The sequence below is a fragment of the Aquila chrysaetos genome, chromosome Z (assembly GCF_900496995.4).
Source record: "Aquila chrysaetos chrysaetos chromosome Z, bAquChr1.4, whole genome shotgun sequence".
NCBI lineage: Eukaryota > Metazoa > Chordata > Aves > Accipitriformes > Accipitridae > Aquila > Aquila chrysaetos.
Window position 1 is genome coordinate 12,318,131 of NC_044030.1, and position 144,179 is coordinate 12,462,309.

A 144,179-nucleotide genomic window follows, 5' to 3' on the forward strand; every position below is an offset into this window, starting at 1 on the left:
CCATTCACTGTGAACATGACATACCTGCTCATCTGTAGGCAAAGGAGCCTGAACAGACAGCAAGAATTAAGCTAGGTAGATCCCAGATGATATTTCTATGGTGGCCTGGAGTTATTCAAGGTGGAGAGATGACAGTACCAACATGAAGAAAAATCTAGCTATCTTCCCAAAGCTCTGGTGTGCAAGTAGGTTCATTTAGGTAAAGAACAGCATGTCAGCAAGTCTGATGGAAGATTCACACTGGATGCCTCCAACAGGCTCCATCTCCTCTCCTCCACAGCCAGGCTGAGTTGTTTAATAAGCTGAAGTGCATCTCTTCTGGCTAAATAGGTTCCTATAACCAAACATAGAGCTGTCCAGTTATCCCACTTGTTACTGTCACTCTGGTGACTTCCACTGCATAGTGTATGCGTTCCTGGAGAAACACTAAAGAAGTTCGAAGCAACTTCCTGAACCCAAAGTCTCAACTCTCAAGTTTCCACCAGTTTTGGTGGCTAAGTGATACCAGTTTATGATAGGAACGTGGCCTCTCCCAGAGCATGACACTGCTTTCTCCCAATGTGTGGACAATTGAAAAAGACTGCTTTGCCTAAAAGCAAACAAAACACCAAATGAGCTTCCTGTCCAAAACCCTGAGGGTACCTGTTACCATGACTACTGCTGAATTCTGCCAAATAGCTTTGAATTTGCAAGTTTACCCAACTCTTCAAAGCCTCTTCTGCTGAAGGAATACTTGACACGTGGTAGACTCACCAGATTACAGGGTTGTTTTCTAAACAGGGTATTTGGAAAAAGCTAAAGATCAGAATTTGAGGAGGAATATTTTGTGACATCTGTCACAATACTACCATACTACCAAAGGACCTTTCATGTTTAGGAATCATTTCAGGAGAAAACGCTGTCAAATAGTGGCAAACATGGTCACATAATGCCTTGACAAGGTTCCGTGAAATCATATACCATGTATTCTGTGGATTAGACCTTGTAAGGCTTGTTTACAGTTCAAAGTTTATAAAAGTAAAAGATTCAGAACTAGACAATGCTGTAAGTTGATCTCAGGCTTAGTACCCTGAAGTAAAACACAGACATTCCCACCTCGAATATTTTACAAAATTGATCTTCAACAGTGGAAGAAAGTACCTTCTATTTCTCAGAGACGAGCAGCGAAACAACAGCTTTGCAGCAGCATCTTCAGGACCTTTATTTACATAGTTGGAGAAGTATCAACTTGTGGTGGGTTGACCCTGGCTGGGTGCCAGGTGCCCACCAAAGCTGCTCCATCACTCCCCTGCTCAGATGGACAGGGGAGGGAAAATATAACAAAAGGACAGTTTAATAAAGCAAAAGCAAAAGTCATGTGTGCCAAAGTGAAGGGAAGCAAAAGATTTTATTCTCTACTTCCTATCAGCAGGCGATGTCTGGCCACTTCCTGGGAAGCAGGGCTTCAGTACGCAGAGGGCTTGCTCTGGAAGCCAAACATAAATAATGAATGCCCCCACTTCCTCCTGCCTTTACCTAGCTTTTCTTGCTGAGCTGACATCCCATGGTCTGGAATATCCCTTTGGTCAGTTTGGGTCAGCTGTCCCAGCTGTGTCCCCTCCCAAGACCTTGCCCAGCCCCAGCCTGCCGGTGAGGGGCAAGGCAGATGTTGGAGAGACAGCCTTGATGCGGTGGGAGCACTGCTCAGCAGCAGCCAAAACACTCTAGCTACCAGTACAGAGCACAGCACTATGAGGGCTGCTACGGGGAGAATTAACTCCATCTCAGCCAGACCCAATACACAGCTTTTTCCAAGAAAACTGAGTTTGCCTTTAAGTGCCTGGTATGGACCAATTCCTTCATTGTCCTATAGAAATCCTCACCTAGAGCTGCCACTAAGGAAAAATGTCTGTATGGGACAGAGAACAAAGTAAGTTATTTTGATACATCTAAAAATTACTTCAAATTCTATCACGAGGAAGGAAATTTGCTCATCACTTTCTTGCAATTCTTCATTTCTAGGTAATAGCTACAGAATTTTATTGTGAACAGACACCTAAATCAGGGGCTCTCAAAGTCTCTTCAAAGTTTTACCACAACCTGATGAAGTCCTCAAGAAATATACAACACTTCACAGGAGGCAATTCAGTCAACCAAAGAGGAAGTACACTTCTAATTTATTTTATTAGAATTTTATTTTATTAGAAGTTCATTTCTAATTTTTTAGTTTACTTTTACTTTTTCTGCTCTCCATGTTTGCAGAGATTTCAAAACAGCCCACTATCAACTGACAGAACTGCTGAAATTTGGTGTAACAATTTGAAAGCTCCTTTTCAGGCTTCTGCTGCCTTTGCTTTTATTGTTTTCACATCCTTTTTTGCTTTACTTCTGCTTTTCTGGAGAAGCTATCTTAGTAGCGGAAAATTAAATACCCATTTTCCCAGAGAAAACAAGAACAATACAAAGGGCTAAAGAGAGTAGTCTTTGAAACAAGAGAAGTCTTGATGAGCTTCAGACATAACCTGAATTTTCAACAACTTTAACTTTCTGTTTTGATCCAAACTTGACCCTTTTGGGGTTCCCTCCTCTCTTCCCCTAGTTGTTCTGAGGGATGGCCATATAAATTCCTAAGGCATCAGCTTCAGGGTTATGGCAAATATTGTCAAACTATTCAGAATGTGGAAGACCCTGTTTTCAAACAGCAAAGAAACCAGTAGCATCCAGGAATGAGTTCTCACTTGAAACTAAGTTGTTAAACAGCTGTGGATCAGTTTATATAAGTCCTGGATAGGCAACCTAATGGAACTAATTTGAAGATTAATTTTGCCCTTTCTGGTCTTCCCTGAAGTCTGTAAAAACAGATAGCCACCTACGTTCTTGTTCTTAAGCTTTTCCTCTGTTACTTGCACAAATCTATTTGCATGGCTTGGATATATAATGAATGGGTTGGTTAGTAAGGGATCAGAGAGGTGGGATGGGGCACAACACACATCATGTGCTGCTGTTGGGTGTTAGCACAACAAACAGGAATCTAAGGAAGCCTAAACTCACTTTACTAAATATTTTGCCTGTACAAAAAAAGCCCACCACCAATGGGCATCATTTATGGCAAGCATCACAGTTACCTTCAAAATTCAGATTTATAACATATCGGAGTTTGTGGCAATAAAAATGGATACTGCTGCTGTTTGCAATGAATATGCAACACACCACTTCAAGAAAGAAGTAATTCAACCAGAAAGTCTCTGGAGTCACAAATTCTGGGAAAACATGAACTGCTGAACCGGGAAGACAGGCAGCTTGAAGTGAAGGTTACAACTGAACTCTTTTGGATCCATCAGAACAGTGGCAATGTTAATGAAAAACAGAAGAAACATAGTCTGCCACCACATGCTTTTGCTTGTATTTTGTATGATGGCACAAAGCACAGATAGTAGTAGGAAAGAAGTGTTTCACTTTGACCTATCTCCATCTTCCAACTGAACAGGCTGCTACTTAATACCTTTTATTTCAAAAAGTTAATGCCAAACTTTTGAGACAGGTAGACATCAAGAAGCAGTGGACTAGCTTTCAAGGTTATTTCATTTTTTATTAGAAAATAATTGTCTTTTAAAACTGGTGGCAAATAGCCCTGTTGTATCAGCAGCTGGGTGACCTTCAGAAGATTTTATCAGCAGAACATTCAAGTAAACACTTGAAACTAAGAACTTCCTTGCACTCAAAGCAACAGAAATACGTGTGCTCTACTAAGCAAGGGTCCTACTGCATAGACGAGAATAATTTAATAAAAGTTGCTTCAAATTAAAGTTCAGCTCTTATGTTTTTTTAAAGTATGCAGTGTTTATAATCAATACTCTGCCAGCAGTTGTAGCAACTTTCCTTACAGTATTACAGGGTCACTAAAAGTCATGTTGACTTAAACTCACTTATGTATAGGAGTCATATGATATAGTATATAAAATAAGAAATCAGATGTTTTATTAATATTCTGCAGTTACACTTGGTTTTTAGAGTGGCCTTACAAGTATAAAAAAATTAATGTTTTCCTTGTTCCCGTTTATGTCTTAGAGCAGAATGTTGTCAAAACAGAAAATAGAGTAATTACAAGGTAAGACAGTAAGGCATCAGACTTGATAGCATGAAGTTAGACAACGCTTAACCCACTGAAGTCATTCATGTTGCTGTGAAGGTACTTGATAGTTTACATTGCTTCCTCAGTTTTTGTCATAGTTACTGAAAGTGTGGACAGCACGTCAAGCTTTTCAGATTAAAACTGCTCTTTACCCCAACAGCAGACTTCCCACATTATCACAGTGAACCTGTTCCATCTCCTCCCACCAAAAGACCCAATCTCTCCCCCAGCTTTGTTTTAAGCTGCTTGGCCCATATGATGCTAGCACATCTACTTGCCCAAAGCATTAGTCATCACAGCAGTAGTTTTGTAGACTGGTGCCTTTACAGCAAAGTTTAATTAGGAAAATTTTAGTGTAAAAATAGGTGCATTCTTCTTGGTTTTGAGATGCACAAATTGAAATGTTGAAGTCCAAATGCCACTGTATTGGGTCTGGCTGAGATGGAGTTAATTCTCCCCATAGCAGCCCTCATAGTGCTGTGCTCTGTACTGGTAGCTAGAGTGTTTTGGCTGCTGCTGAGCAGTGCTCCCACCGCATCAAGGCTGTCTCTCCAACATCTGCCTTGCCCCTCACCGGCAGGCTGGGGCTGGGCAAGGTCTTGGGAGGGGACACAGCCGGGACAGCTGACCCAAACTGACCAAAGGGATATTCCAGACCATGGGATGTCACTACAAAGGGAAATAGATTTTAAACATCAGTCAGGCCTGCTCAGTAGTACGAGTATCCCAGACCTACTAGTACTTGATGACCCCTGGGTGTTATGCAACAAATATACACCACACACAACCCCAACAGACACCGTCCACTTGAAAAAAATGCACCTTTTTCATTCACACTGGGAAAATGCTCTCTTGCCAAAGGAAGGCTTTTCTAGACACAGGTGGTAAGTTCACCTGTCACAGTTGATTTAACTGCATACATCTTTTGCAGAAGAGGCCACACAAGCCTCAAGCATGTTTCTGCAGTAACAAAGCCCTTCCACAAGGGCCCTAGCTAATGCTTATGTACCTCAATTACAGCTCACCCTCTGTCAGGGTCATGCTCCCAGCTTTTTTTATCTACCACTTAGTCCCACACAGATGTTTACAGACATACCTGGAACTCTAATTATTTAGGTACAAAAAGAACTAGTCCTCCTCCACCATATTGCATGAAGCAGTTTCACATTTTCTTCCTTAGCTTTATCATAAAACTTTAATATAGAAGTACTACCTCTGTATAAATTTGCATCAGGTTCCCTTACTTACAAGCTCTAACTACCCAGAGGTGCTCAGCTATATATAATCAAATTTATATTTTTTTAGCACTGACACCTGATAATTTTTAGTGGTGTTCCTTGAGTGCCTGCTTATCTGCAGCTAAACCTCAAAACATAAGCAGTTTTGATCTTAAGCTGAAGGTAATAACATAAACACATTTGGTCCTCATTTCCATATAACACTGTTCAACCATGTCTAGCTACACCGTACTCAAACTGGTGTCAGTTGAGAACTAAAACTATCCTTCCATGAAAGAGTGCAAGCTGAACACACACGTGTTGCTGCTGGAATATGAACTCCAAATATAGTTCCTCATTTGCTGCCAAGCACTGTGTCTTGAATCCTTTCATTACTCCAGCCACCAAAGAACATAACCACATAGGAAGTCATAAGTACCCACTATTTCTATAAGTAAATATAAAGAGTCAGTTTGTTAACACTGGTTATGACTGAAATCTTGTACTATTATCTACGCGTTGTTCACAGACTTACGATCTCATCATCCAAGCACACTCAACTCCATCACCCTACAGTGATGGGAGATGCTCCACATGCTACAAGGTTTCTAATCAAAAAATCTCACAGTAAGGATGTAAAAGAGAAGGTGAAAGAAAACATTTAAAAATAAAAGCTATAATGCATAATCACTTTTGGAATTGTGTTCTCACTGGTGGAAATTCACTCTCATTCAATTGAGCGAAGCAAATAAATTTAGGAGTATATGTACTTTAAAAGGGCAAGAGACAGTTGACTAATTTTTAAAGCATTTCTTCAAGAGTTGGGAAGGGAAAAGAACAGCAAACTAAGATTAACTGAATGCCCACTCAATTAATGGAGCCCAGAAATTAATGCAGTAATTAAACAGCAAATGGACATTGCAGTAAAGAGTAAATCCTCCCCTCCCCTCTGTATTTACCCTAATGCACTAAGGCATTAACTTAGCTATACTGAATAGCAGTCTGCTAGACAGACAGACAGCAAATTAATTTTTACTGACTGCGTTTAATGACCCTCATTTATTACACCAGCCTGAGTATTGAGTCGTTCATATAAAACCAAAGTGAAAACACTCAAAACTAATTCTAACATAACAGAACCGGTACACAGCTCCACTGTCTTACCTCCTTGTTAGTAGCTAGGATCCTAAGCTAAGTTAAAAGGAGCTCAAGAGCTCTGCAGAAACCTTTCACTCAGACTGCTTACCCATTAAAGCAGAGGACAATATGGTAAAAGAACTGCTCGTGTACTGTTTTCCCTTCAACTTTGTTTATTGATGTACTGAACATGAAAAAGTACAAAGGATCCAAACACAAAAGAAAACATGTACAACCTCTTAAATACTCAACAGAATATATTTTCTATTCCAACAGATGTGAATTAAGTCATACTATACAGCTTCAAATAAATACCAGCCTTATATTTTACTAAGTGCTCTGATAAACACTGTAAAGTGAAGCCCAATTTACATGCCTTCTCATCAATGCCGTTAGTTGCTACAGTAGTATAGGAAAGAAGCATGTAGCTACTGTTTTCCCCACATTGGAAAGTTTGTGACTTCTATAGTATATACAATTTTTAATGCAGAGGATTAGCTTTAACAATCTAAATGCACCTAAGAATGAGGAAGTGCTCAGGAAGCCAATTGATTTTTGAATAGCATTGAGTGGGTCAGCATGAAAACTCGCTTATTCACTTTAGCACGCGCTTCACAGGATATGTACTGTACTATACTGAAAAATTTATAACTACAATTCAAAAGAATAAGAACCAAAAGCAACTGCAAAGATAGTGTACAACTATGTTATGCATAGAACATTGCTTTTTCTAAGGGGAAGCATATGAGCATCTCAGTTTATACAAAAAGCAGGATGTAACTACATAGTTGTCAGTGCATCCTGGTGAAGGCATCAGACCCTCAGCTTTTTTTTAAAAATTTAATTATAAGCTAGATGCTAATCAGAAAATATTCTGTATTTTTTTTCTTAAATTTCTTCAATACATGGTAAAGACTTTTCCTATTTCCCCAAATAGTGATTTAAGCATCATACAAAGTTAAATTTCAATAGCATACAGGTATTTATGGGTTTTGTATGAAAAATGTAAGGAAATTTGTTCAAAACCTATGATTATATTCTTTTTTTACCACAAACATATTTATAAACAAAAATGTAGCATCACCATAAACAGCTGAAGCTAGACTATCTACAGACAAAAATAGCAACAGATCAGATGCACTGTAAATTCAAGTCCTCAGGACAACAAAAATGAATAAGCAGACCTCAAGTAACAATGTTAATGCCATTTACAAAGAAAAAACTCATACAAAAACATTCAAAATTGAACATCACTTGGCATGTGACTTAATAAACTAAAGTCAAAATCGGCTGAAAAGTTCATAACTCGTCTTATTTACATTACACAAAGCTCAGGTGTTAGCCTTAAGCATAACTTTCAAAATACCTCCAAATATACCCAACTCAGGCCTCTTCTGCTGATTTGCTGCTGTGCAAACCATGCTCAATGTCTTTTAAGACAAAACAATTCTTCAAACAATAGCAAGTACATCACTAAACACCATGAGCTCTATCTGAAGGGAATTCTTTAGGAAGAACAGATTTTTTCCCCCATCTCTCAGTATTTTAAGTTTCCTGCTTGCTCTTATATTCTTTTTTTAAAATTTTCATTTGTTTCAAAATCACAAATTACTGTGAGCCACCTATCACTTAATAACCAGGATGATCAAAGACTCCACTGATGATTACAAAAATGAAATCAACAGTGCATCCCATTGACTCTACTTCTTAATACAAAGATCTCAAAAGTATTTCTACATCATAAATCTTTCTAAATTTTCCCCAACAATTGCAAATTTCCTGGTAAGTTTTAAAAGCTCACTAGGTGTCATATGAAGAGATTTCTCAAAGTATTCAAGTCAAAATATTTGTTCCAGGACCAGTAAAAAGTTTCTCCAAATTTTTTTATTTTTTTTTTATAAAAATAGATGCTTTTTTAAACCCACATCAAAGAGGCTCTTATCTCTTTGGCAAGGTACTGCTTTACGAAAAGTTCTCCAGTATTCTTACAATAAGCTTTTAGAATGTGTTCCCATTCCCCAACCCAAATGATAGTTACAAAATAAATACTGCTTATAACTTCATAAATTAAACTTCAAATATTTTTCTTGAACAACAAAACAGCAATGCATTAATACGTAAATTAAACATAAGGCAAATCAAGAAATAACACAAAAAACCAACTTAACACAAAGCCTCAGTATTTACTCATAGGCCAAAGGCAGTCATGTAAAAGGAAAAAACTTCTTCCCTTAGCTGAAACATCTTAAAAGGTCTACCTTCTTCAAAGAAGGCAATAGAATATGCATCGTGACAGGTAAAAACCCTGTACCTCTTGTCAATATTCAAACAAAAGATATTTAAGAAGTTTTAATTCAAATATTAGCAATAAAAAATCTCACATATTCTTAGGATGCTAAGTAGACATTTTATCCCCATTTCCACACTGGCATACAACAAAGGCATTTACTAATGCATAAAGCTTCTTGTAAATTGCCTTTGTTGTATAGATTTCATGTATTAATGCACTGAGAATAACTTGTTAGGCTTTGTGCGTTTTGTTTGTTTTGAAGGAGACCTGCAATACTCTGTCCCCAAGGCGGTATCCATTCAGGCTGGCTATTGCCATAGCTGCCTCATCATAGTTTGTCATAGTCACAAATCCAAAACCTTTGCACTTGTTGGTGTTGAAATCACGGATGACCTTCACATTGGTTACTGCTCCGAAGGGTCCAAACATTTGCCAGAGGATACTCTCATCAGCATCAGGGGCCAAGTTGTAGACAAAAATGCACCATCCAGTTCCTGCATGCCCAGGGATATTGATTCCAGCCAAACTGGTCATTCCATCAATGGTCATTGGAGGAAACCTACTAAAGAATGGGGGAAAACAAAACAGAAACAAAGGAGCTGTTCACAGAAAATCCCAGCAATTTCAGAACAAAAAAAGAAAATGACACAGGGCTTTTCACAGCATGAACATGTTGGCCAGACTAAGAAGGTAACATTGCAAGTATTTCCCACCTCCCCCCCCCCCCCCCCCCCCCCCCCCCCCCCCCAAACTGCATAAATAGTACATACATTACTACACACAAGTAGGGGGAACTGTGCTAGGTCTGCCTGAAGTGAAGTAACATAGAAAAAAAAAAAGAAGAGCATGCTATAAAACCAGTAAGGATTAGTGAGTCACTTGAAACAGGAATCTGATAAAACTGCTACAATCGGTTTGTCTTTCATGCACAGTGCAACAAAATGAACAATCTCAGCTGAAGTCTCATCATGCAAAAATCCAACATAATGTCCATTTAAAAAGTAAGAGTATATAAACCACTTAATTTGGTTGTTATGAACCCAATAGTCCTTTATTACCTCTTTACTCCATAAGCCATGTTGAGCAGATTGTCCAACCTGCAAAATATTTAGCAAAGCATTCAGTCTTCAGGCTTTCCCACCCTTTAATCTTAAGGAAACTTGGTGTATTACACCCACATCCTTATACTGTACAGAGCCTCATGCAAAGTTAAAGCACCATCACCAGAAGAGTGGTGGCACCTTATTACACCTAATACAGTTAGCAAATACAAAATAGTTATTATTGTGTAGCATCCACAACCATAACAGTTTAGAAAATGCACCAGTACAACAAGATTAGCCTAAGTCGGATACTGTTAGCATAAAGTTACAGTCAGTGACCACCTCAGTTAAGTTTTCCAGATCAACTCATTTCAGATGAAAACGTTAATGAGGCTTCTGACAGTATGCTGATGTGAATACCCACACAGATGCAGGGTTTTGGAGCAGTAACGCATGGTAGAACATGAACTGCAAAAAAGATTCTGCAAAAAAAGATTTTTCACTTTCTTACTCTTTTCCAGAATAAGGTGTTTTTAGAATATATATACACACATACATATTAGACCATAAGCTTTCCCCATGTGTTTCTTCCTTCACCTTCCCCCAAGCTGCTAAACTGCAGTATGTCACCACAACTCTAAACCCTTTGGAATTACCTAGCCAATACCCAGAACATGCAGTGCCTACCAATCCTATTAATCTTATTCCTGAAGTCCCTTGAATTGCTTCTCTAAGAATATTTCTACCCTAAAGAAGCTCTGGTTTCTTCCTGGCAAAGCCCAGAGATGTGAAAGGAAAGTCTTGTTAAAGGTTGACTTCAGGACTCCACAAAATATGAGCTTAGGTAAAAAAGGTACACTTGATTTAGTTTTTAGCTTACAGCTACCTTACAGATCTGTACCTTATTGTGATTTCTCTCCCGTAATGAGCTATAGGATTTAAGAACCATTACTGGTATGCAGAATCCAAACTCAAGTGCCACAGTAGTGTAACCACACTTGTGCACAAAAAAACGAAGAAAAAATACTTGGTCTTGTCTGCAGCCAAGTAAAGGTATCAAACTACACAGCATTATGATTCTGCAGTGAGCAGGGTTTGCAGGATGCACTAACAAGAAAGCAAGCCACTGAACCCCTAGAAAAGCAGAAAAGAGGAAATTAAAAAATGCCTGACTACTATCAGTAGACTCAGTGTGGATGACAGAGGCCTACTGTCATTAACATTTGGGGGTGGAGAGGAAGGTGAAGAGTTCCAGAAACACCACTGTTTACAGGTCTTTGCTGTAGAGCAGTTGGCTGAGGACTTCATATGGTAATGGTATCACCGTAACAGTTTTCAGTTACCGGGATGACTTAGAAGTATTGTGGAAAAATTCTCAGGGGCACTCACTGGACAATTTTTAAAGATGCTTTAAGTTACACATCCTACAGAAACTGAGGAACAATTATATATAGTTTCTTTTGAAAGTCCAGGTCAAGATTTTTCTTAACAAGAAAAGCAGCATTGTAGTAGTGATCCTATTGTTCTTTACTACCGAAGTTTACTGTTTTCAGGCCTCTGTCAACCACTAAGACAGGGCAACTGCATCAGGTAATCCTGTCTGAAATGTCAAAAGCAAAGATTTCTTGCATGTAAAAGACAAAAAAGATCTGAAGCATCGGTGCAATCTGAACTATGTAGTCAGCAATAGAGTTGGAATGCTGAGACAATGGCAAAGACCTAAAAAACCAGGAAAGATGATTTTCCTTTACATTTATAAAAATTTAAAATGTGGCAAGGCTGTCTCTTTTAGAGAGGAAACAGAAGCCTGAAGGCCTTCCCCAAAAAATTATAAAAAGAAAAAAATCTGATTTTGTCTGCAACGCCAGTTTACCTTTTGAACAGTCAGTTCGACCTTATTCTTCCTTCCACATCGATAAAAGCAGGAAAGATTTTACTCTCCCTCCTATTCACTACAGACTTGGTACCTACTCAGTGCTTTTTGTTACCATTATACTTTTAAGTGGAGCAAATCACAGTATCTCTTATGGTTGTTTCAGGCACCACTTTACACTTAGTATCTCAGAAAAAAACTTTCCAGTGAAATCTAAATTCGTAAAAATACACTTCCTTTTTAAACAAAAATAAAATCGCAATCAAATAAAATTTTTAAGGTTGAAACCCTAATGTTGCATGACAAGGGTAGTCTATTGAAATTACTTAACTCCAAAGAACTTCTTAGGTCCTACCCAAAGAAAAAAATCCAGAAATCGGAGAATTTTTACAAATCATGATAGATCTACCTGGAGTATCAGTTAAATACAGATGCTATCCTAGCCAGTATCAGAGTAACACTTAACAGAGCCATGTATCTGTGAACAAGTGCACTCAGAAGGACTCAAAGCAGTCAGGAGGCCAGACTTGCCAGAATATGTTGAATGCTCTAACACACAGGCTGTACAACAGCTCCCTCACGACCTTATTTCATATAATGCACTTGGGTCCATCCTGCCAGCGCAACTTCTGCCCCTATGCTCTGCTATGGAACAATGGCAAGCCTACTTTTATTCAATACTCAGCACACCATTTAGATTAATCCTATTCTGTAAGACATGTTAAGAAAATCCACAAAGTAATGAATAAAATTGATTATCCCTTCCCTTAGGGCAGAAAGCCTACTCTAGTGCTGACCTTCACACCTCTCAGACACTTGCAGCACATAAGGCTGAAAAGCTGAAGAAAAGAAGAGTTCAGAAGTTCTGGCAGAATTGCAGTCATTGAACTCTGAATATTCAGCCTAAAAGTAACCTAAGGCAATGCAGAGCTTTTGAAGTTTGGTATACTCTCTTTGAAGCAAACTGCCAGCTGATATTATTTCTTGAAAATAAAATAGAAACTGTTTGCATATATTGCTGTTTAACACGTTCCAGTCACATAGCCCAGGGGCAGAGGGTGGGAAGAAACGATCAAAATCACTGAAAAAAATCCAAGGTACTCATGAATGTAGATAATACAGTATTTGTTTCACTTTGTTCTCACCATCTGTCCTTTTTAATACACTATACATCACAGGAAACTGTATGGCTGTAGTTTCAATATGATGGGAACATACATCCACAAAAAAACACATGCAGAAAGTATTTGAATAACCTTCATTACAAAGGTTTGTAGTAAGGGAAGACAAGGATTTAGACAACTGCCTAGGAAAAAAACTGAAAGCCAGAATGGGGAGGAAAGAGAGGGTGGAAAAGAGGAGGCTGGCTGTGGCATGCCATATGGCCAAGAAGAAAACTGAATTGCCCAGGTCAGTCTTAACTGAATCAACTTGCACATTAACTGAGAATAATCCAGGAAATAAAAAATAGGCTTTAAAAAGGTATTTTTTTAGTGACTGTGTAGAAGAAAAAGATGTCATCTCGGTTTAACCCTAATTAAATAGGTTTATTAGATACTGAAATGCTATCAATAGGATGGAATGCATTTTTGCTTTTAGCTGTTTTGTAGGAACACAGCTGCAGTTCAACACAGAAATCAGACAAGCAGGGAAGGGAAAGAGTGGAGGGAAACAAACAGGCCCATGGGACCATGTGGCTTCCAGCACAGCTGCACACAAGTATGTATTTGACTTACCTGAAACGTTGAGCCTGCTGAGCTAGAGGTGCTGGATATCTTCTGTTTGGAGAATGGTACAGCTGGGAAAGGATGGCCTGATTGTTTTTTTGGCTTGGATTGTTAGCAAACTTTACAGTGATGGGCTCTGTGGCACCTGGAGGTTTCTGGCCATTCAAGCCCTTGATAGCTTCTTCTGCTTCAATTCGCTTGTCAAACCGGATAAACCCCACACCCCTTGATACTCCTGCACAGGGTGAAGGAAGCATATAATAATTAATTCAGAGACTCTGGAATATTAGATGTTAACATTTGATACAGCCAATTGCTATGTTAATGGCCAATTGTTGTGAACACATGATAATTTTGAGCTTATGAGAACTGAGCTTTTGCTCAAAGTAGTAAGACTTGTACTGTAAATTTTTTTTTTTTTTTTTTTTTTAAATTTTAGTTTAACTGACATAAGATACATTGTGTAGAAAGCTTGGAAGGTTGAGGGTAAACACAGTGGAGACAACAAAAGCATAGTGAGCCAAAGGATAATTCTGAAATGAAGGGGGTGGGGGGGTGGTGCACAGGATGGAGGTGAACCCAGAACCAGCTGCACTGTAACCTCTGTTCAGTTCATACTACTCTGCAGTATCTAAATTCACAGAAATTCTGTAAATAGCTTAGTCATCTGCTCACTAGCAGCAAGAAATGGCTTATGCTCTCCTGCACCACACCCTGAAGCTCCCCTTGGAGCAAACATGCTGAGAGGGCAAAGAACAGAGTGCAGGTTCTAGACTGCAGTAACGGGAAGTATGGCCCTGTTTTAACAGTCCATGGTTACCTCTAAGTAAGATTCAGTTTCAGCATACCACCATACTTTTGTAGGTGTTATTTTTGAAGGAAACTTTTCTTGAGACATAGTTTCTTCCTTGGTATAGAAAAGTCAAAGGCAACACGCAAGGGGATCAGCAAGTGTTTATGGAAGATCTTAGGAACACTGCACCTCAAAAATTTATACTGTGGCTTAAATATAAACACACTAAGGTGTCAATACTTGAACCAATTAACATTAACACTACTACAGCCAACAGTAGTTGCAACCTTTGTTCTAATATTCCTAAATCCATTTAGAGGCCCCTTATATTTTGGTTCATGAATAAACAGACATATTAGGTGCTTGTCCTCACTTGTGAAAGACACTAACAAGAAATGTATTCTGTTCATAAACAATGACAATTTAAACCATCAAAGTGACAATGAACAGGCATAAGAAAGCTTTAAAGAGGTAAACGTCACAGCTTCAACCTTATACTTTTCACTTGCTAGTTTGTGTCACAACCTTATTATTCATACCATTTTGAGTCTACCTATTCCAAATTACTAAGAAGGAGGAGGGAAGAAAGCTTAAACCTGCACAACAGCCTATGCCAGAGAACTAATGTGCACATACTAGGATTTATGAGTACTTAGAATTACTGTACACATTTAAAAATTTAATTACATTTACTTATTTGGCTAATTTGTCAAATCCCACCATTTCTATGCATGAAAACACAGGAACATACTGTAAACAGCAATTTATTCCACAAAGACTGGAAAACTGACCTGCAAATCTGCTGCTTCTACAAGTCACTATTTGGCCTTTAGCTTTCCTTTCCCTGCCTCTCTGCACTCTCACCAACTCACACTATTAAAACACTCTAAGTATTATGTGTCAATATTGAGATTTCTGTTAACATAATGGAATTGCAAAGGAGTACATACGAGGTCCTCTACAGGTCAGCCAAGTGTCAAACACTGGCATGCACAATCCTTTCAAAGTAAGACCATTTGAAAATGTTATGACCTCCTACAGCTGAAACCTGTTTGTCACCTACAATGACATGCAACTTTGAAAAGGTACAACTATAAAAAAAATCCAAGCCAGCTTATTATTCAGGGAATGATTATGTGAGTAAATGAATTTTTCCATCCCACACCCCCAGTTTTCTGGGAAGATGAGAATTCGGAGAGCCCTGCTCCTTTGTATTTTGCTTTGCACACTCAGTACTTCTGTCATGTACTTGGCATTTCATTTGGTTGCTTATTTTTGGAACAGGCCTGCTGGAAGCAGGTGAGACAGCAAATTATAAAGCTCCTCAAGATCAGCCATTTGAGCCAACAAAGACACATGCATTACTGTCCAGGTCTGAAGAGTAACCAGAGTGTCACTGACACCCACTCATTGGTTAAGACGCATACTGTAACTGCAACTAACCTGCTCGAGCTTAGTTCTTTAAGGCACTGCTAAGCACAGACCTTATCTGCTCCCAAGGAACTCAAAGTTCACATTCTTCAGTGTGCCCAAAGTTAATGAGGCAACCCTGAAAACAGTCTTAACAGCAATTACCAGTCTGGGTCTTTTGTAATCCTAGCCTCAGAGAACCAGCTGTGCATTTCTGCGTTTAGATTTTATTTTTACAAAAAAAGTGTTTAATAGCATTTCGTAAGGTGCATAGGGACTATTTTCACACAGCAACTTGGAAAGGAAGATTATAGCAGCTGTAAATTTATTACAAGCCATGAAACAGGCTTCAAACCTGCACCTTCAGGGTGGAAATTACTCAAGCTGGCTCAGTACACTCCACAATCTATTTTTGTCCATGCATATTTATGAACAATTCCAGCAGAAAATTGCATTTTCTATCCTATATACACCTTTCATACATTCTAGAAATGAGACTATTGTACAGAAAGCTAAAATATTTCTTAAACTGCCAGTCCAAAAATGAGAGGAGGTGCAAACAGGCTACTCACCAGTGACTTGGTCAACCAGAATACGAGAAGTAATAATGCGTCCATATTGGGAAAAGAGCTGTTCGAGTTCTTTCTGGGTCATTGGTTTTGGAAGTCCACTAACATATAAATTTGCATCTCTGATAGAAGCTGAGCTTGGTCGCGCATAGGAAACCTTAGGAAAAAGAAAGTAAAAAAATTAGAAATCAAACACTTCAAAAACAGTTGAAATAGGACAGTGTCATTTGTTCTGAGACATTGCAATGTTTCTAAGGGCAGCCAGAAAAGTTAACTTGCAAAGCCAGTTAACTGTTTTTTTCAGTGCTGGCTTCTCTGAAAACACTGAAAGAATGTAACACAGACCACACAAGAGCAGCTGACTACGTGAACTCATATATAATTTAAGTAGTACTTTCAAATAAATTCAAATAAAGAAGAAAAGTTAGGTACACACTCCAGCAAGCCTTGGTGGAGAAAAAGCGTTCTCAGTTAACTTACTATAAGATTAAAAAGACAAATTTAAGAAGATGTAAGAATGTTTTCCTTTAATTATCATTAAAAAGTACAAGGAATAAATATTTCAGTTTGATATCTAGGTCAAAAACACAGAAAGACAGTCCCAAAGCACTTGGAGGTTTGCAGATGTTTTTCAAGTAAATGTGGTTTTTTGTACATGCGTTGAGCTTGCTATCAAATGACACACAATCATTCATGAGGTCAAGATAAACTCTGCTACATCACTTTTATAAGCCTAAGAATGAATGGCAGAAGTAGGATCGCATTTCAGCTGTTCAGCAGCTCACCAATTTCTGCAACACAGAGGTCTTACAACAAAATGCCAAGTAACAGTGAGCTTCTCAGGTCCTTCTGCACAGAAGTTTTTACCTGCTGCCTGAAAGAGCCAGTCAAATATTTTATTAAGATTATCAGTTAGATTCTTCAGCCCTTAGACTCATGCTACAAAACCAGCATCTTGAAGAGTTCAGTACCTCCCACTGAAGTCTGTACAAGTGGTTTATCCTTATTACAGGGAAGATTAGAACAGTACATCCATGCTTGTGTTACAGAACACAACAGATTATATTATTTGGGGTTTTCACTGTACAAAATGTAAAGGTAAAAAGAAGCCTCAAGAAGTGGTCAGATTTAGCTCCTTTTCTTCCCTCCCTGCAATGCAAGATCAGCCAGCTCTGGGCAGCTGGAACTTAACTCCGTAAATTTATCTTTTGCCTAATCCTTTGACATTTCTTTTCAAATGCTCCCTGTCTCATTTCCATGCAGTTCAGCTGACTCTTAAGACTCCTGTGGAAGCAAAACCAAAAAGGCAATTGAGATGGAGCACCCTGGAGACTAAGCAAGCAGTACCCTGAACACTGCTGTGATCGTTCCGACTTCCTACTCAGAAGCCTTGTGCAAGGTATCTTCCAAAGGTGGCTGAACAGGGCTGATCTACAAAACTTGTAGCTGTCCAAGATAACACACTATATCCAACACAGAGCCCTGTGAGCCATAGTACCTTGCTCTTGTAATGTGAGCCACAAAAGAGCTAAAGACCTGTGTTCAAAGTGCTTGTCTTCTGATCTTCCACACAGGCAGCTGGGAATACCCTCAGCCTTTTCACCTAATTTACTTTTTTTGTGAAGATGCACAAATCTAATTTTAATAGAAAAGCTGCCAGTGTCCAGTTCTACAGTAGGAATGACAGAATTTCCTGGTTTCCATACAGTTTGTTTCAACTCCTGTAAAGCCACACTGAAGAGCACTATATGGATAAATTAATTATGATGCTGCAAAATGGCCATAATCACTTTTTACTACTACAACCCTGATAAAGAGGATTCCTATGGCAGGTTACAGGAACTTAAGTCCTGAATACTCCTGGTAGACACCAAGCTGATCATGAGCCAGCAGAAAGTACACTTGTGACAAAGATGGCCAACAGCCACCTGGGCTGTGTAAGTAGAAGCATTACCAGCAGGTCAAGGGAGGTGATCTTTCCCCTCTACTCAGCCCTGATGAGACCCTTCTGGGGGGCTGCCTCCAGCTCTACTACCCAATAAAATACAGATATTTACAACTAGAGTCAGTCCAGTTGAGGGCCACAAAAGTGATTAAGGGACTGGAGCATCTCTAATGAAAGGAAAGGCTGAGAGAGCAGGGATTGCTCAGTGTAGAGAAAAGACAGCTCAGGAGGATCTCAGCCATAAAAATCTGATGAAGAGAGTAAAGATGGAGCCAGACTCTTCTCTGTAGTATCAAGTGACAGGACAAGAGGAAATAGGCACAAACTGAAACACAGAAAAGTTCATTTGGAAATTCCATACAGATTTTATGCCATAAAAACACACCTTTTAATGGTAAAGGATGGTCAAACATTGGAAGAAGTTACTCAGATTGTAGAATCTAACCCTGGTGATGTTCAAAACCCAGCTGCACACAGTCCTGAGCAACCTGCTTATGAACCTGGTCTGAGCAGGGCATTGGACTAGAGGCCTCCAGAGGTGCCTCCAACCTCAGCCGTTCTGTGATCATGCAACAAGACATAACAATTCTTAAGGAAATTCTTTGAAATAGACTTCTACTCAAAGTCTGGAAGTAACTTGATTCAAGTGAAGGAACAAAGCCAGGACAGAGGATTCCCACTCAGCTTTTTGTATAAAACCAGTGATACAGTCATTTCCCCTCTATTCCTTCAAAGAGGAATTAAAAATAGCGACACTGTCTTCCAAAGGGGAACTCACACTGCTTAACACATGCTGTCACATATCAAAGATAAAAACTCACTCTGAGCCCCTCAGAAGACAGGAAATCCACAAGAAATGTTTGCTAACTTAACTGCAAGTTTACCTTACACTACAGAACTAGTAGCTGCCAAGATACAAAACATTATCTGAAAACCTCACTTTTCCTCTGTCAAATGAGTATGAATTCTTTCATGGTGACAGGTGATCCAGTGACGTCTATTGCCCATGCCCTAGCTGGTAAATGCTATTTGGAACAGAGTTTGACATAACACTCCAGGCCTATATTGAATGCAATTTAAAGAAAGCAAGTAAATTAAAGCAATAAGCTCTAACGAGTAAATACAACCATTACAAGTTCAGTTTCAGTGTCATTCCCTTTAAATTCTTGAAGTGTGTTTAAAAGGTATTTTTCACATCTAAGAACATACACCAATCACAGATTACCCTGCGTGGAAAGTATCCCAGTGACTGCTCCTGTACCTTAAATGATGTATACTGGAACCTGCGCAGATTAGTCACAGAAATAACATACATCAAACTGAAATCAGTACTTCATTACAAATATCGAAACACTACCCCTAGCCATCTTCTTAAGCACCAGAAGTTCTGGCCAAACAAACAATCTGAAAGAAACACAGAACTTCAGAAACCCAATGTCATTAAGTTTGACTTTCTTTGGCAACACATTTCTAGTGATCTGTGATTACTGCAAGTCAGCATCACTGGAGAAAAACAAGGACACCACAAAATGTTACTGCTAAAAGTAAACCAATTCCCATGCAAAAGAAGCTTGCCTGGAGTATGGGATATACAGTTTCTATTCATTATTGATGTCAAAGTCCAGCTATTTCACTTGTGATAGAGATTTAAAGCAGAGACTCTCCAGATTCATCTCCCTGCCTGTATCCTGTCAAGTTTGCTCACTCAGCAATTACTTGCTGACAGTCTCTTCAAACAATATACATATGCACTGAATTAATAGCTATGTGTCCTGGTTTCAGCTGGGATAGAGTTAATCATCTTCCTAGTAGCTGGTACGGTGCTATGTTTTGAGTTCAGTATGAGAAGAATGTTGATAACACTGATGTTTTCAGTTGTTGCTCAGTAGTGTTTAGTCTAAAGTCAAGGATTTTTCAGCTTCTCAAGCCCAGCCAGCGAGAAAGCTGGAGGGGCACAAGAAGTTGGCACAGGACACAGCCAGGGCAGCTGACCCAAACTGGCCAACAGGGTATTCCATACCATGTGATCTCACATCTAGTATATAAACTGGGGGAGTGGGGGTGGGGGGGATCGCCGCTCAGGGACTAGCTGGGTGTCGATAGGTGGGTGGTGAGCAATTGCACTGTGCATCATTTGTACATTCCAATCCTTTTATTATTACTGTTGTCATTTCATTAGTGTTATCATTATCATTATTAGTTTCTTCTTTTCTGTTCTATTAAACCATTCTTGTCTCAACCCATGAGTTTTACTTCTTTTCCCAATTTTTTCCCCATCCCACTGGGTGTGGGGGAGTGAGTGGCTGCGTGGTGCTTAGTTGCTGGCTGGGGTTAAACCACAACACTATGCTACAATATTACTTCCACAGCTACTTCAACAGGTGAATATTTAATAGATAAACATTAAGGTTATGCAATGTCAAAACCATTGAACACAACACAAGTCAAGAAGCAGCCAGAAAGCCTACAGTTTTAAATATTTTATGATGACACACTGTACAACACTGAACACAGCTACTCTGGAGACACCAATTTAAAAACAGTTTTACTGGAATTTTCCACTGTAGTTAGTAGGAAAGACACTTGTTTCTAGAAATGCAAACACTACACCACCAAAACCAAGTATTTTCACTGCTTTAATATTTTATTTCTTAACATCCAGATGAACTGATTTACAATTTTCAAGTCAAAGCTGTGAAAGTTAACAAGTTAAAGAAGTTGCCAAAAAGAATAAAGCAACCCAATCCCTGCAAATGAATGTTTCAGTTTCTTACTATCTGCTACTACCTTTAGACATCTCAGCACCATACTTCCATCTTTATCTTATAGCTTCTTAGTATACAGGGCAAACACTCTTGTTTGTATTACCTGCAAGAATTTCAGGAAAAAGTGATATTAAATTCTAAACACCTCTACGCAAGGTATTCTTGCAAGTCTTTAGATCTGAAATATTTAAATGTTAAAATCAGGATTTCAATAAATGTTTACATTCAATAACTTCCAGTGTAAACTTTCAGCTTAGAACACTGTTTGCCTTATGGATAGTATCTGGTTCTTTTAAAATTCATGTTTCAGTGGAAAAAAGATCCAACAAAAAAATCCAGATAAATTATCATTCAGTCTGTGCAGATGAAAATGGCTTAAAACTTCCTGCAAACCAGACAGATTTATATTGGGAAGAGGAATACACTAGGAATATATAAGCCCCCTTGGCAAACACAATAAAAACAAGGATACATTTCTTTGGTTTTGTTATAGCAATGTTCTCAGAGACCATTGAGCCAGGCAAGCGTTAACTTGCACTTAAATTAGTATATGAGACACCATGAGTCAAGAACTCAGTTTGATTTCTAGCAACAAGATGCTGCAGCACACAGCAGAGACCAGGTTTCAGCTGTCACTATCCAGTGATAAGTGGTTGTCTGAAACAGGAGAGTACACTGCTGTATATTTATCAAGTTTACTTTCTGTCTCCCCTCAAATGAAAGATAGTTCGTTCCAAACAAAGCTTAAAGGCCACTTTTCCCAGTATACACAAGGCTGCCTTGTTAAACATGTACATGCTGTGCTGAGTTTAAGTTCATGGTGCAAGCTTGCAGCAGCATTTGTTTCTGGGGGCAAAGCAAATTGGAAACACTGTAGGCTTCCCTCTGTAAAGGCAATTTAGACTTAACTCTGTGGAACTACAGAAACATACTACTCAACACAGCTTCAGTTATGTGTGTAGATTAAGCTAATAAATATAACCATATCCCATACAGACTTTGCTTTTACAGCCTGCCCTGCAATAGGTAACACGTTCAAAAACAGACAGAGGTAACAGCCTTTCAGCACTACTGTTAGAAGAGGTTTTGCTATTTTAGTCCACGTCTCATGAAGAGTACAGGCTGTGACAGCTACAACCAGTGACAGTCGCAGGCCTGAGGTCAGCCATGGGATCCATGTCTGTTCTGTGCCCATGCAGCTGAGGGCATGAAGAGACCAACCTGACAGTTTGTTCCTCCACAAAACAGACACACAATTAGAACCCGATCTGGCCATGAAGTAGTAACTGGTGGTTGGACCATCATGAGCTACACTTCAGAGACAAATGACTCATCAATATACTGCCCTGATATCAGAGCTTTCTCTTCAAGGACAGCACAGAACAGGCTATACTTATAAGGGACCTGTACAGACAGTAACTGTCTCAGGATATTGCAGCACAGAGTAATTATGTCAGTTGCTACATGCACTCTTGACAAAGGATCCCCTACAACCCTGGCACACAAAGAGAGCTACACTGACCAGCACAGCCTTCTCCATGTCCAAATCAACAGCCCAGCTAGCACAGTGTTGAAGCTCCAGCTCTTTTCCAAGCTTCTTATACAAGCAGGCCTATAACATGATGTTCGAAGTGATTACTGATGGGCATAGTAGTTCACATGAGCATGACTAGCCAACATAGGAGTGCCTGTATTTTAATTAGCTCTTCCTTTGAACTAGAATAATTTCATCTAGATAATATGAACTTGCCAAACAGCGGTAGCCCAAATACACCACACCACACCTACTAAGACTCACAAATATGAACTCAACACGGTTTTTGAATTGGGGGAAAAAGTAACACAGTGATGTGTTTTTCAAAACTAAGGAATGACTGCTCTGCAGTTAACTTCCACTGAAATAAAGTGAAGTCTCCTTACAGATGTAGTCTCTTGAAGCTTTTGGTAACTGCTTACGGGAAAGTCTTACACCTTTACATATTTATCACCTTCACTCTTGAGCATGCTAGTGCACCGTATGAACACAGGGTATAAAGTCTCCAGCATCTGAAGCTTCCGCCAATTTTCAGATTAGTTACTGGACAGAGAGGAGCATCGCTGATACAATTGAGTACTGGAGCTCAGAAAGATTTTTTTAACGTTCATTCTTCTTTGACCATGTTTCTGTATTTGACTTTTGTCAGTAAGGAAACAACCACCACAGTCACTTGCATTACTTCCCTGCACCACGGCCCACGCTCACTCCGCCTTCCAGCAGGCAGCAGGTCAAAAGTCCTAGCTCCCCAACAAAGCTAGGGAACTGAGCTCAGGTTATTTGGATCAGCATTAAAATTAATGGAAGAAAAAAATCTTCAGACCCACACAGAAAGCCATACACTGCTACTTAAAGGACTTTGCATAGTATGGGGAGGGCAGAGGACAGGAAGATGCATCATTGATCCTAGTAGTAACAAGCTGGTTTTTGTTGGTTTTGTTGGCTTTTTTTCACTTGCTTAGAGCTTGGCTTTTCAGCAATGCTTGCAGTCTTCCTTCAGCTCCATACAGTACTATTGGCCCCTTCTAACATCTCCATTTCTGTGTCAGAAACCCCCCAGGCAGACTCAGAAAGGACCTTACTGCACCACTGAGGTTTTTGGCCACAAACCTGCTCAGCAGCCTTAGGGTGAGCTGCATTGGTCTAAGGATCCTCTGCCCCAGGAAAAGCAGGGACAGACTCCTGGAAGAAACTCTAATCAGCTGCAACACAGCAGTTAGGATCCAAACAGAAAACAAGCTACATAGTTGCTGAGGTGAGAGATTAGCACATTTTGTAGTTCAGTCTGACACCCTGTGTTATTTTCCTCAGAGTGGTTAGGCATTAATGAACAACTGTGTGGCCATAATGTGGTTTACAGGAAGTCACAGCAATATGTATTCAGAAGTGAATCCTCCTCTTAATATTACTCAGCAACATTAAAAACAAGCAGCCAGCTTAAGCTGGTTAAGTAACATGCAAAGTCTGAGGAGATCTGAATTTCAGTGAAGAACAAATTTTACCTGGGGGTGAAAAAACATGTGTGGGGTGGGTAGGGGGTTTAAAATGGAAATGCTGTCAAAGCTTTTAACTGTAACATAGCTAAAAGATTGTATAATTAACATTTATATAACTCCTGCAGAAATTTAGGGGGAAAAAAAAACACCTTTGCCTTTGTTCCAAGACAAATTGTTCTTCTGCTTCAGATCTGCTAGAGCACTTCAATTTTGTCTTGAGAATACAGTCCTGAGGTATTTAATTACCCTGTCAAGACCACTAAATGGTCTGGCACCATGCCCCCTCTCTCAATCTTTGCTGATTGATAGCATCAGTAAAACTCACTAGCTTTAATTAAAATTCCAAATAGGATCCCCTTTTGCTACTCACTAGATCAGTGTAGATCACCTTAGTGCTGGAAGGAAAAAAAAAAAAATCAAGAAGGTAAGGAGGGTTTTTCTCACCTTCACAGCTCACTTGCCTCTCCTATTTTAGTAGACTTTTTACATAACTCATATTTCATTGCTCCCCAGGGACATTAGTTAATGAAAAAAATTACTACAAAAAAGTGACACTACCAAAATTTTCCTCTACAAGTATCAATGGTGAAGACAGGAACACTCTCAATCTTTTACCTGGTGCACCAACTGAGAAATCAAACTAGCATGTGTTTTTCCAGCATTCTGTTATTTTCCATGAAGTGTACACAGCGTTGTCAGGAGTACTATCATAGGTATAAGTTCATAACGGTGGAGATCTTGAGGAGTTAAGTAAGAGGGTAATTCCTTTAAAATGCAACTTATTGTAAATCTAAGTAATGGTTCAAGGCACGAAGCAAAACTGCATTGCATAATGCCAAGTTGTAAGGACACTCTGCATCAGTGGACACTAATGAAGCTGTGGCACATCCCTCACCTCCAAGTCTTCCCTTGCTGTACTGCACTTCTTTGGGCGTTTGTACAACTGACAGTTCAGTATTTACTCTTCTGCTGAAGTCATAACCAGCTCTTCTCATTACACAGCTGTCTACAGTAAGGCAGTTAACTAGGTTATGATGGCAAAGTAGGACATCTGTGCTTGTAGCCAAAGAATTTGTCAAACTTCATTCCAACAGGAAGTTAGCAGAATGTTACATGTTAAGCCCATTTTTTTTTTTAAATATATGCAAAGCTATAAATGAGTGGGAAGAAAACCTACAGATTTAATACTTTAGATAAAATATTTCTTAAATCTCTATTCCCCTGACAGGTCATAATTACCCATGTAAACACCCTAATAGTCCAAAGAATTTAAAAGAGGAAGAAATCTCACTAAATCTGATTTTTAAGAAGCACTAGCTAGGTACAGCTAGATAATCAATACTAGCTTATAAAAAAGGACAACTCCTAAGCCTCTAGCCTGGACAAACTATTTTCTTTTCCCTTTCCAATGCATATTTGTATACATGTCTATACATGTATCACCAGCATTAATAAGTAAGACCACCCTCTGACAGCTCCCGCATGCAGCAGCTCTGCCACTTCAGGCGCTCTCACACTGAAGAGCTGGGGACAGACAGCAGGAAGCCTCTCAGCCCCAGCTCACATGGTGAGGGAGGAATGAGCACTGCCTGACTGCCATGTGCAGTACCCCCCTTGGCAGCTACGATCCACAAAAGACCGCATCTGTCATTCAAGCAGTCTAGTATCCACAAAGAAAAGCCAAAGAGATTTTCCTGTGCCCTCCTGCTATCCCTAATAATATAGGTAAAAAACTGCCTCCTATTCAGTATCTTATGCAGCTGTATGCCAGTTCAAGCATAGGCCATTTGTTTGCTCACTCCTCTTTAGACAGAGAATCTTACTACACTTTCTTTTTAATATAGAAGCCTTTCACACCACACCAAAAGATATTCCTGTTGAGATCACCTCACAATAAATCCACCTGTATCTTTTTTTAAAGGGGTTTTCCCAGGATAAAGAGGGGGGGAAGCCACTGAGGATCTCCCCTCTCCCAAGCAGAAGCCAAGCCAACAAAAACATGCACTGAATTTTCTTACCACTATGCGCAAGTCAGTGACTCTTATATGCTGTTTGCTCCTCTGAGTTTTCCATGTTTGGGAAGAACTGATCTTTCCACGACAACCCAAATGAAAGAAGTCATGCACAAGCAAGTGGGTAAGAAAAAAAAAAAATCACGCCAGGCACAGAAATCCACATTTCTACTGGCTTTTAAGTAGAACAGAGCCAAAGTGCTTCCCAGCAGTACCTTCTTCCAAAAGAGAAGCTACACAAAAATGTTACCTCTTCTAAGATACTTGTTTTCACACTAAAGTTGCATAATTAAATGAAGCCCAAACTTCACCAGCTACCTGCAATACAAATAAGCCTGTTTACATTGCAAATAAAGCATAAATTATGTCACAGAGGGCACCATATAGTATGTGTAGATATACTACCTAGCAGAGTGGGGTTCAGATGTCTAACACATCTAGATATGCCTTCAACATCAATGCATACCCACCCCACAGTTTTAATACTCCGGTCAAATCAAAAGGCAAGGCAACACAACTGGCACCAGGTTAGACAAGACTAAGCCCTCTATGACTTCCTTTGGAGGTACGGATCTGAAATTTGCTTAAGATACTTTGCAAATAGTTCAACAGAAGTATTCCATAAAGCATTCCACAGGATGCTCTTCTTTTTAGAAAGGTATCAGATAATAAGTTTTTTTTTTGTATGGGTAGTGATATTAAAACCTAAGCCATCATTTTGCAAACGCACCTTATTTCAAGGAAACAGTAAGTGGCACCTCCTTCCAGGGATCAGAGAAATATATCCAATGACTAACATGCTAGTACAAAAGCAGTGGATCAGAAGTATCTGTCATGGCCCTAATCTAGAATATCACACATCAGGGTCAGGACAATTCCCTCTGAGTGGGAATGTGTTCAGGTTCAGCCATGTGAGGGACCATCACCTAAACAAGGTTCCTTCCAGTTTTACAGACTAACAGGAAACAAACATTTTCAGTAATCAGTCTAGTGAAGTACTAAACATATTTTTAATTGAAGTATCAACTCTGGACAAATAGGAACACTGTGGTCTACAAACTCTAAGTAGTCTCTGCGAAGGTACCGGCACTGCGATCTTGTAAGTGACTCCCTCCACCCCAGATGTTGCCCCCAGAGGCAGTAAAGGCCTCAGACATCAACTTTACCTCTGCTCAGTATTGCCCCAGTTTGATCTGAGGAATACGTAAACTACCAAGTGCTTCACAGTAGGCTGGGCATTTCTACTCATTCACAGATAAAGGCAAACACTCCTGGCATGCCTCCTTTCAAGTCACTGCCACACAGACATCTTAATTCTTTTAACTGGAGAAGCAACCATCCAATGTACAAACGCCTTAGTCTTAAAACATATTGGGGATCCCCCTAGCCTCTGCACTGTCTACAGTGTGGAAGGAAGTAAAACCAGCCTCTTCAAACAGCATCTTGACAGAATCCAGTCATGAAAACTTGTCTGAAACCAGCTTGTGTCCAAGAAGGAAGAGTACATGAGAAGGAAATAAAGCAGTTTTTCCCCTCAAGTCATGCACACTAACACTGAAAGATGCTGCTGAAGTTAAACAGGGTTAAATGTGGGTAGCTAGAGTCAGAATTTTACCTGTAACATGAACAAGCAACATTTACAGATACTTTTTTCTAACTAAACAGATTTTCTTTATTTTGGTGAAGTGATCATTTCAGCTTGTGACAACTCAAAAGTTTCAGATTTTCTTTAGCTAAGGACATCTAAGGCACAAATTCCTGAAAATTTATACATAGGCTTTAGTCTCACTGCAAGGGTCACTGTCTGGTACTGTTCATAACCTACAATTCTACTTTCATGTCCTGGGAAGGAAGGAAAAGAAAAGCATCAGTGTCATCACCTGTACCTGTCTACTCGATTTTCACTTTTTTCCCCAGACTTTTTTTACAATCAATTTTTAGTTGCAGAAGTGCAGTGACTGTTCACATTAATCACTTAGCAAGGTTAAAGAACATTAAGAATTCATATACTGGCAGCATAAAGCAAGTCACTGGAAACGCCCTTAAGGGATCATTTTGATTTGGGAGACCTGGCTTGAGTCTCTGCAACAACATCCTTTTTTGCCTGGCTATATAGTAACCTGAACTTGCAACTTATCACCCTGGACAGATGCATTTTTTATTTGTTCAAATACATTAAATGTAAAGATACAGTGTACCTGCCATATTACTGGAACACAAACCCATTCCCTTTCTTACCACCACCCAAAAGACAGCTTCAAAAAACCTGGAGCACAAAATGAGTTTCCTCAATTTTCCCCCAAAGCAGAAAATGGGAGAGGCTGGCTGTGGGCAAGAAGTCTGCCAGAAGCACATAGGGAGATTTCTGCAGCAAAGCATCTATGTCTTTCATACATTGCTATTGTGAGCCATGATTCACCTTTAAACAGCAGTATTTCAGTTTCAAATAGTGTAATCCACTTCATTAAATCTTATGAATCCAGAAGAGGTAGGGCATTCTAACCATGATTACTGCCATCTTATTTTTGTCTCGGTCATCTTTAAGTGGCTCTGCATTGCTTTTTAAGTTCAACCCTTTTCAGAGGTGAGCTTCATCTTATGGCTTGAACATGATTCTAGTTAGAGGGCAGTCACTATCAAAGTGACCTGCTAACAAACCCTGCTGTTTAATGAGGAAGAATGGGCTGTTTGGAATATGGATTGCCTTCAGGCACCAACACCTGTGAAACATGTTCAGAAGTCTGCATTCCCTGATAAATTTTATTTCATTTCCTCTCTCTCAAGATTTCAGAGCCCAAGCAATTGCTCAAATGAATATCCTCACTCTTCTGATAATGGATTAAGACAGCAGATGAGAAAATGTAACTCTTAAGATTTCTGCTTCTAGAAATTCAAGAAACTGAATTTAGTAAACGAGAGGTACAGGAGTGTGGTGGGTTGACCCTGGCTGGACACCAGGTGCCTACCAAAGCCGGTCTATCATTCTCCCCCACCACAGCTGGACAGGGGAGAGAAAATATAATGAAGGGCTCATGGGTCAAAATAAGGATAGGAGAGATCACTCAACCAATTACTATCACAGGCAAAACAGACTCAACTTGGGGAAAATTAACCATTGCAGTGTTCAGACTATATGCCAATCAAACCAGAGTAGGATAATGAGAAATAAAACCAAATCTCAAAACACCTTCCCTCCACCCCCTGCTTCTTCCCAGGCACAGCTTCACTCCTGGATTCTCTGCCTACCCCCTGCCAGCAGAGCAGGGGGATGGGAATGGGGGTTGGGGTCAGTTCATCACACATTGTCTCTGCCACTTCATACTCTTCTACAGGAGCAGGACTCACACTCTTCCCCTGCTCCAGCATGGGGTCCCTGCCATGGGAGAGAGTTCTCCATGAACTTCTCCAGCGTGAGTCCTTCCCACAGGCTGCAGTTCTCCACGAACTGCTCTAGTGTGGGTCCCTCCCACAGGCTGCAGTCCTTCAGGAGCACACTGCTCCAGCGTGGGTCCCCCGCAGGGCCATAAGTCTTGCCAGAAAAGCTGCTCCAGCGTGGGCTCCTCTCTCCATGGGGCCACAGGTCCTGCCAGGAGCCTGCTCCAGCGTGGGCTTCCCACGGGGTCACAGCCTCCTTCGGGTACACACCTGCTCCGGCGTGGGGTCCTCCCCGGGCTGCGGGTGGATATCTGCTCCCCCGTGGACCTCCCTGGGCTGCAGGGGGACAGCCTGCCTCACCATGGTCTTCCCCACGGGCTGCAGGGGAATCTCTGCTCCAGTGCCTGGAGCATCTCCTCCCCTCCTTCTTCACTGACCTGGGGGTCTGCAGGGTTGTTTCTCTTTTGTGTTCTCAGTCCTCTCTCCGGCTGCAGTTTCTGTCCTGCAGCAACTTTTTTTCCCTTCTTAAATCTGTTATTCCAGAGGCGCTACTGCTGTTGCTGATGGGCTCAGCCTTAGCCAGCAGCGGGTCCATCTTGGAGCCAGCTGGCATTAGCTCCATCAGGCATGGGGGAAGCTTCTAGGAGCTTCACACAGAATCCACCCCTGTAGCACCCCGGCTACCAAAACCTTGCCACACAAACCCAGCACAAGGAGTTACAAAGCAAACAAAAAGCCAGGAATCCCAAACATTAGAGACCTAGAGACTAGAGCCCTAAGAGTCCAGTAATTCATAGATAACCAAAATAGTTTTCAGCATTTCATTTTAAGGATGTGTAAGAGAAACAAGACAGTAGCAACCTAAAAAAGGGAGTATTAGTAAGTTATACCATCATCTTTGAGACAGTAAGGAGGAAGCATATAGTGCAGTGTTCAGACTATATGCAATATTGTATTTCTGCAACATAGTTTCTCAGTTAAAACAATTCAAGCTCACATCTAAAACATTAGCAAGTGCATAAAAAAATCAAAATTTTCTATACATAATCATAATATAACTCTAAATCTAAACAGACTACAAAGGACTAACCATCTGCTACATGAAGTCCTAGTCTATTCTACCGACATTTGCAGAATGCTTAAGTTACACTTGGAAACGGAAAAATGAATCATGCATCTGATCAACGAGAAGTCAAAACACTTAAATCATTCTTTAAATCATAATTAAACTACATACTTTTATGGTTTTAGTTTGAAGTCTCAATCCATTCAGAGTGTTGATAGCTTTCTCGGCATCCTTCGGTTCAACGTAGTTCACAAAACCATAACCCAAGCTCTGCCCTAATTAAAGAGAGAAAGAGTGATCATGAGTACTGCAGTGCTACACAATGGGTAACTAACAGTGTTTAAAACCAAAAATTCCTTGTATTAAGAACAGTATCTGCCCCAGGTAAAGTTTCAAAGGCTCCCAACACTGAGTTTTGACAGTAAGGTTGGTGTTTTTTTAACTAGCTTCCTCTGTTCCTATGGACTACCCTAAGTTCAACACAGAAACAGCTACAGTTTAATGAAATACTTAAAAATTGCTATGCAAAACAGGTTTCAGGATATAGTTATGATCTGTTAGAGACTAAAAGGAAGTACAGGAGCTTCAAGGTTAAGACAACATCAAAAATCCACTACTCACTTTTGAACTTTTTAATTGAACATAAAAAGTACAGTGGCAAAATTCTGGACCAGTGCTTGAAAATGAATGTGTTTCAAATATACTTCAGTATCAGAATGAGGCAAATTTGAAGCTGAACATTGCTACAGATGTTATTCACACACTAAACAGAGCCTCTCAGCAACAAGGAGTTAGTTTAAAGGCTCATTTTGTTCCTATATTCAAAACAACTGGTACAAGTAACTGGTCATGAGCTAAATATCATCCAAAGATGCAATATTTCATGTTCTTTTAGCACTGGTAATTCAGATGATAGATGGACATAAAACATTTTTAATTAGCTCTTAATCACTGAACCACAGCCCATTTCTAACAGTGTATTCTCTCTAAGCACTTAAACACTTGAGAGTTTAGAAGTAATTATCTCCTGACAACTTCAAAACCTGAAGTATACCATCCTTAACTGGCATACCCCTTTAAAAATATTTTTAGTGTGTAAGAATGCAAATGGGTAGAAAAAATTAACATAGCAAAAGGACAGCACTTAGTAATACTATCCTTCATTAGCACAGACCTTTTCAGAAACACTCTTCCATACTCTTTGACTGTTATTTTTAGAAACTGAAACAATAAGGTCCAAAAACCAGTAAACAAGCCAAAGGGAAACATCCAGTATTATCTAATGCACAAAATGCTCATTTGAAAGATTAGCTTGGAGATACAACAATATAAAAGGATAAGCAGTATTACATAAAGCACAAATGGCAAATTCATTTATTGCCAGCAAAGATATTAAAGAACCTATGCTGTATTAAATTCTTGTATCGTATCTGTACAGCATGTATGAAATAGCACATAAAAAAATTGATGGAAAGTTTGTAATTGATTAAGACAAGAGAGGGTTTAGTAACAAGCTCACCACTGCTGGCATTCATAATTTTGTACAAATTAGTCTACCACAGTACCAAAAGTTAGAGGACACCACCACCCTATACCCCAAAGCTACCCACATTCCTCCAAATCTCCTCCTCAAAACAGCACACACAAGCACGAATAAATTGGCTAGATGAAGCTGTGAACAGGTTAATATATGCCAAGTTATTAACAAAAAACATCCAAAACCCAACTGGACAAAGCCCTGAGCAACCTGCTCTAGAGAACCCTGCTCTGAGCAGGAAATTGGACTACACAATCTCCAGAAGTTGCCTCCAACCTCAGCAATTCTGTGTTTCTGTAACAAACAATACAGAAATATGCAGAAGCATTTCTGTATTCATTTACATCTCTACCTAGATACAGCCAAGTTCCTTATCCTAGAAGTGCCTTTTTCCTTATTAGCTTGATTGCAGTAGAGCATCTTCTATACCTGTCACCTCCATCATTCCCACTATCTGCAGAAACTCCTCCCAGCAGTGTCTCCAAAAAAGAGCAACTTAAAGAAATGTCTCTTTTTGTGCATGGCTTTTATTTTAGTCTTATCTCCTAATACAGAAATGCTGATTTTTGGTGTTACTGATCTCCTAGGAAGGAACCCATTTAAATAAACCACAACCTTAAAAGATGTTAAAAATCTCAAAGAGAAAGCTATTTCATTTAAGATGCTCCCAGTATACTACCCATTAATTCCAGGGTGCACAGAAAAAGATGTGCAGAAATTATTTCTATTACCCCTCTGTTCATGTGGTCTATTTTTCCCATTAAGAACACTCAGACCACTGCAGGCAAAGAGCATACCCAGCTGTTACAAAGGGTATCATTCATGATCAGTTCTTCTGGAGACATTCTATTAGTTAACCTTCATTAATATTAGCAGACTACCCTAGGAAGCTGCACAAACAAAACCCAGTAATTTTGTCAGGATAAGCTTTAACTCATTCCTGCTGGTTTATTCTGCAATTTTGCAATTAAAAAGAGCTTTCACTGTAAGGTTGGTGAAACACTGAAGCAGGGCACCCAGAGGGGTTGTGAAGTCTCCATTCCTTGAGATCCTCAAAGTTTGACTGGACATGGTCCTGCGCAACCTGCTCAGGGAGAACCTGCCTGAGGAAGGGGAGTTGACTAGATCATGTCTAGAATTCCCTTCCTCCCTCAATGACTTTGTGAATGATTTATTTAATTCAGTTTTGTTTAATTTGGGCTATCATCTAAAGTTCAAAAGTGTTCAGATCTGACATTCCAAAGACCTTATGTATTTCAAAAGGTTAACCTAAGGTAAAACTTCTTAAAGAGATTGAAATTTTGCCTGAAGATTAGTGGTTCAATTACACATTATCAATAATTCAGAGTTAAAAAAAAAATCACTTCACAGAAGCACATACAAAAGATGAATCTTGGCTCTCAACAAGCAATACAAATAACTGGAAGTTGAACCTGGTTTCTGGAATCAGATGCTTGATGGACCACTCTTAAGTCTTCCTGCTTGCATTAAAGGAAGATACTTGTTTAAGAGGTTTGTCAGTTCACATACAGATGGCTAAGTTTTAGAAAATCCAGACAAGCAATTCACAAAATGCAGTAGAAGCAGCTATTTCAAACAATGCACCAGATATCCCAATTATTGCAAAACATGGTGGTATTTCTCACTTCGTGGGAAAGTGCCAATTGGGTTATAAGAACTTCAGAAGCTCAGTTCTTCCTGAGTGTTTCACCAAGGTACAGGACATCAGTCCAAACTTGTTGCTTATTCAAGCTTATTCACTGCAGCTGAACAAATGAGAAGTCCCATCTGATTGCGGATTTCAGATTGAGAAAGAGCAGCATACCCACTGCACACAAGTTTTACTCAAAATTAGAGATACCTGGCCAGTATAATTCAAACAAGCTCTCCTGTGTAGCTTTTTCCATCTCCTCAATGTCTAAACTTTTTGTGTTCAAGACAAACCAAGTAGAAGCTAGATGCACTTAAAAAAATCAGCCACCACTTAATGTATCTAAAAAGAACTTCATTAATAATGACTAATTTGTATTGCCTGAAGCCAAGGATGAAATGGAACACTGACAGAACATAGCTCTGGACTCTTCCATCTGTGCCTCTTCTACACCAAACTCCATTCGCCAAGACAGAGATCTCCTGCAGAACACACACTTGTTTCCAAGTCTAGTAACACACTTAAAGTAGATTATGTGTCTGAATCCACAACAGGGTGGAAGAAAGAAGGTGAATCTATAGCTGTCCACAAGTTAAATAATCCTTAGATTTAAATGTATATAATAAATCAGCTTAGTCTCCAACTGTTTTAAGACAGGGTGAGCTCCATCTGGCTTTTGCCTTGCTTTGTTTTTCCAACTTGTGCTCCATGATACTATGGTCTGAAAAACCTCTAACACCAGGTTAACTATCCTGGTGCTCTGTCTACTATTATGTGTTTAGGTATTCTGAATATTCAGTTTAGCCTTTCCTAGATCTTCAAAATTATGGCCTACTTGGCATCAACACAGACAAGATATTATCTGTGCACATCAGCTATTTATTCACTAACTCAGACTTATAAACTGTATTAAATTTAGCTTATCCTAAAGAAAGGAGTGACTGAGTTTCTTATTTTTGTGAGTTATTACTCATGCCAGTAAGTAGAAAACATTCACCACCTTCAAGGTGAATACTCTGCTCATTTGCAGAAGTGAGCAATGCTTCAGAAGTTGAATGCTCAAACTACCAGTTGAGCTTCTCAATAGTTCTTGTAGCCATTTCACAGCACTGTTTAAAGCTGTCTCTGTACACTTTCTATTAGATTTTATACTTGCGACACTACAAATATTAGACAATGTGGTATAGATTAAAACAACAGTTAGCTAAACGATCAGTGGAAGGAGAAATCACCAGAAGTAAGAGAAGGCAAAATGATGAAGTGCTCTGGAAGGAATGAGGAAATGAATACAGAAAAGCAGTTTGACATGAATTCTGCTTCAACAAAATCTGATAAAAAAACAAAACTTGCATAGCAGAAGTGCATCTCACAAGCCTGTAAGACAGCAAAGGACTTAAAACAAAGGTTATATTTGGAAGTTCATATTCATTAATTATACTTTATGTAACTGACACTTGCAACAAAGTCAAATTCAAGCATTAAGTGGCAAAAACATCCTTTCAGGCAGGCACCTCTTTGAACCTAGGCAGGCTACACCCACCACTAAGTGGGTCGCTGACAAATGTTCAACCTCTAAGTATGTGGCCTATGAGAAAACATGAACTGTAAAACACTATGCTACTCACTTTAATAAGGGAAACTGTTCCATTTACGTTTCAAGTTTGAGCTTCATAAATATCATTTGACCACCACATATGATGATGCAAATTAAAGTAATTTACTAGATAATGCCAAGTTACTTTTTGGCATTACAGTCAATATACGGAATGGATTTTGAGAGGAGAGAGGTAAAAAGTGATTAGAATTAAATTGTTTGAAATTAGTCTTTGAAAGGACTGCTCAAGAGACTGAGTGGAGATCCACGTGCACGCTAGAAAAGTGTGGACAAAGTAACTTAACATTAAATAAGAAGTAAAGAACATATTGATTCAGTATTTAGGAAAGAAAAGTAGACAGACTTCACAGGCACCAGTCAGCGAAAGACCAAAAAAGTTAAGTTGCAAGAGGGAAATAAACAAGTAGGAAAGTATAGCCACAGTCACAGTGCTCCTGTATTTACTACTGTGCCTTGAAAAATGTCACTTTTTTTGCTTTAAAAAACACACAGGCTCTTACTCACAATACTTATCAGAGGAGGAATCACAAATAAACTAGATCTATCATGCCCTAGTTATTTCTCAAGTGTTTACTTGTTTACTATAAACAAAGCCTATTTAAATACTGCACACAGCAGTAAGAGTCCAAAGAAAATCCACTGCTATACAACATTCAGAGAAAGTTCCAAATGGATGCTATCCGCAGAGGAAGTGGTCATACAAAGTCATTGTGACACCTGCTGTTCATTCTTAATGTTATGCTTTTAAAAGCAGCAGCAATATTCCTTAAAGCAGAATAGAGCCCTTTTAATAGAATTGATAAAGCAACAGTATTTTCCTCCTTCTGACAACAAAAACATTCAACTTTCTGAATAGGAATAATCTTACTCTAGAACTCTACTTGTGAAAGGTTATTTCCTTGGCTATTTCCAGCACCTGCTTCAACATTTTTAAGTAGACAGATTATAGGAGAGTCTTGTTGCAACAACTGAATTTTAGAAGTAAAAATCATGATGAAGACTTAGGTTGGATTACTGGAGATGTGACACAAGTGAAGAAATGACAAAAAGATCAAGAAACTTAACTGGTTGTTTAGCCAAGTCTAGTTTTTCCTTAAGATAACTCAGAAGGATTGTGGGATAAAAAGATGCATCACTACACTGTACTGTACACTTCCATGAGACACAGCTATTTACACCACCTAAAAGAGGTTACTACTGAGTTACTGAACACTCAAAAGCAATTACAAGCCAGCTTACATCATGTATCACCATTAAGTACTTACACAAAGCTCTCTCCTGAACTTGGGGAAGAATAACCTATCTAGAGACAAGGCAATTTTTCTAATTGCCCCATTACTGACCAAATTATTTGTAAGGGAAGGGAGAGAGAAGCAAGAGAGTTGGTGACATAAAAGAAAGCAGAAAAAATAAGTACTGAAGCTCTCTGAACACAGATGCATCTTTCTACCTAGAAAAGTCCTGTGCTAGAGAAGCATTCATGCATGAAATGCTTGGCTGCATGAAACGGCCTAGGTGTCCTGAGGCATCCCCCAGTTCAGTGTTGGGAGACTAGCTAGTGAGACCTGTCACATAAGACTAGAGATTACTCTAGATAGGACAATTATCAAGTAAGAGTGTGGAGCAATAGGTCACCTATTTTCCTGCTGACTGCTGTGGTCTAAAGGTTTCACTTGAGGTCCACTTCCACAGTAAATACAGCTCATCTCCCCCATTTGAATGGGGAACCTGACCTCACTTGTTTCTTTCAGCATCTGCTGCCATTCTCAGTTGCATACACATCTCTCTACTTTGTTATCAATTTACAGATCATATTCTGATTATGAAGCAAAGTACTTTTTCTAGATTCAAATGAAGTGTTTGCACTCTGAAAGCTGGTGGTGTCTCCTCACTATTGTCTGTCTGCTGACAGACAGTTTTAAGGGCTTGACTGCTAGTGATCACCCATCCAAGGCAGCAATTTATGCCTCAACTGAACTGAGGGCAGCACCTGTAAATAGTAATGAACAGTTAAAGACAAGTGCAGGATAACATAACAAAGGTGTTACTCTCCCTAGATAAGATATACATAATTACCATCTCTTAGTAGTTTGTTCTCAAATAATTTTTACTGTGTCTTCTGAGTTTCCTGTTTCTCTGGGAAATCCAGAGCTTATTTCCAAACAGTACTTCACCTACAGTGGAACATAAGAAAAACTGAAAGGCGTTCCAAACTAAATTATCTACCCCCCACCAATCCCGTTTTCTTCTTTCCAACAAACCTGCATTAAGATTCTACTGTTATGTTAAGGAATTACATAAACAGCTGAACCAGGCCATTTAGCCCAACCACACCAGGCTAGCAATTGAGATGTTTTACAGCCTCTCCTCTCAACCTCCCTGGGAAGTGGCTTGCCTGACAACCCCTCTTGCAAGAAAAAGTACAGTCGCCAACATTTGTCTCCTTCCTTTTTCTCTTTGGAAACAACTACAACAGCCACAGGCAGTGGCTTGTCTTCTAAAGCTTTAATATACGTGCCACATAACAGCTAAATTCCTCCATGCTGCACTTCCAAAAAAAAGGACAGAAGAGACAAGAGCTTCCTTTAAGGCCAAGTTAAAGAGATCCTCTCCCTTTGACTACTATACCCAGAAACCTGGAAAACCAGTGAAAGTAAATAAAAAGTGGGACTACAACAGGTAACGAGAAAACTTCTGTAACTAGACCAATATGCAGTAATGTCTCTGTGCAGCTGCTCCCTCCTGCAGTGGCCAAAGGATGATAGTCTATTTTATAACAGATAGAGTGCAGAATTGCTGTAAAATGCTTCTGTCATGTTTTCAACCTACAAGCTACCACTCAGTTTCAGAAGGAACATTCCCTAAAGCCTGTAGGCACCTCAGAACCAAGAAGAAATATTATTTCAGACACAAGTGCCAAAGGCAGCATCTTCAACAGCTCTTACTCATGCTACTGGGCTGTATGCATAGCAAGAGAGAGTTCAGTCATCTGAACTACGTAGTCCTGTTAACAAGAGTTTGCCTGAAAGTGCTCAAGTGTCATTTACAATCTGCTACACCCCAAAATAAAGGCTTGAAAGGTAGACGAGTATGAGCTTTAACTTAATAGATGTTACCTTTCAAAAGCTACTTCTGAAATACGGTGAGAGCTGTATCACAGAGGAAAAGCTCCTGTGAGGTTACAAACGTACAGTGAACTCGTGCTCCATTTTCAGTAGTCTTGTAACATCTTATCACTCCTGAAGAAGAACACAAATTGTTTTCTGCGTAACATCATGATTGTAGAGAGCAGCTGATTAGTATGATAGTTTTATTTCATGACTGATTAAAGCATCTTGGTAATTTACTAGGTCTTCTCTGAATGTTTTTGGGCAGAAACACCAAGTTTGATGCCAGAAATTTCTGGCCAATAACAAGCCTACTTATCTTCTGCTCTTGAACTCTCCTGCTGTCTAGTTGTCTACTGAATCTGTGTCCTCATGATTCTCCTCTCTAAATAGCTACTGCTGAAGATCATTTTCCTACATACATGATTGTGAGAAGCCTGCCTTCCCAGACAAAATCCAGAGGCAATACTGTAGAACTACCTTTGCTTGAGCACACAGCTGGTTTTTTTTTTTTTTTCAGCACTGCTCCGCTAGTATACAATGGTATTATTACCAGATGACTAGCAGATGCTGAAAAACCAGCAACTTCAGTACTAGAAGGCTTTCTATTGATGCATTTCTTCCCGGGGTCAACTACTTGCATTATTTCAGCATGGTCTCCCTACTTGCATGAACCAGAACACTCGCCTTTTAATAATGCAGCAAGACGCCTTTGAAAGCTTGGCACACCCACCACACGAGGGAGTCCTTGGCTGCTTCTTTCCTGTCAAGAGCACCCAATGCAAGGGCTTGAGCAAGCTACCTTTTGGAAGTCATTGTTGATAAAATCACCACAGTACCCAGCTAATCCTGCACCTTGTCTGGAATTCTCAAAACATTCCTGTAAGGTCTGCAGACCAAACAGAATAGACAAATCAACAGTTTCAGGCAATTGCTTTTTCCACAAAAAAATAATTAGAGCCAAACCAAAAACTACAATCAGTTGAGCTCTCAAAGCCTTTTCAGTATGCGCTCAACATCTTAAAAGGTAAGACTTAATGAGTTATGTGAAACAAATTGGTTCATTTTAAGGAGCAAGCAGAGCTAGGTTTGTAGGTTCTACCTCCTCTCTTCCACTTACTGATCTCCATAACAGGTAAAAGTAATATAAGAAAAGTAGCCCCACTAGTTGAGTGTTATCAATGCTAATTCTTAGAAGAAAAAGAACCCCAAACTATCATTCAATTTCAAATTATCATCCTGATACACATATTACATAAAAAGGAAAAAACCCCAGAACACCACTTAGATTTGGTTAATAATCCACCTGGAAACTAATACACACCACTAAGCTATAAAACTAGTTTCACAGTCTAGTACAAAAATTTACCACAAGCACACACTAATCATACTCTGGAAAATTAAAGATCTGAGGAGCAAATAACACATATTCACACATTTACCTTCCACAGAGGGCAATCAGAAAATTTGAAGATAAGCAAGCATTTAAAAAATTAGGATTTTTCTACAATACAGTCATTTGATTTCAGTATAGTGACATTTCAGACATTTCAGGCTATTTCAACTTCTGTAAAAAAAGATCTTATTGCAAAGTAATGGATTAAAGGAATATAACCAGCAAGAACTATAATATCACACAGAAGAAACACTAAAAAAGCCTATATTCCAGAAAAATTACATGCTATTTGCATCAATATATGACAGTGAAGAACATACTTCTGAGGTAAGTAATAAAGCCTCGGAATTGAAACTCAGTGTCTGCAAGTCTACAGAAAAAAAAAAGCAAGAATCCTAGCAGACTGAGGACCTTAATTTTTTCTAATTTAACTTCAGCTGTGTATGCTGCCTTCAGTGCTTTACTGCTCGAAGACCTGTTGGTCAGTCCTTGATCAGAAGAGAATAGTCCATTTTCTAGTGAATATTAATATATTTCTGCCACCAGCCGCGCAAGTGTTCATTTTACAAACACTATTTTCAATAAACTAAGCAAAACTTTGTTTAAAGACATACATTTCTGTCTCTGTGTATGAAGTTAATTGGTAAAGATCCACTAAAGTACTGTAAGAACAAGTCAAGCTTCATATCTTTGTGAACAGGGCCAAGTCAAGTTCACAGTTACTTGATGTTAGGCTTTATTCTGCCTTTAATCACTCCTGAAGTTGCACACACTGGTGGAAGAATGCTGTTAAAAGAAATGTATGTAGGCTTGTAATGTCATGTACAAAGGCTCTTATTTGAATTCACCTCATGGACCTGTGTAATTTTTCACAAGTCTCCTAAAGTTTCAGAGGGGAGGTGTGTTCCCTGACCCACAAAAGCAGACAAAAGCAGAAGTGGCACTGCATAAAAGACACAGCATTAAGATCAACCTAAAAACTGCACATAGCCACAGCCTGTGATGTCCTGAAGGGAAGCCAGTGTGGCCATGGGAAAGATCAACAGCACTTCTGGCCTGTAGTCCCACTTCAGGATCATGAAAAGTTTGATAGTTCCAGATATAAGAGTAAGAAAACCTTACTCAAACCGTTGTTTGTCTGGATTTGCAATTCAAGACATTGGAATGCTCCACAATATGCTGCAGTGATCCTCTTGAGACAGTGCCCGCAGAGCACTGGTGTGCCAACATAGGGGGATCACTCAGCTGGTACCAGCCCTTTTTCAAAAAAGTTAATGCATCTTCCTAAATCACCACTGTCAACTGTGTCTAATTTAGGCCAACAAGATTACCACAGTATTATTTTGACACTGAATAAGGCTAGAAGCACATACCCAGACATGCAGTTCACTTAACTGCAGAATGTACCTAAAACTACCTACATAGCTATGGTCTCTCCAACAAGAAGGGCTAAAGGAATAAAGACAGAATACCATCAGTGTTGCTTTCTTCCAATTTACTTTTAACATAAATTATTGTTAAAGTTTCACACTCTTTTGAAGTTTCTAGTAAGGCTTGAACTGCATTTTAAAAGCAGCTTCAGCAAAATGAGGAAAACTGCATGAGCCACTAAGCAATCCCCAATTAATTGCAGTTTGCTCATAGTTCCAGCAGATGGATTCTATTTACTGAACACTCAACTCACACCACTGAGCTAGCAAGCTAGGCAGCTTGTGAGAAAACACCTGTAAACCATGATGACTACTAGATTTCAATACATGATACTTTCATGCCTCTTTCTGCCAAACCCAGTTTCTCAGTTATTGCTCTGAATCTGGAAAAATGGAAGTTGAAGACTGAATGAAAAGGATCAAACACTGATCAAAGTATTTGACAGTTTATCTTGCCATACAGTTAAGATTATGTCTGTAATTAAACAGCTATTAACAGAGCTGGAAGTTATCCTAAAAATAAGAATTTTTCAGAAAGAGAAACTGAAGTTTCATCTCAGCCAAGTTCAACTGTACCCTTTTACTAACGTAATGCCATCCTCTTGCCTTACATCTTGCATGGTTCTTCTCATGTGAGGAACATCATCTGCTACTTCATCAACACAAACTTGCTGATGTCAAATACAAAAATAAGGGTGCAGCTCTGGTTTTTCCCCCACAGCAGGCAAGAGAAAGTCAAGGGTAGGGAGTATTGTGGATGCTAATGTTTACATGAACCTGATTAAACATGTTCATTAAGTCAGAAGAGACATTAACAGAGGGTTACTAACAGACACACCATGTCCAAACAGGAAATCTCAACCCCCAAAACCACAGCTGGAAGCAGACTGCGTGGGAAGGTGTATGCTTTTGCACAAGCAAAAGTAACAGGACATTTACTTATGGACACTACAGCAGGTTGAACACCAATAGTCTTGACTGTTACGGCTTCTCATGTTCAAACATAACTAGTGAGAACCATGAACCGCTTGAAATAATGACTGACTTAAGGAGCATGCTTTCTTACAAATTAGCTTGTCATATTACAGGTAGAAGCTCCTTACTATGCCAAGGTGAAAGTATACCACAGAATTTGCCAAATCAGTTACTTTTTGAATGTTGGATTTACCCCGTAATTCTTACCACTACTAGTAGTAACATGTTCTATGCAGTTGAGAAGTTTTTTCTTTTGCAGTTGATTGTTCCTTGTCAAGAATACAGCCAGCAGCATTGAATATTCTGCCCTATTGTACCACCTAGTCACCTTAAGTAATAAGCAGGTGGATAAAGCATCCTGTTCTACTGCTGTGGTGTTTAGAAGCATGCAGTAATGTGTGCATCCAAGTAAAAAACTAGCATAACTTGAACATAAATGCTGTTCCCAAACTGTCCATTAACACATACTATTGTTGGAGGGGATTTTTGGGTTTTTTGGACTATCTGCTACTTAATCTCAGAGTTTTGAAAGACATCCTGAAATGTGCTGTGATCAAAAGTTTGAAAACTATTTTTACCCCTAAGGCACATTTTGCCAAAATTAACTTGCAGTATTGCTTTCAATCACGTGGGGTTTTTTTCTGGTGTTTACTGATGACTGAAAAACAGTTAACAAAGTGATAAATTGTTGTCAAAAGACAAACTCTTTGCCTCGAGTTAAGTGTTAACTGTCAAGTCAAAAATACATCCTTGCAAGCATGTCAAAGGGGAGTATCCTTCTTTTGGTTTTAATAGCTGTGATTAACAAACAAGAACTACTAATCTGCAATACTGAGTAGTAGAAAACAAGCCATTTCTCACTAGTTGGCAAATACACACAAGAAAAGGATATGCTGAGAAAAGCTGCTATTTTCATTACTTGAAACTGAAATATGTCTCCACAAAGTAATTCTTATAGGAACACAACAAAATTTTTCCGGAAGCAAGATTTTTTTTTTTTATTCATAATCAATGCATCTTGCTATAGATGCAAGAGTTCACAACCATTGTGCAGCAACATTAGGCTTCAAATGCCTTTCAAAAAGGGCTGTAGCTTAACCTGCATGAAGCCATAGGTACCAGAAAGACCAGGAGAAAAAAAGCAACTTATCTTCCATAGCTCCAGAAACTCAGAAGACAGAAAAGAATTCAGATTATGAGTCTCCTTCTGGTTTTAGTCAGTTCTACCAAATGTCTTAAATAAGAAAAAGTAAAAAGCAAAGTACCTGAAACAACTGGTCAACAGCGTGGAAAGCTTGAAGATAACATGGCTGTGCCTTTGATAACTCTGGGTGTTGACATATTTACAAGAATTGTTAAAGGAATCATAAAATGAAATGCAGGATCTGAGCTGATTTTTTGTCAGTTATTTTCCCTTTACATATAGATTAAAGTATTAAGTCACTAAAACCAGAGGTTTGCAGATTTTTCTTCTGTTGCCTTCTACAACTTTCTGCCTACTTCTACTCACACTTGGCATACTCCAGGAAGACAAAAACGTCCGTAGAGAATAGTACAATAAATCCTTTTCTGCAGTTATGCACGAAAACCCATGTCAGCCTGGCAAATTTGTATTTTAAGAACTGCCAGTTGAACTGTACCATGACAAAAGAAAAGAAAATGTAGAAATAAATTGCTTTCATATAGCAAGATAAGTATAAATACAGGAAGCTAAAGAAAGTTCCTCACACATATTTAAGGTCTTGCTTCCATAATACAATATACTAGCTGCTTCAATACATAATGGACCAACCATGAACCAGTTAGGACCATGCGCAGCTTGACGTCTTACTACTTACCACTCTGCTTGTGGTGGCTGACAGGAAGCACCCACTTTCTGTGGGGACACCTAGGTCCTTATAATCCACCTGACATCCTTGGAGTGAAAGGATGAAACACTACTACCCAAACTGAGGTAGACCGCAGTGAACCACACCTTGATTATTATAAATACTTTGCACTAATCTCACAGCACAGTCACCCTGAAAGGCAGTGATGCCTATAAAAACTTCAGATTACTCGAGGTCTCGACACACACTAGTTTCCACTAGAATTAACACTTATTCAAACAGCTGGCCTAGAGTCACTAGGACATAACAGCAATATATACCTACAAGCACCTATGAAAGAGTAAGCAGTGATTAAGACATACAAACAGGCAGCCTGGGAACTCCCAAGTGGAAGTGAAGAGCACTACCTCTGCTGAAAGCACACAAGATACCCCACATCACTAGAGGACCAGCACTAATTTGCAAGACCCAATGCTTTCACAGGCATGTTGTAAGTTACTGCAGTCACTGACAACAGTGAATTTTAATTTGTCTGCAGAAAAGCAAAAGAGCAAAGAAGCAAAGAAGAGAATTGCATTAATCCCCATCAAAAAGCACAGTGCTTGCTGAAAAGCAGTGATTTAATGAAGATGATGTTCTGATTCACCACATTCAGAGAGGTCCCTAAGCATATTTAGCCTTATAAAGAGTTCCAGTTTTAAAACATCAAGTCCTTGCTTATGCTGTATATTAAGATCAGCTCCTTAATTCAGGTTTAATATATGGATGAATAAACTGTTCAACCATTTTAAAAATAGCTTGTTTCCACAGTGTCAGAAAGAACTAACTAGACAACCCAACTGAATCCCTGAAACAGACAATGCAGGTTTAGTCAAACAGGTTTTTTCCTATCTTTTTATTTGTAAAAACAAAGCCTATAGACTTCTGAAAGGTCAAAACAGTGTCACACCTGCAAAAGAGTGAAAAGCAAGTGGAAGTGCAAAGACAATCAAGTGCTATCTTGAGTAACATAAGATGAAACAAGTTTCTTCACCTCCACCTGTGTGCATGACTCACTTTCAGGAGACATGCAACATGCAGTAAATTATGCAGTTTACTATGAAAAAGCACAGTAAATGCCACTAAGTCCTTTCCAATAACATTAAATAGCAATATGCAGAATCAGAGAAGAGTAACTACAGGATACAATATTAACAGGCATAAGACAAGTCTCCATCAATAGTGCTCTAGATCCACACATAATAACTCCTTCAGGATTATTCCTGCAGTCCAGACAATAGTACTCCAACCACCAGCTAAGTTGATCAACACTCTGTGCTGCACTTTCTTCCAACAAGCACACAAAGTTCAAAATTACTTTGTTACTTTTGTGCTATTACACACTGAGTCCCTAGGCCATACCAGAGACTCTGTTTTAACAGCTGCAGAGTCCAAAATATGGACTATCTCAAAAATTTAAAAGCTGATGTTAAGAACATCCCTCCTCTTCACACCCACCTCCAGAAAATCTATGCTTCAAGGTCTTAAGCAAGTTGCTCCAGAGATCAGTCACCGTATATAAATATAAATGTGCCTCCAATCCTACTGGGTTTTTGTTCTTGATTTCACCTTTTAGTCAAGTTCTGCACAAGGCATCCTGCTGGCAAGATACAGTTTGCCAGGCAGCACCTTTTGTCCACATCCCTGCCAAAATCAGAAACTGTCAGGCTGCCAACCTCATTCCTATCTCAGCACACCACAAAGCAGCAGCTAGCAAGAACTCCTGCCTCTCACAGACTCAGCATACCACAAAAGAGCAGCCAGCTTCAGCTAGCTACTCCTTTACCTGCCAAACTACTCTACTCTCCCACCCTAAGTGCACTCAAAACCTTGCAGAAACATCTGATGGATTAGAGTGGTATAGGACTGAAAACATCAGGCACATTAGGAGGAAAAACTGAGAAGGAAAAAGACCTGGGGAGTTTCAGAAAAGTAGCAAACCTCTTCTGGAAACTGGCAAAGTTATAGTGGTCTGTTCATTCATGTAGTCCTCCTTCCCTTCCACTCAACGTAAAAAGCATTACTGAAACTGCTAGAACAGCCCTTTAGAAAGAGGGCTTCAGACCGCTCACATGAAATCAGTAAGTGAGCTCCAGGGTGCCTCCCTTCCCTCCAATAGGTTTTCCAGAGGCAGGGAGGCCCTCAAGCTCAACTCATCTCAATCCCAAAGTGTGCAGACAGATTCAAGGAACTGGGGCACTTCTATAATGCAGTCTTAAATGCACTCCAGTGTTGCAGGTGTGACTGCAGACTAAATATTAAATATAGTAGGATGGGAGTCAATTTGCTTCAAAAATCCATAGGATGCTCTGACAAGTATTTGGGTCAAGATGGCAGCAGCCATCCTTGATGCCTCTGAATTTCAACACATGGTATTGGTGATCCAATACATAGCAGGCTTCTTCATGCCTTAGAATTTGCTAGTGGATCACATCAGTGGGGTATGGTCTGGAACTCTGACACTGCCTGCTAATATGGACACATAGGTTAGAATTTCTTGTTTTCTTAGTCAAAAAATATTTCACTGGTGAGAAATGGTTCACCTGCATGTTTCATTTAATTCACCAATTCAGATACTACCAGATTTCTTAGCGTTCCTATACTAGAGCTGTCTCATCTGCTTGGCAAACAGCTCTCAATTCCAGCATGTCATAATTGAGGAAGTTTCACCTCCCTAAGAGGCCAGAGGATGCATCCAATACTGAGATGGACCAATCTGAATTAGGCAGTCAAAGGCAGACCAAAGCTTTGCCCCTTATCAATTCTCATTTGCAGTTTAGCCTGTATGAAAGTGTATTTCAACTTCTACACTCCCCTAAACTTCTCATCAATTAAAGGTATTCACCAAGTATCTAGTACTCATGACATTTCATTTAAGATGAAAAAAAATTACTGTTTTAACACAGGAATTAAAGAAATATAATTCTGAAATTCATGCCAGATGTCTTCCTTCACAGAAACCTGGTAACAATCCCTGTTCTGAACTGTAGAAAGAAAAGGAAAATTTGCTTTTCAAGAACTCTAGAAAACCTGAAAGTGAGCAAGAACAGGACTGGAACTAGAGCATTCTCTCCCCAGCATCCGCAAACACAAGGTAATCTTGCTCCAGGCTACTTAAATCAGAAGTACTGCTCCCAATGCAGTTATAAGGTCAGACACCACATTCTCAATCTCATTTAAACTAAAACCTTTTGGAACAAGACTGATGCAATGTTTTTGCTGGCAGCTGTATGCATGCCTCAAAGCTGAGGAGCTGCTCTCTGATAAAGTAGAAACACCAACTCTATCTCCAATAGTTCCAATCCTGGAGTTCTCACCTAAGAATGTAATTTAAACTCAGGATCCTTCTTAGGCATCGCTTTATGCTAGACAGAAGACATCACACCTTCAAACCAGAGGCTGGCAACTACATCCTGCTCCATTCTATTCCCAGGCAAGGCGTCTTCTGACATGAAGTAGCAGCAATGTAAGCTTCCAGCATATAAAACATCTAAACCAGCATGTAAGGATGTGGGCAATTTGCACATCCATCATTGACCTTGGGGCTCACTTCCCTGTGCCTGCAGCAGCCTCTTAATTGGGAGAAGCATGTAATCCTTAGGCAAATTTAATAAGGAATGCTAAATATGTGAGCTCAGATATCCAAGACAGAGATAAACACTTTGAATAGCCATCCCACTAACTGATCAAGTACCAGTTATATCTTTCCACTCCCACAACAAGGTCAGGAAACAGCTATGTAAAGGAGCTTTTGTTTCAAAGCACAGAAGTCATTACCTATAGAGAAGACAGACTTGTTTTCCACATCAACCAGCCTTCAGCTGAAGACAGCAAGGTGCGGCACCAGCCCAGTCTAGTTTCTTTGGCATCCCCAAGCACATTCAGCATTCTTAAGAGTGAATAGCAGAGATTGCTTTGAGGTTTGGTCAGCTCAGGAGTAAAAGCAGCGGTTTCAGTAGCCAAGGCTACCATGCTGAAGCAGGGTACTGTACAGATTTAACTGTTCAACTACCTAATGTCTTAACAGCAAGCCATCTACTACAGGAAGAAGTTCTGGTCATTCAGATCGAAAGGGGAGGCAAAGCAACCTTCATTCAACAGCACGGAAGTCAGCCAGACAGTATAAGAAGGAAGCCAAAGGATCAGTGTTGGGCTTTAAAGAGCCTCTTAGCTTGACTTATTTTGGGCCACTCAATGGTCCCTACACCTCAGGGAGGGTAAAGTTATCAGCAATTACAAACTCTTTAGTTTCTACTTGTAAGGTACCTGAAGTCAAGCATAAAATTGACAGATGCTGTATAGAGCTGAACTGCAGGAAGTCTAAGCAGGGCTTGAGAATCCACCTTGTGACTAGGCACACAGAAGTGTAGTTTGACAACAAAACTATTGAGTGACCAATGCCAAAAACATCCCTTGATACGTAACAGCTTATTCTCACTTCACGCACAAATAAAAAACTTATCAGATATGGTCACAAATGCTGTCTCCAGCATGCAGAGAATGATGACACAAAAAAGCATCCTCAAAAAAAGATCGTGATTCTTCAGTATCATATCAGTATTTTCACTAATTGTATATTAGCAGAATACAGGTATGAGCACTGGCAACTGAAGTTTTTTGTGTTATTCAAAAAAGGTACAAGGCTCTGGCTAAAGCCAGTCTTACTGCAGCAGACTAGATGATCAAATTCAGGAGTTACTCCACTCACCCTCAGCAGGTACAGATGTAGATGAACCAAACACTTGGAAATATTCCCCTTAGTATCTTTTTGCTGCCAGATTCTTGTTTAACTATCATCCTTGTACTGATGACACAGTAGTGTGCATCAGTGTGGGAAAAGGTGGCATAACTTCTTCATGCCATGCTAGAAGAGCCAATATGTCATCAGGACAAGAGAAGAAAGCATGTGCTGCATGCCAAAGACAAGTCCTGGGCTTGGTGCTGAGCTGCCTGAAGGTTTTTAGACCTTGTCCTCCACTGCTCATGTACACAGGTGGGGAACATATCTCTCCAGCATACCCAAGCCATCAACACAAATGTGTAACAGGGGCTGAAGTCACACACAACCTGCATCAACTAAAGCTTTTACCTTCCCACTGTTGCTCCTCAGGGAACACCAAGTCAGTTTTTTAGTGTGAGAAAAATGTCCATGTTCTGCCACTACCTTTCAGTAATAGGAAAGTATTGGCTTCCAACCCTTAAACCAAAGTATAGGGAACATGCAGCCTCAAAGAGTTGTAGTTTTAAACACACAGAAGCTAACTAGCACATTCAGAAGTTGCAACCAAGAACATAAGTTAAAGATGTGTTCTTGAAAGCCAGACATTTGAGGACTTTGCAAAAAAAGCCATGAAATAAAAGTACCAAAGTCAACATTTCTGAACAAAACTAATGAAATGTTGACATAAGCAGTACATCAATGTTTTTTGAGAGCTTAAAGTTGAAACATGGAGTTGACAAACTGAACCTTGCCAACTATCCTTTCATTCTTGTTTTAAAGTGCAGGCATCCATCTGGTAGTTCTTCCAAAGTTAAACAACTGGTCTACATACATGCAACCTGTGCACCAGCTGTTGCTGAAATAAAGTACTGATAGAATACATCACAGTGCAGTTCATACTTGCACTCTCAGACAGCACATATTCATACAATTGTGCATTCCAAAGAAATTGCTCAAGTGCTGCAATGCAAAAGCAGCTTTACCTACAAAGTAAGGTAGTCTGCCCTTTTCCCAAGGTACAAGTTTAATTACCTGCATTCCTGAAAAAAGAAGTTTTGCATCAGCTAGGGCTAATGAAGTCATGACTCCAATGGAGTTGAATAAGAACTCAAGTAAACCTTGTATAAGTATCTGTTTTTCCACATCTGAATCTTCTTTCAAAAGACTCCAAAGCTCAGAATATTTAAATGCCCTGTTAGGTTTTATAGCACTCATACAAACCTGGATGAAATGCAAATACAAACACTTAGTTTTGGGGTGCAGAATCTATATAACAATGAACTTAAGTTCCTTCTGACTAGCAATATCAGCAATGGTTTCTTCTGCCTTTATTCCATGGTTTAAGAGAATTGCAAAACACCATCTGACAGCTTACTGCTTGGAATATGAAAAGATGCAAAAAATCCCCAAACCAACATACCTGTTATTTTGTCCCTGACAAGCTTGCAGGATTCAATCTCACCAATGCTGCCAAAGAGACTCTTCAGTTCCTCCTGGGTCATGTTCTGTGGAAGGTAGTTGACGATTAAATTGGTCTTGCTGTCTTCTGTGTTCCCAGAATCAACTGGTGATGAGCAATTGTTTATGGTGGTTGAACCATGGGCTGTGTTATTGCAAGGTGGTCCATTAGACAGTTGTGTTTCCATGGCAGCAATTACCTGCTGAAAAACACAGAAAACAAGAACCATCAAAGTTCCTATTTCACCATCTATTAGGAGAGTCCAGACAAGAATCTAAAAGACCTGTCAATATGCAGAAATAGTATTGCCAGGGCCATACACTGCCTCTATATGCAAAAAACCCCCCACCAATACAGAAGGATTTTAACTGTTAGTCAAGGCAATACTTTAAAATACTTATAGGCAAATTAAGTTGTCACTAAAATCTTCTAGGAGCTCTCTCAATGAAGTCAACACTCAAAGCTTAGTTTCCATTCTCCCCAATTCCCTTGATTAAGCCTTTCTAGTATAGATGTTACCAGGCAGAATTGGCCTCTTGCAAGGGCAATCAGTTCTATCAACTTACAACTGATAACTGAAATGATATGAAATGTAGCTTTTAAAGTGATAGTGTGTTATAATTTTCAAAAAGATGTGGGTGTTAACTGTATCCTGAGCCTATTTCTCATAAGCAATAGCAGAAAGCAAGATTAGTGATTTAAGGAGATACTCAGAGATATATGAATGTGCTGGAATGGAAAACAAACTCTTCCTTGATAACCTCTAGGTCAACCTTCTGTCACTCCAGGTTGGAAGTAGGTTTCTAAATACTTTTATTTGATTAAACTGACAATTTCTGTTCTCACTTCTTCCCTCCCCAGCACCCTGAAAACAGTGAAATTTGGTATTTTAATTTAATTTACTCTTAGACATCAAAATAAGGGAGTGATCACCACTCCAGGAACTACTGTTTCACCCCAGAGTAACTGACTGTATGATTAGCAGATACAGCAGCAATCATTAGGAGAAGTGTCAGTACTTGCCCACAAGCTATCACATGTACAAAAGGTTCTCTGCCATCTCAATCAGTCACTGAAATGTAACAGCTGGTAAATACAGCAGATTTTTAATGGCAGACAAATAATATCCAAGACTTGGGCAGCCTACCCTGTTTGAGACCAACTATGTAGGACAACGTCCAACAGAAAATTCTATAAATTAATTCTCCAGTAATAAACATTTCAACTGAGAAGCAATACTCAAGAAGTTTCACTAAAAAAAAATCCAGCAATCACTGAAATCCAACCTCATACTCAAATTTCTAGGAGGAGTTCTCACACAAAAAAGCCTATTGTAAAATCCCAGTGTAATGCCAGGACCTCTGGGGGTTATCTGTTCTGTCCTGTCCTGGTCAAAGCAGCACATGCAATCAATGCATACCCAAACAGCTGATTAGGTCAACTGTACTCAAGGAGTGCAAATTTGAATTTCCTAAAAACACGAGGAGTAAGTTGAGTGTCTTAAACTACAATTCAAATATTCCTGGGAAGACATTTCTATGTTCTGCATACAGAATTATTTTCCAAGAGCTTACTTCAGCACAACACAAAAAAGGGAAGATGCATCTATTAAGAACATTTAATATAAAAATGCAATCTAGTTTTCCTGAGGAGCTACAACTGGAACAACATTTTCTTCCCTTGTGACAAACTCCAAGGGGTAACCTGCTCCTGCCACTGTGATGAAACAAGTCTGCTAAAGAGATGAGAAAGCAGATGATCCCAACTGAGATATACTAGTGTTTTGAGAAGTAGTTTATCTGGCAGACTTAGTAGCCACAAATGCTGTGCTCTGACTGAGGCTCTCTAGGATTGCTTTCTTCCCCCCCCTTTCTTAAATTTAAAGTGCTCATTGATCAAAATTAGCAGGATTTAGCAAGGACAACAAACAATCCTCGCTTAATTGCACATTTATTTTCATGTTCAGGTGGCAATAACGAGATCCTAAGCCAACATTCAAGTGAACAGCTGCAGTAGCCTGTGTGTGCTGAAATTACAGCATTTCTCAGCTATAGAACCATCTGCTCTGAATAAAGTGATACTAATATGTTTTACAAATAATGCATATTCCACTGATAGGTTGAATACAACTGTTCATAAAACACAAAGCAGATCTTCAGCAGTTACTAAATATTTTCCACCCAGAAAAATAGTTGGAGATAAATTTACAGTTTTCAAACAATTTCTTAGAATAAGACTTGTAAATATACTTTTAAAGTAGTAATCAAAAATACACAGTATACAGGTTTTTAAAGTTACTGCAGTTTAGTATTCAGACCATACCAAAACCATTTTAGTACAATACTACTCTTCAATTATCCACCGGGCTTTTTGAATTAGTACTATAATTGACATTAGAAAGGCAAGCCACTGCAGTTAATTTCTACAGGAGATCACCATATTATGGAAAAAGTTGTCATGGTACACCAGTGTGCTTCAGGCTCTCACTGAATAGGGACACAACCTACAGCCTGTAACAAAACGTAGAGGAGAGTTAACATACAGGAGAGTTAAGGTAGAGGAGAGGAGTTAACATTCCAAATGTGAGATTAAAGAGTTTGGTATGGCCTCAGCACTATTAACATGTAAAAAAGTAGCCTACAGAATTTAAGAAAAATCCCACAGACCCCAGTCCAAGGCTCTGCTGCCCACGAACCACTTCTAAGCAGAGAAGCCACATCACACAGTCTGACTGCCATGTTAGTTTGGAGTTGCCGTCTGCAATATGGACACAAAAAGTACCGTACGTTAGATTAGCAAGATAATGCAACAAATCAGTTTGTACAAATTTACAGTAATTGCATTTATATTCCCAGCATGTCCATGCAGTGTGGCTTAACTGGATTTGAGGCAATTCCAATCTAATATTTCCAAATTCCGTCCTAAAGTTTGGGGTTTTTTTTTTACAGGAAATAAGATGCTTATTTTTAAGGAGATTTAAAAGATAATGCAGTCTAGTTCCCCCTGCATCTATGCTGGAAACTACCTCCAGAACCACACCATGACTAAAAGGAACTATACCACAAAACAAATTTTTAAATCTTCAAGACTTAAGTAAAAGGAAAGAAAATGCAGTGAGTTGATTTTCCATTAGCATGTAAGATGACCATGCACCATTGAAAAACAGCTCCCCTTACACGCCTTTCCCAACACACAAAAAATACACAAGACAACAAACTACTTTGCTAGAATCCAGTCTGTTCTTAAAATCCTAGGGTTTAAAAATCAAGTAAATTAAGGTTTTGCACAAGACAGATCAGTAAATTTCCTTGCAATAGCTGTTTAGGAGTACCACTGGACATACAAGTAGCAGCAGACTTAAGGATTTCTCAAGTGGAATAACTGGAGCAAAATATGCAAGAGTTCCTCATAAGGGTATTTTTGTCCCCAAGCACATTGTTGCTTGTTTTTAAATATAACATCATTGCAAACCCAGTTGGATTTGAATTGAGTAGTGCTAGGATACCACAAAAGCTAATGGGCCATTCGTAGATGATTACAAGTGGTCCAGATGTTAAACATAATTGCAATACTGACACAAATAGAAGACTCTTGACTGTTGCCACAGCTTGAGACTGGTATAAATGCAAGAAACCCTTCTTGCCTCTGGTTAGCAGATTAGGCAAGTCTAAACTTGATAAAAAAACCCAAGGACTCAGATTTTGGAAGGCTGCTGCATCCAGGGTTTATGAACATATACTTCAAAACTTTTCCTGTTTTAAAACAGTGTAAGTTAGTCTTCATTTCAATTTGCTACCAAAGTCCATATGGTTAGCTGACTTCATGCCTGGTCTTTATTTCTAACTGAGGTTGATAAACACCTTTAATCACCTCTTTTTATGCACAATACTGAGGCTTCGGCATCAGCTGAAAGCTTGGAAGCCATTCTCTCTGGTCTCCACCCAAACCCAATACTAACAACTGCACTTCTGAAGCTCTCCATTTTATACAGCCAAGTATGTTTGATAAACTGCTTATTACATGAACAAAAGCTTAAAGTCTCAACTGACTTCTTTTAAGTCCAGACAAGCTTTATTAAAGAGACTGCATTAAAGTAGCAGTCTACAAAACTGTCCTACAGAGGCTCTAGTGATGTGAGTAAGACTTGGATCTCTATGGCTCTCAGCAAAGCAGCATGACCAACAACAGATCATTTGCTTCCTGTGAGCCATGGGCTGCATAGGACAGCTTACTTGTGCACACAGGACTTCATTGTACTTGCTACAGAGACATCAACATGCCCTCAAGCATCGCAGCACTTTTCAAAAAAGCAAAGAGCACCTCTCATTTGCAGTGCTTCCAGTTTGCATAACACATCTGTCTTCACTGAAGTGCTCCACAAGGTACTTGCAGCAATGTACAAGTCAGCTCTCTGCCGCAGCATTATGTCTCAAAACCAAAGTTTGCTCTACCAATTCTTTTACCATTTTTATTACTTTCAAAGTTGTACAGAATGCTCTTTCACATCTCATTCAGAGAACTAGAGTTCTTACCCTTTTATTTACACTTCTACCTGACCTGAAAGAAATAAAGGATATAGCTAATTATACCAAAGGAAAAAAAATAGTTTCTTAAAAACCAGTCTCTAGCCTAAACACTGTACTTTAACATTAAACTGGCATATTAATATAGAATTCAAACTGTGAATAGTATCAAAAAAAGTTGTAAAATGCTCAACTACTTAGTAAAATAGTGAACTACTTACTGAAGAATCACTAGTACCATTAAAAAAGCCAATACAGTTTTTGACTATTAGCCTCAGAGACAGTATTAAACTTCAGATTATTAAAATAGCTCAGCAGTTACTGCACTCAAAACCTAAGAAATCCGTAAATTCAGGAAACAGGGCTCTATGCCTATTAAAGAAACGTAAGTTTGTCTTAAAATACATTCAGATTAAGAGAACAATTACGTAACGTTGGAAAAAGAAATCTGCTCTTTCTTTACAGTCCTGAAAGAAAGCAAAACTGAAGACAGTTGTTCAGTTCAGCAAACTGAGTGGTTCCATTTGTTAATATGCAGTACATGGGAGCCATCTACCTTTCAATAAACTTACTTAATTCACCAAGCACAGTAAAGATTTTAAATCCAAACACTCTTAAACACTGTTTGTGGCATTAAGTGAATCCCAGTTTCTAATTAGCAGCACTTCAAGTCATAAGTAAGGTTTGCCTAGCAGAGAAGTAAGTAGGCTTTTCTTTTTTTTAAAGGCCAAATACATCAGAAGTTAAAAAGCCGTATGGTTTATGCGATTAGTTCTGGTTGCCGTAGAACAACTTCCATTACATCAACAGTAGATTTTTATACAAGAGCTTTAAAAAATAAAGCAGAGCTAGAAAGATGAAGACCAGCAAAACAATAGTCACAGTGGTCTACTATTTTCTCTAAAAAACAGGTATTTTTCAACTGCCCATGCTCAGCTAAAAATGGAAGCTGAGGCTGGACCCTGGCAATGTTGAGGCTGAACAAAGGTGAGATGACAAAACAGAAAAGCCTTCAACCACTGTTACTACCTCAGGTGCACATGCTAGGGAGAAACCTTTAGTGCATCACACTTCTGGCCAAAGCCTTTCCTACCACCTGTTTTGATTCATACCTGCGTATCCCTGTCACTGAGGGGAAAAAAACCCCAACTGTTTCACATAGGTTTTATATACAGAATTTACCTCTATTTATAGACACCACACCAAAAATCACTACACAGATGCCTGCCCTGGTTAAGCTATATACTTCTAAATGGTATTATTACATAAAGATGATTACAGAAAAGTCAGCACCCTGAATTTATGTGGCCAGACACCAGATATTAATCACATCTGTCTCCTCTAACAGGTTACCACTGTTCAGAGGCAGCTGAAGCTGCACCATGAGATGCCTCCAGCCTCAAGGGTCACAGATGATACAATGCTCCTGATAAAACCCTAAGAAATGCTAAACATGCTCCTGAAGATCCTCCTGAAGAGTTACACACCAGGAGACTTTCAGAACATGCTTTAGAATTTAGTATTTCCCGTCTTCCCTCTTGGGTAGACAATGTAATGAAAGCACCCAACAATTATGTGGTGCTATTTGGACAAGCAGATGTTACAGATTTCATTTTCATAACACCAGATAGCAGAACAAGCAGAACCCCATGGCTGAGTACAATGTCCTTTATATCTTCCAGATATAAAGGCCTAAACCAGAACTTTAGTCTCAGCTTCTAATAAAGCTATTCTTTTTTTAAATTTTAAATACCCTGTGTGTTTTACAGAGGATTTACACCACTTAGACTCACAACAGTAATGAAGGTTATTTAGCAAGGATAAGCTGTTTGTTGTCTGTGAAGAGTGTTGCTACACACCTTAAAGAAAAAAAAAAATCATTATTTGAGGGCTCAGTAAAAGGCAATAGCCCTGACAACCTAGATGATGAATTTTGGTTTAAAAAAACAGAACTCAGCAAAAAATTTTAATACCTCCAAAATGTATTTACGGGCACAGTTATTTAAATTAGGGTACTACTCCAGGAGAAAACTCACTCAGCCCAAGAGAACCAACCAGTAGATTAACTCTTGATTTATGCAAAGTTATGAGGAAGAACTTTGTGATACAATACACAGACACAAAAAACTCACAGAAAACTTAGAACTATCTTCTGATAATAAGGTGGTCTCAAAACTTCCAAATACCTTACAACATTACTAATGTAAATACAGGCAATGGTAAGACCAGAAAGCAGGAGTCCTATGCAACAATAAAACCCAGCTACACAGCCTAAGGTGGCAGATTAGAAGGGAATTTGTTTCATACTGGTTCTTGTATGAATCCCTAAATAAGTAATATCACTTAACCCTTCCATACCTTGGCCTCAATGGCACAGTGAGAAAGGGAGTGAAGAGATGGAAGATTGATATAAGAGTCACATAGGATGCAAGCAAAAGGACTGTAATTCATCCTTGTGATTGGTGCTGCAAAAGTTAAGTCTGCAGAAGCTTTCAGCAAGGATAAAGAGGCAGCAAGACAGACTTGCCCATTCCAGGTGGGTAATGAGAAGACAAGTGGACAATTGCAGACAGCTGAACAAGAAGCAGCAATCAGTACAGCCATGAATTCTGCTTTCTGGAGGAGCTTGATAGCCCTGGTAACTGCACTAAAAGGACAGAAGGAAGAAAGGGCAAGTTATCTGCTGAATGTAAAAATTTATAGGGAACACTAAGAAAGTATACACAGATTAAAAAGATGTCTCCACACAGTATGCAATGCTTTTGGAAACTCTTAGCATTCCTGCAAAACACCTAAGAACCTATGGGATGCTCTAGACAATGCCATGCTAATGCTGCTAGTGTATGAGGAAAGAAGCCAGCATAAAGATTTGCAAGCAGTTCTGAAAAAATAAACACATGTACAACAAAGTGAGGACATTGCTCGACAATGGAGTAATCCAGAGACCATGCAGGAGTTCTTCTGTCTGACTGCAGTTACTGACTAATCACCTTGTCAGCTGGAGTAAAGAGAGGGAAATGTACAGGGTTATTTAAGTTAGAAACCATACTAGAAATAGCAACTGTAATAGTCTTCTGTAAAGAAAACAAGCACCTGCATTCTGTTAAGTGATCAGTTCAAGTAAGACTCCAATAAAGTAAAACCATTTTTATGTTCCTAATTATTCAGGTCAATTTAGACACATAACCAATTCTCCCTTCACATAACTTACTCCATGAGCAAGACAGTATCAACATGCAGCGTTAATTAGCTTATGCACAGGATGAAATAACACAAAATTATACTCTTCCTCCTTTTCACTGCCCTCTTTCATTTAAAGTTTAAAATCAGCTGAAGGAAAATTATTACTTTTCTTATATTTGAAATCCTAACTAAGTGTCAAGTTGGGCCTGTCTGAACACAGCCAATATTGTTGATGTTCAGCAGGAGTTCCACCAAAACTACCACTGGATCATACAGACAGCTGTTCAGGCCTCAAGTTGTGAACAATTCCAGACTTGATCAATACTTTAAATGAGACCATTGTTTAAAGGCAATTATATGCTCAGAGTTTTCGATATGCTCAGAGTTTTCAACAGCACCCTACCATTCACAAAATCTTGCCAACTAGTTTTTGCTCTTACTCCCTTAAACGCTTGTGCATACTGTGTCCCAGTCTCATGTGCTAGCTCCCAGCCAAGTGCTCTCCAAGGCAATACAATTCTGTCAAAATGCCTGTGTATCCTGCAAGAAGTAACAGTATCTTACTGCAGACTTTTTCCTTCAGCCTTACACATCTGCAGTCCTCTTGAGCCTACCGAGAGTAACAGAAGAAAACAGATTCAATGGGGTGAAAGGGTACAACTTGAGGACTCTTCAAATACAGCATCTTGATAGCTTGAAGCGTTTCAAAGTCAACATCCACTTCTAAACATACAGTGCATGCTCCACTTGAACTGGCTAGGATGCTTACTTCCAATTTTGTAGCATTTATCTCACTATTCCAGTTGGGCTGTGTAAAACTTTTCCCTTTTCACATTGCACTTACATCCTTCTGCCCCACCGGGAATTTCAAAAGCTTAAGTTTTACCAAGCACCATGAAAAGGAAGCAAACCAGGTTAGTCTGACTCTGAAGAGATGCCCAAATTTAAAAACAGAAGTTAGAAAAACAGCTTCTTCCTAATCAAGAAAGCATGTATCAGCTTCAAGGCCACCTACTACTCCCATTTACTCTCCCACTCCTCTACCTGAAGGAGAACATAGCTAAAAGGTTTTGTCACTCATGCATCCAACTTTCCTCAGTGCAATGGAGGGCCCAGCAATGGATGACAGGACTCATCTTCCAGGCTGAAGACAAGGTTAGAGGAACACTTCTGCTCCACTGATCTTTCACAGCAGCACTCCTCTTGCTCACAACTTCCTGGCAAACTGGAGAGATGGTTGGGCCCAAAAGCCAGTAGTATCACAGACACTGCAACAGAGGCATGTGCCAGCAGACCCACTGGGCCATATTTTGAGAACGTGGTATCTCCATCACAGTCCTACCCTTCAAGCCGCAGGATGAATCCTCTCTACCTCCTCCCTTCAGGGGAGGTTTTCGGTCTCTGACAGTAAACTTTGATCTCAAGTGTAGAGTAGGCAAGGAAGAAGTTTCATGACTGAATATCGCTACCCCTTAAACCCTCACATACACAGCTAGTTAGCCAAGCAACCAACATCCTCTACCCCATACAAAGATGGAAAAAAGCAAGCAGCTGAAAGTCAAAAAGCAGCAGCCTCCATGCCTCTCCCCTCCGCCACACCTGTTTTTACAAGTCCTTTCAAAGTGGTGTCAGGCTGGGACAGCAACAGAAAGCCTGCGCACTCATATGCCTCCACTAGCCCAGACCAGTGGCCTAACAGACAGCCATGTCACAAGTTGGAGACAGCATCCTTCTTTTAGCTCTAAAACTGATGACAAGCAAAGCTTACGTGCAACACGAAAAAGTATTCAAACCAAACTAAAGCATGCACCATTACATACACATAGAATCAAGTCATTTTTGCACAGGAAAAATTAATGCTTCCATTAAACCTTCTGGGGAAGAAGGCATCTTCAGTAAGACAAGAGCTCAACTAGCAACACAAGGAAAAAGGCACAGGAGTTTGCCATGAACTCAGCATTACAGCAGATATAATAGCAAACAAACTATCTGAACAGTCCAAGACATGATGTTGTCCAAAATTGCTTCAGTGACCCAGGGTCACATCTTACAGATGCTAAACACTATTGATATACTAAATACCTGCCTTCCCTCACAGCTGAAAGGCTTCAAAGTAGCACGTAAGGCCAAATATACAGATTTCTGGCACCAACTGACTTGACCTGCACAAATTTTTTTTTCCCCGCAGCTGGGCATGAGGGGTCAGAAGAGCAGAAGGAACACTGTTTAAACCAAAACGCTTTCAGTCAGCATTTTCTGCCCTCTTTAGTCAAGAGCAGCTCAGACTTCACTTACAGCCTTATGAGGCTTCCATTACTTCACTTCTTAAAGATTTAAGATCACCCAGAAAGAGTAAAGACATCAACAAGCCATTCTTGTCCAACAATTCATAATGAACTAATATGAAAAAAATATGGCTGAAGAGTTTACTCTGAACACCTATTACAGATAAAGACTAACTATTCAGTCTAAGTACCATTCTTAATGGTCTGAAGTTAATAATCACATGTTTTAGAAAAAATAAGCTTAGACAGCTATGACTCCCCCCCGCCTGCCTCACCAGGAGTAGGAAGTCACTGCAGTTCCATGAATGCAGCACAAAGGCTTCCAGTAGCAGATGAAGAGAACTTCGTTTCTTAATCCTGCTATACCATGAGTAATGAATAATTCAACATAGATACAACATGACAGATCCATATGCTGTACTAAGATGACTTATGTGCAGAAATCTTTATTTCTATAATCCAACTAAAAATGCAGAGAGATGGATACTTAAGAAGTTTTCCTATTTTAAAATAATCTTGCTCTTTCAGTCAGCACAGAAATCTTACCCAAGTCTTAAAGTTTCTAATCTCTGTGGATGGGAATCCCTGCACAAACAAATTCAAAAACAGAGAAACACAGCAGAGAAGATGCCAGAACCCTTTGTTAAATCTAAGAATTGTATACATCATAATTAATACTGATAATCATACTTTCCTATCATTCTGTCCAGAACATATTAAGTCTCTAGGGCCGTTTGGCTTCCATACACTCTAGCTCTTTCCTAACCTTTTGTTCATGGAAAGCTGTATCTAGTTTGTCTTCCACCTCTAGTGTTTTCCAGTACTCCAATTTCCACTAAACTAAATATCCCTAAATTGACTTAAGATACCCTTGTTCCTTACATGGGCTAACCTACACATTTATATTTGGTTCTCATGCTATATTATTTCATGTATTATTCTATGCCAGGTGTTATACCTAAATCTACTAAAACTTCAACCTAATATATTTATGCAGCAGACATTTCTATGTCTAACCCACTAAACATTGTATATACATATTACTGAAATCTAGACCTTTTAACAGCAGGTTCCAGGGTAGGTGATTTTCTTTCAAATTACATTTGAAAAGCTGACTTCACTGTCTTAAGAGATTTATCATTGCATCAAAAAACTGAAGTAATACACCATTTCCGAGTAAAACTAATTATATGCCTAATTCATTAGTGAGAGAAACAGTAGTCACAGAAGTACACCACTGCAACAGAGCTCCCAGATACTCAGAATCATATCTTTCCCAATTATTTTATTCTCCTGTGCACATCTTCAAACTTTAATATCAAAGGAAAATCAAGAGAATTTTTCTACCAAAAAGTTGCTGAGAAGTCTCAAGATAGCATGACAGCAAGAACAAAGCCAGTCCAACAGCACACAGCTCTGAATAAACTTACACTTTCCTGCCCTGTATACCAAGCACTATAAAGTCCACTATGCCCCCAAAACCTCCCTGTAACACACACTATGGGACAAAAAAGAGCCTAGACAGAGAAATCAGACACAGCAGCAACCAGACATGTACTTTGAGAACATCAACAGGTGGAAAATATGATGCTGATGCTATCTCACTTAAGATACTCTTGCTTCCTATATGGACTAACCTGACTACTTTTATTACCATTTCACTACAGCAATGCACCAACTCTGAGGCATGGGAGAAGGGTGCTGCGTGTAAAAGCAGCTACCCAAGTATGAGATCAGGAAGTTAAGACCGTGCTTGTCTCTTAACACCCTTTATAGCAGACCTGTCAAATCACATTATTTGCCATGGCACCCAAAGGCTGACCTCTCAAGTGCTGAAGAATACCTCGAAATAAACCCGATAGTGAACTTCATGCTGTGACATCCCTCTGACATGGAGAGAGGAATCTGTGTTTGGAAGTTTTTGTCTTTGTTTCATAATGAATTACTTCCAAAACAGCAACAAATCCACTTTCACAAGGTGAATGTTATGCTTGGGGAAGGAAGGGGACATCTTGCTAACAAAAGGCATCAGTAAATTAATAAAGGCTGTTGAGAAACAGTATGCATCTTCCCTCCTGGCATTTTTAACTTGCATAAAAGATGACAGTGGTTTGTACTGAACCTCTTAAACTGCAGGGTACTTACACATGCACTTTACCAGCATCAAGTCAAGAATGTGTTTTACTACACCAGAAAAAAAAAAAAAAATCAAAAGTAAGCACTGGAGACATGCTAACAGGTCAAAAGGCTTCAGTGCTATGGAGAAGTCTGAACAAACTGCTGTTGTCAGTATTAAAGACCTTGCTAGTAGCAGATATGGGTTCTCACTGTCCTGTATGATCATAGATTCCCACTAAAAACATACAGGAGTCCCAAACAGTTAAAAAGGCAGACGTTACACTGCTTTAGTAAGTTTTTCTCTGAACTTCCACAGACCCCATTTTCAAAAAAGTGCCATCCAGATTACAATGGAACAGATTCTTCAACAAGTTATAACAGAGGCAGCTCTGAGTTTGAAAAAGGGTTTCATTACATGTCAGCACAGTCTAGCTCTAAAAGAAAGCCTATCAGGAAGAAAAATGTTTACTCCACACTATTCGTTTGGACAGGCTGTTCACTTAAAATGGGGGCAGCAGAGCTTAAGTGTGGGCATTTAAAAGAGCAGCAGGACTAACAACATTAAGACAATCATCCACTTCTGGAAACAAACTCATAGTCAGGATGGCCAAAATTTGAAAGGAGTCGGTTTATACAAGGTACTATATTGTCTCACATCCAGAAGGATTTTTTCCTTCTTCACACTGTAGGTAACCACTGAAAGACATTACATTTTCCTAGTAGTGCCATCATTCCACCTCCTCTCCTGCAACCAAAAAGACAACAAAATACACTGGAACTATCTTCCACCTGTTTCCTAATACACACACCAGCACCTCTAAATCCTGAAGCCCTGGTATCAATGACCCACACATCTCTGCCTGAAAGATCAAAACTGTATTTCACTGTTCCATTATATACGTACAACATTAAAGAACAAGAACATAGGGGTTTTAGGTTATTTTTAAACCACCTCGGATGTCAAAAAGGATGTTCATCTACTTATTTCACTTCTGCAGGCATGTTATACCATTCTACATTAAATGGACCTTTCAGTCAACACTCAACTTTTAACCTTCAGAAGTTTATTCATTGCTTTGTAAAGTTTTTTAGGGAAAGGAGTAGAAAAGTAGGTTCAAGTACACTTCTTAACAACAGCAGTAAGGAAAAAGGAATTTAAACTTTTCTTACTGCAAATCCTGCATGAATACTGTACAAAATGCAAGGTCCCTACAAGTTACCTGCAAGTCAGTTCTGCAAGGCAGTGCCTCAGCTGAAAGATCTGTTAAGTGCTCAGCCTGTGCATAATGGTTAGTGCAAAAGTTTTACTGCTCTTTTACTCAAGGCAGAGAGAACACATCAGGACTAGTTGCCTAAGGCTAGCAGTAGCTTCATGTGCAGTAAACTTGTTAATCTACAGAAAAAAAAAAATCCTTAAAAAGAACATTTGTTTGAGACTCATGACTGCAGAATTTCAGTTAACCATACCAAAGCTCTGGAGCCTGATGTTGCAAAGACTTAAAAAGCCAGTGCATGGTAAGGCTGCAAAAGTTAGTCACAATCCTACAAGTCATTTTAGATGAAGTCCATGCCATCACGAGACACAGGGACAGACAAAAGGAGGGCGAGATCAGGATACCGCAGAAGGAAACATGAAGAGCAGCATCCTGACACTGAGGACCTGCAGTCAAGCATCATTTGACTGATGATGACAAAAGCTTGTAGTACAGTAATTATTTCCAATTTGCAAAAAGTAGACTATTGGTAACTCATCTCCCAAACCTACCACAAACTGCCAGCAGAAAAATACCAGATAGGTTACATATACTAATTATAACCTGTGCCACACAAGTGTATGTAACATTAGATATTGCCTTCTTTACTGCACATCTTGAAAGAACATGAAAGAGCTCTGTAAGGATTATTCTGTTTGTATACAACAGCTTAGTGGAAAATGGACTTAGCATAGGCAAGTATCAAATATTCTCTTACTTCTCTGAGCAGTTTGTGAACTCCTACCAGCAGCAAAATCAACTACTGAAGTAGGGTCTGGCAGGCACATCTCTGAATAACCTCCACTGAAGCTACAAATTCTCAGTAGGTTGCTAGAAGGTTAAACAACTGTAACAGACAGGCTTGAAACAGATACAAGTCAGGTGTTAAGATTAAAATTTGTTCTATTTTTCACTGGTGTAAGATCAAAGTTTTTTACACTTTGTTTTTAACTGAGATCTAAAACAGACCCAGTAGAAAAAAAGATCAAACACAGAATGCTGCCACATCCACCCCTACTAGATTTAGAGAAAATAACTCCCTTTCCTCCTAGATCTGTGGACAATGACAGCAGCTCTCATTCAAAGCCATGACAACTTCATCTAGTTGAAGAAAGAGCTAAAAATGTTTAGGCACAGAAAATGCTTAAACACAGAAAGGTTCTCAAGTAGCTGGGGCTGTCCTCACAATAAAGACATCCCATATGGTAACTATTTTTAGACTGTTAAGTATCAGAGGTTAGAGAAATCACATGGGTGCCTCCAAACTACCAGCTCCTCAACTGATTTTTATCCTCTGCATAAAGAGGCAAGTTGGGATAATTTTTAGAACTAACATAGCTCAAACTCAAAAACTGTGTTCCATAACATTTAAACTTCCATAACTGAACATTCTTTCCAGTAAGTACCTGAAAGGAAAGCAAGCCTGTAACTTTTGACAAAAATACCTAGAGTATTCAGAGCAGATCAGCTGAGTTATATTTAAGCTGGTTCTAATTCACTGCAGCTGCATCTAATGAACCACAAAGAAAAGCTTATTACTACAATAAAAGCAACAGAGCTCAGAGCTCAGTCACTGAACACTCTCCACATTTCCAGCATCCTTCAGTTGGCTGTACTCAGCATCAGCTACTGAATGATCTCTATACCATAGCTAAGCATGTAAAACCAACACAGAAAACAACCCACCCCATTTGTAATCTCTTGGATACATTATCAAGGGCATATCAGACATGGTATGCCATCTGGTATGTTCAGATAGTTGCTGGCAGAAAATGTCTGCATTCCTCAATCCTTGAAGTACTCACCTGTTTTAAACATTGATTTATAGAAGTCCTCCTTGTAAAGATAACTCGTACACAGACTTCAACACAAGAGCTTGTGATCAGCTACACTGAAGTCAGGTGAACAATCCAAGCTGCAGGATTTTCAAGCTCATTTTGCAGCAGGTGACTATGGGTGATCTAAGAATATCAGGTCTTGATGCAACTTGGACAAATTTTGGTTAAGAACAGATCCATGCATTGGTTCAACACCAAAAAAATTTATTTAGGTGTTCCCACACAGAACTATGTAAAACTTTTCATTAAAAAAGCATAAGTGTACAGTACACACTAAGTCTCAGTGACAGGTTACCAAACTCAAGACTTTGGAATACTGTCAGTTCTCTCCACCAAAACAAGGTCCTCTCAAACCTGAGCTTGACAAGTTTATTTGTAACAAGTGGGAGTCATCAACAGGCCTTTGATATACTAGTATGCTTTTATGAAGGTCATTGTTGAAGGTCAAGGTTGCATCAGGAAGTTCACCATACCTCCTCTAAAATTTTACAAGCATTTTTCCAGTCTTACAAAACACTTCTGGTCTTCAGAGTGTCTCCTGACTGAATCATTTAACTCTAAGTTATCCAGTCCCAAACAGAGTATTTTCATAACACATGAAATTCATAATATATCAATCTAAAAACATACTAAGTAATCCAAAGCATTCAAGATTAAGTTAAATGCATTTACTTCATCTTCTGTGTCAGAAAGGGCAAAGGGAAGGGGAGGGATGTGGTGCAGGAGAAGCTTCAGAAGCTACTCAATGTTTTCAGCTTTCATGAAGACTGATCCATACCAGGTGCTTCAAAAAAAACACTGTCTATACAGAAAAAAAATCAGTAAGATTAAAGGTCTCCCATCTCTGGTAACAGGAAAGTGACACTTATGCTGAATACAAAAAACTTCACCAATTTACTCGACAGGTGCACTCCTTGTTTCACAGTAGCATTTAACACATGGAAAGATTCACAAATCCACTGGGGAGACACAGAATGAGGGACGGACAAAAAGCATTTTGTTCCAGCAAGTTTAACAATAAACTACTTTTTGTTTGTGCTACAGAGAGCTTTGAGCTTTCTACCTCATTAGTCAAAGAAAATACACAATAAAGCCAGCATCCTTAAATAAACCCTTCAGAAAGAAGTCAGGTAAACCTCAAGGAAGAGAGGTAGATCAACCACACACCAAGCTGTAGCACACAGCAGCAGTGCCTTTAAACAATTTGCCAGCTGAAAAGACACTAACAGGTATTTCAGAAGTAGGTTAGTATGCTAAGGCACTACAGCCTAAAATTAGGATTGTTTCCGCTAGAAATGCTCTTGTATTTCTCTTCCCTTTAGATTTTTCACACAGTATCAAAAACATTTTATGTCCTATTAATCCAGAATTTCAAAAAATAATCTGTGAGCGCTATCTGTTCAGTGAAACGCTTCTTCATAGCTGACTTACAACACATAGCAAGTATTTCTCCCCCTACCACCCGCCATAGGCTCCCAAAACCAGCAGAAACTGTGTTGCATAGGAAACAGTCTTTGAACAGTAAATCAGAAACTAATATAAAATGGTGGAGAAAAAAACAGAACAAGAACTATCCTTAGTTCCAACATTTTAAAAAACAGTAAGTGGTGCAGTCTCCCAACTGTCACACCAGTCTGTTACATTCTAATTTGCTTATGCAAAGTACAGATTGTTATAGTTCTCTACAGAATCCACTACAGTAAGTGGATTAGCTACACAGACTAACATTATTAGCAAGACTCTTCTCTGAAGCACTAAGAAGAGGTATGACTCCGGGGGTGGATTTTTACATTTATTGAGACAGGTGGCAGAAAAGCAGCAGCAGGAATCTTTCAACAGACCTCAGAAAGGAGTAAGTGGTAGAAGTGATTCAGCTGCCTGAGAGAGCCCACTTGACAAGCAAGTGGAGAAAAGTGGCATCAATTGTTTTGCAAGCCCATCACAATTGGATTACCTGACCCAGAATAAACTGCACCAGTGTAAGCTGTCCTAGCAGATTCTGTTCACCTCAGGGAGCAATCTGCTCCTGGGACTGCTTGTTCCTTCTGGTTTTCAGCAAAGCGTTTGTGATTCAGTGATTCAACACCACCTAATCATGGGATCATGGGAGTCCATTACAGAGGGAAATGTTCTTACTACCACATCCATGAAACAAACTCCTTCACCCCACAAAGCCATGTACCCCCAACAACAGTGCTGCACAAGACTGCAAAACAGGAAAAGAGTATTAGTCAAGTTTTTCTAGCTAAAACAGGTATTCCTGAAAGCTTTTAAAAAAAATGAACTCAGTACCTTAGCATTTTATTATTATTTACAAGAAGTTTCAAGAAGAGAAGGATATCCCAAGTCAAAACTGACATAAAATGTTAAACCCTATCAGTACAAGGTAAGTGATGACAGTGAGAAATGAATAAAATCTTCATCAGGTGAGCTCTAGGATGCTGGGAGCCCTCCATTACACAGTACATTTATTTCCAAGCATTTCATATCTGAATGTTTCGTTTACCCCTTGAAAAAAGCCACCAGTTACCAATCCTTACAGCCTGCTATAGTCAGATGTGTCTCAGCAACTTTTGGGAAACAGCTTTTAGATATACACTAGTCATCTCAAAACTGTTAGTGGTACTGAGTGGTCAATCAAATCACTGCTCCTAGAAAAGAGCATGCCTCCATCCTGTCTGGAAATCCAGATTGTCCACACCATACTTTTTCTCTAGCTAGAGAGCTCTGGGGGGCTTTCTAAGTTTAGCACATCAACTTTGTCTTGTTACTCAGTGAAAAAAGACTAATGTCCTAGTAAGGGACATTAGTGCTTAATCCCAGTGTCTATCAAATGTAGAGCCACCTGCAAAAAGCAGACTTCAACAACAAAAAGACAAACAACTGAATTTGATTAGATAAGATTTCAGAATCTATGCACAGAACAGACAAAACAGACCTGCCCTGGTTTTGGCTGGGATAGAGTTAATCTTCTTTCTAGTGTTATGCTCTGGATTTAGTACGAGAACAGTATTGATAACACACTGATGTTTTAATTGTTGCTTAGTAATTAATGTCCATATGCAGTCAAGGGTTTTTCAGCTTCTCATGCCCAGCCAGAGAGAAAGCTGGAGGGGCACAAGAAGTTGGGAGGGGACACAGCCAGGGCAGCTGACCCAAAGTGGCCAAAGGGGTATTCCATACCATGTGATCTCACGTCTAGTATATAAACTGGGGGGAGTGGGGGTGGGGGGACTGCCGCTCAGGGACTAACTGGGCATCGATTGGCCGGTGGTGAGTAACTGCATTGCGCATCACTTGTTTTGTATATTCCAATTCCTTTATTATTGCCATTTTATTATTTTTATTTTTTATTATTATCATTATTATTTTCTTCCTTCCTGTCCTATTAAACTGTCTTTATCTTGAACGCATGAGTTTTACTTTTTTCTCCAATTCTCTCCCCATCCCACTGGATGGGGGGGGAAGTGAGTGAGCAGCTGTGTGGTGCTTAGTTGCTGGCTAGGGTCCAACCATGACAAGATCTTTTAGCTGCAAGCCTGATTTTACAGACCCTGCCATGTTTCAACTCCCACAGCTGCTCCAGCAGTAACATCCTCTGTTTCCCAAAGTTGAAATTCAGCTCAGTAAAGCACCATATACACCATTCTTAGAATACCTGACCAACTAAATCAGTGTTTGAGGCTGGAAAACAGCAGTCCCCATGATATACTTGCAAAGGGTTTCCTTGAAAGATGGGCAGAATAGAGATACCTAGTTTCAGTTGTTAATGATGCAAACCCTAGATACTATTACCCAGGAGGTTATGTTCAAATTTAGCAAGACATTCATCCAAACTCTTGTTTCTCCCACTTCTGGGATGCTGTGAAAGTACTTCTTTCACTGATGCCACACAAGGGATGCATCCTTACCTAGGGCACTGTGCTAAGACTCAGAGCCTGGCAATGACCCCTTGCATCTTTACAAGCAGTACACATACACAAAAAGATACAAATTGTGAAGACAGAAAAAACACATAACCCTGTGGTTAATTCCCCAGGTACTATCAGGTGAAACACCCAACAACCTTGCAGTTCTCTTTCTGCTTTTTCATACCAATAATCCCTGAAGTTCTGCCAGCAACTCTGAACACACTCGAAAGGCAACCTTCTTTACACCTGAAGTTTCAGAAGTCCAAACTGTATAGTGTTTGCACAAAAATGGGAAATCCCAAATTTGACAGTGATAAGCAGTAGCTATAGATAGGCATCAAAAGTTACTGATTATTACCAGCATCATCAGTTTATCTCTCAAATCTAAGGCAAACCATTTGCTTCCTGGAACTGCTTCAATAAACCTGTGGCACAAGAAATGCTGCAACAGACAAGCTGTTTCTTCAAGCAGGTTTCCTTTCATCTTTAATATACCAGTACCAACAATCTCACCCAATTCTAGCAGATAAATCATCAGGTAAGAGACTTCTGAAAGTTTCCCTTTATATTCTCTGTGGAAAAAAATCTCTTTAAAAACAGTTGCTTTCATCAGAAAACAACTAGAGTTCAAAAATAAGCAAGTCCAGGCCCATCTTTATTCTAGCTTTGAAAATATTTAGGACTACCTGCTTCTCTTCAGAAATTGTGTGCATTCAGTAATACTTACCCAGCATACTGTGCACCATATCACCTGGCATCTGAAGAGATACTTGACCTCAAAAAATAAAAGACACTGTGCCAGGCCAGGCTGTCTCGACATGCTACATCAACTTCACTTTTCCCAAAGTACCACTGTACCCAATCCCATTTATTGGGTAAGTTTAGAGTAATTTTCATGCATCAAGTGTTCCACTACCATGCAAATTTGTTTATATTGAATTTCCTTCAACCCATTAACTTACCGAGTTAAACCCTTACCTTCCTCCTCAGTGCAATGTGTCATACAGGGGTAACACTGCCTCACAACCAGGAAATACCACATAATGAATGACTCAAACTTATTGGACATGTTTATGGGCATGAGGCACAAAATAGTAACTTTTCCTTAGCTCATAACACACTTCATTTTTGTACAGATTGCCAAAGTGCTTTTAATTCCATTTTCTATTCTTTGCACCAGCTCAGCTCAACGGGTACACAGGACACAAAGTTTTGGCACAGAATGAAGTTATTTAAACACTGACAGTTATACACAACCTAAAACAGATGGCCAGTTCTCCTGTGAGTTTAAGACTTAAGAGAAAGAGCCATACAAGCCTGGATGTGCTCACTAGGCCTGTTTTTCTGATAAGCAAAGGAACTTAATGAACCTGTCAACTACAGTTATTGCTCTGAAGCTATAGGTCTAGTAGATTTACTCAGAAAGACTACCCTAAAAATATTCAGCCTGTCTTCTACCTTTTCATCACCATCTTCTACTACATAAATAGATACCAGACATCTGCTGTTTCTTCTACTCAAAATAAGCAATTTGAGTCAAAACCTGGTGAAGCACAAGAGTTCCTATTTGTGCCACAAAAGCTAAGCTGGCCAACATCCATCGAGTCAGCCAACACAAGAGTTTCTCTCCAAAGTACTTCAGTCTTGCTCAAACCATACAAACAGTAGCTCCAGTTCAAACTTTGGTCCACTACAGACAAAGATAATTGAAGGGTTTTTTTAACTCTTGGGATTTTTCCCTCTCACACAAAAATGGACCAGAATCTATGGTATTTTCTACAAAGTCCTCCCAGAGATACAAAGAAATACTTCTAACCATCATGCCTTTGGTATGCTGTAATATTTTCTCTTACAGATCTTGTCAATGGGTAAACTTGTCAAAATAGAACCCTTTTACAGAAATGACATTGAGAAGTACTACAAAACCTTCTTGCTGAGCTCAAAGACTTATGACAGTTTATTTCCAGTTCCATCATTAGTATTTTTGTTCTTTATTTAGAAATCATTCAAATTAAGATGAGGAAATGCTTGAGTTCAAAAATAGAAGAATGGTGCTAGAGAACTGGCTCAGAAAAGCAAGACATTTAGCTATTTCTGTAACAAGAAAATGATTTTTACCTTTATCTGATTTCAGTCACAGAGAGAAAGCCATCATGTAGCACCCTTAATGCTAAACACAATCAAAAAGAAGAGCAAACACTGCAAACAGAAAAGGTAAGTGCCAGCATGCAAATGAACTTTTCAAGAAACATTACAAATGAGGATTTCTTCCATTAGCTCTCAACTAAAACACAAATTTGCCTAAAGAAACAGCCATCTTTCTAAATAAGAAGAGCCTACTATAATTTCAGGTGCCACTAGAATCCAAGTGGTCCTGCATGCAGATTAGAACTCTGAGGATTACTTGTTAGCAGTAAAGCCCAAACACAGAGGAAACAAGAGTTCCTCTAACAAGTCTGTAAAGTACTTCACAGATGAAAGACCTACCCCCAAAACACTTTCAATCAAAGGCTGCAGAAATGATGTAGACAGCAGTGGCAAAGGTCTATCTTGAGATTTAGCAATAGCTTCTACACACTCAAAGACAACAAGCTTAGTACACATTTACTCAGCCATCACTTGTCAATAATGCACTTTACTCCTCTTCTGCAACAGGAGAGGGTTTTTCCCCCCCCCCCCATCTAACAATGTAAACTATTGTTTAGATAGTGTAAGGTTCCTCCCCTAGAGGTTAGGTATGAAAAGCAAACTCTAAACATACTTGATTGTTATTGGCATTCTTACAAGGTTAAAATTACCTTCATCTAGACCTCCTACTGGAGGCATTCTTTTAGGCAAGTCCTCAAAACAAGAACTTATCTGGTATTGCACAAACACAGCTTTCCCAAAAACGAATCTCCAGTAACTACTGTATCCTTCTCATGCAACTCACAACATACAAAGTAGGTTACAAATAAAACAGTAATTTCAAAAAGAACATTCAGTCATTCAGTATATACCACAGCAAGTCTCCAACTATAGCCTAACAGCCTGCAGAGGAAACAAACAAACAAAAGTATACCCATCATGTAACACAGGATACTGAACTACTACCCAAGTTACATCTTTAAACTCAAGGATATTAACTGCTCTTGGGTAAGATGGAAAGCATGGTACCTTTTCACTAAGTCAGAAAAATATAGTTTGCAGATCTTTACTTCATAGCTCTTTTTCTTGATGATGGTAAGAAGTGTAAAAAGCAGAACTAAAAACAGCCAGTGAAAACAAGCTCTTAAAAATCAAGCACTTATACCTTAATATAGGGGGAGGAAAAAGCATTCTGAGTATTTGGGTTTTTTTAAAGCGCTAGCAAGTTGGCTGATTACATGATGTGTACTTCAAAAGTGTGGAAGTTAATTCAACTTAGCAGCATAACCAGAGACTTAGGTCAACTTGAGACAGACACCTGGAAAAAGAAAGGCAGAAGGAAGACCACAGAAAATGTGGGCCTGCTGCAGAATGGGGCAGGGAACCTGGTGACAAAGGACATGGAAGAGGCTGAGATAGTCTATGCCTCCTTCACCTTGATCTTTACTGGTAAGACCAGTAGAAATACCAGATGGAAGGGAGTAAAGAAGACTGAGCCAGACTCTTTTCAGATGTATCCAGCATCAGGACAACATACTATGTTTAAACATTTGAAAACTTATCCCCACAGCAAACATGGACAAGCACTGAATGGCTTGGCCAGAGAGGATCCAGACTCTCTGCATATAAAACCCAAGTCGACATTGTCCTGGGCAGCCTGCTCTAGGCTGACCCTGCTTTAAACTGTGGTATGAACCAGAAAATATCCCAAGGTGTCTGCCAACCTCCAATTCTAAATCATTTCAGTCATTAATATAACTGAAGTACCTTTGATAGTTTTTAAAAGACTAAAAAAGCTAAGTATGCAGTAGAGGGCTGTTTAACCACTAGCACCAGCTCTAGTCATTAGAACAGCATTGAACACAAGCTGAATACATTAAGTTTGTGTCCTGTTTCCCCACAACTGGAAAAAGAGTTACTGAAAAGTTTGTCATCCCTAAGTGGTGGAAACTTACAGATCCATCATGTAGTCATCCTATTATTCTATCTGCCATGGCAAATGGCAGTTCTTCTATACTATATTTCATTAACATTCAAATACACTTGCAGGTACAGGAATACATTATGCTAAATCTACATATCAACTTTACCTTCCACAATTGTCAACAGTAAAAATGCTTGACAGGCAAGATAAGGCAATGAGAAAGAGGGAAGAAAGACAAGGAGTATCTGAGACCTAAATTCCCACCCCTAGGTCATGCTATTAGTAAAGTTTCAAATTAGTACTGTGTTATAATCTACATTAATGTTGGGGAAAAAAATAGGATGGCATATCACCCATATGTCCTGTGGATGGACTGATACCTTTGAGGTGTCCCTTACAGAAATACCAACAGTAAAGCAAAGGATATACTTGTGTTACTCAATTCATCACTATAAATGGAGAAAGAATTCACACACACAAGACTCCAGAAAAATTATGTGCAAAGTAGCATTCAACTTTTAAAATACTAGCTCAACACTGCTTATTTCACCCTCATTAGATTACAATTCTTTACACAGTCCTCCACTTGCCATGCAATTCCATTCTCCAGTTGTCAGAGAATATACACTGTAGAACATGGCCCAGGACAACAGTGTTCTCAAGAGTACATTAAAGCATTCCACCTATGCTCAGGAGAATAGCCCATTTTGTCTAATAAGCACCACTTTTTCACCAAGCTTATATCCCTGCTACTGTTACAAGCATAAATAGGCAAGTAAAAGCAGACCAGTGCCAAGACAGTGTTTCTTTCAGAAGAGTCCTGCCGACACTACCCTTACCTTCTAAGGAAGTCAATGCACTCAATGAATTAACAGACTTAACAAGGAAGATCAAGAAACAAAGCTTTGTGCTTCAAGAGTTTTTTAATAAAGATAAACTACTGATGTATCAAATTGGTATATCTCCCCAATTCTGTTCCGACATTTCTACTGCACAGTCTACCTCCTCAAGGCTGTTTGTGACAGCTTCCTTATCAAGAGGAGACAGACAAGATGTGTCATGCCTTTACAGATGCTTCAGAACTGAATTTTTCAATGTTAAGGAACAGTTGTATGCAAGCTATAAAAAGAAGAGGAAAAAAAACACTTGAGAATGAATTGAAGCAGAAGGAAATTGCCTTGAACAGCAACTACTGCTTGATCTATTGTGCAAGTTCCTCATCACTATTCTGGCTTTCTGGGATTTTTTCCCTCCCCATATCAAATCTTGCCTATGGAATTCTTCACAAGCAGAGTCTCCACTGACATCTCCTGAAAACACAAAGTTTTACAGCTGTATTATACTGAAATAATTCCACCCCCCACCATCTGTTTAATCTTTTCTTGCCTGGAGCACTTGTTATATTGAGTACACCTGTGTTCTTCTGTTATAACCTTTGCAGTGCTGTAGCTACCCAGCACCTCCAACTTTAGTTAACTGTCAACAGTGGTTTTGCTTCCCACCCATCATCCTCCATCCCAATAGATGCCACAATAAGAAATTTCAAGACACTGTTTCAAAATGCTGAAGGACAAAATGACTGAACAACAGTTCAGTGATACCACTCAGGTTAGCAATCTTCTAATTACTTCTGGCTCAAGATCTATGATCAACCTGACTTTCAGCAAATTCCTACCACAAAACACAAGAGTCTGCCTATTTAGCAGAACCATAGCTAGAAACAATTAACTGAAGTTGAACAAAACCACTATTCTTAACTCTCCTGGTTATTCAAATACACTAATTTCTTTTCATGTCGAATAGGGGTTTGAAATGGCATACACATTATGCATAGAGGCACTAACAGCAGAGCAGAAACACCAAACTGATGAACAATCCTGCTGTTGCATAACCAGCGGCCCTGGCTTTTAGTCTTACCAGTGTCTTGGCTCATGCTGAGGGAGAAAACTGCCATCAGAAACAGCACATACCAGAACCAGTCACAGCTATTCACAAGTGACCACTTCTGCTTCCAGAAATTCCACATAGAGCATCAGGCAGGTGAGAACCCCAGCATGACTGCATTAGTTCACTTCTTGACTCTTCTTACATAAATTTAACATAAGACTTACATGAAAAAAGCAGCTACCTTAATATGAACAACAGTAACTTATTGCTATTGGACTGAAAAGTACACAACTGCAGTATTAATTGTTTGCTTATTGGCAGGAGGCCCCACAATGAACATGGCTACCTTAAGACCTCACAGGTTCCACTCACCTTCTCCAAGTCAGACAATATTACATGTCAGGTAGACAACTTCATAGAATATTACACCCTGCTTCTCACAAAAGACAGTGGAAAATACGTAAATCCCAGGTCACTTACAATCCCTATGTTAACACAAGCCTTTCCCTACCCAAATATTTGTGGGGTGGAGGAAGGACAGAAGAAAAGAAGCACAGGTCTGTGTTCTAGTACCATTTCACTGAAATACAGCAGCAGTGCTGCAGGTTTTAAGGGTGGCTACATTTAGCTTGAGAAAGATTAGTTTCAAAATGCAAAAAACGCAGGAAAATGTTGATTAGACAGAAAGAAGCTGTGTGTTCTGGCTACACCCACACAGCGCAGTAAGTCATAAGCACTTCCTTATCAAGGAAGAGCAAAGCAGTTCAAGGAAAATATACTGCAGATAACTGTTGTGAAGAGTGCCTTTAGAGGAAGAGCCACAGCAATTGCCAGGTGCTCACCATTAAGAGTATTCCAAATGCCACTCTCCTTAATAAACTGATAACAACATCCTGGTTCACTCCAGAACCTGACCTTGAAGAGAGGTTATTTTTGTTAGAATTCATTGGGCTGAAAAGATGTATAAAAATTCAGGCAGGCTTCTTTAGAAGAGGGTCATCAAGCACTCTTTTTATACAATTCCTTCTTGACATCACTTGGGAAGGATGAGTCTGAAGGTCTCACCTAGATATTAGAGGGCAGCTATTGTGGTAGCACAACCTATGAATATCTGGACATCCAGTCATAGAACAAGGATTACATAAGGACATCCAAGAGTTTCATCTGACTACTATAGCTCTGGAGGTTTTCTCCCTCCCTACAACATCAGTCTATTTCCAGGCTTTTCAAGTTTCCTTTGCACCTGTTCACATGACTGGATTCAGCAGCTTGCATAGAGCAAGTTTCCCCACATCATCACTCCCACATTTTGGTTGCATGACTGGACCACTGCTTGTCCCACCACAATCTATTCGGTCTACCTCACTCAACTCTGATGCATCAAAGCTATTCTCAGGATTAAATCCTGAGCAATGGGCTTCTCCTAAGAAAAGTGGGAATCAGGAATGCAGACAGAACAAGACTTTATCACTAATTCTATTTTAGTAGATGGAAACATTAACTTCAGTTAGTGTTCTAGTTCTATAAAGTGCAAGACAAAAAGTGCCACATTTCAATACCACAATGGGTAGTTACTAGCAGACCCACATAAGCAGTTTTAGATCCACTTACTCTCCTCCCATTGAAGAGGAAATTTTTTCGTCTTAAGAACCATCTCTGGGGTTTGAAGAGGTATCATGACTGTAGAAGACAGTAGCCATGTTGGTTTTGATCTGCACAGACAATCCCTGCTAATTGGAATGAATAGCCATGAGATGGAATGCACTAGAAGTGCAGTTTAGGATCCTTATTTTTAAGTGCCTTTAGAGGCAACTCACATGAGGTATGCATTGCGCTTGAAGGACTGGAGGCAGTGAAGAACACATCAGTATCAAGGCAAAGATGAAGCACAACTATTAGCTCTTCACTCTAAAATAGTCATGTTATCCAATTTTCTGTAATCCTCCAGGTACTTACCTGGTTTTCATGACCACTACTGCTTGTCCCACAGAAGACACTGGGAAAGGCTTCTTAAACACATGTTCTGTTCCTTCTTACCTCTCAACTCCTAAGAAAATTGTCTACATCATACTGCAAGTTAAATATTTTTTCAGCAAAGTGAAGTGAACACAGAACAAGGACAGCTAGCTATCGTATCTCAGCCAGAGGCAATACCTCAACTACTTACAATCCCTCCCTCCCCTCTCTGCCACCATTGCCTTTCATGCTCAGGAAACTTCTTCATTGTATCTCTGCATCCTAATGCTCCTGAGATCAGCCAGTATCATACAACACAGAAAAATGGGCTGCAAGTAAGGTACTGTTGATATAAACAGGTTGTGACCAGTTGGCCATATACTGTTAATCACGGAAGAAGCATGCCTTTTACACATAACAGGCTCATAACCAGAAGCAGAAGTACATGACAGAAGCATTACTGTCAAAAGTAAGTGGTTATAGACACAAAGCTTTTACATTTCTCGTTTGCTATACAGAATTCCCTATTGCATGAAAGTACAGAAGAGCAGCTAGTCCTTTGCCTTCCCTATTTAAGTTACCATTTAACTATACAACACTACAGTTGGTTCCACAAATCAGGAAGCTGGAAAAGAAGCAAAAGTTACCTCTGGAAGAACAAGGATATCCACGTCTAACACACCATAAAATAAACCAGACTTTCATTATGTTGCTGCATGAACAGGTTTACTCTGATCACTACAGCCGCCTTCAGTCTTCTGACTCATTAGCAACACCTTTCCATTTTTCGTTTCCTCTCAAGCCACATTTCCTCTCTTACTGCACCAAAGACTGTTCTAACAAAGATGGTACTGCCAACACCAAGTTACCCTGATCCATAGGACACTGGATGTCCTGCCTCTGAAAAAGGCTAGACTCGGTCAAAGCTCAGACGTGTTCTCCTAGGAGTGTGCCTAAAACCCCTTTGCCATCGAATCAGCATTCTCAAAAAAAAGCCAAACTCCAACTTAACTGATCTACAAGAAACAACTCTGAAGAGCTTCTACTTGGCACAGACAGATTGGGTCAAGGTTGGCCAACAGCACTCATTATAGCTCACCTCTTATCCAGAGAGACCATCACTGACATCCCCCACTGAACATCCCAGCTGCCAAAGGATCTTCATTTGGCCCAGAACTGCCCCTGGGGATTTCCAGAAAAGTCTTCTGACAGCCACTGCTCTCTTGAGTGGTTCATGCAAAGGTGCATCCTTTCAGCTCCAAGAGGCCTCTGAAGACTACTTAAAATCTAAATATGGAGCCTGTTTGCCTCTAGGCTGATCCTCACCAGGAAAACAAGTTCAGACATATCACTATTTATTCTTTGAATAGGTCAACTTCCATTGAGGAAGAGACAACTAAATTCTTTCCTCTCAAAAGAACAGTACCATAAAGACCCTCAGAATTAGCAAACATCTGGCTCTATTACTATTCATGAAAAACCCTGGGGAAAAACAGTTAACTGATGATACACATTAAGTGTAAAGTAGACTCATAAGGGCAGCTGCCCACACAGTGGGTAACAATACTGGGTGTCTAATTGCTATCCCAAATACCTACAGCCTGAAGGAAAGGACAGGGAGAGAGTGTCAAAGTAGTATTACAACTGTTAAACAGTGCACAAAGGACTGGATTTCACCTTGAAAGGCACTCGTAGGAACAGGCAGTAGTTTCATACTGTGCTGGCATTTCTGGTTATTAAAATATTCCAGCTTGGGTTTGTCAGCTTCTTCTCTACATAATGCTTATATCACATGAAACTGAAAACTACAGCGCATCTTCCAAGCCAGTAACCTCTTAAAGAGCACAGATGACAAAGCAGAATCTGATCTTGACATCTTCTACCTACCACCAGCCTGTCCCTCCAATACAATTCTAGTTTTTCAGGTCAGATACAGCAAGTCAAAGCTACCCCCTAAAAAGATCTTTCAGCCATGCTATAAAAACAAGGTCTTGTTTACCAGAGTTGAATTTGTTTCTTCCTTCTGTAAGACTCAATTGAAAGGAACCTGCCATGCTTCAGTTCTCTGTCCAATAAAGGCATTTCATAGGCAAAAGAGGTAGATAGATCAGAGTCATTCAGGCCAGCAGGAACTTCAGGAGGTCTCCAGTCTGACCCCCCACCCAGAACAGGCTCAGCCATGTGGTCAGACCAGGTTACTCAGGACTTCATCCTGTGTGGGCTGGAAGGCCTCCAAGGAAGGAGACAGCACTCTCTCCCTGGGCCTGAGGCCCACTGCCCAGCTGTTCATGTCAGGGGGGGAAAGCTTTCCCTTATCTCCAGCCCCCCATGCCCTACTCAGCTCACTGCCTGCCAGGGCTCAGGACCTTCTTCCCCTAGTCCTGCTGGCATTGCTGCTAGGTCTCTGCCCACCCAGGACACAGCTGCATATTGCTCCTGTCTGAACCGTACAGGATCCCTGGTAGCCCCTTCCTCTCACTGTTCCTGGTCCCTCTGGACAGCAGTCCTATTCTTGAGAACATCAGCTACAACCCTCAGTTGCTGTCCGCAAACTTGATGAGGGTCAACCTTCTCCCTTTCCCCAGGTCACTTAAGAAAACAGTAAATAAAATAGGTGGCACAGAGTCCCCAAGACCTCCACTTGTTACAAGCCTCCAGGAAGATCATAAAGTTTTAACCACTGAAATTCAAGCTCCAAAATCTTACCAGTTTTACACCTATCTAGTTGCCAACCCACCTAAACCTTCATATCCCAAAGCCATTACAAAGATTCTGTGGGAAACCACATGAAGAGTTATGCTCAACTCCATGTAGATGACATCACTCTTCTCATCCACAGACCTATTAATTTCAAAGATAGTCTCTTCCTCTACAATTTACCCTTGGTAAATCAATGCTAGCTACTTCCAATCACCTTTGTTTAATTTGCACAGAAATGACTTCAAAGACAACTCACACAACAATTTACCCCGGGACTACAGTGAGGCTCCCCATGGAATCCTTAATGTGCTCACTTCTAGTAGCGGCAAAACTTGCTTTTCACCAGTCATCAGGAACTTTCCTGATCTGCCAAAAATATTAGACAGTGGCCTCACCATGAAGGCAGACAATTCTCTCAATACCCTCAGACCCTTGGACCTGAAACAGTTGAGATTTCTCAAGAGATTCCAGACCCAATCCTCTCCTACTCCCAGCAGCTCTTCTCCTCTTTGCACCCTCTTCCTATGTAAAAGGAGCTCAGGAGACCCTGACAGTGAAGACTGAGGCAATAAAAGCACTGGGCACCACACTGCCTTGTCCATCGGCTGTCAGCAAATCATCCATCCCATTCAGCAGCAAGCCCACAATCTCCTTTTTTTATTCTGGTGCTGCTACATTATTGGTACAAACCCATCTTGTTGCCCTCCACATCCTTCACCAACTGCAGCTGAGCTCTAACTTTTCTAACACCATCCCTTTATTCACTGGCAATGCTTCTCCTTTATGTCTTGTCCTCACTTCCATCTCCCATACACCTCTTTTTTGCCCTGGAACTCAGTCATGAGTTCCCTGTGCAACCAAGCCTGATATGACTATTCATCTTCCTAAGTGCTAGAAGAGCTCCACACATCTGAGCTGCTCTTCCAGACAAAGGACAGACTGTTCTTACCTCTCTTACCAAGAAGGCCTGCATACCTCCATCACTGGACAGCAGTCACATGAGCAGTCCCACCACATCTCAGTTCCTCCAGCAGTCCCACAGCTCTGACCTACACAAAGACCTCTACCTCCCACTGCTTGTCACCTGGGCTGCACACACTCAAAGCGGGCTTTCTTTTGGCCTGTTTTATCCTTCCTGAGGGCTCTCTCATTCCTATAACGCTGCCCACAATTAAAGCCCCAACCTCTATTCTCCTCACTTAACTGCAAGCTATTACTATTGCACACACCCACCCACCATACATTTAAAGTCCTTTTCCCAGGTTGGCAAACCCTTTGACAAAGATGCTCTTGCCTTAGCCAGCTGTCCCACATCTCTCTCTCAGTCCTCATTCCTCAAAGAGGGACACACTGTCATAGGAGGCAAAACGCTGTACGCAACTGTCCTGGTTTCAGCTGGGATAGAGTTGATTATCTTCCTAGTAGCTGGTACAGTGCTATGTTTTGAGTTCAGTATGAGAAGAATGTTGGTAACACTGATGTTTTCAGTTGTTGCCAAGTAATGTTTAGTCTCAAGTCAAGGATTTTTCAACTTCTCATGCCCAGCCAGCAAGAAAGCTGGAGGGGCACAAGAAGTTGGCACAGGACACAGCCAGGGCAGCTGACCCAAAGTGGCCAAAGGGGTATTCCATACCATGTGATCTCATGCCCAGTATATAAACTGGGGGGAGTGGGGGGGGGGGGATCACTGCTCGGGGACTAACCAGGCATCGATCAGCAGGTGATGAGCAATTGCATTGTGCATCACTTGTATATTCCAATGCTTTTATTATCACTATTGTCATTTTATTAGTGTTATCATTATCATTATTAGCTGCTTCTTTTCTGTTCTATTAAACCATTCTCATCTCAACCCACGAGTTTTACTCCTTTTTCCGATTTTCTCCCCCATCCCACTGGGAGGCAGGGAGGGGCGTGGGGAGTGAGCAGCTGCATGGTGCTTAGTTGCTGGCTGGGGTTAAACCACAACAGCAACACTAGCCAAAAAGCCATTTAACTGTCAAATAGTGTTTATGTTTACTTCCACCAAAACTCTTATCCTTCAACCGCAGGATTAAGACGACCTCCTCCAGAGCTCCCAAGTCCTTTGCTTCCACTCCTAGAGCTCTGTAGCTCACTTGATTTAGTTCAGTCTTCCCTTGGCTGCCACTGTTGCCCACAGGGATAAGCAGCAAATAGTGGACAACTGTCCGGGGGCTAGAGAAGCCCCACCAAGCCCTCTAGAGCATCCCAAATCACAGACATCTGACAGCGACAACCCTCCCACAACAGCATGCCTGTAAGGCAGATGCCCCTGTGTTTCACTAAAGTCAACCTCTAACCACTACCATGAGCACCTACTTCTATACACTCGTGGTCATTACTGCTTTGCACTGACACTGTAGATTCAGATCATTGTTCATTCATTCACTATCCTGTGTCCTGTTATTCAGTATCCGTAGCAGTGGAGACTGACCATCAGGTTATCACCGGCTAAAAAGCAAAGACAATTGAGTAGGAAAGTTTTAATACCCAGTCACTCGCTAAGGGGGACTGACCCACAAACTGAAGTTGCAATTACTGTGCATCTACATGTACCACCTAATGCCAACATCAATATCTTAACTCTTTCACTGCTCAAAAGAAGGGACAAAGACCTAGCAGAAAGAGGCAATTTAAGGTCTGTCACTGCTGGGGAAGGATGACTGCGTATCTTTAATCATGGCATTGAACACAAGACATTAACAACAGTTGCCTAGACCACAGAGAGGTGGTAGGACCAACTTCAACAGCTGATTTCTTTGTTTAGCAAACAAAGGAACAATGGAGAAAGTCATATGCCAGGGAACTATTCCCTACCTAAAAATTAAGAAAACCTCCAACATCTGACTCTCTCTTGGGAAGGACAGTATCTGTGGCTCTCAGGAACACCTGTTCTGACAGGAATACCTGTTCCACAAACATTTAAAAACTTCATCAAATGCCAGTGTGAATGAAGACAAAAATCTGTTGTCAGGTCAGGTACTCATACAGAAATGCATCTAGCAGCTGTCCTGCCTGGGGACCTACAATACTTACACAGAGCAACCATCTCTTCCGACAAGCACAACTTGGAGTACAGAAGAAAACACAAAGCCTTTCACTAATAATACCCTGGATGAACATTCCTGTGCCACTTTAAAGCCTGCTTATTCCTTGTTAACTAGGTGACAAGAGTTTGGAGAAGCCACATCTCACAGGCACACAGACATTAGAGCAGACATACCTAAATCCAGAAGCCTTTTAAACACACAGCACAGCCATCTTCACCCTTGCGCATCATTCTGTTTAGCCAACTGTCTGGCCACCAGTACGCTGCCTGTTTTTCAGAGATTCATTGCCCTCTGACACAGACTAAGCCACCGACCAGTGACCTGCCTGGTGGGCTTGCCAAACACCCACCCAGCCTCCAGCAGGACAGGGGAAGAAAACAGGATGAGAAAGCTCATGGGTCAATAAAAAAGACAAGGAAATCACTTGCCAATCAGCATCACAGGCAAAATGGACTCGACTTGAAGAAAATTAATTTAGTGTACTGCCAATTAAAATGGATTTAGCTAGTAAGAAAAAAAAAATTTTGAAACACCTTCCCCTCACCTCCACCCCCACCTTCCCTAGCTCAATTTCAATCCTTCATTCCAAACTCCTCTGCCTCCTCCCCACCAACCCCCAGTGGGGCAAGGAAGACAGAGGTTTACGGACACACTTTTCCCCTGCTCCAGCACAGGCCCTCCACAGCCAGCAGCTCCTTCAGGAAACATCCACCTGCTATGGCACGGGGTCCTCCACGGGCTGCCATGCATGTGTCTGCTCCAGCACAGTCCTCTCCATGGGCTGCAGGGAAAGGCCTGCTCCACCATGGTCTCCTCCCCAGGCTGCAGGGCCATGCCTGCCCCAGGCCAGCGGCACCACCTCCTCCTCCCCTCCTGCAGCCTCTGTGCTCGCAGGGCTGCTTCCTCACACTTTCCCCTCATTCTTCTCCAGCTGGCATTACTTTGTCCTTTCTTAAGTAGGTTTTCATGGGGGCAGGCTTGGCTGGGTCCTGCAGAGGTGAGGCTGTTGCAGATCTGGTTGGAACCAGCCGTGTCTGGTAAGGGCAGCCCCGGACCTCCTCCCAGACAGATCGCCCCGCCACAGATCCACACCTTGGACACCCACAGCAGCGAGCTACCGCTTTGCAGAGGGAAAGTCAGGGAGCCATCTCTTGCCCAAGTCCCGACACAGACCAGCATGACCTGACGAGGAAGATCCTAGGTGGAAAAGAGGAGGGAGCCCGCCTCAAAGTCTTACTTCAAGTTCCCATGGTCGCTGCTTTCCTGGTGAAATCCAGTGAGTTCAGGAGAACCGCAGCAATTTATGAAAAGTGCCAAGATGTCAGACAAAGCTCCTATTTCTCCTCCCCTTACTCTTCCCCCACTACAGAGGGAGAGGAGTAAGGGGAGGAAAAAAACTACTTTTAGAAATCCCTGTAGAAGAATAAGCAAGGAAGCAGCCTGCTTCAAACTATCTATGCAGGGAGATTGGCATAGGGGTCCCTCTGCTATGGGAATAGCTCCTCACTATTTAGTCCCACCTAGTTTTGTGCTACTTACAAAGCAACCCTCTTTGAAAAACAGCTAGCAGCAGCAGAAAAGGCTTAGGCTCTCAGCAAAGGTTGCCTGGTACAGAGGAGCCACCTGTGGGAAACTGCTCCTCAGGGAACACTTTTCTTGACCCAGAAGCTAAAAGCCTGGTCTGACACTTTTTTTTTTGTTCAAGAAGGTGTGGAAAATGACTCTTCAAGTTGAGATACAGTGCGTAACTTCCCCAGCCACACTTAAGTTCTACAAAAAAATTACCAACTAGGAGAAAGAAAAAAAAAAAGTCTCCAATGTTTGCCCATCATCTTCAAGCCAAAGCAGGGCAGAGCCTCTGTAATGAGTAGACTGTCAAGTAGCATAAGCCTTCAAGCAAACTTTTTTTAAATGTTTAACATGACAGCATTATGATGCCACCGAAGTTTTGATTTGGAGATAGCCACTGACTTAAGATCGTAGTTCCTTAAGCATGCAAGTAGGCTCATCATCTTCCTCAGGTCAGGAAAGAAAAAACAGAACTGACATGTACCAGAAGGAAGGGCACACCTGGAAGCTAAGGACTCATGAGCTGTACCCACCGCCTGATGAATTTTCAAGAAGCACTACAAGTTACATGGAGTCAGGCATACCTTAACAGATGTCCCAAGAGACTGATCAGCTTTACAAGTTCTCAAATTTGGGTCATAGACACTGCTCAAACTATTAATCTTTCATTCAAATACGAAAGGCATCTTCACCTCTTTGCTATACCCACAGTACTTCAAAATAAAGTTATGTTTCAAGAAATTGATGCTCCTATTCCCATTTAATCCTGTTGTACAACTTCCGTATTTTTCCACCAAGGATCAAATAACCCTTCAGTCCATACACATTACACATGACAAACACCCACCATCCAAATTCAAGTGTTCAAAGCTGCCCAGGTAGTATTAGATGTTGTCTACATCTTGCTGTACCTGAGTGTACCATTTCATATTCATTTATGTAGGTCAATGGAAAGTCCTGCATACATGTACTGCATTTGATGGGAATTTACTCATAGTTACCTTAATTTGCATTAAACATATGATTAAAACCGCATGCCTACAGCTCTTCCTAATAGCCTAACAGTCAGATTTTTCAGATGTATACAGATAAAAGCAGCACAGCCTTCTTAGGTAAGCAAGTCAAGAAAAGATACATAAATCAGTTTTTAAAAGGGCAAGTCAACCCAATTTAACAAACAGGAGGACAGTTACAATTAGATGGTCATTAATCTTCAGTACTAGAATATCTGAGGAAGTACTAGGAACAGCCACTAAAATTAGGTCCCTGATCTTGGGCACTCAGACAGTACATAGCAAGATTATGTAAGATTGATATGCAGAAGTGTAAGTTAAATTAACTGTGCCATATCAGATTTAAGACCAAAAAGGAAACTGTTCCTACAGAAACTATCAACTCATTTTCTGTTCTCATGCATTGCTTCGAACAGGAAACCTGGCACATTTGATTATTCTATGCAATACACACCAAAAGACAGGCAATTTGACTTAGCATTTCTTCAGGAACATTGACGTCCCTTGCTTCAAAACACTTAAACACATTTCAAAACAGGTAATCCTTACTCCACCTGGTTACACACATGCAGTATTTGTAAAGATCAAAAAAGCCCATATCCACAAGAGAAAAACAGGTTGCACTTTGCCACAGAAGTCTGCAGTATCTACTCCTTTTGCAACAGCTACTTCTGAAAGACTAGATTATCAAACCCAAAAATTTATAACAAAATCTACACTTCTCTTAACATTACCTAACTTCCCCAGACGGACCCTTTATCACAGATGCACAGAATGGCTTGGGTTGGAAGCAACCTGTAAGTATCACCTAGTTCCAATGCCCCTATCACCGGCAGGGGCATCATCCACTAGATTAAGTTGCTCAGACCTTTGTATGTGTAGTCTGTGTTATACCACTTGATGTGGAAGCAGTCACCACCTCATACACACCGAGTTATGCAAGAAGCCTTCCACACACAAAAAGTTAACACTACAGCCCAGTTATAATTTCAGCAGTGAAGATCTTCAACCACCAGAGCTATATCCAAAAAAAAGCCTTGGTCTCCATCAGGATGGCTAGTCTTATATACTTCAGCTGCACTGGTTCAGAGGAATTTCACTACAAGAACCACTCTCCTTATAAAAATAGCCTTTATCAAAAGACAAGCATGACTTCATTTAATTTTCTTTCAGTTTGCTCAACTGTTACAGAAAAAAAAACTAGCTACTCGGTTCATTAATGAGGCTGTAATTCTCATCTTGCCTACCAACATCTCAACCATGGATGCAGTCCAAGGCAAGTGTTATTGCTATGCCAAGTTTCACAGTTTAGCTATCTGAATGCAAAAGCAGCTTCTAAAGTCTCCTCACTTTATGCAGTTCACTTTGTCATCAATTTTCCGGTTACCTTCAGAATGGGTGCTCTGGCCAGATTAACAGTAGTAGTTTTAGGTCAGGAACTAAATTTTCAGTTATAGCTCAAGGTGTAAGCACATCAAAGTGAAAAAGTTAAACTCATTAATAAACTGATTTCTTCACCACTGCATGCATGCAGTACATGCATAGTTTGTTACAAGAAGCATATGGTGTTTTAGAGTTATGACTTCAGTTGTCCCTCTTTTGGAAACAAAGCAGTTTCTAATGCATATTTGGGTAGAAAGGAACCACAGCAGGAAGTCTGACAAGATGTCTAAGTATGTTACTAGAGATAAAAATAATATCCTTAATTACAATTATAGCAGGTATTAGGATTTTAGTATTTAAATTTAAAAGATTTAAAAGCCCTTCTTAAATCAACTGTGATATGCGAGCAATAGTGTTCACCCCTTTAACTAGTTACATTTGCTGGTTCAAGACTGGAGATGAACAGTAGATACAGAAAAAGTAAATAAATACCAAGATCTTGCTCTACCTTTAAACTGCTTTGATGCATATGAAATTTAATGCTAATGGATGAATTAAAACAGAAGTCACAGCCTTAGTTTTTTGGCATTTCAAGAGGATGAACAAAATGGACAGCACAAAACAAGTACTCCATTACAAAAATAAAATGGGAACACAGTGAAGGCATGTACACTGCTAGCATTCTTGCAATATATTACCAATTTTGGTGCAATGGCTATGCATGTATATGCTCAAAGCAAATTCAGAAGTCCAAATACGCTCTAACAATCTTTTCCTCTGCCGTTGCAGCCACAGTACCTATTCCCTCCTGAACCCAGCTTCCTCAGCAGAGACACCCTTTACTAGACCAGAGCTCCAAGGGACCTTCTCCTCCTCCCTACCATGCATGCACTTCTCACGGGGTCACCTGGAGCAGTGTTGCAGGAACCTTAACTATTTCTGTAGGGAAACAAGTGCATTTGTGCCCCACTGGCTCCATGAGCTATTGTAAGATTTTGGCCATTCAGCATACTTTTCTCCAAAGGTGCTGCTTAAGTCCAGGTATTGTCATTTTTGCAGCATGTACGGGAGAAGACAGTAACTTCAAGAATGTATTCACAGATACCCTGAAAATAGCAAAGCTAATCACAGATAAGAAGCAGAGGAATGCTCTGGTTTGCTACTTAAGCTAAAAATAACATGCCACAAATATTTTTAAAACATAAAGTGCCAAGCTCACAAGGCCAAGTATACACACTAGGTAGACAAACCCTTGCCCTTTTTCTGGTGTTTAGCTATTTGATTTCTCACTTTCTATATCCATTGCAGCAAGCCTAAAACAGGGAACTCCATTTCTTGAAGGCACTTTATAGTTCTGTTATTAACAACGGATAAAACCATGAAATCCTTAGCTGATTTTATCTACATTAAGGTATATTAACAGTAAGCTTCTCATGTCATTACATAGAAACAGAACCCTGCAGTCCCCTGCACACAAAGGTTGACTGTCCAAATCTCAGTATACAGAGAGACAGAGCTCTAGATTCAAGACTCTGAAAAACACACATTACACTGAAAAGCCACAGGGAAGCTGACTCAAAGTACTCCTTCTGACCATAATTATACTTCTGAAAAAGTATGTAAGAAGGATAGTATTCAAAAATATTATCAGAAGGGTAAGAAGAAGAGACACTACTGCTAGAGAAGTTGAATTTACATTATTTTTCCCTTTCCATAGCTGAATCTCCTTCTCTCAACCCTTATCACTTAAGGTGACTAAGGCATTTATCAACAAATATTTAATTTAATTTCCCAGAATTCCACTCCGTTCATCCATTCTGTAAAACAAATCCTACTAATTTCACTTCTATCATTAAGATTTAAAGTATCGAAGAACATCAGTATTCCAGCAATCATCCAACTGCAGTTTCATTCCACAAAAATACATAAAGTTTATTCAGTTAAATCTGAATAAGTACTTGGTTAAACAAACTCACCCTGAGGAGTCTGAAAGCAAATGCAGCTAGCACAGACCTACAGAAAGGCTGCTCAACACATCACAGGGAATATTCCAGAACACCTTGAACAGCCTCTCCTACCTGCGTGGACTGTTTTACAAAGCATTTGAATGTTTAAGTTCTCCCTACTTCACCAGTATTCAGGTATTAAGTATTCAAAAAACTGCACATACACACTTTACACTACATTCTACCAATTCAGTGACTGTCTCATATATAACGTTTTCTAAATCTACTCCACACTCAGCTGAAGACCAGAGAAAGTGTCTGGAGTCCTTAAGACCATCCTACAGTGTCCTCAGCACTTCAGTATTTTCTAGCTTCCAAGTCATTTGATCAACTGTTCCATGTTTACTGGGATATACCTGTTTTCTTGCTAAACACAGCAAACCAAGATACTCATTCTTGCAACATCTTACAGCCTTGTTTGGTCTAAGCATCTGTTCGCGCAGTTTCTCAGCAGCAGCAGCACCATCTGAGTCACCAGCAATGCCAGGACTTTATGAGGGAATGGAGGATTAGTTATCACAAGTGTTTTATCAAGTGAAGCCTAGGACTGCCTAGAATGATCCTCATTCTGATCCTAAGCTGCTGCACTCACAATAGTGAAGCATTGCTAAAACATTTAAACACCTAACACTTATCCCAACTTTCTATTAGGAAACTAGATCTTCTTCCAAACCCACATTATGTCCAGGCTTACTATGACTACCAGAACAAACGAAAACCCCTGTTGCTTAAGTACTGGAGTACCATGAGGAACAGTGGCTCAAGCAGAATAGAAAACAGCATGACACTAGTTTAAGCTCTATCTGGAAAGCTTCAGCTTGTTCCCAGTTTGCATTTGTGCATGTTCCCAGTTTGCATTTTTCAAATGTATGCAAGTAAGACCTTCCCATTACAATTTCTGTCATATAATTACTGCTCCTAAAACTCCAGGTATTTTGCCAGCAAAGTCAGATTTAGATTATGAGCTATTTCAAAAAGTTGATGTAGGTTGAGAATTTTTAAATAAGTTTGAGAAAGCACGCTTTTTCTAAGATTTCTGCCACAAGATTTTTGTAGCTAGTTCACTTAGTTTTAAAGCTGAAAAACTGCACTCCCTACAAAAACACTGACTACTAAAGCCAAGTGTTTCACTGAGGTCATCTTTCCAAGATGCACTTTCTGCAGAGCTGTATGCCAAAAAGCCTCTGTGAAACAGCAAGCACTTCCACATACAGGGAAGACCAACAATTAGCTGCTCCCTAACCACAGCTTCTAGCAAATTTAGCATGATATTTAGTTGCTCAGTGGCAAAATATTAGGTGCTGGGAGTCCCTGCAAATCAACAGCAATGCCTACTGGGTAAAAGCAGCTTGTTCGATACTGGCAGTTTCTCTGAGCTTCACTGGGAATCAAACAAGGAGCCTGCCTCTCTGGGCTATTTTGCCACCAGAAACTCAGGATAACTTTAAATTTCAACAACAAGGATTAGGCAACAAAACATCTTGATCTGGCCCACCTGTTGTAGTAGCTAAAAGCTATGAATTCTAACTCTCTTGCACCAGCTTCTCCAGAACTAATCCTTCTGGGTAAGTCCAATTAGGTAGATTTACACAGGCAACACATCAAAAAACATGTAGTGCCCTCCTTCAGAACTGGAACTACAGATGTCAAAACCCAAAGCACCATCAGCTACTCCTGCTGGATAGTATTGTGATATTTCAATTGATTTGGGGACTGTCAGGAAAAGAAAGCTCTGTGCACAAAGGCAACATTCTCTCACTTTTAAAGTCTTAGCAACAGCTGGTAACATTCACTGCCCTCTGTAGATACGAGCATCTATTAGAAAAGCATTACAGCAAAAGCAAAGATGGCTTTAAAACAAGATTGAAATGTATATTCATCACAAGTTGAGCTTATCCATTAGCTAACAAACAGTTTTATTGCTTTGATGAGTATCAGTGGCAACAAATATAACCAAAAGCCATTACCTTTTAAGACAGCAAGAGTTTTACCTATAAAAGCAGCATTTCAACATCACTGTTACTAGGAAAGAGCTTGCATTTGCATCCCTGTTCTATTTTTTACCTGCAAAGTCCACCTCTGCAATGGCATCAATTTAAGAAGCACAGGATGTATTCCTTGGGCTTTTAGAAGACTAGATCACAGGTCATCTATTTCCTACTTAGTCCCCAAATAGAGTAAGCTTTGCTTAGCTTTATCCCCTCTGCTTCCCCCCCCCCCCCCCCCCCATTCCCGCCACACCCCACCCCCCGGACAAATCTACATTAGCATTACACGGGCTTTAATAGAATTCAGCCTGGGGCTTCACTGCAGTTTGAACATTGCCATCCAGAAGACTGGGAAATAACCTGAAAGCCTTTGTGTCTTTTTTTTTTAAAGCAAATATTCTAGATTTAGCAGCTGTTTAGAACAATTTCAACTCACCACACCTGGATCACCCAGCTCAGTCTCAAGTGTGGTAGTTCAATTTTTGAAGAGACAATAAATAAATCAGTGACAAGAAAAACCACACTGATAAAAGGATCTTCCCCTCTCACTGAAAAACAATGTTTAAAACGAATCCAGGGAGAAGAATGAAAATTGATGTTCACCTTACTATGGGAAAGTCACAATAAATTTACATGCAGAAATATTACACTAGTATGACTAAGGCAAAAATAGGAAGAGATTTATGCAAATATGAACATATTGAAGAGGTATCCATCGCAAGGACTAAAGCAATTAAAAAATCTCTACTGCATACAGAAAGGATCAACCCCTCCACCAGAATAAAAATGCACTAAATTAAGACAGCTACTGCTGAGCAGAAATATCAGTTCAGGTACAGCCACAAGACATTTGAAAGGGGCATTAAAGATGCACTTTATCAGATTTTTAGTAAGTGTGATAAAATTCCTCACCAGTTTCAAGGTCATTTGTTTGTGTCTATAGTTGCAAATGCTCTCAACATATCACAGCAAAAACTTCAAATACCTACATTTCTAAGTAATATCCCATTTTAAACAGTACGTAGAATTACCAATTCTGTATTTGCAAACAAAGTTATTTACGCATAATAACTATATAACAGATTCAAAGTCCACTCTTAAAACTCACCCCCAATACATTTCTAGAAGGCCAGGGAAAAGAACAGTAAAACTGACTGTAATTTCAGGATTCAGAATCCATGGGATTAAAAGGAAAAACACAAAATTGAAGGTCTAATACCCTACTGTCCATCTCCTCAATGGAACAGGTTCCCACTTATTGGAATAGCTTCTGGACTCCCTCGGGTTAATTTAAAATTGACCATCAAGGCAGAGATAAATAATAAAATCAAACGGCATGGAGTTTTATAGCACAAAAAAACCCAGGAACTTCTTACCCTTTCAAGAAAACGCACACACACGTTGTGAAATACTCATTGCTACTTTATCAAATATCACTTGTAAGAAAACCAGACGCTGAAGTCCTACGTAGCTACTAAACCTCATTACCAAAGTTGTCTTCCAAACACCACAAATATAGCAGCAATACATTTTAGTCTTACAGACTTCAATTAAATCAGCTGCAATAAGCCCACTTTATTTAGTTTTTCTTGGGTATTGTTTTGCAGTGGTGGCTTTTTTTTCTTCTTCTTTTTTAAATAAAGATCAGTTTTACTATTCTAACAAATTACACCTGTATTCAAAGGCACGTATGTAGGGGATTACAGAGGCGAAAGGGATACCGTGCCGTCTCGCTGCTCGGATCTCATCATCAGCACTACGCAGATGAAACAAAGCCGCCTCGCTCGCCACGCACACGACACAAGAACGAGGAGACTTTATTCTTCCAGGGCAGGACGAACTGTAAAGGCGGGCAAGACATATACAGCCTAGGCAAAGCCCCCTGCGAAAAGGTGACGGCGTGACCCCCAGTCTGACCCAGGGCGGCTGCACCAAGTCGGTGTGAGGCCCCGCACCTCAAGCGCGAAGCGACCCCCGAAGGAAAACAAAATAGACGGCATACGAGCCGTACACCTGGCTGACCCCCCCAGCCGCCCCCCACCCCCTCCCCCCCGGAGGCTCCCTTCTCCGGCGCGGCGGGTCCCGGCCCCGGCCGGGCCGCCCCGCACGGCTGGACCCTCCGCAGGCACCTCCTCCCCCGCCCCCGGGACCGGACGGAACCGCCTCTTCGGCCCGGGGCTACCGCGCCTTCCTCCATCGGAAGGAGTGCTGCCACCGGCCACGGAGCCCCCCGTCCCGTCTCAAAGCCCCGCCGGTCGCCGGCCCTACCTGCGGGCTCCGCTCCGCCATCAGGTCCCGCTCAGGCCGTGCGCCTCCGCACCCTCCGCCCACCCGGCGCTCTGCAGCCGCACAGGTGCGCCGGGAGCTGCGGGCAGCCGCAACACCCCTGCGGCTGCAGCACCCCTTTGCAGCCTCTCCGCAGCAAGCGACAGCACCCGCGCGGTTTCACCCGCGCCCAACTGCTGCCCCGGGGCTCCGGCGGCGGCAGCTCCTCCGCCAGACACGAGGGCACGGGCAGTAGACGGCAGATGCACTATTGTGGACATAAGCAATGCGGTTAGAAAAAGGTCAGACGTAAACAAGAGGGAAAAAGAGAGGTGGAACGTGCAAGAAGAATAGGAGCTACGCTCAAGTGGTAGGGCCACGCCAAGGAGAAGGTGGGGGAGAATGTCGTTCAGGGGGACGTTGCAGACAAAACAAAGGGCTTATTGAACAATGTTTTGTCGGGAGAACAGGTGCTAAACTCTCCCAATTAGCACCACATGGGAGGGGGGGAGGAGGGGGGAGACACTCAGAAAATCCTAAAGCGTAAAACAAAAAGCGATGAAGCCTATCTAGCACGAGGAAGGGGGAAGGGGCAGAGAGAAGAGGCGTTCGCAGGAAAAAAAATAAATAAATAAATAAGTCACCGTCAGCCACAAGGAAGCCCCTCTTGATGTAACGCCGCGAATACTTTGGAGTTTGCAACGGGGAGTGCAACAAGCCGATACCGGCAGACAGCCGTCGGTAGCCTACAACAGGGGAGGGTGAAATTCTCCGCACACGCCGGGTTCCCACCCCTTTTCCGTGGGGGCCCTGGTGAGGCACGGGCGGCCCCGGGCGCAGCCTCCCCCCGCCCAGGCCGCCCCTTCTTCCGCCGTACTGCCCGCCCGGGCTGCAACCCCGCTCCCGATCCGCTTCTGCTCCACGCCTGCCCCGCGGGGAGGCCCGGCGTCCCGCCGCCCACTTTGCCGGTACCGCACCGACGGCTCCCCGCAAGCCCCCGCGCCCTTCCCAGCCCCTCGACCCGCCCTCCTTTTAGCAAACCGTGACGGGCACTCTGCCCCTGCCCGCTGCCGCGCTGGAGCGGGAGGGCGCCTGCCGTAGGTCCCGCGGAGCGCGGCTGCAGCCGCCGCCCAGGGAAGGGAGCGGAGGGGTGACTACCGCTGCCCCCTCACCCGCTGCCTCCGATGGTGCCGGTGCCGCCACCCCCCCACTTTGCCGAAGCCGTCCCGCCACGAGGAGGAAGGAGGACGGCGGCGGCGGGCTAATAAAGGCGCTCACCGCCCGCCCCCGCGGCCGCCGGCTGACTGACACCGCCGGCGGCCACTCAAGAAGCCCCGCGCCCGCGGGACCGCGCCCCCAGGCCCAGCCGGCACCCTGCAGCGGCCGCCCCGTTCCCCGCGGCGGCGGTCGGGCCGGTCGGGCACCGCCCCGCGGCCGCCGCCGCCGCCGAGCACCTGCGGGCGACGGGGAGGCGGGCGCGGGGAGAGCGCGGCGGCGGGCTGGGCTGAGCGGAATGGGAGCGGGGGCGGGAGCTTGCCCTTCCCGTTCCCGTCAGCGTCCGGGCGTCGGGTCCCCGGTGGGGTCAGGACCAGGGCTCCCGCAGTGCTTGCTCGTCTCCCCGGCGTTCCCCGGCTTGCCGCCTTTCCCTGCAAAACGCCGAGCCCCGGAGCTCCTGCGCTGCCTCCTCTCCAAAAGCGGCCCGGCGGGGCGGACGAAGCCCGGCGCCGCCCGTCCGATGGGGCGCAGCGAGCGCGATCGCTCCGCGGACCCCTGCGCGCAGCCGTGCTGGCTCGGAGCTCCCCGCGGGGGGCACTGGCCGCTGTGACAGCACCGTCCCGTTTGCCGGCGGCGTCTGACGGCGCGGAGACCCCCTCCGCCCCCCCCCGGGGAGATCGCGGCTGCCGAGCGCCGCGGCAGCCCTCTGAGGCTCCGCTCCTTCGGGCCCGCCGCTGATCGTCCCGCGGGACAGCCCCGGCGAGTGCCCGAGGGGGTGGTCGCTGGGAGAGGGGGGGTCCCGTCCCCGGCGGGACGAGCGGCTTGGTGTGCCCTCCGCCCTCCCAGCGCTGGAACGTGCGAGGACTAGTCAAAATAAACCGTCTCAACGCAGGCATCACCACCGGTCCTTGGAAACGAGTTGACGGAACACGTCCAGCCACCCATTTGCCCCGCTTGTATAGCTCTCGCATTAATTGTTTTCATACGGGAAATAGGTGGGTACGGAGCAACGTGCTGGGCATAAATTAAACAACAATGGCAGTGCTCGGGGCCGGTCCTTGCCGGGAGCACACGCCGCAGCGCCGGCGTCTACCATCGCCGCCGTCCTCCTCCTCTTCCTCCTCCTCCTGCCCGGACCCTCCCACCGCCGCAGGGACGGAGGGCGAGAGGACGGGAGACGGGCCCGAGGACGGACGCCCCGTCCGTCCCTTTGCCCGGAGCCCCGCTCGGATCCCCGCGGCGGCTGCCGGATGCAAACTTCCCACGAGCACGCCGGGGACCGCTCCCCGCCTCCTCCGCCGCCCCGGTAGGACCACGGACAGAGATCGGGGCCGCCGCCGCCGCCGCCGCGCAAACGCGCCGCCCCGCCTACGGGGCCCCTGCGCCGCCGCGCAGCACCGCGCAGCGCCCCGACGCCCCGAACAAAGGGACGCGCCCCCTCCCGCAGCGGGTTAATCACCTCCCCGAAAAGACACGCCGCCTCCCCCCCACCTACTCCCCCCCCGACGGTAACCAACTTCTCCCAGGGAGAGCTCACCGGCTCTCCTCACACCCCGCCGCCCGCTCTCCGCGCCCGCCGACAATACGCGCTGCGCGCTCTGGCTGCGGCCGGCCACGTCTTTGTGCGCCGTGACACGCAGCCGCCTCCCAGCCCCGCAGCGAGCCACGAAATGCCGTGCGGCTAATGCAATTAAAGCGCGGGTGACTCTTATCCCGGCTAATCTGCAAATGCAGGTTTATCTCCTCAAAGCGATACGCCTCCCTTCACCCGCGCGGTGCGGGTCCGTCCCTTCGGATGCTCCCCGCAAGTGGACGTCTCCGGGGCCGGACGGGCGCGGTGGCGTCGGGAACTTTGCAGCCGGGCCAGGACAGGTAGGGATGCGCACGCCTTCCTGCGTGGGCGCGGTGCGGTACCCCAGCCTCAGCGGCTGCCCTCCCCACGCTGCCAACACTTGCCGGCAACTCAGCTCGGCAGGCGCCCTGTGATGCGCACGAACTGCCTCATTCGGCGCCGGCGGCACGAACGGTGTTAATACATAGGTAATCCACGTAATTCTACACGGCATGCACCTCAGGCGTCCGCGTGGACCCTATCACACACGTACAATCACGGAAAGAATCAAGCCACAACTTACCTTCCTCTCCTCGGCTTAAAAAAAAAAGTAACGGTGCAGTTCTCCCAATAAAGAGGAGCAAGAGGCAGATGGACAGTTCTCTCAAGACAACACACGAGAGCTAAATTGGGGACAGTTCTAAAAGGAAGCAAAAAAAAAAAAACCCAAACCTAAAACAAAACAAAAAAATCCTCTTCCCCCCTCCCCCAATAGTCCGACACTGGAGGAAAAAAAAATAAAAAAGAAAAAAGAAAGGAAAACTAGAAAATAAAAAAGGGAGAACTCAGAGAGAGTGACAGGACGACCCTCCTTCCGCAACCCAATCGAACAAAAAGAGGGGAGGGAGGGAGGGAGAAATAACGGAACAAAGAAAAGAGGGATGGAAGGGCGATTTTAAAGACGGTCTCTCTCTCTCTCTCTCTCCCTCTCTCTCTCTCTCCCTCCCTGCCTGCCGGTGCCTTCCTAGCGGCTCGCCGCCGGGGTCGGCTGCTGCATCGCGGGGTGCGCGGGGGACCGCGGGGGGAGGACGCCGTGCGGTGCCGTGCGGTGCCGCGCCGTGCCGTGCCTTGCAGGGAGGCGGACCGCTCCGCAGATTTATAGCAGCCCCGCCGCCCGGCTCCCTGCCTGCCGCCGCGCCGCGCCGCGCCGCGCCGCGCCGGGGTGCGTGCGTCTTGCGTGCCGCGCCCGGCGGCGCGGCCGTGGGGGTGCGCGCGGGGGGCGTGCGTCCGCGGGCGGCTGCGCCCCCCCCACCCCCACCCCCCCGCCCGCCGGCCGCTCCGCGCCTACCCCGCCGCCACGCGCGGCACCGTCCCCGCACCCCGGCGCAACGTAAGCTGCTGGCGGTGCCGCCGAGCGGCTCCATTGGCCCGGCCGCCGCCCGGTCGCCCCGCCCCCGGCGAGGCGACGGCCGCCCATTGGCCGCGCGCGCCGCCACTCTGGCAGGCCCCATGGCGCCTCGTTTCAGGCTGCGTTGCGGCGAGCGGGGCCGCCTCCGCGGGCGCGGGTGGGCCCCGCGGATGTCCCGCGGGCGGGCACGGCCCGCGGGCACGCGTGTCTCCTGGGCACAGCGCGGCGGCACCGCGCATCCCTTCCCGCGCCGCGCCGCCGGGCGGCGGGCGGGGCAGCGCTGCGGCAGCGCGAACAGCTGCGTGGGGAAGCGGCGGCTCGTGTCCTCTCGGGAAGCTGCGTGGGAGCGGGGCGGTGCGTCACGGCACGGGCCCGGGGCGGCCGGCTGTCGGTGGACCATTCCTTCGCATGAAGAGCCGCCAGGAAAGCAGTCCCCTCTTTTTTTTCCCCTCCCCTTCCCCCCCTCCCCACCCCCCACCCCCACCCCGTTCCACGCAGTTCTGGCCGTACGTGTGTCAGCACCGCTCGTGTAAAGTTTGTATCGTTGCCCAGGGACTGCTCTTGGGGTTTGTCCTTCTGAGTGTGGACATACGAATGAGTGGTATTTCTCATAACAAACATTCTGGGTGGAAAGAAGGAAGGGAAAGAGGGGAGGGAGGGATGGAGAAAGAGAAGGAAGGAAGGATGGAAAGAAGGAAGGAAGGAAAAGAAAGAGGAAGGAGGGAAGGGAGGGAGACAGACAGGAAGGAAGGAAAAAAAGAGCTTTTATTCATTACTCAATCGATTCCTATGTCTTGCACAGATCAGGAGTGTTCGCAGAGAAAAAGGTTGTGTTGTATGGAAGAAAAAAATTCTGCATGGTGTTCAGAAACATGCCGTTTATTCCTTATACTGCTTGACCTTCATTGCACTTGATCGTAATTTCTTTCCAGAATCCAAAGTGCTTCCTAGATGTGGCTTTGCTTTTGTGTCTTCTCTGACACAGAACATGCAAGTGTATATGATATATTTCCAATAGCAAAGCACTTACACCCTGCAGAAAGGAAATGCTTATTTAGAATATTCTGGTATTTGCATGTAGCAAGGTGCAAAAATAGAGAGACATGCGATTTCAAATAGAGACATAAAGTAGTGTTTCTTGACAGTGTCCTTGAGTGTTTATAAATTATTAATACAATGAAAGAGAAAACATGCTTGTTTATGTATCATCTGTTTCTTATAATCTCCCTATCCTACTACTGTGACAATAACTTGAGTGTTACACAGGGCCTGGTTTTACATTTTATGTAACTAGTTATATGCCAAATGCATCTGATGTTTTTCTAGAACACACAGTCTTTAGCTGATTATTTACAATCTATCACCGACGTTTTGAATCAGCAGCACTCCAAAAAAGGGAATAACTCCCTGGTGGAACAAGTGCCAAGCTACCGGCTCTAAGGACTGCATAAAGAATGGGGTGGGGGTGGCTCCTCCCTCAAAGCTGGTTATACAGAAGTCCTACATGAAGTGATGTCTATTCACACAGTTTGTAGAATTGCATGTCTAAATCATGCTTTCAGCAGCCTCTGTTCGTGTTCAAGAAGGTCCTCTGAGTTGACACTGTTGTTCAGCTTATGCCTTATGCTCATTCTTGTCTAGTTATGGCAACTTTTACCCTTTGATACCGGAAAACTGCTTTTGAAAGTCTCCTAGTGATACCACAATTAACAACAAACTTGCTTATGTTCTTTGTGCTGTGGGTGCATACATCAACAGTTTTGTATACATCTTTTGGGGAAAAAAGTGATTATTTGTTCTAGGCTGAGTTTTGAAGCATGGGTTAGAGGAGAGACCAAGTAGAAAACATCTGTAAAACCTGTGCACTGTGTTGCCGTCTTTGGAATTACTAGATTTAGTTGCTGATTACTTTTTTGCCTCATCCAGCTTGTGCTGGATGTCTAAGCAAACGACAGTGTTCCTTAGCAGAACTTCAGAAATGTATCAGAAGAGAAGAAAGGAAGAAAATAGATGAGCTCTCTGAAATTCCTAAGCAGTTCAATGTATTGACCCCCCCCCCAAAAAAAAATTAAAAAATCATATGAATACACAGCTGTTCTTAGAACTAAAGAAACTTGTCTTAAAGGGGAAGCCAGAATGTATGATATTAGAAACCAGAAGCATGTCTTTCTGAACTTTCAAGACATTAAAGGACTCTGCTCTCAGCAGTTTCCCTGTCAGGTCTGATACTCAGGATTCCGATTTCATCTCCCTCCCCTGCTCCCCTTGGAAAGGAACAATCCTCTAGCTGTAGTTAGTGACCAGCTTTTAGCGACAAAAGCCAAACTTTATGCATTTTCTTTCGAGGCTTAATATCTCTACCAATAATGCACTCACGTCTGTCACGTTTGCCAATACATGGTGCTAAAGTGAAATTAGGCAGAAAATAGCCGTTTAAGTGAATTGTCTTGTCATCGGCCCTTCTCGTCTCGGGAGTATTTTCAGAGGCCCTCGATGTCGGCAACGGCAGAAGAAGGAAAGCTAAGTTCTCCCCTCTCCCGGGAAAAACACGTTTTTCTCCGAAGTTCCCCTTTGCTTAGGTAATATGTCTGGAAAGAAGCCTTTATGATTAGCGGTAGCTGGCTGTCTGGACATAGCCTTAAGCTAAAACGTGTATGGCTTCTTAAATAGTCGTCGGACATGGGAAAGCTATAGGAGGAGGGAAGGGAACTGCTTGTTTCGGCGTGCTGAACCCTCCGACCGGGACCGGGAGGTCAGGGAACGGCAGTGAAAGCAGCAATCGCAACGCGCGGGCGGAAAGACGTTTAAGAACTAGCATAAAGGGGCGGGGAGGGGGGGGGGGGGGGGCAGAAGAAACCAGGCAACCGGAGCACCGCTTCGCCGCACGCTGCAAGCGGCGGCTCCCCGCCGCGGGGGGGCGGGAGGGGGGGCGGAACGGCGCGGCCTCGGGGAGCCCGCGCCGCCGCCTCAGCACCACGGACAGCGGCGCGCCCCGGCGGGGCGGCCCGGCCCGGCCCGGCCCGGCCCGCGGCTGCCGGCGGCGGCGGGCGCTGCTGCGGAGCCGGGGGCTGGCTCCCCGCGCCGGCGGCTGGCTGGCTGGCCGGCCGGCCGGCTGGCACTGCAGCGACCAAGAGCATGGCGCCAAATGGGAATTTCACGCACCCCACCACCACCCCCGCCCCCCACGCCCCCTCTGCGGGAAAGAAAAAAAACCCCAAACCGGTAAGGTATGTCATGCGGCTGTGGGCTTGGCTCTCTCGAAGGCACTTCAGACAACTGGTTCCTGCCTAGTGGTGTTCGTGTGCGAAACTGTACGCTCACGCCGGTAGGTCTGTCTGTGAGCGTGCGTGTGTTGCTGCACCCCGGGGGACTCCACGGGTCATTTTTACAGTGCGAGCTTATGTTTGTTCCTGTTACTTCGACAAACAAACGGTAATAGGCATGAAGTCTTCAGATCAGGTCTTCAGACAGACACTTGTCTGACTGACACTTGTCACACTGGTACAAAACATAGCTGCGTGGGCTCTGCACTTCAGTATAGGTGCGTGATTGTTTTACCTCTTTCTTCTCTGAGCCTCTCTGCGGTCATAAGATATGGATATTGTATAAAAACTACAATAGTATACACACTGCAACTGAAGCTGCTATATTCTCTATTCTATTATGCAGCGATGTCTCAATAAACACTGTTTTCCAAAAAGAGGTTAGCATCTGGACGGGGAGAGGAAAGGGGGGTGTTCCACTTTTTTCAATTGAGCCTAAAAAGGTATCTTAAAACTCAGTTCCACACAAGGTAACCACAAGTGCTCAGATTTTCTACAGACAACTGTGGAACCTTAATCCAGATAAATATAATACCTGAAGGAAGCTGTCTATTTATTCACATCATTGTATCTTTGCTTGTTTCCTACTGTGACGAGGCAAAAGCAGATTTCTGCTGTGCCACAGCTTAGGTAGCTTCTTTTATTGAGGATTTGTATTTCCAGTGGTGTGTAATGCACATTTAATTATAAAATAATAAGACTGTGTCACCTGCCAGTCAATCGCTGCTGTCAACCTCTTTTGTGCTTGGATCAAACGCTTGCACAACAGAGAAAGTGACAGCATCAGGGCACAGTGACAAAGCTGTAGTTTGCACCGAAAGAAGACCGAGGCCCAGAGGGACACTGCAGCTACAGAAACAGCTGTCTTATCAGCACGTTGCAGAGATGGAGATGGCTCAAGAGGTCCTCAACAGATAATGACTTGAATAGGTTTGCAATGCACCAAACTTCATGCTTGATAAGACCAGCCCAGTGTAGAGAGCAGCAGAGATCCAGCTCTATTCTGTTTTATCTGTGCTGTAAATTAAGAAATTGAAATTCAGGTGGCACAGCCAGCATGTTGCTGATAATCCAGTGAAGTAAACTGTCATTAGGATGTTTTCAGCAAAGAGAAATAGGTTTCTCTTACTTGATGCTGCTTTAATAAAAACACCTTAACATCCCCATCCCAAATTGCTGCCCCAGCAGTACGTGAACTGGGGTGGGGGTTCTTTGTCTGTATCACTGTTGTGACATGTCTTTGAGTCCCAGAACAAACTGTCCATTTGGCTGTCAAGTTCTTTTCAAAGGACAAAACACTTCTACTTTGAAACTGCAGTAGCTTATTTTCAATTCCCCATTTCCTCTGCAGGAGAAGGAACTGCGCTGTGATTTTTAATAAACAACAGTCAAGCTCACATTAAAGCACACAAGCTCAATTCTGTAACAGACAATAGAAGCATGTGCTTGTGAGCACAGATAAACAAAAATTAATTGCCAATGTGAAAAGGATCTGTAATGACCTTTGGAATTATTCACTTGCCAAAACACAAGCCATAATACACACTAAGACAATTTATAGGAGCAGAAAATCCTGTTTCAAACTGTGTTTTTTTAATTGTCTAATGGCATCAGATTAGAATACTGTAGCTCCACCGTTTTCCAGCAGAAATACTTAGTTTAGGCTGCGTTCAGCTTACCCTTGATCTGGGTTTTTTTGAAGAAAGCTTTGTGGAAAATGCAATTAAAAGGAATGTAGATGGAGCATATAACCTGAGGTCACAGAGCATTATTTTGTAAAGAAGGGTTGGCTACATTCACTTAACTCCTTGTGATTGATTCCGGAAGAGCTGGAGTAACTATATGGGCTTGTAAGCCATTATGTTATCTAATTTTGGCCATTAAGGCTAACTTTCCATCTTCTTTGGATAATAATTTAAGACAAGGTTAACTTTATTTCTTAAAAAAAGACAAGTTGCTAGGTACTTAGGCCAAGAGGAACTTGCAACCTGAACAGAAACTTAAAGACTTGCCTCTCAGACTTGTTAAATGGAGGGCAGAAAGGTAAGACTAGTTCTATCCTCCTGATAATCTAACCACATATATTTGGCCTTAGCCTGTCACTTAAACATATCTGACAGTGGGAGCTAGCAAGGAAGAAGAGGAGGAAGAGTAACAAGGACCCAGAAGAGGACTCATTTCTTTCATGTTTTAAGACACTAAGCTCTCTCAGAGTCAAGAGGAAAGGCAGAATCAGGTGGGGTGGGAAGGGAGGCATCTTTGGCACATGTACTTTGTTGGAAACACCTCTTTGTTTGTCCCTGAAATTTGGGGGCCTTTCTAGTGGTGTGGCAGAGAGTAAAACCACAAGGTGCCTGGGAGAAAGCAGAAGGCCGATGTGGGTAAGGTCAAACTTGTTCAGTGACTTAGAGGGACTGTGCGGTTTTAACACATGCAAATGAATGCCAAGTGGCTATTCCAAAAGCAGAAAAACACTTGGTTTTTAAGATGCATTTCAGCAGTTCACAAGTAGGTAGGTAGTTTAATGAAGCTCACAAATCAGAGAACTCAACTGTAACAATTTGCCCTTGCCCCTTCCAATTTGTGGGGAATTTGTAACCAGAGCCTGAAGAGATTGATACCCTTGCCAGTGAAGCACTGTGCAGATATGAGAAGAAATAACCTTGTGTAAAAGAGACAATCAAAAGCAAAAATGCAATCAATATTTTTAATGCTGTTTGTTATCCAAAAATAACAAGTCCTTTTAAGTTCTCCAGTGAATCATCCCAAATACTGCCAATTCAGTTAGATTAGACTTCCACCATAAGAATAAGTTTCTCCAGGAAAGAGATGTATGGTTATAAACTTAATGTAATTAGTATATCTTCTCATGGTATTAAAGCTATAGGAATATTGACTTAAAAGATGGATTTTACTTTTTCAAAAGCCTCTATTTGTTTTCATTTGTTGAGGGAAAAGCACATATTACACAAAGATAGCTTTTTTAGTCTGCCAGCATATTTCCTGCTGACAGCATAGTGGAGTAAAATAGTGGCTGTTGCTACTTTTATTTTATTGAAAAAGTCCTTATAAATTCCAGAGTGTTTGTCTAACACATAATTAGATCTTTTTCAGATAATCAGATCACATGCATAGTAGATGGAGATTTTTCTTGACCTTGTAAAGCAATTCTTTAAATACATTCCACATCATGTTAAGTATCAACTTGAATCTTTTGTTTTATTCAATTAGGATAATATGAATCCAGCTGGCAATTATGATTCAGTAGAGATGCACATGGTCTTCTGCTCTAACGTGTAAGGGCAGGAGTTTAGAAGGTGTTATGAAAGTAGTATATTTTCCTCCTCCTCCAAATAAAGTTCATCTTTTTTAACACACACCTACTATAATTGCTCAGTGGTGGGGAGTGGATGACTATTAATACACTCTTGAGAACGCATATTGAAAATGCTTTTTCTTAGCATTACACTAAAGGCAGTTACGTCCTTTTTCATATGTATCCCTTCATGCTTGTCACATACCTTCACCCCGTTCTTCACACTTTAACTTTTATATGTTACTGTTACATACCTTACAACTCGTTTATAAGGAAGTGGCTCAATATTCAAAAGCAGTAGAATTAGACTTTGCTGATTATTCCTTGCAATTAGTAGCTCTGAAGATCAATTTCACTTCCAAAAAGCACTTATCTTATCTTACTTACACTGATCATCAAGATTTTACTTTGAAGGGTCAGGCTAAAAATTATCTAAATAACTACTTTTACTTTTTAATGTCAAAATTACTCACTTGTGGATGACTTAATGGTCTTTCACTAGTGCTGGCCTAGTTTTCTTGTCTTTAAATGCTGGAGGTTTTGTTTCTTCTGCTTATACAACTCAGTTTTTTTGCACCAGAACTATTATGCACAGCTATGTACTACTTTGATTCTGCTGGAGATGAGTCATCAGCAAAATCCAGACCGTAAATGATCACATAGCTGCAAATATCTAAAAGGTTATTCAAACTAATAGTAACATACTGCACTGTAATATGGTCTAGTGGAATAAAATATGTGATAAAATTACAGCAAATGATTCTGATGATGTCATGGACATTTACTCATTGCTGAAAGTTCTGTATATCTGGTCATTAGGTAATATATATACACATTGCAGAATGAGTTTAAAGGTACTATATTCTTTCCTGTTTTTAAAACTGAGATTCAGGAAAAGGGAGACTACTCAGTCTTATTTCTGCTTCTTTATTCAAAAGAAGCCCCAGAATTACAGAATTACAGAACTAAGAAACATAGATCTGCCAAGAACAAATTGCCAGGCAAATCCTATCTTATTCTACAATCATAGTATGTTGCATAAGGCAGAAAAGTAGCATACATTGATTTTAAAAGTTTGTTGCCAACCTGCACTGCATTCTCAGGGGATAAAAAGGAAGCATAGTGTTAATTAAATTACTGTAAAAAGGGTATACAAAAATATATCTAGAGAATACTTAGTGATAGTTCATTGCCAAATGAATGGCTGTATCAAATAAGCACCTACTGGAGTGTATCTTTCAAGGTCAAGATAGTATCTCTGTCCATGTTTTTGGAAGATGGAGCATAGTGAATGGTTATGAAAACTGGACTGCAGCAAGCAGAATGTTTATAAACACTTGGTGGTGAAGTGCTGAATACAAAATCGTCTTTTCAGAACAGAGAGGCTTACCAGCAAGATAAAGTTCAATAAGGATAAGTGGCAAGTGATTGTGGTTTTTAGAAAAGTAAGATCATAATCAAATGTGTAAATAAAACCCAGAGAAAAATAGCAGTACTGAGTAAGAAGTTGTAGGATACTACTGCATCATACTGAAAGAGTCATGAGAATATGATGTTGCAAGAAAGAGAGATGTCACTCTGAGGTGTATAAACAAGAGAGTGATTTGGAAAGACAAACATGAACACATTTCTTATTTGACATTGATAAGTCAAAACCAGGACACTGTATCCAGTCCTTCCATGTTTTAAGAAAATAAGATAAAGCCCATAAAAGTGTGTTTAAAAGCAAAAGTTTCAGAAAACATGACCTATGAATGTATTTTAAGAGAGAAATTGTTTAGAAACAGGAACAGTAACAAAGGATATATGAAATTGCTTTTAGAAGTAGTCATTATTGGCAGATTATGATCAAATCGTCTTCAAGTGCATTGTAAGTTAAAAAAAAGGAAGAAAATGGCTTAATTCACAACACACAAAATCTAGATTAACAACTGGAAAACATTCTGTAACAGTAGTTAAATACTGGACCACATTACTTAGGCAAGTTGCTGAGGTTCAAAGTTAGACATACACTTTATTTTTCCTCAGAGAATTAGGACAGATTATTTGATCTCTTCGAGATCCTTAGGGATTTACACTTATCATTGATATCATTCCCCACCACCAAAATGACTGAAGTTCTAAATAATGCTTTTCCCTTTTTGTCTTTTATAATCAATTGAATGTCTGAGCTAAAAAAAAACGCAAACAAACCACGAAAAACCAAGAAAAAGGTCTGATAGGCTGAGGAAAAAAGCTGTTAAGTACTAAACAAGTTCTCTACACATTTTTCCTCTTTTTTCAGTAAGCATTGAAACTAAGCAAATGTGAGCCTGATGAACAAAGCTATTTGCATTCTAGCATTTTTTCCAGATGAATTCAAAGACTGATTGTTTTTTTGATCTCCTAGACCTCTATCTTCAAAGTGCCTTTCAGCATTTGGCTGTTGATTTTTAATTTGCCTTTTTTTGGTCCACTTGAGACATGGTAATCCAGAATTAAGCTAGCTGCAGACAATCTGCATTCTGAAAAATCATGCATCCTTTCATAATTCCCATTTGGGCACTTAAAAATGGTGACATAGTAACTTGGTAGTGGAAACTTTGGGCTAAAAACCACTGGTTCAGTAGCATAAATGCACATACCTACCAAATTCCATCTCTATGAGAAGGAAAAAACTACATTTTAGACATCATTATCAGACATGATCAACAATGCTAGGGATTCACCTGCAGTCTGTAGAAAGTGGAACTACAATGAGAGATCTGCTTTTTACTTTCAAATAACAAAATCCTGAACTATATGTGATTAAGGGCCAGGATTCAATTTTCATGGTCTAGAAATAGGTCCTAATGATGGGAACTGTTTTTCCGCATTACTTTCTTGATAGTACTAGATTTTCCTCCCAAATGTTTCCACAATCATACTTATGTTATTTTCTTCATCCTTTACAGTAAATGGAAGATACATTGAGACCTAAAGCTGATTTAAATCATGTGATATTTTACACAAAACAGAAAGTGAAGTCACGTCATGTGTCAAGAAGCTGTAAAATATCTGTCTTGCTACTCAAATTTGTGTTCCAAACCTAAGACCTGCCTTCCTCCCTCAAGTCACCTTTAACTGTATAGAACTTAACTTTTTTTTCTTTTTTCTTTTTTTTTTTTTTTTTTTTAATGTGTTGACAGGATAAAAGGGGAGAGAATTAGCATTACAGGATGACTGGATATTGCCTTTTAGATTCTGAAAACATATTGCTCCTTCCCAAAGACATGAGATCCACATTTCCAAAGTGCATGAAAGAGGATGAAAGCAACAAGAGCAATTAAGCCACAATTACTAAAAACCCTGTAAAAAGGCTTACTTGATCTTTCCATCCACAGTTCTTTTCCTCTTTTTCCCCCGCATGGCAAATCTTGAAATTGACAAGATTTATACCAGATGTATTTATTCTAGCTAGCACTTAATCAGTGCTCCTAGCTGTACAGTAAGACAAAAGGTAAATACCAGGTTACTCTCCAAATAATTATTTAATACTTGTTGGATACAGTACCTTCTTAATCCTTGTAAAACATCCCTATAACTGTCATTGAGCATTCAGAACAAGAGTATAGTAATTGAACTGTGAAAGTTACATCCGTCTTCTCACTTTATACCACTTAGATGTGTGATATCTATTTGCCTTCAAATGGGATCTTATTAGTTCTCCTAGTCTTTCTTTTATGTATTCAGATCCCCCTGTTTCTTTAGCGTGTTCAAACAGGCTAATACTTTCTTGTATTTTTCTATTTTGACTGAGTGGCTCAGGTCTGAAGAGCCTACTATGCAATAACTATGCAAATGAGCATTTTGCGTCACGCAAATACAATGTGTAATGTGATGTTCAGGCAGTCACTTACTCTGTGGCATGTTCTGTTTGGAATAATTGTGTTTTCTGTGGAAGACTAAGACAGAGGGATGAAGTATTTATAGCTTGTACCTGTGTAGAGTCACCATAGTTTTGATACAGTGTACATCTTAAGAGAATCAATATATAAATGCATACTTTGATGAAGATGGTTTATTAACATACTGCCTACTTCCACAACATGGGCTATTAGAGTCACAGGCAAAAGAGTTTCTCTTTACAGCCTGTTATACAGCATTACCACCTCGTCTGCCATAACTTGGTGGCAATGCTGCATCACACAGTGTCTGAAAGGTGTGGGTAGAAAACAAGGACCACCACCAACTGGATGGGCTGTGAGTGTGAGGTCATGCAACGTCTTCTCTACAGGGAGAAAACTGAGGTATTCAAGAACAGGAAAATAAATGAGTGAAGGAAGTGTTTTAGACTGTAGGTATTTGTGTTGGGAGAGACTGCCTTGTTTACACACAAGAGAGAAATCAGCAAGAAACAGAGACTCTGGGTATGTAAGGAGACACATAAAAAATTTTAAAAAAGACAGCTGTTATCCTCGTTAAGCTTGGGGCAGGACAGATTTACACCAGGGAGGTGGAGAAGGGTAGACTTAATTCAGAATAGATCTTTTTCATTCCTCAGAACCTAAATCTTCCCCTGGAACATCATCCTCAAGCTAATAAAAGAGGCAGAGGAGGCTCAGCCTTTCTTGCATCTCCAGAGCACATGAGAATAATTTATCAAGTTCTGCTGTTTGGAGACACCTTCTAACATCTCCCATCAGTCCACAGGGCTATGGCTTTCCTGGTTCTTGACAATATTGAGACAAGGAGAAACGACGTTATTTGAAATAACAAAAGCTGGGGTTAGTCTTTATGTAATTGCTGCTTCTCTGACTTTCCTTCCGATCTATCCCCTCCCCCAACTCTGCATTGTAAAGTGCTGATTCAGCCATACCCAAGTATTGTCTTTTGTAGCCAAAATGTTTTGGACAGAAAGAAGAGATAGCTACAGGATTTTATGCTTTTCTTTTTTTCCTTAAGAACAAAGACAAAAACCCAGAAACTGTTTGCATAGTCCCAATGAGTGGACAGAATGTTTTCTTCCTTGCTTATAAGTTTTGCTGCTGTTGTGGAAAATGACTTTTGTCATTTGTATTTGGGTAAGGCTTAGAAGTGGTGTTGTAGAGCCACAACACTGTAGAAACTGCAGCACATACTTTGCTCTCCTTGTTACGGTAATCTTACTGAGATAAATGGAAATATATATATAGTGTGTGTGAAGTCAAACGTGGAGAACCCCTCTCATCTATTTAAGTGCCAAGAACTTGTATTACACTATATATGTATCATTAACACTATATATGTATCATTTAACACTATATGTATCATGTTACATAAGGTAATTTTTGTACTATATGTAGGAGCTGTTCTCAAATGGAATAGCCATGTACACCAAAAATACCTCCTTCTTTTTGCAGTTTCATGAGAGAAATAAAATATTATTGTTGCTTTAGGAACTGCTTTAGTAATCATAAGTCAAATGTCTTAATGTAAATTGTAATAAAGATGGTTTTGAATTGTTTGAGTAGCGACAGACATTTTAGTTAACTATTATGACATTATGTACTGTGAAACATCTCTTTTTATTCCTACTATGCTTCCCTTAGGTTTCAGATGTAAGAAGAATCCTTTCTACTCTTATGTTGTTTAACTCCTATTATACTGGTAATTTTCAGTTAAGCTTTTTCTTTATTCTTGCCTTAGTTTTATCACCATTATCTAGACTAGATTTTAATTTTCGGTGCTTCTTTTCCTTATTTTTCTTTTTTTTTTTTTACAATTCATAGAACTCTGGAAAAAAGACTTGAGAATAAAGATACCATATTTTTAAAATAAATCCTCCTCAACAACCTATCTAGTCAATTTATATTCATAGCTGTAAGTACTGAAGCACCATCCTCATCAATTTCTTTAAAACATCACAGCTAATTTATTAGTGTTTACTGGTTCTGTAAGAATATTTTCTAATTCTGCAAATTTCAGTTCTAAATTAAATCAGGCAATCACACCAGAAGCAGACAATGTAGGGTTAAGATGAGGCATCTACCATGAATAAAGAAAAACCTGAAAACTAATAAAAAGAAAGCCAAATACAAACTACAGTTGTTTTCCATTTTAATGAGGTACTCCTAACGTGGAAAATTATATTCTGCAATTCATTATGAAATATTCTACTTTTGCACACTTTTCCTCCAAAGCTTATTTTGCATATGTTTTAATACCTTCCATATTAATTTGGCTTAAGATGCTTATTCTGAATGATAATGTAACAAGAAGTAAATATAAGCAAGTAATTACAGAAGCTGCATAAATACTTCTCCAGCTGTAGAATCTAAGAACACTTTGTCACTAAAAGTACGTAGTGTGGCTAGTTTGTAATGAGGACTATGAAGTACCATTTGCTATTGTGAAAATGCACTGTCTACAAAGGGCTTGGTCTGAGAGTGATATGGCAGAATGCACATCGTTATGCTATAAACTCACTAGCGCAGAAACACATTTTGAATAGTTCAGGAAGCAGATATGCAATTAAGCTACCTTAGAAAAGGTAATAAATTTAGAACCTAGATATAGTGGTTCGTTTAATAAACCGTTTATAAAAAGAATTAATACAAAATTATCTTTCTATGGTCTGCTTTCCTAAAGCCACCTCCCGCTCCCTTCCTTAAGTGCATGACATTTTGCAAATACAAATTTGCAATCCCAGCAATGGGAAAACTGAGTCCTAAATACACTTAAGAGTTTGATTTAATATAAATTCATATTAGATGAGAGAGGATGGAAAGCAAAGCAAAGAAATAAAACTTTGAGATAGGATTCACAGCTCAGGATTTCCTGACCCCTGTTGCTCTGGGTTGAGCCCTGATTTTTAGGCAGTAGTGACATGACCAATCATTTCTTGATAGTGAATGAAAAGTAGGTGATAGCTCTGATAAACTCTCACATTAGCTGCTTTTATCATCAGTCACCTATTCTTTACTTGCCTTATGGGTAGGACTGATCTCAGTGTTGCCATTCTTCTTCTGGCAAGCAATTTCATTTTCCTGAGCAGCTGTGCAAGAAAGGATGCTGCTGCAGCCTCTGGAATCCTCCCGCCCCAGTGGGGTGAGGGACGGAGCAAAACGCAGCTCGGCTTGGACAAAAGTGAGGATCTTGTGCCGAAACAAGGGAAACGGAGTAGCATGTAGATGCAGTTATCAGGCCTTTGGAGGAAGTAAATAATGTTTGCACCTGAAAGCAGTTTTCAAAAGGAAATGCACCTCTGCTATCACTCAGCCATACTGCTACAGTAAAATCTAATCTGGCTCTGCATGTGACAGGGGCACAGTGATCTTTCCTCCCAGGGGTAGATCTTGCTGCTGTGGCTCCTGCACTACTGTCCTGGTTTCAGCTGGGATAGAGTTAATTGTTTTCCTAGTAGCTGGTACGGTGCTATGTTTTGAGTTCAGTATGTGAAGAATGTTGGTAACACTGATGTTTTCAGTTGTTGCTAAGTAGTGTTTAGACTAAGTCAGGGATTTTTCAGCTTCTGATGCCCAGCCAGCAAGAAGGCTGGAGGGGCACAAGAAGTTGGGAGGGGACACAGCCAGGGCAGCTGACCCAAAGTGGCCAACGGGGTATTCCATACCATGTGATCTCATGTCTAGTATATAAACTGGGGGGAGTGGGGGTGGGGGGATCACCGCTCGGGGATTAACGGGGTGTCAATCAGCGGGTGGTGAGTAATTTCGCTGTGCATCATTTCTACATTCCAATCCTTTTATTATTACTGTTGTCATTTTATTAGTGTTATCATTATCATTATTAGTTTCTTCTTTTCTGTTCTATTAAACCATTCTTATCTCAACCCACGGGTTTTACTTCTTTTCCCAATTTTCTCCCCATCCCACTGGGGGGGGGGGGAGTGAGTGAGCGGCTGCGTGGTGCTTAGTTCCTGGCTGGGGTTACACCACGACAATTACACAGAAGACTCAACTTGGTACCATGGGCACTCTAGCTGGAGGTGAAACTAACCCAAAACTGTTGGTGGTACTGAGTACAGCTGCTTGGGAATGTTCCTGGCAGCTTGCTACCTGTGCTCTGGGATTTGCACCGTCTGCGTTTTGGACTCAAGGAGGTGTTGTGCACACTGCTGATGCTTACAAGGCCTCATTAGTCCACAAGAGTGAGTGCCTGACTCTTGATGCTGTACCAACAAAACTGCAATCAATGGATGTTTCAGCTCTGTTCTCTCTATTTGAAACAGACTTTTTTTTTCTCCAGTCTGTAGGCTCTGTCATTTTTCTCTCAGCTTGCACTGCTGTAGCCAAAACTCAGTAACATTCTGGAGAAGCTAAAAAGACACAAGTTGATGAAGTTTTGCTTTTATAATTGATGGAAAGGAGTTTCTGATGGTTGGCCAAGTTTAATCTCTGCTCTTATATGGGTATTTAAATATAAGAAATAAAAATCCACATTCATCCCTTTGTGAATTCCTACTTTTTTCCTGGTCATCTCCTTGGCATAAACATGTCATGTGGGAGACTAAAGCTGTGAAAGATTTTTGCTTTCTTTGATGAAAGAACCAGGTTTTCAGACAGCTGCTGCAGTCTGTCTTTGAAGAAGAAACTGTTGATGGTACTCGTTTTTTACAGGTCCCCTTGAGTGGTAAACTGTGATTTATACAAAAACACTGCACTGATTGCCAGCATAAAGAAAGCAGCGGAGGACAAATGGCAACACATATGGTCAGACTTCTTCCTGTAAATTGCAGGAGCCTCACTTTAGAGAACAGGTAGAAAAAAAAAACCCTATTTACATTTGTAAGATAAGGAAGACATTAGAAGATACATGCAGAAATTTGAATGTGTGAGTTTTTTAACCAATTATGTGAACTAAAGAACTGGTTACATATTTCTAGGTCTTGAGAAACCTCTGTGCCTTTTTTATGCCAGTGTTCATGGATTGCCAGATATTGCAGCATCTTGGTGCATTTCACAGGGACCTGTTACTTTCCGACATTGATCTTCACTGCAAAATTTCTCCATCAATGTTCTTAAAATGGAATTAAACTGAAATTTATTACTGAAATAATTCTGGAGAAACCTTCTGGTCTAGCCGAGCTCATTCCAAACATCACTAGGTCTGACAGATACGAAGAGTGAAACTATGATCAAAGCTTGTATTATTTGCCTGTTTATTATCTTCTTTAGTCTCTATGCTTGTGCCTGCTCTAACCTCCTTTCCTCCTCTCTCATGTTTCTGCTTACTCTGAATTCTCATTTCTTGTAGAGAGGTCAGACCAGCAGATGGCTTGCAAAATAGCTGTCAATGTACTTTACGTTTTGTCCTCCAGAAGTGGCCCCAACCACAGTAGAGACCGCAGTATCTTCTGCCATCTCTGCCCTCTAGCATTGTATTTCAAGCTGACATGAAGGATCTGGTCTCCCAGTTGGCAACCCTATTATAGTACTGGCTATGTTTTAGTGTTTGAAAGGAAAAAGCTTCCTCGCTTTAACACCTCCTGTTATCTCAGTAAAGTGATGTTTAAATAACTGAACTGGCTTCAATGAACTGTAGTTGCCATTTTCCTGCTTCTTAGTGAGATAAAATGGAGATAATTATGAAGTGGATGAGCAGGTTTAATGAAAGCCAGTTTCTTTTGGTATATTCCTGAAGCAGCAATCATCATCTGTTTGGCTTTTGAAGAGCAACAATTATAATCACTTAAAATCCCAAGGGGAACAAAAATAGAACTTAGATTAGCATATAAAATATACAGCTGGATTGGGCAAGCCTATAAAAATCTGGGAAAATCATTCTAATTTGAAAGCTATTCAAAATCACAAGCAAAATGAGTTCAAGAGTATTTTACATGTTTCTTCCTTTCTTTTCCTTTTCAAAGTAGTAACATAACAACATTTATGGGATTTTCCTAAAACATGGAAATGAAAGCCCAATGCCAAGAAAAAGACTAAGTAAAAATAGGCTAAAGGTGTATTTTCAAAATAACAGACAAACTTGGGTATTGTAGCACCATCTTTAGCAGGTATTAATCTCCCAAAGCTCTGACATAACTATACTGCAAGGCCATGTGCTATAGTCCAGAGCTGAAAAATAAAAATATTGCTGAGACAGATAGTTACACATTTCAGCTTTACCAGACAACTGAGGAATAAGAGCACCTAAAGGAAACTAACAACAGACAATAAAAAAAGTTGCAAACAATGGCACTAGCTACGTAGCGTAAAAAAATTGAAGCTTTCAGTGATCATTTTAGATGGTCATTTTTATAGTTAACACAAATTCAGCGATGAGTAAAGAAAATTGTTCTCCTTATGCTGCAATGTCCACATTTTGAACTGTTACCTAATAATTTGAGCTTCTGGAAATAAATCTTCATTTCAGTAAACTGTGAATTCAGAGATGGAATTACTTTTTTTAATACTACTGAATATGTAGTACTTTCAGTAATTTTGACTTGAAATACTAGGTCTATTTATTCTCAGTTAAGGTTAAATAAGATGGTATGCAGCTGCAGGAATGAGATTCCAAAAAAAAAAAAAATTTCTTCCAAAAATTTTTTGTGGACAAGAACATGAGAAATTTGGATTGCTTAATATTTATAATACGAAAAAAGTGCAAGCATATATTCCCAGTATATTAAATATCTCCTAAAAAACCACTGTCTTGCAAACTCAAGTTTATACAGTACAGTCTGATTTTCATGCCTAATGTTCTCTAGTATAAAATACATTGTTTGACTTTGGTTAGAAGATACTACATGCTTAGAGCTTTTGATACCAAAACCAAGCAGGAATTGAAGGGACAGCTGTTATTTCCATAAGGAGACCTCTGAAACAATAATTTAAAAAATCAAAACTAAAGATTGCAGGATTTAGCTTCTACTACATCGTACACAAAAATATTTAAAGATGGCCTGTGAAACTCCTGAATAATTTATTCTTCTACATTGCTCAGCCCTGTGATGAGCATCTTCAAGCAAATGTCTGCCCTTCCCCCATCCTCCACTGAAATTTTCCATTTTCTTCCTTTCATTATAAATCTCAATTTCAAATAATTTTTATTGTTCCATTATCCTCAAATAGATACTCGTTTCTGTATGTGTTACTGTGATTGAGTAAGCATTCCTTCAGATGCCTGAACTTCCTGAACGCTGTGTTAAGGCCAAAAATTACAGCACACTTACTCATCCTCTCTCTTGCTTTAAGGTAATACCAGAGAAGGCCCAGCAGGTCTTTTTGACAATCTTCCAAAGCCATCTGTTTCATATTCTGCATGCTTTGAACAACATGGTGTATCATGGGATGTAGAAACCCATCTCAGCACATTCAGTTTAATGTGGAATCCAATGGTCACTCATTTTTAAAGAAATCGTAATTGAAGGTGGGACACTTGTCAGGCAACTAGTTTTGCTCTTGTTTCTCCCTCCTTCCCTGCCAAAAAAAAAAAGGGGGGGCCTTGTAAATTTTTAATTTATTTTTGAATATATTTATTAATATATTAACATATTAATATATATTTTTAAACATTATATTTCAATACTTATATTAAAATATTTTACAGCATCTGGATTTAGTATCTCAGCCTACTTTAATGAACATTTCATAACTAGAGAGAAAATGAACTCAACAGGCATTAAGATCTTCATATAGCTCAGAAGGATAGAAACCTTGACTTACTGGTAAATATTGGCTAAAACTAAGCATCCTGTACTCCCTGGGCCTCAATGCCCACTCCTGCCACTCTGTTTATAAACTATCACTTCTGCAGATTGTCTGAATGGTCAGTAGGTCTACAGGAGCAAGAAAGTGTGAAACCATGCCTAGAGGGAATAACCAGCATTACTTCAGACCATGCTGACCCCAGCAGCTATGACACAATGTGGAAAAAGCAGGCACTGAAGCTGGAAACACTTTATTTATATTAAAATGCACTGTTGGAGGGAAAAAAAAAAAAAAAATTGAAATTGGAATATTTGTAGGTTTGTCCCTATGCTGAGGCTGTATGTGGCCATACCTCTTGACATCGATAATGACATTAAGTATTTAGACCTCATACTTAGAAAACCTAAGAGTTCTCAGAAATGTGCCAATTATGTACTTCAGTGGCCACAGATGACTCTGTAGATTTAACTTCTGGAAGAGAAAGAAGTCTTAACTCCCACACTGAACATAAGCATCAGGTGAACAGGGGAAGGGAGTCTTCTCCTCATAACCCTGACAAAAGCGTAAGAACCAACATCACAACACTACCAAAAGACTGAGCAATACCTTGTGCATTTCACAGAAACAATCTGTCTAGCCATAAAAACTGTTTACTGTCCACTCAGTAGAATAACACCCTGGTCATGTTAACCCTGATTTTTATACCTGTAATTTCTAACAAATACAGGTCTTTTTTTGCTAAGGAAAATGAGCCTGACATTTTTGTCACCATGTCACTAAACAACATCCAGGGCAAGCAACACAACTTGTGAAGCCAACTTTCAAGAAAAACACAGCTTTGATGAATGACACTCTCTGCTGCTTAAATGGTTTGGTTTCAAAACAGATTCTTCTTCACAGACGCTTATGTACATTTTCTTCTAATGCCAGAGGTTTCTGAATGCCTGAAATCTGAAGTACTGATCTTAATATCACCAATACACAAAAAAGCAAAAGTTTGTTTTAAGCATTGAGTTTTTAAAAGACTTAGTGACTTAAAGGATGGTTCCTAAAGTATGTATTTTAATGTGTTGTGCACTTCTATGACGCTTAAAGAAATTTAATACCAAGGACTAGGCAAAATTACAAATGTTTAGTTCTCTGTAATAAATATGAGCCATGTGTATCCATGCAAGTACATCTGCCAATACCCTATTATAAATATGGAATGGAAGCAGATTCGGGACACCTAACAGTATTGTTCGGAGCATCAAAGGTACATGCATTTCTCTAAGAGCATTTCTAAAGTTTTGTTAACTTTACAGGCATGCAGAATTACGTGCAGGATTTGGGTCAACAGCTTTCCCTGCATGAATTACCAAACATTCAAGTTAGGAAAGTTAACTAGCTTTAATAATATTCATCCAAAAAGGCCCAGAGAGCTTCTAAACAAAGCAGTGTGATTTTTTTATTTTTTATTTTTCTGCATGTAAAATCTTAGAAGGCAGAAGGCTTAAGCATGCAATTAACTAAGCTTAAAATTTGTAAGGTGCTGCAGTGACTTCCTGAATTAGGCTGAGATCAATTTTTACACTTTTGACTAATAGACATCCATATTATTTGAAGATGGAAACACTGCAACAACTGCAATCTTATTTTTCCATGACTTCCAATCTGTTCTGTAAAAATGGGCAAAGTAGTCTCATTTAGAACTTTGATTCCCAAAATTTCAAACTCTTCTCTGAGGAGGAGAATCATTACTGAAAATTAGTAGTTGAACAAGTAAGTAGTTTGATATGAAATCATGCTTTGATTATGTATGTCTGCAAAACATAAATTTGATAAGTATCATAAGTCAAGACCTAATAAAGTCATACAAATACTTTGGCAGATAGGAAAACATTTGAACTGTGCTTATTTGATATTAATATCTTTCTGTAGAATCATTCTACAGTAATAACCCTTCAAGGTAAAACAAATGAACAATTATATTAATGTGCTAAAACAAGAGGTGCTTGTTACCTTGTTTTGTGTCTTAAGTATGACACTATTGCTGTAATTAACTTTTTTCTTCTAACAGAATAAATATCCCATGCCTTCTGTGCATTTTTGGCATTTGATATCTAGCAACCAACACGGACTTTCACACCTTTTAGGTGGTTTTATAAGGAAATAATCTCAAAGCATCATTTAGAAATTCATGAGGAAGCAAAGAGGGTGCCCAGGAAGCTCCACACAATCACCTCTACTTTACTTTAAATTTTCAAGAAAGTCTTTCCTATTTGATGCAGTTCTGGTACCTTTGCTGTTGCCCTTCAATTTGAATTCTCATTTTTCACACTGAGGATGGACTTTGAATTAAGAAAGTATGATATTCACATGCATCGGAAGAATTTCAACTAATTTCCTACTTGTCTGCTGTAAGGTGTGTACATGGGTTTCCAACCCCACCCCTTGTAATTTCACACAGAAGTTTCTGTGTGTATTTTGCTCACAGTCACTGCTCTAATTTTCAGTAACACTTCCATCAGAACATCAATGCATATATTCTTCAGGAAGGTTAACATACACAGTGTGTTTGCAAGACCAAGCAGACTTTTTCCCTAAGTATTTCTAATCACAGAGGAACATAAAGCCTTTCCTCTACGATCATCTACCCAGACTATCAAATTTCCTAGCCAGTGTCAAGCAAGATAATTCTGTCAAACCTGGCATCCCCAAATCTTCCGGTTTTCTTGGTTGTCAAAGCCTTTTATTAGCAGTTTGTGTGAAATTTGATCTATTTCATGCTTAGCTTTTTCTTTTTTTTTTTTTTTAATGTCCAGCATCACTAATGTGTAACCTGTCATATCTCCACAACCAGATGCAAGTGAGGATAAATTAAGGTACACCCTGTGCCACCACGCTGCAGCAGAATGGGTCGGCTCTGGGCAGGGAGCACAAAAGGGCTGCGTAATTGGTGGGTGGTTGCTGCCACCAAGACTGAGTACATCTATTTGAGAGGTGATGAGAAAAGAAGACTAATGGACACAGGTAAATCTATCTACTCCCTACCCATGAAGTTACTGGCTTTGTGGAGAATAACTGCAAAAAAAGTGAGTTCCCTTCTAGTTAGGAGAGTTTCCTGACAAATTCAACATCTTTTGCTCTCCATGCTCACCACTTTTCTCCTGCATAGTGCTTAAAATATAATGGAAATAAAAGGTGAGTGAGCCATTAGTGAAAGAGACTTCAAATTATAAATACTTCTAGCACTTACATTCTGTGTGGTTGCTATAAAAAGAAAATACTAATACATGTGGTGGATCCAGTTTCCTTGGAGAAACAGGCTGACAGAAAAAAAAAAAATGGCTACACAAATATGTGTACAATTTACTACCTGCAGTCTATCAGAATGGTTCAGCTAACTGCAGACAGCGCAGGGTCAAACTCTGTGGAAGTTACTGTCCCCAACGAATATTAAACTGAATGTACTCATATACTTATATTTCACAGATTACTGACTTTGTCAGAAGAAGAATGATATATTGGAAAAGAAAAGAAGACGGTCTGAGGTTAGCTAATGCTGGAATACCTACATGTTTATCTAGCTGCATTTGTGAGAAATATTAACCTAAACACTATTGCCTTTGGACAGACAATATTAACAAAAAAAAAAGGGTGCAAAAACTTGTTTATTAAAGATTAAATGACCTTAGGAAGAAAAACCCTGTCTGTAGCTACAGCTAGAAGTCTATAGCTTCTTATTACCCACTGCAGACTACAATCCCCCCCCCCCCCCCCCCCCCCCCCTACACTTTAGACTACATGTAAGTTCTGGTCACTTTCAGTAACAGACAATAGCCTAAAAGTGTTTTCAGAACAGTGACTAGATTTAGCACTGCTGACAATTATCTGTACTGCTTTAAGTAATGGTGAAGTTAAATAACACTGACTTACAGGTACTTTCTATAGAAATGACTCTCATATCCACAGAAAGAAGTCAGTGCAAGTTAATTATTACTGTCTACCATATGACATAAAATCTAAGCTATTGCTAAATGATGCAATGAGGAAAGTTACCTCAGATAATCATGAAGTGAGGAAATTTCCTTATTATTCCTTTAGCTGGCTCAAGCAGCTCTAAGTATCCATTCCTTTAAAAATAAATAAAATAAAATCGATATGACAAATAAAATAAAATAAAGTAAATAAAATAAATCAAACAGCAAATGGCACTGCCCGGCTTGTTTTGTGAACTACTGCTCCTCAGGAGTGAGACGGGGTTCTTTGCTGTACAAATGCACGTTTCAGTGTGCTATTTTTAAACCCACCACCCCCGCAGCTGCCGTCTGTAAAGGACAGACGACCGACGTGAAGGTCCCTTGCAGACGGCATCAGACCCGACCCGCCCTGCAAAACCGCGGGTGGGGCGGTAAGCCGGCAGCGTGGCGGAGCGGGAGGGATCCCCGACGTGCCCACGGGAGGGACGGTGGGATCCCTCCCAGAATTTAAGGGCAGCGACGGGGCGCGGAGCAGGCTTTGACCAGCTGCCACCCGCGCCCGCGGACATCTCCTGCTGCCTCCTCCCCTCCTCCGTACCCCCCATCCCGCCGCCCACGGGGCCGCCCCCGCAGCGTGGGGGCCCGGCCCGCCCCGCAGCTTCCCGCTCCCTCGGCTGCATCAAGGCACGCTCCCCGGCTTGCACCTCGGGTAGACACGAGGTTCACCTTACGTGCGAGGATTTTCTCCTCCACCCGCCCCCACCGACAGTGCTTGCTGCTTTTTTTTTTTTTTTAACCCCGATTCCAGAAGAAATTGCAATAATTAAAAAAAAAAAAATACACTTACCATTCTGACCTCATAGTGCTTTGTCATGGGCTTAGGAAAAAACCACACACACACACGCACGCACGCACACACGAATTTATGCGTTTTCAAAATAGTTGTGCTATGGTCAAAGACGAAAAGGGCGGGGGCCGGGGGGGGGAGGGGGGGGGGGGACGACGGACAGAATTGCCGGCGCTGTAAAGTACTGCTAGAAATCACCGCACAAAAGCAGGGCGAGCTAAGCGGCCCCAACCAAACACTCCTCCCCGCCCCTCCAGACCACGCAGGAAAAGCGAGGGAGGTGGGTGGGGAGGCGTGGGTAGAGGGGAGGGATCCACGCTCCCATCCGAGTGTAGGAAACGCCCACCTTGAAAAAGAAAAAAGAAAAAAAGAAGGGCAAAACCGGCCGGCATGCAGAGTGAGCCGCACCGGCCTGCCGAGGCGGGGGGGGGGGGACGTCGGCGCGGCTGCCGACCCCCGGGGATGCGGCTGGCGGAGCCCGCACCGCCGTCGGGGCGCACCGTCCCCGCCCATGGCCGCCGCCCCCGGCGGCTCAGCCCGCCGCGCCGGCAGGCGGCTGTCTGGGGCTCACCTCGTCCGATCTCAACATCCTCGGTTATTTCAAGCTCCTCTCGAGAAGCCCCCTCCCCCTCCTCATTTTCCCCCATGCAATTAATTTGGTGCAACTGCATCACACCGCTGCCCCTGCGGGACTGGCTTCCCCTAGCCTGGACAGCACGTATTACCCCCCTGGCACCCTCACCTTCGCCTAATGCTGTTCCTCTGCCTCAGCCACTGCAGCTGGAGGTGGGGAGGTGTAACACCATCAGTTCAGTGAATCTTGTCCAAAATGGTCTCCAGGAAGGTATTGCGTGTGCATATTGGGGAAGGAGAGGTTTCATGCTGTCAAATGCCATGTGGAGTGTTGGCGGTCAACATGCACATCTGCACAGAAACTGTCATGTTTGCAAAATACCCTGCTCTGACAGACCCCACCCCACACTGTTTCTCCTTTCCTTCCCAGAGACTGGCATCACCCCTCTGTTACTTCCAGTTAGCCCATACGCCATGGAGCTATGGAACCCATGGCCATAGACACCCCTGGCTGGAAAATACTGGGCTGCCTCCCCATCTGCCTTCCCTGCACACAACAAACTCACACTGCTGCCTCCTTCTCCTTTGCTCAGCAACTTGTCCTCATGCTCCTGGGCTGTCCACTGAAGACTTGAGCTCCTTTCTAATGGTCAATCCCTGTCCTGGCACAAGGGTGTACTTCATTCCTTTGCTTCATGGTGTCAGTTTGGATGAGCCACTTCAGATGAATGAAATCAAAAGGAGCTGGGCATGCAAGGGATAGTGCCTGTGGATGGCTGAACTGTGGGGATCTAAACCCTGTTTTGCTCTGTGGTGGCATGGGGGTTTATTAGGTTCACCTCCTTGTCTTAAGTGGACATGTTCTAGGTGATAGTTTCATTTTCCCAGCTGCCCAAATACTGCCTGAGACCTTCAGCATAAAGCTTCTCAGAATGGAGGTGCCTTGGCTACTGCAGAGGCTCATTTTAATCTGTCCTGGTGCAGAAGGCAGATGGTTCTATAACCCTGCTCCTTGCTTTTATGCAACCTCTTCTTGACCTGATTCTTCACAACAGGCAGCTGTGGTGCTTGTATTAATGCTGCTGATGCTGCCCATCTGATACATGATGCTGTACCAGTCAGAGACCTTGGTTAGGAAGTGGGAGGAATTCGGGAATTCATTTTTCATCTTGGGATGCTCAAAGGCATATCTCCCAACTCCCACCATGGCTAGAAAAATTTCTGAGAGTAGGAACTACCTACCTTTTTGTTGCAGCTGTGCCAGCCTGTTGTAAGGACTTAAAGACTCAGTGGATAAAAAGATGAGAAAGAAGAGAAAGCATAACTATACCTTTGTTAGCACACAAAAGTTATCTCTGGTCTCTAACTTCAGGATTATTCTGGGAAATTTTAAACATAAGATTAAAACTGTTCAGTGTTAAGTTCTGAACTACTCTAGTGAAGCATTTTTCCCTATGTGCTGTTTAGGGACCTTGTATACCCTGGGGTTTGTGCTGCAAAGGCATATGGCTGCAGTGCTGCAAAGGCATATCCTGGAGTATCTAATTATTAAAATTTTTACAGTTCTTGGAAGTCCTTTATTTACTCTAGCTCACCTTCTCTGTGTTGTTTACCCACCTCTGATAAGCACCATGAATATACTGTTATTAACATTGCTGAGATGCTTGTATCTACTGAAGAATATTAAAGGACAGTCTGTTTATATTAACTGCATTTCTCTATGCCTGAGCTGGAGACCAGAATAGACAAAAAAACTCAAATATTTTGTTTCCGAAAACAATATACACAGAAAGCATACTTAAAAAATAGCATTATTCTCATGCATAAAAATATATATAATAGGCTGACTGGATGACAACCATGTCTGAGACCCCTGGTTTTGGACCCCAGTTTTGCCAGAGAAACTGGGAGATGAGAGCCAGTTTGAGAGCCCAGTAAGTCACTACGCTGGCCTCTAAAGGAACCTGTGTGTGTGGACAGAGAGGTGAAGCTTTGTGTTTGGAGAAAGGCTCATTCCACCCATAGCCCACATGGAAATGTCACTCTGCTCCTGCACGGAGGCTCATTTTGAGAGCCAGTGCACAATGACAAGGGATGATAGCTTGTTGTTAAATATTAGGATGAACAAAGCCCTCCACAAAGTCCCTAAGCATTTGGCGGTTACAAAGCTGTTGTGTTGAGTGCTTGTACAGGGATGTGGGAAAGGACGGAATAGTTCATGATGGAAGAAATTATAAAAAAAAAAATGGAGGTTATGTTGAGCACTACTTCCCTTTTTATTTTCTTATTTAGAAAGTATATACTGGATATGTTTGCTCCAAAAGACTGCCTAGGGAAGAGTCCTGTAGTACTTGCAAGGACAACTGATTTTTGGAAGGCATGTCCTTCTCTGCTGATTTCATAATGTCTCTCTTGCCATGGTTTAACCTCAGCCAGCAACTAAGCACCACGCAGCCACTCATTTCCCCCCTACCCAGTGGGATGGGGGAGAGAATGGGGAAAAAAAAGCAAAACACATGGTTCGAGATAAAGACAGTTTAATAGGACAGGACGGAAGAAAATAGTAATGATAATAATAATAAATAAAAATGACAATAATAATAATGAAAGAATTGGAATATACAAAACAAGTGATGCACAACATAATTGCTCACCAGTTGCTGACTGACGCCCAGTCAGTTCCTGAGCAGCAGTCTACCCCCCGCCCCCAACTCCCCCCAGTTCCTATACTAGATGTGACATCCCATGGTATGGAATACCCCGTTGGCCAGCTTGGGTCAGGTGCCCTGGCTGTGTCCCCTCCCAGCTTCTTGTGCCCCTCCAGCTTTCTCGCTGGCTGGGCATGAGGAGCTCAAAAATCCTTGACTTTAGACTAAACATTACTAAGCAACAACTGAAAACATCAGTGAGTTATCTACATTATTCTCATACTATATGCAAAACGTAACACTATACCCACTACTAGAAAGAAAATTAACTCTATCCCAGCCGAAACCAGGACACCTCTTCTGCTTTTACAAGCACTCTGCTTCATTGATGGCATGTTCTGTTAACTGTTGAAGACAAAGGAGAGATTACTATACCCTGCAGTGGGTGTTGAATTGAATTGAATATAACTTCTTTTCTTTAGTCTGCTCTTAGATTCTTCTATGTATTTCTATCCTGCTTTTTATGTTTGCCCAGTTTTAAGTTACTGAAAACATTTGGAAAATTAGTGAATTTCCTCAATATCGTCTGGAATTCATGGAGACCAGGATGATTACATCTTTGAAAAAAGGAGTCCTTTACACTGACTAGGATTCTGTCCCTCCAAAAATGTAATGAATGAGAAAAAAATGTAATTAATGTAAAACATTAGAGTAGATGGTAAAGATTTCCCTTTGGTTAGCCTACAGATGTATTGAGAAATGTGTTTGAGAGTAAGAATTGATCAGATAATATACCACCATGTTGATTACCATGGATCACTTAACTTTCTGACTGAGAGCTTTTTTGTTCTTCTTGCTGGAGGTTGTTCTTGCTTGTCTGCTGTTCTGGTGGATTTTATACCAGACTGCAGGTAGCTGAACCTGAGTGAAATATGGATGTTAAGGTCTCAGCTCTTGTGTCATTACAATGTCTGATAATGAGACATTTCAAAGCCAAAATTCCTCTAATAAAACTACACCTCCTGTTTGGATATTTGTCTTCACTGCTTCAGCAGATTTTATGCTCTCACAGTCTGTGTTTTTAGGTTGATGTTTTTTATGTAACATATGACAAACAAAGAACAATTAGTTTCTCATTAGCTGCTAGGCAAACGTCATGCCCTCGGATTTTAATCAGCCAATGCAAATATCATCAGAATATAATCTATTTACTACATTTTTCTCATTATATCCTCTAGGATAATAGCTAATATTTTTCATTTCAGTTCATGCGTGTGAACTTATTTTTAGATCTAACTTGCTGAGTATCTACTGGTTCTATAAATACTCAAATGTTTTATTTTATTAATAGCATTGTATAAAAATATATATAAGCTGGATTGGTCAGTGCGGGTTTGGGTGAAAACACGTCTTCATTCTGAACTCTGGAAAGTGAATATTAATAAATTATGAATGTTTGGCCTTGACTTTCTGCCAAGATGAGATGGCTTAGGCTTTCTGCTCCATATATCTCTTGGCACCTTGGGTGACTTTGGTCTACCATCCCCAGCATAGCTGAACTGTCTCCTTAAGTTATAGCCACACCTGTGACAGAAAAGAATGGGAGTCTCTTTACTGAAAAGGCAGGAGTTGGCTTGTTTCTTTCTGTCTTTCATTCTGTAAAAGCAGTTTCAAATTTTATCTTCTGCCCTGGGGCCTGGACATATTTAGGTACCATCTGGAAAGCAGGGTCAGAATAAAGTATGCAAATTTTGTCTATTAATAGAGTAATGTCTTCTTATTCTAAACACAGAAGTACTCAACATTTAGCAGTAGGAGATACATGGTGTCATCAAACAGTACTACAGAGAGTCACAAAGCTGTTGCATTGTGGCATCTTTGTGTCAATAGCTAATGATGCATCAGCAATATCAGTCATTGTTGTAATATACTTACTCAGTTTAATGATACAGATGCAACATCACTTAGTTTTCACTCCTTCCACTCCAAGCCCAGTTGCAAAAGGCAGTGACAAATTTACCCCATTTCATGTCCTCATAATGGTTAGAGAGATGCCATCTTTCCTCTCGGTTTTCCCAGGAAAGGTATTTGATTTCTCTCTGTTCTGTGATGTTATGATGGCTACTGTTGTGAATCTCCACTCCTTCAAAGTTAGCTATTTAAGGAAGTCTAAGGGAAAAGATATGCCAGTGACTCTTTTACAGAAGGTTGTACCTATTTTCATTTGGGAGCACCTGGCTAGGAAGTGTATTAACTTTCAATTTGGTCCTTCCAGCTGCTGTTCTGTCTCAGTCCTCCACAGCCATCTCTGCAGGTTTTGCCTTCAGTTAAGAAATAAAAAGAACCCCACTAAATATGAAAACAGAGGAACAAACTTGAAAATGTAGTTTAAAAATCAACAGAGTATAAACTCAAAAAGGAATTTTCACTCAGAAAGGGAAGAGGTAGACTTGAGAGGTGTGATTAGAGATCATCTAGCTGATGGCTGATAAAATGTCTGCACACCCAAATTGTGTACAATTTGAAGGGCTGCATTATTTACGTATTGTAACAATTAACAAGAAGCATGTGAATCACACCACTACATTTGAGAAATAATTTTGCCTTTATTTCTCCCCTCCTTCAACTCACCATCCATTAGAAAAAAGGTCTTATGGGAATGCTTTTCTTCTTAATGAGAAATATCTGTATGTTATTCACTCCTTTTTATCTAGTTGCGTGGCAAAGAGCTTTTTCTCTCTTTCAGGAATTGCTTAAGCCACTCTGGAGGCTGGTCACTGAACAGAAGTGGAAGAAGGCTCATTAGGAGGACTACAGTTAGATATGCGTATTAATGCATGTACAGTCATCACCAGGAGACTGTGGTTGTTGGAGGAAATTTACCGTTTTTCATGCTAGCTTGGTGTAATAAGGGGAACTTGTACTTCCATGGTTTTCTTTTGAACAAGATGATAAACTTACAAACATTTTGATGAAAGATGGATTTTTGGAAGAAAAGTCCTTGCCTTTAGGCAAAGAAGAATTTGAAGACAATTCCTTGCCTTTAGGCAGAGAAGAATTTAAAGACAGATAAGTAGACTGACATATTTGGGTTTTTTTGGTAACACAGTTCAAGTGATTTGTTTCTAATGTAAAACTATTTTTTACTTTCAAAGTGTCTTTCACTCAAACATCTTAGAATGAATTTAATTCAGTGTCTTCTTGGTCTTGTGAGATAAATGCATTTTTATCATACATTTTGTAAATGGGTGAACCGAGTCAAAATCAGTGACAAATTCTATTTCCATCATCACTAGAATTCCTGTAATGAAAATCTGAAAATTTGAAAAAGAGTTTCAGGTTATTTTACTATATACTTGAACAACATGATGCAACAGGTCTTTGCAGCTGTACTTAATTTTAAGCACAAATTCTCTTTTCCCTCCATGCCAGCTCCTGTCGCTAATTCAAATAGGTGTTGGACATACTTAAAGCCTTCAGGAATATGCACAGAAAATAGAGAAATAGAAAGAAACAAAACATATACAAACCCCAGTATGGTACAGTTGTTAATTTAGCTAGTGAATTGTGTGACAGAAGTTCCTACCAAAGGTAAGTACTACGCCATAGGTGCAAAATTGTATGTGTACAAACCTTTCTCTCTCACACGTTTTATTGCTATGTGTAATAGTAATAAACTTCTACTATGTGTAGAAGTCTTTGATGTAACATCACAGAAGATTACCACTAGAATTAAAGGCTCCTAATATGCTTCAGAAAACATAACTTTTCAATTAAATGCATTTAAAATTTCTATGACTTATTAGTTTATTAATTTGGTGATTTGTTCTGACAGAGGGTACTTTGCTGAAGTCACGCTTTTGAACATAACTCTACACTGATTGACCAGGGTTTTGAGGAGGGGGAGACAAAGATGGATTTAAACAGATTGTAGGGGCATATGTATTTAATTTGCTGTGCAGGATGTTTTAATGTTAGAATAGGCATCCAGATAGAGCTGAACAAATGCATGTAATACACTTCTGGTCATATAACACATGAAAATCTGTCTCGATAGCCCTTCAGCTTTAGCTTCACTGTGTCTTAATACAAGATGGTTGGTAGCAGGAAGAGCTCATGTGAACCTGTGGCCTCACAATCTGTTGGCAAAATCCTGGCTGACTGTCAGGAGGCCAAGATTTCCCTTTGCGTTTCAGAACACAATAAACTTAGTTTGTGAGTGCAATTGAATTCCTGCATGAAATGCAGCACACAACAGGTGGTGCTGGGTTTTATGTGAGAGTCTGGCTGCAGTAGGACTTCATAGCCAAACAATAAAGTTGTGAGTAGTCTGGCGAATGGTTACAAAGTGTGAAGGATCAATAACAAGAGCTATTAATTTCCATTCTCACCTCAGACCCCAAGTCTGTGATTATATTTAATTCAAAAATCATATTTACAGGTAAAACAGAAAGGAGGGAAAATCAATTTTTTCTCTCTAGACTACAAGAATCGCTTCCTAAGCCTGAATGCTTAAGAAAACTCAGAAAGCATTCTTCACAGCAGGTTGGAGAAAGTAGCTTAATTTGGAAGACAATGAGCTTGCCATGCATACACAGGAGGTCCCATTCACTAACTTGTTGTGGTTTTGTGTTAACATAACTAAATACAGTACTGTTCCCTCTAGACCAAACTTTTCTTTTCTGTCTCAGATCAATGGCCTAATGACGCTTCAGCACTCCAGCTGCATAGTTTGGAATTCCTAAAATAAGGAACTTTATCCAGAATTCCTTTTTTCCCCTTCTTCTTTCTTATAACTAACAGATTTTTTTTAATAATTAATGGATACTCTGAATGATTGAGGTTGGGGAAGTGTAATGGAACTGGTAACACGCAAATACAAAACACAATTAAATTTCCATTAAAAAACCACAGACCTTTTGTGAAATGTTAGTACGAGCACCTAACTTTGTAATGGCCATTAAAATGTAGTTTTCACTAGCATTCTCCTTGGATTTGGAATAATTTTTTTTCAGCTACTACAGGTTTCTTATAATCACATTCCCCAAGCTGTTCCCATCCTTGTAAGGTCCACAGGTATCTGACTGAGATCAGCATTTACTCAGATGTGGCCAGTGTATCAATGAGTCAGACAGATGCCCAAGAAAATGTAAGAATGCAGAAATAGGGTATGACTTAGTTATATTGTGATCATTGCACCATATATAGATTGTTGCACAGAATTACTACTATCCTGCAAATTTCCCCCTCCCATACACATGTTGGATAGAGAATCCCTCACTATCTTTGTATAAATCTCAGTGAGATTCATGAAAAACAGAACCACGTGGGTGTTACTGTGCAGTAACTTGTGAGGACAGGCACACCACTGCTGCTGTTTGAATTGCTACCAGTTCTAACCACAGCTCCCACTTCAGACATATGAAAGGTCTTAAAAATGAGAGATACACAAAAACGTTAATCAGGGAAAATATTTCTGTGCATGTTTTTTAAGATGTATGGAACAAAAAATGTGTGGAAGTTTCCCTAAACTAAGAAGCAGCTGATATTGTTCCAGGAATAATGAGAAGTAAAAGGAAAGAAGAGGTAAAAAAAATAACTGTCAAACAATAGCTGATTTCAGTGGTGCAAGTCATATAATTTTACAGAATGATACATTCTTGCCTCTTAAAATATGGACATTATTGTATTGGGTTTGTGTGGCAAGATTTTGGTAGTGGGGGTGTTACAGGGGTGGCTTCTGTAAGAAGCTGCTGGAAGCTTCCCCTGTGTCCGACAGAGCCAAGGCCAGCCAGCTCTGAGACGGACCCGTCACCAGCCAAGGCCGAGCCCTTCAGTAATGGTGGTAGCACCTCTTGGAGAACAGATTTAAGAAGGGAAAAAAGTTGTGGCGGGCACAGAAACTGCAACTGAAGAGAGGAGTGAGAATATGTGAGCAAAACAACCCTGCAGACCCCCAGGTCAGTGCAGAAGGAGGGGAGGAGATGCTCCAGGCGCCCGAGCAGAGATTCCCCTGCAGCCTGTGGGGAAGACCATGGTGAGGCCGGCTGTCCCCCTGCAGCCCAGGGAGGTCCACGCTGGAGCAGATATCCACCTGCAGCCCGTGGGAGGGACCCATGCTGGAGCAGTTCGTGAAGAACTGCAGCCCGTGGGAAGGACCCACGCTGGAGCAGTTTGTGGAGAACTGTCTCCTATGGGAGGGACCCCACGCTGGAGCAGGGGACGAGTGAGGAGTCCTGCTCCTAAGGAGGAAGGAGCGGCAGAGACAATGTGTGATTAACTGACCCCAACCCCCGCTCCCCGTCCCCCTGTGCCACTGGGCACTTAAAAAACCTAATGGGCACTTAAAAATAATGTAAAAAAGAAAAAAAAAACCGAAAATCTGTCCTGAAAAAATAGCCTTTATTGCATTTTGAGTCCACAGGGTTTTAACAATTAAGTTCCTGCCTAGAGATTTGTAAACAGTCTCTGTTATATTATCCAGCTCTTGCAAAACACTTGCTTGGAGCAGGTCCTTAAAGAAACAAAGTTTGTAGTCTTGTGTTTTGCACACACATGTTTATAGTCCTTACACACATGGAGGCTCACACCATCACTGCTGGGATCTCAAAACCACCAGCAGCAGCTGCATTTGATTTTAACTGAAGTTAGAAAGTGGAATTTCTTACATTTTCTCAAATGGTCGGGAGCTGCAATGGTAAATTATAAAATAACTTTATCCATCAGAAAGAACAGATATTGCTTCTCTGTACAACTGCCAGAATGTTTGCAAAATTGGAAAATCTTGTATATATCATGTAACATCATTCTTACTGAAAGCCATAAACGTTCATATGTTATGTAAAATTTCTCCAGTGAAGAAACTTATCAAATAAAATTTATTAGGAAGACACAGTTACAAATTGCCGATATAATTCTCGTGGGTTGACCCTGGCTGGATGCCAGGTGCCCACCAAAGCTGTTCTATCATTCCCCTCCTCAGATGGACAGGGGAGAGACAAGATAATGAAAGGGTCGTGGGTCGAGATGAGGACAGGGAGAGATCACTCAACCAATTACCGTCACAGGCAAAACAAACTCAACCTGGGGAAAATTAACTTAATTTATTACCAGTTGACCAGAGTAGGGTAATGAGAAATAAAATCAAACCTTAATACACCTTCCCCCCACTCCTCCCTCCTTCCCAGCTGAACTCCAGTGCCATTTCTCTACCTCCTACCCCCCAGCAGCACACAGGGACAGAGAAGCTTCCAGCAGCTTCTCACAGAAGCCACCCCTGTAGCCCCCCCCTCCAGCCACCAAAACCTTGCCACACAAACCCAATACAATGAGTAAGTAGCACATTACAAAATTGCTTTTTTTGTTCAGTGTGTGTCGTGGTATACTCAGGAATAGAACAAGTTGTGTAATGGGTCACTTCCTCAGAGTTTTTTCCTCTGTTTCTCAGCAGAGCCACAGTTCTTGTGCATGTTTAAGGTATACTGCGGAGAATATCTGTTTATGCAGAGTTCAGTCTGAGGGGGTGGTTTTGAGTGTGCTGTTCAAGATTTATCTTTCTTTTGTTAACAGTTAAGTCGTTCCTGATAATTGCTCTTAAGATGGTTTCCTGCATCCTACACGTTCTGCTTATTTATGATTTCTTTAGAATATGCATGCATTTTATAAATGATAATCAAGTGAATTTATGTCAGAGCATTCTGGTCAAGAGAAAAAATAAAAGCATTTTTTTGTTTTTTTCATACATCATGAAGTCTCTCAGTAAATATTTATTTATCTTCTGTTGTCTTTAGCACTCCATAGCTTTCCTGATGCTTTTTATAATTTCTCCTGCATTGGAATACAGGTTGAAGCAGTACAATGGTCCTAGTCCATCTACTTTTCAATAACGTTATGTTGGATTACAAAAAAACCTGAACTGATCCCATTTAAATCACTTATGTTACTTTATGTATTCTGAAGATGAAATATTATTATTCAGTTTAAGAAATGTTGGTTTTCTTCTGCAGATTTGAGCAAGTACACTGTGGACAACTGTTGCCTTTCAATTTCTATAGCAGTATTTATTTCCCTGGGGCAGCAAAGCTTAACTCAGCCTTCTACAAAGGGCCCAACGTAAATTTAGAATTTATCCCTGTGGCTGTACAAAATCTGCCAGTACAGAGATGTGATTACAGCTCAGTGGTTCACTTTATCTTCTGTCATTCAACGCTGCAGAACGGGTGGTGCACACAATGTGAGGAATGAATCAGTTGCTACTTTTGCTGACTTTGTTGAGGATAGTAATTCCTAAGAAAATTCTTCTGGGAGGTTTAGGTCATTCACCGAAGGCTTGGAGGTTAAGGACACAGAGGGTTAAAGAGCAGTGTGGATACCTTGTGTATTTACCTGTGTTGATTGTACACTTTAGTAGATTTATGATTGCTCTTAAATGAAATAGCTTAATCTACCAAAACCATTCAGAGCTCCTTCTGTAGTGAACAGACCTGAACAGCTCAAAATGGCTTAATTGAGGTCTATATCTATGTTTACAAATAACTTAATCAAGAGGAGTCATGCCTTCTGAAATTCGTGTTTCTCCACTTTTAATATTGTGTTAATATTAACCGCTGTGACCAAACTGGCAGTATCTTTGAAAGCTTCTGGAATTTTGGAGAACATCCTAAGGTGGACATAAAAAATGAAGAGTTTTTAATATCTCTAAAAGGTGAAGGTCTTCATGTCCCTGTAAAAAAAGGATGTGTCTGAACAGCAACAGACATATGAACTCTATGTTTCTTAGTCTTTCAGTATGCTCTGCATTCTATTTGTTTTTTAAAAAGTTTGCATGGGATACAGGCCAGGTCCTACCAAAATAGTCAGACAGTTAGCAAACTGCAGCATCTGCAAGTTGGCAGATGCCAACCTGTTTGCACCACTTTTATTCTACCCACTGTTTTTATTTTGGCTCATACATTGTTGCTGCCATCCAGACTGGTGGTGGTAATTCAAAACAGCTACTAAAAAGCATATTTATTTAAATGTGTCTGAATTTACATTGTGCCATAGTTAGAGTTGGCAAGCAACCTGTCAGTTCAAAACTTCACACTTATTTGAAAATTATTGTAGAAATGTTCCCATTAGAGACAGAAGATTTTTATACCACTTTCTACATAAGATTCAGTGTTGCCCTTTTCTTAGTTACAGCCTCATGAATTTGTACAGCTTTAAAGTATACCAATAGGTTATATTTTTTAAAATATAGATTCAATTATATTTAATGTGAAAATCATTAGCCTACGAAAAAATAAGGATTAAAATTAAAACTGTATCCTCACCATATATTATACTAGTAAAATACTTCTGGTAATATATCCCTGTTTCAAATTCATATAAAAAGGCAGACATTATGTCCTAGAAGCAGAGCACAACAAGGTAAGTATGGATAATAAAACATACCTGTAATCTTCCTTAACACAGCTGAACAGATGCCAAAAAACCTTTGCTGACTATAGGAAATATCCTCTAGTTATCATTGTATTACGGAAGACTGCAATATAATTGTGTGGAAATCCCTCCAACATTATGTATTAGTCCTACTTCTTTCTCAGAGGGTCATAAAGATGCACTTTTTCACAAATTAAGTGTTGGCAGTGCACCAGAGACATAGTATTTTCTTCACTTCGAAACTGTGAAATACCTAGTAAGTTAGGCCCACGTTTTTGGTCTGTCCTTTAGTGTTTGTCCTCTTTTATGTTTATTTCTCAGGCTTAAACCTGTAGGTCATTACTTTTCTGAAGCACTGAATGCCTGCAGACTCTGTAGGTCTATATGACCTTTGAAAGCCAGACTCTAAACCCACTTAGGCAGTGGCTGCTTCTAAAAATTTGATCTTACATGACTTCCCAGACCTAACCTTTTATTCATACCACTGATATAAACTCTGTACTTTTGCAGCTTGCATCTCAGAAACGTTCAGAATTTCCATGCCTCTGTGTCTTCCCCCTCATCCCCACCCTGCAGAAAATGGAAATTTTAACACTGACCTCTTGTGGAACTGAACTTGTTAGTAACTCTTTCCAGGCCACTTCCCTCATGCTGCTAGATTCATTCTAAAGCTGTAAAAGAAAAGTCTGTGTATTTACAGAGCCAGTTAGTACTTTGAAATACTTATGCTGCTATGACATGTACTACATGCGTCATGTCTGATGTGCTGTTAAATCAAGGGAGACTTCAAAGCTGAACCTCGAGTAACCGAAGTTTACTTGAGCTGCTGAAGTAATAGTGAACATCACTTGAAATTGCTAAAGTAATATGGTACAGTGAAGAGGGGCACAGCTCTGTTATGTGTACCCATCTTGAAAACACGATCTGCTTTACCACTTATAATGTGTTCACATTCATAGTTGAAGCTGGAGTCCTGGTCAGCTGGATACATTAAACATAGAGGAACACATGATGCCTGTTCTGAAAAATTTGCAGTCATTTTAAAGTTAAGACATAGTGCATCAAACCATGAGTTGCAGAAACACAAAAATGATGTGGGGAAAATAACAAAATTTGGGGTTGATGGAGGTAATAAGGTGACAGATGTAAAAGTCATGGAAGTGAATCACCATTGCTTTCCTCAGGTCCTGGGATATGACTCAATGTTCCAAATTTTTAGATACTAGAATCAAGTGAGCACTTTTACTGTTTAAAAATATTTTTATCCAAGTATAGTCCTTCGAGCTGTTGGCATTCCTCATGCCTGCCCACACTGAGAAAAAAAGAAGACCCTTGTCTATGTTATTATTTTAATACTTTGTCTTTGTACATGGACACCCACCTACTCACATCATTAGATTGAGACTGTAGGGATCACAGCTCTGTGACGAGGAAACACCAGGGGTACTCACCCCCACCTTTCTCTTCAAAAACCTCCTGTAAATGGAAACAGAACAGCTTTCTCAAAGGTGCCCAGTACCAATGGCTGCCCTGCATGTCAGAGGTTGCTCTACCTCATCACTTTCACCTCTTCTTACCTCCAGCCCTTCCCTGGGCTCACCCTCTGCATCAGGACCTGGTTTTCCAATACATTGAAGGTTATCTGGTTTATTCCAGCTGAGGGTCAAGCTCTCAGCTTTTTCTGCATGAAAGTGATAGTTTATCACTTGAAAAAGAACTCCATTTCTATGGTGGTTGCTGTCTAGGACTCTAGCTTAACAAATCTCAGAATTTTGCTCTCCTGGTCACATAGGTTGCCAAAGTGGTCTGTTAATTTGCTTTTCTACAGCTACATATTTCTGTGGATTTTATCAAATAAATGTAAACCAAAGGCCTTCAATCTTATTTCAATGTAGTCCTTCCCATTTAGAAAAAAAAAAAAAAAAATCTGTGAAAAGTCTTGCTGCAGGAAAGAGACGGTGTTCTTTCAAAAGTGCATAAGGAATCTTTAGCAACACCATTTTGTAAATGAGGGAGGTGGTGTCTCAAATGTTAAGTAAGAGCTGAAGACCAACACTTCATTATTACTATTTTTAATGATAATCAAAGTCAACAAAAGTTTCTGATGAGAGGATGAAATATTTAAATGTCAATTATTTGTCTGCAAACATATCACATCTGCCTGGGTGATAATTATAGTTGTTGGAGAGATGGCTGCTGAATGAATATGATAAAATAATAATAATTAAAAAAAAGGCACCTTTCATTCAGTCAGTTGCTTCCTGGTATGAAATTTTCCTGTTCTGGCAGCTAAGACCCTCAGCATGAGATTTGGCAGGTTCTGTCTTCAAAACTGTTGAACTATGACAGTACCATGAACATTGAATTGTCCTTGGCCAGATCAGAACAGAGCAGAATCCTGACCAGAATTCAGGACTTTTGCACTCTGGAGTTTTGGGTTTTTTAGATCTTACTGCCTCATCACTGTACAGGAAAAACTAATTTCTTTCCCCAGACCACCTGTATATGTTGTGGTTGCTTTTCTCAAAGTTCTTGCCAATTTTACTGTGGAAAAATGTTCCATTGACAGCTCTCGGACTTTGATCTTTGGTTGTGTTCCCACCATTGTGTCAGTGCAATAAGATGAGTGAAGAATGTTTGTTTATTAGTTGTTTTCTCAAAAGAAAGGGAAAAAAAAGAAGATCGTATTCTGCTTTAAAGAAAAATCCCAAACTTGAAATTCTGCATTTGTCTCCCCATCTTGGGGGCACACCCTAAAGAACAGTCAATCTAAGGGCCTGGGAACCTCCCATTTTTCTGGACTGTCTGGTTGCTGCCAGTCTCCCAGGCAGTTTGTTGCATTGTCAGACCTCTGTGATTTCCAATAAAATTTGTTAAGTTGGTATGATCTCAGCAAACATTTTTATTTCTGCAGATAGGTAAATAACTGAAAAAAAAGTAGTTGGAACTGATCTTTATGGCTGTGAGTGATGGATTTGTAGAGACAGAAAGACAGATTCTGCAAGATTCATTTACTCTCCACTTCATTATATACACCAGAGCCCAGGCTTTGATTGAACATAATCCTACTAATATCAAAGTATTCAGAATCAAAATAGCATAATTTCTAAATTGTTTTATTCAGTGACCATGTCTGATTCCTAAGTCTGGCTTCACTACATTATTTTAGAGATAATCATGATTCATTTCTTTTGCGTGTAACTTTGCAATAAAAAAAATCTTCTCTGTAGTTTCTCCTGATGCTTACTTTACATGGAGATAAGAGTCTGGATGACAGCCTCTGCTGAGCAGTCAGTAGGGTTTGTGGAGGTAGGGATGGGGTTTGTTATGCAGAATTCTTCCTTCTTTCTGATAGCGTGCAAAAACCCTGAGTGCCTAATGATGATCTCCAAGCAGCACATGGTACTTCTGTCACAGAAGCACATGATGGGAACATGCATGGATGGAATGAGACAGAGAAATTTTGTTTTACTCTTTTAGTTTGGTGAATTTCTTACCAGTTTTACATAGAAAATGAGCCCTGTTGAGGCATTTTCTTATATTTGGATGTCAGAGACCTGGGCTGAAAAGCAGAGAAATCACACATTCCTCTCAACAGCCAATATCAAGTATTTCAAAAGAACATGGACAAATCACCTCCAGACAGCTTTGGAGCAAAAAGATTCAAATTGTTTTCCCCAGGAATGTTTCTTCATCACCTGCCAGTAGCTTGACACAGGACAACTGCACTGTGCATGAAAACTTTGCTTTAGGGGACCCATTCTAATCTGTGTACTTTATGTAGCTGCTGGTTGTTGTTTGTAGACTTTTGTGTATCACAGTAGTGTACAAATGGCACAAAGTCACATGAAATTCAAATTAAGAAAAATATATCTATAAACTTTTCATTACAGTTTATTCAGTTTCTTGTCATAAAAAGGCACCCTTGCAAGTATAGGTTACATGAGTTATAAATAACATCTACGATTACATTTTATTCAACCTACTCTTGATACTAATTAAAAGTAGATTATAGATATCCAATTTAAAGTGAGATTATCATTTATTTATTAAGGCACTTCAAACTTCATATGCCATCTTTATACAATAAGGTATTTAATTACCCCTACATTTAACCTCCCGCGTTTTTCTGATTCTCATTGTGGGAATGAGGCATTTGGCTCAATTTGCTTTTGGTTATGTTACAAAGACAGGGAAAAAATTCTGGAACTCTAAGAAAGATGTAGATAAAAATAAAACACCTGCGTCATTTTAGTTTGTATGCGATGGCAAGAAGTTTAAATGCTTAAACTTGTGGTTTAAATAACCACATACATTTATTTTCAGATTTCATTGTATTTCAGTTATGGGTACATATTTGTCATTCTGGAAGTAGATATGCACTGTACTGTTAAAGCATGGGATGCGGTATTAAACAATCTTTATCTAATTTGTCTTGGTTATCTTGAAAGGAAAATATAATTATCAAGGAGTGAAATGTTCTCAGGCTAGGTTCTATAATAATCCCACAATTTTTGTATGTGACCACTGCGAAAACAATGTTTTTAAGTTCTGAAGGCGAAAATAAGTGCAGAAGCCAAAGCTTTAAAGCAACTGTTGTTTCTGAAATGACACCTGGGACAGACAGAATAACAAAATTGGCTTTTACTCTTTCAGCTAAAGAGAACGGTATGCCCAGGCCAAGCATGAGGTGAATTAACACAGCTCTGTGTAGGGAAGCTTGCATTATGCCTTGCTGCCTTATCTGCAGATAAAAAAGCAATCGTTTTGGTTGCTAAGGGTAGCAATCCCATGCCTTCCCTACAATCAAAAAGTAAACCATCACAATAAATAAAAAGAAATGGGTTGAAGGACTGAAAGAAATGTTTCATCCAGTCACACTATTTATGAAAGGTGACAATTTGTAATGGGTGTTGGCAACAGAAAGGTGCAATTACTTCTCTCCTGCTGCTGGGTTGTGGCACTGCTCTGCCTGCAGGGAGCCTGGGAGCAGCGAGGCTGGGGGGGAGGTGGGGGGTCCTGTCCTAGCTGCGCTCTGCAGGCTGCTGCTGACAGGTACAAAGCAGCAGATGGAAGATGAGGTGCCACATAACACCTATTACAGAATAAATGTTTACATACACAGCTCCTGCAGCACTGCCCACGAGACTCACAGAGGAGGCAGGGCTGGGGGAGAGAAGGCACCTACAAAATGCCATTTGTTCCTCCGATGATAATTGCAGCACTGGAAGCATCTTTGCCATTGCTATAGTACTAGAGGGCTGTAGTTTTAATTTCCAGTTTAAGTTACACAGTATTGTCATATCACAGGGACTAGAGTTTCAGAAGCTTTAACTATTTTTTTTTAAACAACATGGTTTTCTTGGCTTACTTCAGAATCACAGAAAGAGTAAGCTTGCAAATCTTTTAATAAGGCAATTACATGCAGACAGATTAGATCTCATGGCACAATAGATTTTTGCTATATTATTCAGTATCTTTTTTGATATTGCACTGTCACTAGACAAAAGCTCTGAATAGTAATGTGACAAGTCTATTCAGGAGACAACAATACAAGATTCCTTAATTGTGCTCACTTGTATGCCACACAAACCTGCACTTAATTTTCCTGCCTGTTTTGAAAATGTGGAAACAAAATACTATTTAGATCCAACAGTGCTTTATCTGTGAAATCTGCATTTTGTATTTGTAAAATGAAAATGTTGAGATAGTCAGTCACTTAATTTTTCCCATACAATGAAAATCTTATCATCTCCTGATTCAGAATGTCAATCTTAATATAGAAATTAATTTCTTCTTATTAAAAAATGCAAAAGAACTGAGCAAAACACAGGCTGCAAAAGGGAGGCTGTGCTATTTTCAATATTTGAAATCAGTAACCTCATGTTTGTTTTCTCAATGTCTGCCTGAGAGATAAATCAAGAAAGACATGGGAGTATATTTTCTTGCCATAGTTTATTTTGTAAGTGGCATTGCATAAGTAATAACATTTTTACATTTTTCCTTGCTAAAATTATGTGCATAGAAGAGCTAATTATCATTATTCCCAGATTTTAGAGGGAGGCTGAGGTAGAAATGTGATGTTTTGCAGGAAGCCATACTGTATATTGACAGAAAATCAAAGTGCTGTCTGGATTCCAGTGTATATCCCTATGGACATGGAAAAAGGTCACAGGATCTTCCAAACAGAGATAGAAAACTCCTGTCATAAGTTAACTTCTCAATTCACAAAGACAAAATTATAATCAATACTATGTATTAATCCTAAATTTATGAAGCCATTCTGGGCACATTTCAGAAGACCTGAATGATTTCACCAAACAAGTAGTGATGAAATTTTTAAATTCAGTTATACAAATAAAAAAAAAAAACTTGTAATAAATATACATAAATGCATGTGTGTGTATAAATACTACATTAGCATAAAAATAACAATTAAATCTTCATTTGTTTGTTCTTGTCTCGTAGAGGAAGAAGCTCTTGCCTGTAGGATTCCATTGTATTTAAAATATAACTTTATTTAATTCCATGTTTAGTGCAGTAATACCTTTCTGTTTCATTGCTCTTGTTTAGGATATGGATGTTCATGCTTATTGTTTATTCAGAATGAGACTTAATTCAGATTTTTAAGAGTAGTGCTTGGCCACATTACCTAGAAATTTTCGACAACAGAAAGTCCTTCATTGGTCAAATATAATAAAGACCTCAAGAAAGAAAACAATACACTTTACCCAGGTTCATCTTTGAACTTTATCTGTGACTTTAGAATTTTTACTTTTGTAACAGATACTAAAATTGCAAATAAAGTGCATGACATTTATTGCCAAAGATGCTCTTATTTTTCAGTAAAAGTGTAATTTTCCAATATATTATTCTTGCTCCACAAAATCTAATGAATAAATAAATTCTTTATTGACTTTGGCTCAAATGGTAGGGCCATGTGATTAGACAAATAACCAAATGTTGGCAGAAGGAGAGTGAAAAGTCAAAAGCCATCAAGTGTTTAAACTAAAGATTTCAGGGTATTCAGCAGGATTTATATCAAGTCCAAACCCAGTAGGACATAATTCCAGGTTTCTGTGTGTCTGGTGAGCTGTTCTCCAATGTATTACATTCAATTTCCTGTTAGGTTTTCTAACAATAGGTGCAAATCACAGAAACACTTTATAAGGAACTCCAGTTTTTTATAATGGGGTACATGATCTTTCTGCATACCCTTTGCTTTCCCATCCAAAAGAGGGCTACCTGCCACCTTCTGATATTTTTGACTGCTGTACTGCTAAGCCACTGGAGTCACAGCAGCTAAGAAAATCTTTGGAAGTCTACTGTCCATGTTGTGTGATGGTGTTGAATGAATCGAGAGGTGGAGGTGCAGGAGCTCTGGCTGATACCAGCCAGTTCAGGAGTAGTATCATGAAATTGAGAGCAAGGAAACACAACTGAAAATTATATAGCATCATGCACTTATTGCATGCTGCATCTGCCACATGAAATCATGGTAAAAATAGAAGCCTTTTCAAAAAATAACTATACCCACCAATAAAAGAAATAAATTAAACCTGACAGGTATTGGAAGCGAATAAAAGGATGATCAAAACCTGCTATACTGTCTCCACATGGGTACCCCTGTTTACCCTTCTGTGCTTGGAACCCCTGACCTACTTCTGAATTTGCAATGACAATTTACAGACAGTGCCATAGGCTTGCCATAGATTTTTTATTTCCAGCTGTAGTGGGGAAACTAGTGCTGTAGGTGAAAATACAGAATATAATCCTGACCATACAAAGGTTTGGGGTTAGGTCTTGGAATTGGACCTATGTAAGCAAACCCATTTGCAAGGTGTAGCAGTGTTTACTACCATGAACAATCCTATTGATTTGACTTGACTGCGGTCATGAAGACGGTGGACATTAAGCCTTTTACTATGCATTATTGCAGGACTGAGCCTTATGTTGAAGGAGTATAACAACAGTCCTTGTAATTAACACACAGTGTGAAATTCAGTTTTTGTTTATCAAGGAAGAAAGAGAGGACTACAATTGGAATAGCATTAATGATTTTTTTGTGTATAAGCTGCTTTTTGTCATGACTACTAAAGATTAAGCTGGGTAAATTACAGAAAGGTCTGTTAGTTCCAAATAATAGGTACAGATCTACGCACAAGGTTGGACGTGTATATTAACTACCTTTTTGAATATACTCAATTCAAAAGAGCCCTACTGGAACACATCCTACTCCTGAATGTCAGTCAACATATTTTAAGAACACACAGGTGACACCTGGGGACTCTGCTAGATTTTTACACTGATATGATGTGTATCTGTTAACCTGTAGCCAATTTATTGGCTAAACCCAGGGTGTATCCTCACCCTTCTTTTCCCTGTCTGCTTCTTTGCCCTGCTCCCCACCTTTGTGCACTGGTTATTGTAAATGCATTGCTTACTTTGCTTTGAATGCAGAAAGTGCATTTTTCAAGATGCAGTAAAGAGAGCGTTTCATGCAGAATCAGGGAAATGACTGGGTGAGCTAGGTGCAAAGAGACATGGTTGCAGGCGTTGTATCCCTGCCCACCAGGTGGATCTAAGGGGAGTGTTTCTTGGTTGTGGGGTGTCTTCACTGATGTCAGTGATCATAACTCTTGACTAAGCATCAAATTGCATGGATAGCATAGCCAGTGGAGGCAGCCAATAGATGCAGCAGTTTGCACTGCAGTTTCTGTGCTGTTTCTTTGAGTTCCTCTTGAGACCAACTTGAGCTTCTGGGCACTTTGTATAGGATAATCAGGAGATTCTCTGATCCCTCTGAGGAACTGCAGGGCTCCAGCTGCAGCCGGGTAAAGACAGAGATAGGGCTAAGGTAAGGGTAGAGCTAGCATCTTCTAATGAGCTATGTCAGCTGACCTTGACAAAGGATGCTTGAAGCCTTTGTTCTAGCTGACCCCTGATTACAGAGGGTCAAGCACCCTTCTAGTCCATGCCAAAAGAGGGACCTGTGTAGGAGCCAGCCTAAATCACTGCTGGCAGAGGCAGCAGTTTGCACAGCAGTGCACAAAGCAGAGGCCAGAAAACCTGCTCTGTCCTGCATACTCATCCCTAGCTGTGGTGGTTACATGCCACAGGGCAAGGTCCCCAGCAGCCTCTGGTGTAACTGTTCCCTCACTACCAGACTCCTGGACCCAGACAGAGCTTCAGAAGAAGGATGCAGCTCTGCAAGTCTGCAGCTGCTGGAAATGCCTGGGGCCTTTCGCTGAGGCTGGGGCACATGGTCTTCTGGCTTGCAGGAGGTGTGCAGCTGCTAAGGAGCTGTATCACCAAGTGAAAGAACTGTGGGAGGAGGTCGACAGACTGCACAGCATCAGAAAGGATGAGGAAGAGATTGACTGGGTCTCCTGGAGGTCCCTGCAGCTTCAAGAGCCCAAATCTCCAGCTGTAATGGAAGGGCAGGAAGAGTCTCTGCCTATAAAGTTGGAAAGTGGAAACTCCAACCATGATGAAAGTTAGAAAGCTGGTGACTTGTCATATCAGGAGGAAGGCTTCTGCTCCACCTAAGACCTGCAGTTACAGAAAAGTTCACTACCCTTGTAATTGATGAGGAGCTGGAAGTGCCATCAAATGGAGCATCTCCAGTGGCTGAGCCTGAGCTGCTCAGGAGCACCAAGAAGAAGCTGCAAGTGATAGTGGCAGGAGACTCCTTGCTGCAGGGGACAGAGCTCCCCATTTGCCAACCTGATTTGTCATCTAGGGAGATCTCCTGCTTGCTGTGGGCTTGCTTTTGGGACATTGCAAAGAGGCTACTGGGGATGGTGCAACTCTCAGACTACTACCATCTTCTGCTTCTCCACCAATGATACGGCAGGGGTAACCTGGGAAGTATCAAGTGTGACTACAGGGCTCTAGGGGCAGTGGTCAAGGGCATGGTGGACTAGGTGGTGTCTCCTTGATCCTACTGGTGAGGGGGAAGGGCCTGGGGAGGACTGGGTAGAGCTTGTGGGTCAACAGTTGGTTGTGCACCTGGTGTTTGGAGCAGGGTTTTGGCTTTTGTGACAACGATCTTTGAAGATCAACAGCTGCTTGGAAGAGACAGGATACACCTGAATAAGTGGAGCAAAAGTACCTTTTTCAACAGGTTGGATAACCTTGTAAGGAGAGCTTTACACTGGGGATGATGGAGGAGGGAGAAATTCTTCAACAAACAAGTGAAGGATGAGGAAGGTGAGACACGGTCATGGGAAAAGAAGAGACATAGAAATCAATGAAGGAGGGCTGAGGTGGAATCCCTTTGAGCATAGACATGTAAATAAGGAAGGGCCGAAGGGATATCTGCATGTGGAAAACACTTATGCTCTTTCTGGGGAAGCAGCATGGTTGTGTCCCTGTCTGAAGTGCCTTTATTAATGCATGCAGCATAAGGAAAAGGCAGGAGGAATCACAAGTCTGCGTGCAGCTGCAGGGCTGTGAACTCACTGGGATCATGGAGATGTGGTGGGATAACTTGCACAACTGGAAGACTGCCATATATGGATACGGGTGCTTTAAGAAGTACAGGCTGGGAGTGTGAGGAGGAGGTGGGGGGTCCCCTTATGTGAGAGAGCAGCAGGGATGTATGGTGCTCTACCTTAGGATGGGTGATGAATCAGCTGAGAGCCTCTGCATGAGAATTAGTGGGAAGATCAACATGAGTGATGCTGTAATGGGTGTCTGCTGCAGACCATCTGATCAAGAAGAAAATGTATGAGACCTTCTTCAGACTCATCCTGGAAAAGCCTTGCGTTTGCAGGCTCTGGTTCTCCTGGAGGACCTGAACCATTCCAATGTCTGCTGGAGTGACAACACAGCCAGGCACAAGCAATCCAGGAGGTTTGTGGAGTACATTGGCAGCAATTTCCTGACACAAGTGATCAGGAGGTCAACAAGGAGAGACACTGTGCTGGACCTCATGCTTATAAACAGTGAAGACCTGTTGGAGATGTGAAGGCTGGGGCAACTGTGCAACCTGCAGCAACCATGGGATGGTGAAGTTCAGGGTCCTTGAGAGGAGGAAACATGGCAAAAAGAATGACCACAACCCTGGGATTCAGGAGATCAGACTTAGGCTTGTTCATGGATCAACTTGGAAGAACACTTTGGTATACAGTCCTGGAGAGAAGAGGGATCCAGGAGAGCTCATTGGTATTCAAGGATC

The 144,179-nt window shown here is 40.9% G+C and overlaps 1 protein-coding gene and 1 long non-coding RNA gene across 8 annotated transcripts; both read right to left on the reverse strand.

Annotated features, from left to right (window-relative positions):
• Positions 1–6,620: 6,620 nt before the first annotated feature.
• Positions 6,621–97,269, reverse strand: ELAVL2 (ELAV like RNA binding protein 2). 7 transcript variants are annotated; one of them, XM_030005386.2, is made up of 10 exons: positions 96,472–97,113; positions 93,766–93,867; positions 93,125–93,389; positions 52,788–52,878; positions 50,083–50,323; positions 30,535–30,638; positions 16,174–16,327; positions 13,408–13,633; positions 9,814–9,852; positions 6,621–9,317 (listed from the first exon to the last, which is right to left on the reverse strand). In XM_030005386.2, exons 4-10 carry the CDS (start codon positions 52,857–52,859, stop codon positions 8,987–8,989), a joined length of 1,167 nt encoding a protein of 388 aa, XP_029861246.1. In that variant the 5' UTR covers positions 52,860–52,878; positions 93,125–93,389; positions 93,766–93,867; positions 96,472–97,113; the 3' UTR covers positions 6,621–8,986. The 7 variants fall into 7 exon arrangements, with proteins under 7 accessions (XP_029861246.1, XP_029861252.1, XP_029861247.1 ...); XM_030005392.2 differs by lacking the exons at positions 93,125–93,389; positions 93,766–93,867 and adding an exon at positions 97,237–97,269 and having other exon boundaries at positions 96,472–96,588; XM_030005387.2 differs by lacking the exons at positions 93,125–93,389; positions 93,766–93,867; positions 96,472–97,113 and adding an exon at positions 97,237–97,265.
• A 907-nt stretch (positions 97,270–98,176) lies between these two features.
• On the reverse strand, positions 98,177–120,454 carry LOC115337488. Its single transcript, XR_003922159.1, has 3 exons — positions 120,354–120,454; positions 119,586–119,659; positions 98,177–98,329 (listed from the first exon to the last, which is right to left on the reverse strand). It is a non-coding gene; the product is annotated as an uncharacterized LOC115337488 (long non-coding RNA).
• Positions 120,455–144,179: the final 23,725 nt, after the last annotated feature.

What these genes read in the sequence shown, in the direction of transcription:
- ELAVL2 (XM_030005392.2), bottom strand. Translation starts at nt 52,859, where the DNA reads ATGGCAGTCAGACTGTGTGATGTGGCTTCTCTGCTTAGAAGTGGTTCG. An exon ending in TTCAAACTAAAACCATAAAA is followed by an intron (nt 16,328 to 30,534) that starts GTATGTAGTTTA and finishes CTTTTTCCTAAG; the next exon opens with GTTTCCTATGCGCGACCAAG. An exon ending in TCTGGTTGACCAAGTCACTG is followed by an intron (nt 13,634 to 16,173) that starts GTGAGTAGCCTG and finishes CACCCTGTGCAG; the next exon opens with GAGTATCAAGGGGTGTGGGG.